This window comes from Platalea leucorodia (genome assembly GCF_965183815.1).
Source record: "Platalea leucorodia genome assembly, chromosome: 24".
In the NCBI taxonomy this organism is placed as follows: Eukaryota; Metazoa; Chordata; class Aves; order Pelecaniformes; family Threskiornithidae; genus Platalea; species Platalea leucorodia.
In genome coordinates, this window is record NC_138846.1 from 1,965,417 (window position 1) to 2,087,449 (window position 122,033).

Here is a 122,033-nt window from a genome sequence, read left to right on the forward strand (position 1 = left end):
TGGTGTACCATGGCCTTATGTACCTCTTGCAGTGGCAGGCCACTCTGACAACTTGCTGCAAGAAGGAATTATTAAGGAATGATTATGGTTGCACCTGTCCTAGGAAAAAAAGACCAGTTATATATGGATAAAGGAGGTCCTGTAGAAGACCTGACCAAGGGATATGGAATGAGCTGAAAACTTCCCAGGTCCTTCCTGCTAATCATTTTAATTTATAAATTCCTGAGGTTGACAATACCCTTTTGTGTTAGCTATCAATCAGAGGTGGATGGGGAGGGGGGAGAGGGAACAGAAGACATTTTTAAATGTCGGCCTGCCTTTGGAAGGGGATGGGGAGGTACAGTAACACAAGCTTTCCTCCCCCTGAGTTTGCTAAGGTCTGTTTTTTCTTTCTCTTGGAGGACTCCCCAACGCCTGGGACGATGGGTTCCCATCAGCAGAAGGGCGACATCCAAGGGATCTCTGAGCAGTCTGGTGGATGCCATGGCAGCGGTGGTGGAGGAGGTTCATGCCACGGGGGTGGTGGAGGAGGTTCCTGCCACGGTAGTGGTGAAGGAGGATCTATAGGATACCAGACCCAAGGATCGTTCTGCCATGGAGGAGGAGGCAGCAGCGGCTGCAGCGGCGGTGGTGGTGCTATTTACCAGACCCACATATCATCGTCCCCCTTTGGAGGAGGAGGAGGTTCAGGCCACCAGAGCCAAGGATCCATCAGTGGTGGCAGTGGAGGTGGAGGAGGAGGTGGTGGGTCAGGCCACCAGGGACAAGGACCCATCTGCATTATTGGAGGAGGAGGAGGTGGTGGTGGTGGAGGCAGTGGTGGTTCAGGCCACCAAAGTCAAGGCCCCATCTGCATTGGAGGTGGTAGCATGGGAGGAGGAGGTGGAGGTGGTTCAGGACACCAAAGCCAAGGTCCCATCTGCATTGGTGGTGGTGGAGGAGGAGAAGGTGGTTCAGGCTACCAGGGCCAAGTGCCCATCTGCATTGGAGGTGGCAGCATAGGAGGGGGAGGGGGAGGAGGTGGTGGTTCAGGTCAGCAGAGCCAAGGCCCCATCTGTATTGGTGGAGGAAGTGGTGGTGGTGGTGGTGGTGGTTCAGGTCATCAAAGCCAAGGCCCAATCTGCATAGGAGGTGGCAGCATAGGAGGAGGAGGAGGTGGTTCCGGCCACCAAGGCCAAGGTCCCATCTGCATTGGTGGAGGTGGTGGTGGAGGAGGTGGTGGTTCTGGCCACCAAGGCCAAGGTCCCATCTGCATTGGTGGAGGTGGTGGTGGAGGAGGTGGTGGTTCTGGCCACCAAGGCCAAGGTCCCATCTGCATTGGAGGTGGCAGCATAGGAGGAGGAGGAGGAGGTGGTGGTTCCGGCCACCAAGGCCAAGGTCCCATCTGCATTGGTGGAGGTGGTGGTTCTGGCCACCAAGGCCAAGGTCCCATCTGCATTGGTGGAGGTGGTGGTGGAGGAGGTGGTGGTTCTGGCCACCAAGGCCAAGGTCCCATCTGCATTGGTGGAGGTGGTGGTGGAGGAGGTGGTGGTTCTGGCCACCAAGGCCAAGGTCCCATCTGCATTGGAGGTGGCAGCATAGGAGGAGGAGGAGGTGGTTCAGGCCACCAGAGCCAAGGTCCTATCTGCATTGGTGGAGGTGGTGGAGGAGGAGGAGGTGGTTCAGGCCACCAGAGCCAAGGACCCATCTGCATTGGTGGTGGTAGCATGGGGGGAGGAGGAGGAGGAGGTGGTTCAGGCCACCAGAGTCAAGGACCCATCTGCATTGGTGGTGGTGGAGGAGGAGGTGGTTCAGGCCACCAGAGCCAAGGACCCATCTGCATTGGTGGTGGTAGCATGGGAGGAGGAGGAGGTGGTTCAGGCCACCAGAGCCAAGGACCCATCTGCATTGGTGGTGGTGGTGGAGGAGGAGGTGGCTCAGGCCACCAGAGCCAGGGATCATCCTCTTTTGGAGGAGGTGGTGGTGGAGGTGGTTCATCCAGTTCTGGAGGTATGGCAATTCAACAGCAGACCCAGCCAATCTCCTGGCCACCACAGACTAAACACAAGTAGTGTCTGTAGAAGGGACTCTTGGATCAAGGAAGCCCAAGATACAAACATGCCTCACATTTCTTTCTCTACTAAATTTAAGAATATTTGTATTATTCCTTTCTCCTCTTCCCTGGGATTTTTCTGTTCAGCTCTCCAGTTGACCAGAACCTCTGGTGCTGTGTATCAATAATTTCCAGCCAGGATTGTTTCATATGTCTGTTATCTGCCTCAATTTTCTAGTGCTTGCACAAATCAATAAAACTTGCAGTACTAGAGAGCTTCAGTGTCTGAATGGTTGGATTTTGCTTTACACCACAACATTTGCACTATTTCCATTATTATGTTTTTATTCTGAGCTGATGCTGCTGTAATAAAGCTCCAGAGCACAAGTGCATTGAAAATCCACCTGTAGAAGAGATGCTGGATTCACTAAATATTCTTAGGTCATCTTTTAATGTCCGTTGCTACTCATGATCCTGACTTTTGCCCATCAGATAAGGGACCACAAAGTTAAACATTGCAGTCTCTCTACCTCATCAAAATGTCACGCAATGCCCAAGCAAGTCTTAAATGTGTTAGGAGAGAAAAGACACAAAAACTCTAGCACAAAGGATTACAAGGTACTATTACAGGTGTGAAGCAGAGGCCCTTGCACGTGCTTGGTGCAGGAGCTCTTGGTGCTCACAGCTGCACCAAGCAGCTGTGGAAGAGGAATGAGGGGTCTCTCCAACCCTTACTCATGCTCTGAACACCTGGTGGAGCCAGTGGCAGGGACAGGACTTCAGAAAGCCCCTTCCAAGGGCTGAGATGCTAAGCCTGGAGTAACTAGGGATCTCCTCATTCCCACAGGAACAAAACACAGCTCCAGGTATGAGTCTTCAGAGGGAGTTTCCCTATGGGAAGTGATCTCTTTGATGTGGTATATTCTGGCAATTAGCAGGGAAAGGCAAATAAACCTTCTCTGCCTGAACTGTTCTACATGAGGCAGATGACAGATGCCTGGAAGTGTCCCAGAAGAGACAGGAGTGACCCACACTAGAGCGGGTAAAAGAGCTTCACGTTTACGTGTCCCTCTACCCTCTGTCCTGTTCCCCTTGGGGACCCCAGGGATGCAAGCATTCTCAAAACATGTCCGGACAAACCCCTCCAGCCAGTGCTGCCACTGGAACAGCTAAGTTGTCTGGGATTTTATTATGGAAAGTCATAGGATGCTAAAATGCCAGTGACTGGGAACTGCACAAACACTGCCATTGTCTGCCCGGTGCTAGCAGAAAGCTTGGGGTCCCACTTCAAGGAGGTGGGAGCGTTGCTGTTGAACATCCCTGCACCCAGAAATGGCCCAGGACCAAGAAAGCCAGGACCCAAATTTCAGAGGCTCTCAGGGAGACAGCAGGAGCACAGCGCATCCTCAGATCTTGTTGCTTCTTCAGAAACACCAGAGCCATCTCCCAAACTGGGATAAATTCATCCTTTTGGTTAATATCCATCAAGATGCTGATACACAGGGTGGATGCTGGATCTGGTACCCTCTACCTGCAGCACTTCAACTCCTTTCTACAATAGGCATCACGCCACCTCCCAGAGGCAGTGTAAAGCCTGCCTGACCTCTGTACTGCCCGTAGTGGGGCACTCAAACAAAAACCATGGTCAGTTCTTCACTGGTGTAGTGGGAAGTCCTTTGCTGCCCCAGCAACAGAAGTCCTACCCAGTGCAGCCCGCTCCATTCCCCTGGGCATCTCCATAGTCTGTAGCACACAATAAACACGAGTCTCCACAGCCCCTTCTGCTGTCAGTCACCACCCCAGAAGCATCTCCCAGCTCGAGTGGAGGGTGCCAGCTGGAGTCCCACAATCCTACCTTGAAACTCCACCGCGGGAGCTGAGCTCACATGTGATACCTGCAGCCAAACTGCAGGTAGCCTAGGAAATGATGCACTAGAGAGGCATTGATCTGATTCGATGAGTCAGGACAAGTGGGCTGAAGGAGGACAGTTTGTTTAGTAAATAAACCTATCACCATTCCTTTGGATGCCTCACTTCCCACCTGGGAAAACTAGAAACGGTATAAAAGTTGCTGGATCTCACAGTGCTTCATTCGCTCAGCTTTGCTCTGTGGTACACGTCGTCGGAGCCGAGAAGGGTAAGTCCATTTCTGCCAAAGGGAGCGATTCTTCTCTTTCGTGCTTGCAAAACACAAATGCTTTGGTAAAGTATGTCTGATGGGTGGTGGGTTGAAGGGCAGGAAGGTTACTTTGATGAATTTAAATCCGCTGTGGATGTCAGCAGGAGCAGGATCATCCCGTGCTACTGTAGGTCATGTGTTTCATCAGTATAGAGATGGAGATGGAACAGCTACGGGATAAAAGACTCTGAATGATGGGTTGATTAACTTCAGCAATCTGGTAATTTCCTGTTAGCAAAAGGCTCCATGGGTGGCTGGGATCTATGGAGCACAAAGTGCTTAGAAGAAAGGAAGATCATTGGCTCTGGAGAGAGTCTGCCAGTGTCGTTGCGCTGTACTCTGATCCTTCTGGCTGGGGAAATTCTTGTGACAGCAATGGCTGCTCCTGAGTAAAAAGCATACTATTTCTTGTAGGTTGACCGCTCAAAGATGTGCTCCAGACAGACCTCCGGAGGCTGCCATGAATCATCCTCCCAGTCCAGCGGATGCCACAGCGGGGGCTCCTGCTGCCACGGGGGCAGCTCCTCCAGCTACCAGGCACAGGGCTCCTCCTGCTGTGGCGGCTCAGGCTCGGGCAGCTACGGCGGGGGCAGTGGGGGCTATGGCAAGATCATTGTCAGCTCCGGCGGTGGAGGAGGTGGATCCTGCTGCAGTGGGAGTGGGGGATCCTCTGGATGCTGCAGTGGGGGATCCAGTGGTGGCATGGGAGGAGGATGGAGTGGTGGGTCTTCAGGGTCAAAGAGCATCATTGGAGGTGGAGGTAGTGGAGGGTCATCCGGATGCTGCAGTGGGGGATCCAGCGGTGGGTCTTCAGGGGGCAAGATCATCATTGTAGGTGGAGGTAGTGGGGGATCCTCTGGAGGCTGCATTGGGGGATCCAGTGGTGGCATGGGAGGAGGATGGAGTGGTGGGTCTTCAGGATCAAAGAGCATCATTGGAGGTGGAGGTAGTGGAGGGTCATCTGGATGCTGCAGTGGGGGATCCAGCGGTGGGTCTTCAGGGGGCAAGATCATCATTGTAGGTGGAGGTAGTGGGGGATCCTCTGGAGGCTGCAGTGGAGGATCCAGTGGTGGCATGGGAGGAGGATGGAGTGGTGGGTCTTCAGGGTCAAAGAGCATCATTGGAGGTGGAGGTAGTGGGGGATCCTCTGGATGCTGCAGTGGGGGATCCAGTGGTGGCATGGGAGGAGGATGGAGTGGTGGGTCTTCAGGATCAAAGAGCATCATTGGAGGTGGAGGTAGTGGAGGGTCATCTGGATGCTGCAGTGGGGGATCCAGCGGTGGGTCTTCAGGGGGCAAGATCATCATTGTAGGTGGAGGTAGTGGGGGATCCTCTGGATGCTGCAGTGGAGGATCCAGTGGTGGCATGGGAGGAGGATGGAGTGGTGGGTCTTCAGGAGGCAAGATCATCATTGGAGGCGGAGGTAGTGGGGGATCCTCTGGATGCTGCAGTGGAGGATCCAGTGGTGGCAGTGGTGGTTCCTCGGGCCACACAATCATCATCAGCTCTGGAGGGGGCAGTGGAGGGTCCTGCCAGTCCACGCAGCAGAAATGCCCTGTTGTCATCCCCAACATCGAGTCCCATCAGACCAACCTGGCCTGCCACTGGCCCCCCAGCCAACAGAAATAGCTGACACAGGTAGCCCCGGTTCTCATTAAGAACAGCCCTGCCTGTCTTCTACATTTGCCTGTTTCCTCCCAGCATGTCTTCTTCCCTTGTCTTCCCTTGATGCTGCACCCCTGTGCTGTGAACTCCCAGATGGCTCTTCTCACCCACCAATATGATGGGAAATAAAGACTACTGCGTACAGAAAAAACTGGTTTTGCAACGTTGCTTTTATCCTTTGTCAGTTCCCTGTTTACTTTCAAAAAATGAATAATGCATCAAATACATTCAGCTGCAAAATCTTCAGTCTGCAGTGCTGGAGCAGACGGTTATTAACAGATTTTGCTTGAGAGAAACCTTGTTTCTTAAGCAGCTGGTCATTGTCCCTCTTGCAAATAATGTCCACCAAGGCTGCAACTTTAACCTGGAAATATCTCCACCTCGGTTTCCCCTTCCCAGAGAAGGAAGCAGACCACAAGCTCTGGGTTTCACTGCAGGGATTTCCAGTGCAGACAGCAGTATCCCTTGGAAATGCAGTTGGGTTTTTATGTACTCCATTTCTCTAGATTTATCACAAGAAAGCCATTAATTATAGTAGGAAATATTCAGTAGCATTTGTGCTGAAGTCAGCAGCAAGTCCTCTTTGGGACAGGTGGGATTACAGTCTTGCGTTCACTAAATTTTAAGCTAAGAGGGTTTTTTGTCCACGTCGCACACACAACGGGTAGGCAGGAAACAAAATTAGGAATAAAAGGGATCATCGGCCATGCAAACGCTTGAGGGATCATGACTGACCACCTTCTGCCTTTTTCAGAAAAATTGAAGAGTTCTTCTTACACCACCAGTATCTTCATCATGTCCCATGCTATCAACATTAGCATTGCTGTGCATGAAGGAAGCTGCTGGGAAAAAGTATTGTAGGATCTAGCGAAGGTTTTTCTCTCTCTCATAACAATGCACACCAAGGCATCATCCACTGGGGTGTTTGCAGTGATAATACCGAAAGATACTGTGACCTGCCAGCCCGTCCTGAGGGTGACGGGACTGCCGGGCAGAAAAGGGCCCAGACAGAACATCAGAAAACAGGCAATGTAGCCCAAAGTTGGGGCAGCCTCCACCATGAAGCCCTTTGCATCCATCTTTGCTTTTACCCAACATAGGTATTAAAGCTGCTCTTCAACCTCGAGGCAGGGGGGAGCGTGGCAATGCAGACCCCTCCAGCAGCTGTGGTTCCAGCCACGCTCTTCTTCTCCGTGTGGCAAGTACCACACATGTGTGTGCTATAGGTTCAGCATTTCCAGTCCCTGAAGGGTCCAGCCTTGGGGTCTCTGCACACCAGCACTTGCAGGAGCACCCCTCACCACCACCCCTGCCGAAAGCCTCCACAGCCTTTCCTCGCACCCTGGGTCCTGATGAGATGCAAATTCTAGCTGCCCCTTTGTGCAAGTCCCTACAGGTTAAATGCACGGAAGGGATCAAGGTGTTGCACAGGTGAGAGCCAGAATCACAGTGAGACCTTAGATTTCCCTTTGGTGATGAGAGTGGAACTTAGGCCACTGGAGGGAGTCCAAAGCAAAATGAAGGAAGCCCCCTTCACCCACGTTCCTGGTGCTGATGGTGCTGTCCCCATACCAACGGAGTTGCGTGCATGCTCAAAACTATGTTCATCGTGACAGGGCTGGGCAGCCTCCTGCTGCTGTCATGCATCCTCTCAGCTAAAACCCCCCAATTATGCTTTCCTCTACTCAGTCTCCCACGAGGGTGGAAGCTGTTGTCAGCCTCCAAGCATGCATGACGCAGTGACAGGATGAAGCTGCTGCAAAACACAGCAGCCAGCGCTGCAATAACTGTGCTGACAAACTGTCATTCTCCAGCAAGCAAAATACCCAGATGCCTCCCCAGCCTCAGGTATGGGTGGGCTGGCCAGTGAAGCAGGACCCTCAGAAAATGGGTCCTGCTGAGGCAGAGGAAATGTTTAATGCCCCAGAGTTCAAGGGTAGGGTCTTGATGGCCTTCAAATGCACCTTTGCAAACAGAAACGTTTCAAGACTTTACCCACTCCAACCTGGTGATAGGGACCCCTGCGAAGCTGGAGCTGAGCACAGACCTCTCTGCTCAATCCAACAGCAGCGTCCACCCTGAGCTCCCAAAAGGGTCAGGGGAAATGGCCTCCACATCTCTGCCATCTTCACGGGGCCTTCTGAAATGAATCTGGGCCGAGGCGCTCCAAAGCGGTGCACTGCCCCATCAGAGGTGGTACCTCTGGCCTGTTGAGCACATGGCTGCCTCTCCCAGCAGGCTGGACGTACTCCTGCTCCCCATCCAGCTCCCCGTCTCACCAGTCCTTGAGGAAACCCTCTTTCCCCCCAAAAACCTGAGACTCCACTCCAGCACATCCTTTACCATTGTCCTTCCATCATGCTCTAACACTACCTTGCTCGAGCCTCCATCTGCTGTGTCTCCACTCTCTGCTGAGCACCCAAAAAGCTGCAGCCTAGCAGAAATGCATTGGGGAACCCCCAAGGTAGACCCCCAGAAGCCGTTTGCCCCCAACATTTCAGAGCAAGACTGCCGGAAATGAATCATTAAGTAGAATTAGCAACTGCAATGCAGAACATAATTGATACATCTCCTCCTTATCACCTACCTGCTGCAAGTGAGTCAAAGAAGGAGGCAGCTAGAGCCAGGCTCAGTAAATAAATCTATCAGCATTCCTTAGGGTGTCTCACTTCCCCTAAGAGCACAATGCATACAATATAAAAGCTCACCTATCCCAAGGCTCCTCATTCACCTGCCACCGAGCCTTGAACACATTTCCAGTTGCACTGAAGGTAAGCCCATTGATATGGAAACTTTTTGAACCCCTATGCTGAGAGGTCGCTCCACCAGTTGGTCTTTGAGCATGCTTTGAACAAGAGAAACATGCCGGCTCAACATCGGATGGGGTTCTCTGAAAACCAATTTGGCGTGCCAACGGGACTGCTTTCCTTACAGAATGGAGTTGTAGCTGATATTCTAAGGCCACACAAATACAGCTGAGTTTTCAGCTGCTGTGAGTTTCAGGAGTCTATAAATCCATAAGGACCTACAGTGGGACTGAAGTTCAACAGCAGCTCCAAGGGGCTCCTTTCTGATGACACTGTTTCTTGTAGGTTGACCGCTCAAAGATGTGCTCCAGACAGACCTCCGGAGGCTGCCATGAATCATCCTCCCAGTCCAGCGGATGCCACAGCGGGGGCTCCTGCTGCCACGGGGGCAGCTCCTCCAGCTACCAGGCACAGGGCTCCTCCTGCTGTGGCGGCTCAGGCTCGGGCAGCTACGGCGGGGGCAGTGGGGGCTATGGCAAGATCATTGTCAGCTCCGGCGGTGGAGGAGGTGGATCCTGCTGCAGTGGGAGTGGGGGATCCTCTGGATGCTGCAGTGGGGGATCCAGTGGTGGCATGGGAGGAGGATGGAGTGGTGGGTCTTCAGGGTCAAAGAGCATCATTGGAGGCGGAGGTAGTGGAGGGTCATCCGGATGCTGCAGTGGGGGATCCAGTGGTGGGTCTTCAGGAGGCAAGATCATCATTGTAGGTGGAGGTAGTGGGGGATCCTCTGGATGCTGCAGTGGGGGATTCAGTGGTGGCATGGGAGGAGGATGGAGTGGTGGGTCTTCAGGATCAAAGAGCATCATTGGAGGTGGAGGTAGTGGGGGATCCTCTGGAGGCTGCAGTGGGGGATCCAGTGGTGGCATGGGAGGAGGATGGAGTGGTGGGTCTTCAGGATCAAAGAGCATCATTGGAGGTGGAGGTAGTGGAGGGTCATCTGGATGCTGCAGTGGGGGATCCAGTGGTGGGTCTTCAGGAGGCAAGATCATCATTGTAGGTGGAGGTAGTGGGGGATCCTCTGGATGCTGCAGTGGAGGATCCAGTGGTGGCATGGGAGGAGGATGGAGTGGTGGGTCTTCAGGGTCAAAGAGCATCATTGGAGGTGGAGGTAGTGGAGGGTCATCTGGATGCTGCAGTGGGGGATCCAGTGGTGGCATGGGAGGAGGATGGAGTGGTGGGTCTTCAGGATCAAAGAGCATCATTGGAGGTGGAGGTAGTGGAGGGTCATCTGGATGCTGCAGTGGGGGATCCAGTGGTGGCATGGGAGGAGGATGGAGTGGTGGGTCTTCAGGATCAAAGAGCATCATTGGAGGTGGAGGTAGTGGGGGATCCTCTGGATGCTGCAGTGGGGGATCCAGTGGTGGCATGGGAGGAGGATGGAGTGGTGGGTCTTCAGGATCAAAGAGCATCATTGGAGGTGGAGGTAGTGGAGGGTCATCCGGATGCTGCAGTGGGGGATCCAGCGGTGGGTCTTCAGGAGGCAAGATCATCATTGTAGGTGGAGGTAGTGGGGGATCCTCTGGAGGCTGCAGTGGGGGATCCAGTGGTGGCATGGGAGGAGGATGGAGTGGTGGGTCTTCAGGGTCAAAGAGCATCATTGGAGGTGGAGGTAGTGGAGGGTCATCCGGATGCTGCAGTGGGGGATCCAGTGGTGGGTCTTCAGGAGGCAAGATCATCATTGTAGGTGGAGGTAGTGGGGGATCCTCTGGAGGCTGCATTGGGGGATCCAGTGGTGGCATGGGAGGAGGATGGAGTGGTGGGTCTTCAGGGTCAAAGAGCATCATTGGAGGTGGAGGTAGTGGGGGATCCTCTGGATGCTGCAGTGGGGGATCCAGTGGTGGCATGGGAGGAGGATGGAGTGGTGGGTCTTCAGGATCAAAGAGCATCATTGGAGGTGGAGGTAGTGGGGGATCCTCTGGATGCTGCAGTGGGGGATCCAGTGGTGGCATGGGAGGAGGATGGAGTGGTGGGTCTTCAGGATCAAAGAGCATCATTGGAGGTGGAGGCAGTGGGGGATCCTCTGGATGCTGCAGTGGGGGATCCAGTGGTGGCATGGGAGGAGGATGGAGTGGTGGGTCTTCAGGAGGCAAGATCATCATTGGAGGTGGAGGTAGTGGGGGATCCTCTGGATGCTGCAGTGGGGGATCCAGTGGTGGCAGTGGCGGTTCCTCGGGCCACACAATCATCATCAGCTCTGGAGGGGGCAGTGGAGGGTCCTGCCAGTCCACGCAGCAGAAGTGCCCTGTTGTCATCCCCAACATCGAGTCCCATCAGACCAAGGTGGCCTGCCACTGGCCCCCCAGCCACCAGAAGTAACAGCCACAGGAGGCCATGGCACTCAGCGAGAACAGTGCTGCTTCTGCCACGTCACCTTTCTCTCTCCAGACGCAGCTGTTTCACTGTTTCTTCCTAGTGTGTCCTCTTCTCTTCTCTTCCCTTGATGCTTCATCCCTCTGCGGAGAACTCCAGGATCATCAGCCTTGTGCCCTGCTGCTGGTGTTGAGATACCTCTGATAAGGCTCTGCTGCTTTTCCAAAGAAAATTCTAATAAATATAATAATATCTCAAAGCTGCCTTTTGGGGGTATTTGTTTTTTCTTGTATTCTCAACCAGCATCTTATGGTCTTGGAAGTTAGTAGTCTATCTGATGAGACATTTCATAGAATCATAGATACGTTTAGGTTGGAAAAGACCTTTAAGATCTTCGAGTCCAAGTGTTAACCGAGCGCTGAGAAGTCAATCTCACTCCTCTCTGTAAAGAAGACGATGGGTTCAATAGTGCATTGCTGTAGATGCAGCTCTAAAGCCACCCAGTTTATAGCCCCAAAGAATTTACACCTTCATTTTCCCCCTGGGCTCCGTGATAGAGTAACAGCACAGCCTAAAATATCAAGCACCCATGGCACCCCACTTCCTTAGGTGCTGGTGCATGGTGCAGCCATCCCAGCTCATGGCTCTAAGTCCTCTGAGGCACCAGCACCCAATGACCATGTCTGTCGAGCAATGAAGTGCTGCTGGGAGGCATGACCAAACCCATGAGGCTCAGTCCTGAAGATCTGGGATTGGGGCTGACCCTCAATAGCAGCTGTTGCTGCCCCGGGGTGGCTGATAACACCATGCCAACATCCACGTCCCCGCCATCCTTCCACTTCTCTCCCAGCTTTGCAAACTTCACAGCAGCTCTACCCAGAGGGTAAATCTCACGTGCTGGTCAGCTGAATCAGCCCTGGGCCAGGCAGAAGGACATAAAACCAGCAGCAAGTCCCTCAGGCAGCTCAACACACTCAAAATTATGCCTCCAGGCCTTAATCCCTCCTTGGCCAACCTTTTGAAATCTGCTTTGAAATGCCGAGGGCAACACCACCACCCCTGTGCACTGCTTTCTTCCTGGTAGACGTGGCCTCTTGCCAAAGCTGGGACTCATTGTCCCCATGGCAAAATTGCTTAGGCTGGACCTAGTCCAGCCTGCAAGAGCCATGCTATGGGGCCAAGCTGGATCATCACAGGCTGCAGCGTGGACATCGTGACAGGCAGCACTGCTGGCATGGCCACAGCACATATCCCCTGCAGCCCTCCAGACCGGTGTCCCTGGAGTCCCTGGTGCTTGGTGCTCTTTCCAAGCCAGAGGAAGGACACAGCATATGAAAATGCAGAAGGAAGGCATTTGGAGGCATAATCCTTCATTAGAGGAGTAATCCAGCCACAGTGGATTTAAATGTTAGGACATTTACACGTTCACAATTCTCTCCAGGGTCTCTAAGCTTTCTCAGCGCATCTCTAGCACCCTTGCAAAATACTTGAGCCAGGCACTTCACTTTTGACAAGCTTTTGGTTCGGATGCAAATGTCTTCCTCAGAAAATCTCCTACTGGAGCCACCAGTAAGATGCTGGAGGGATCAACGTGTTGTGTGACCACCAGATGCTTTCTGAGCGTTTGCCGTCCCCTCTCCTGGGTACCCGCTGATCACACCCACTCTTACAGCAATGCCCCAAGCCATGAGCACTGCCACACCGCTGAACCTCAGCCTCCCTGCCCCTTCCCTGAGCAGGACCCAGTCACCAACACCCTCTGCCCCACACTCACTAACACTCTTGCTCAGCATTTCCCTACACCCACATTCCTACCCACCTCCCCCAGTCTCCCCCAGCATTGCCACCTCACTGGAGGCCGAAGCGGTCCTCTGTAGCTCAGGGCAGGAGCACAGGAATAGGATCATTAAGCAGAAGTATCAATTACTGCCGCATGCAACACAACAAGCAGCGTGAAGGAAAGATATCAATCAGATCTCATGAGTCAAAGCAAGCACTGAAATCAGAGTTTGATTGGTAAATAAATCCTTGCCATTCCTTAGGGTGTCTCACTTCCCATATATGCTAAACGCCATATAAAAGTTCCTGTCTGTTAAAGCGCCTCATTCAGTTGCCTTTTATCTTCTAAATGTGTTTCCAATGGATGAGGAGGGTAAGTCTGCTCTTTTCTGAGACTTTATTATTTCATATTCATGAGAGAGAGCTTAATTTAAGATCTTGAGATGTCCTTGCAGCAGTACCCACGCTGCCTGAGCATCCATAGCAAAGTTCTCAGGCTCTGTACGGTTTCTTGCTATGGTGCGGATCAGATCACTAGGAAGCAAGGTAAAGTCAGGTCACCAGACTGGGAGCCGTAAGACTGAGCATGCTAAAAACCCGGATGAGTCTGTAGTGGGACCAGGACGTGGTGACTGCATAGTCTTTGCAGTTTTGAACATCTTTGCAACGTGTGGGACACATTTTTTATATTATTTAATAACAAGTCTATGCCGTACTCATAATGGTTATATACCTCTATGGCTGTGCCGATTCCCTTATGTAAAAGACCTTTGGGGATGCTACGCAATGATGGCAATGATACAGCCAGCAGTGTCGTCTTGCATGGAAATTTTGATCCACCGCTCTTGCAGCAGTTTAAAAACAGAAGCAAAGATAATCCTTGCTATTTTTACAGCTCTGTGGTGATGGTCATGAAGATGAGTGGGGAAAACCTTGGCAGTTATTAGATGTTAAAAGAATATATTTCAGATTTTGATTCTCTGGAAATACACTCTGGAGATAAGAAAGAGAAAAGCTATCCCAGTAAGAGTCAAAATACTCTTGCATTTGAAGAACAGCTGTGCAGTGCCCTGTTTTGAAGCCTGGCATTGCATTTCTGACCACACCACCTGCAGCCACCCCACCTCCCATGGTGCAAAAATTAAGCAAAACAGTGCAGGTTTTAGGGTTTTTTTCCTCTTTCAGATTTATCGCTATCTCCGAGGGAGATGTGCCCACCGGAACAGGGGCTACAACAATGAGATCTCGCACCACAGAGGAGGCTACAGCAGCAGCGGGGGCTTGTCGAGCCTCCAGGGACACGGCTCCTTCTTCTGTGGTGGAGAAGGCTCAGTCATCTACAACCGGGGAGCTTCGTCCTGCCAGCCCATGCCAGCATCATCCACCTACGACGCTGCAGGGTGGTACAGATGTGGCGGTGATGGATCTGTTGTAATAACCGGCGATGACAGAGAGGGGATGTCTGGCTGGGGCACTGCAAGGGGAACAGTCTCAGTCTACGGCACTGGAAGGGGAACAGGGTGCAGCAGTGAGGACTCAGGCGAGAACATCCCTGGCATCTCAGGGGGTGGTGGAGGATCCAGCTGCCACAGTGGGAATTTGGGCATCACTGCGGGAAGAGGCTCAGGATACGGATACGATGCATCACCGAGAGAAATGGTCTTAACAAGTGGGGGCAGCGGTGGATCAGGGTACTATAGCGGAGGATTGGGCTATGGCATTGGGGGATGCTCAGGCCCAGAGCTCAGCTGTGGAGGCGGTGGATCCTCCCAGGCCACGCAGCAGAAATGTCCCGTGGTCGTTCCCAACATCGAGGCCAACCAGAGCAAGCAGACCAGCCACTGGCCCCCCAGCCAGAAGAAGTGACTGACCCAGCAGCCACCCCTGCTCAAGCAAAAGTGCCCTGGATGTGCCACAATGCGGCTTTTCCCCAACGGTGTCATTACGGTCAGGGAGCTTTGCATTCCTTGCATTGGGCTGTGCTAGCAACGTTGCTGCAAGCACTGCTGGGAAAAGTGATTTGTGCTTTGGTGACGGGAAAAGATTCTTCTCTCCATCTCCTTTTGCTCATGGGTTGGAAAATAAAACTTCATAGTCTACGGGAAATTCCAGTATCTGAATGATTTCTTTAGTCTCTGGATCCTTCACTCAAAATACAGATAGATAGCCAAGGAGTCTACTTCACAACACAAGATTTATCTTTCACCATTTTTTATATATATTTTACAGCTATACTCAAATGTAATATCTATTTTAGTAGAATTAAAATACATCGTTTTCAACAGCAAGAGAAGGTTCTTAATTTTGCTCTTGCTGAAATCAGAACTTCCCCCATGCTGTTCCCATCAAATGGAAACGCTGTGCCCTGCCGAGACCCTCTGCATGGGTACGCAGGCCAGACTCTGCGAGCTACGTTAAGGAGATATGCAAAACTCCCAGGTGATTTCCGACAGATTATTATTTACAGCGTGACCTTGGGAGTGCAAGGTTGTTTATTTGGAAACAATTACACGCCAGGCTCCTGTCCCAGAGAGATTGCAGGTGATGTTGTAAGCCAGAGCACGTAAACCTGATGCTTGCACCAGTAGCATGAGGCAACTCGAACAAGCTCGTTCACTTCTTTGCAGTAACCTGCTTCATGACATTTTTTGATAGGATCAGGCCCTAAATTAGGCACAGGGAGAAGATGGTTCCTCTGTGCTGGGCTGATGGGACAGCATGGGGGAGGATTGAACTTCCAGTGCCGGTTGTTACGTGGTATTTGCCAAACGTTTAGTGTTTTGGGACTATTCTCTGGGTTTTTTTGACTCCTCCAAATATTGGTAATGACCACAGATCTGTGCCCGTTTAAAAGGAGACAAAAGGGCATAGAATTACATTGTAAAATATTTTTTACTATTGCTGCTTTCACCCCCCTGTGGGGATTTTGACCCTTTCAGCTCAATAAAAATCCAGAAAACTTTGCCCTGATGTTTGTAAAACACCACAGCTTACAAAAACCAAAATCCTCTGAGCTCTAGCCCCGTGTTCGGTGCCACAACGGGTATCTTTCACGCTGTAAAATGTTGTAAGACTGTGGTGCAGGGAACATTGCATAAGGTTTTGTTGCCAGCCATATTAAATTCCATTCTAAAATTAGACAGTGTTATCATTCATTTGCATCAACTTATATTTCTAAAATCTACCACTTCATTATTGATTTCTGTTATTTTCCCTACTTCATCTGATAGCATCAAAGGTAGCAAAAGAACTCAGAAAGCTCAAACAACTTCCAAGAGACTTCCAGAAAACCAATCAGTGTCTGGAGTATTCAAAAACTTCTTGTCTATTCAACTAACTGACCAAAAACCATCCCAAAATTTCAGTCCCCCCCAAAAAAAAAGAAAATAGAAAGCACTTTAAAAGTACATTTCTTATTCACTGTCCCACCTGGCTGGTTCTTTGAGGCTTGTATCAAAAAGCACTCCACAAGCTTAGATGTTAACCGAGCTAGATGATATAAGAGTATCATAGACCCAGGGGAGAAGGAGGATGCTCTTGCATCCAGAGCTTGAACACGAGGACCTGGGGCTGCATCCCACTGCCTTTCTCTGCACCCTGGAGCGGCTGCAGCTCACCTCCAGCACGAGGCTGGGAGCAGGCGGAGGCTGGGTTTTACACATGGGCGCGTACATGCGCACTGGCACATGCAGATTTCCTCCCCACCCGTTGCGCAACGGGGGAGGAGCGAGTCATCCTTCATGGCTGACAACAGTGATAATGCAGGACTCTCATCCGTGAGCGTGTCAGTGCTTGCAAAAGCCGTAGCCCCTCTGCTTCGGCTGTTTGTAAACAGGCAGGCTGAACGGTAAACACAAATCTGGCTTCTTGATGAAAGTCACTAACTGGCGCCTCTGGATAGAAACTAAAGAAATTGTTTTAGAGATAGCAAGTGGGAGCCACCCCTCTGCTTCAGATGTTCAGTCGATCTCTGCCCAACAAAACATTGTGACTCCCATGTTTGCAGAGGGAGCTAAGATGCAAAATGAGTAAAAACACAGAGCGAGCCCTGCTGAGGTTGCACGGTCAAACTGCTAATGGGAGGGAAAAGGAGAAACCGGGGCTATTGCAAAGCCATGGTTGCACAGCTGATTGCACCAGGGCCAGGCAAGTGCCCCAGGCTTGCAGCAGTCCGCTGCTTTGCACCCAGGGTGCACCTGTCCCGCCCCAAGGAAGAGCTGGGTGAGCTCAAGATGCGTGGTGAGCTTGGGTACGTGGTCTCTGAGCTAGCGCTTTACTCACTGCTTACTCATGAATGCAAGGTTTGCCCAAGCGGCTTCTGTAGGCACGCATTTCCCATCACGGACAACGGCTGCTTCAGAGACAGACAAAAAAAAAATTAAAATATTAGAAAAACAGACATTTTAAAAGAGCAATTCTATTCAGGGCTTTTTGGTATTGGCCAGGAAAAATGTCAGCAATTAAAATTAGTGGTAACTATGCCAATATCAGTGAAATGACTATAACATCAGACATGAAGTAGACGGACATGGGTAGAGAAATCGCACTACATTTTTGGGGTATTCACGGGTATAAGCCAACACTTCCAAAAGTGGCCTATACGGCTACCTGGCTTTGTCAGGTCACTTTCCAGTTGTAGCCCTCGGAGCCTGCCACAGTGGCCACAGGTTTCATTATCCTGGTTTTATTGCTCTGGGAAATGACACAGTCAGAGAGAGGAGATCGAGAGGGGCTGCTAGGCTTCTGGCACCTGCAGGTGTCTTACAGAGTGAAGACAACTTTAAAGATGCTTTCAGAGGACACGTGATGAGGACTTTCTAAAAACTTGCCAATTTTTATGGCGCAGACCTGAAAGTGGTGGCTCTTGCCCACTGCGCAAGACCCTGGTCCTGCCAAGAGCAGTTAGAGGTGACCGGGCATCGTGACCTCTCGTCCCTGCCAGACTTGGGTGAGAGGTTTCAGCAGAATAGAAATGCAAAAAAGCACCACCTTTGCCATCCATTTTGCAATATAAAACTCATCCTGGCATGACGGTGAGACAGTCAAGCCACCCACACGGTTTTCACTCTTCGTGCATTACAACCTGCAGGGGCAGGGTGGCAATTAAAGCTGTGTAACACAAGGAAGACAATCTACTGTATGACAAGTCAATCAAAGAAATCGGGTTGAATAAGCTTTTGAAGGTGGTGGATAATTAGAGGTGTGGCTGTTTTGTAAATACATTGGTCATTTTTCCCCAGGGGTTTATTGCATTTTCAGGAAGAGAGTTAGGAACCATATAAAAGTTCTCGGATGGGAGAGCACCTCATTCACTCAGCTCCGCTCCTTCTTCAGAGCCTTCATAGCCAAGGTAAGTTGCTACTACACCGCTAACATTTCATTCCTATGAACATTTTCGGAACCGAGCTGAACTATGCTCTTACAAAGACAGGTCTGTCTGCAGGTGCTGGGATTATTGAGAGCCAAGTTCTTGCCTTGGTGGCTAGGGCAATTTTGCACTATCAAAATTGATCTCAAGACTGCCTATGCTAAGAAGCAAAATTTATTGCTCTTATCACATGTAGATATATTTGGATTACTTCAGTGCTCAGGTTTCCTAGACTCCAAAGGAGAAACGGGAAATAAAAAAGTAAAGAATGGGATTTGGGAATGAATGGGGGACAGCAGGCTGATGTTTCACAAGAAACCTTGGGTTTAAGCTGGGAATTTTAATTGCAGTTATGAGCCTGACTGCTTTACTAAGCTCCTTTGGAAAATGTAAATCTTCAGGAGCTGAAAGGATTAAGCTGTTGTTGAAGAAATTTAGGAAAGATTTGAGAAGGCAGATTTAAGAAAGATTTGAGAAGGCAGATTTAAGAAAGATTTGAGAAGGCAGATTTAAACTATGAGAGGAAGGAGTAGCATGAAGAGCCTTCAGCTCAGCTGGCCCCATCCTGGATGCCTTCTGCCTTCTTGAAATCTCAGCTCTCCTCAGAAGGAGGTTTAGATGTGCACATAGGATTTTCCTCATGCCTCAGAAAATTGGGCACTGGCCAGCCAAGGGTCCGCAGGGCACCAAGGGAGCAGAGGACATGAGGAGGGAGGAAGGCACAGGAGTCTCTTCATTTTGAGCAACTGGCTTTGAAAGTGTATTTTGCTGGGTCTCTAATAACACCACTGTGGCTGTAAATTCACCGGCTGTGCCAGGGCCCCTCTAGGCTGCAAGTTTTTCAGACCCTTGCCAAGATGCCTCTTGCCGGTACAGCATAAACTGGCAGCCCACAGCACATCTGCTCCTCTGTTACACAGCCCTGAGATAATCCCAGGGTGACCTGCATGAGTGCTCGTGGGGTGCAGCAAGCGAGAGCAGGGAAACGGCTCACAGAGCCCAGCAGAAATGGAGATCAGGGCTGCTGGGGGGCTCATGAGGGCATTCAGATGGTGCGGGCTGATCCAGCACCGCGGGAACAAAGCCCCAAGCTGGGGAAATGGGACAGGCAGACAGGCAAATCCTGCCGAGCCCAGGCAGGCTCATAAATACATCAAGGAAATCTGAACCCAAAGCAGAGTGGGGAAAGCATGCTGCCCTTCAAGCATCTAACAACAAAGGTCTCTCCTTCCCAGGGTTCACCACACCAACTGAAAAATGTGCTCCCGTGGAGACAGAGGCTGCCACAGCACCGAGAGCTCCTCCTGCCACAGCGGAGGCTCCTCCTGCCACGACAGCGAGAGGTCCTGCCATGGCTCCGAGGAGGTCATCTGCCACGAAGTGAGCGCCGTGCAGGATGTGACGCCGGTGGTGGTCCTCCCTCCCCAGTGCCCCGTGGTCACCGTGCCCGGGCAGGTGCCGGTGGCCCCCGCTCCCTGCCAGCAGCAGCAGCAGATCAAGCAGCCGGTGCAGTGGCCCCCGCAGCAGCAGAAGTGAAGGGGCGAGGATGAGCCAACAGTCAGCGCACACCGCGGGGCTGCGCCTCTCCCCTCTCCTCCGCAAGATGCAGCCCTGAGCTTGGGCAGGTCCTGCCCCTTCCCCCCAGCACGTATTACCTCTCCCTGCTCCTGATAACGCAAAGTGGCATTAGCATGGCAGAAATGTGATTTGCCCTCGCGCGCGCAAGAATTTGAATCCGTTAATTTCCTGCTTCTGTCTCCAGTAGCAAAGATGTGATATTAAAACCTAAAGCTCACAAAACGTGCTGGTGTCCTGGTGTTTTTCTACCATTACCCTCCTCCTTACCTTTAGCATCATTCCCAAGCCCACCTTTAGTAACGAGAGCTGCTTTTCACAGCTTCCCCCCCTTCCCATTGCACTTCAGCGGCAGCGATGAGTCAAAGCTCAGCTCTCCAGTCCCCACACCTTGCGCGTCTGCCTGATAAATCCAGATGCTGGGTTTGGAAAAGCTGTCTGGAGTTGAAGGTGCAGATCAGCATCTCTCGTTAATCCCAGCCCTTGGCTCTGCGACAGCTGGCCCTGAGCCTCAGACCCTTACAGGCACATTTTGAAGGAGCTAAAAGCAAAGCTTCGGCTTTGTAATTCGTACATGGCTGGTGAGCACAAAAGCAGACTCTGTCTAGGAAGTCTGAAAATCACTGATCACCATAAACAAGAGGGTATAAGCAGAGGAAGGACTATGTTATACTTAATCTTCCTTCTGACCTGTTCTAAATGGAGAATATGGGGTTAGATAGATATTTTGTGCAAGGTAACTCTACCTTCTTTGAAAATCCCCGCAAGAATCCATATTGCCTAGATGAAACACTGGCTGATGCAAAATAAAACTGGGTTTAAGTCAGGCCATGCACTGCAGCATTGACTCCCACTGTGAACTCTAGTCCTGTAAACACCATCCATGTCTGGAAAACAAGAGAAAGATTGCAAAAGAAAAAAATGTTCCCAGTTCCTACCAAGGTTTAAGCTAACTTTTTGCAGCAGAAGTCATAAAAGTTCTGGGCTTCTCTTGTAGATATAGAAAAAAGGAATATCAAACGGACAGATGGCCCTAAAAATCAGCAGCTGGATTTCCCATTGCACTAGATTCATCCCCAGGTTCTCCTCCAGTGTCCACCAGCACAGAGGCAGATTGCTGCAGGAATTTGTGCCTCTGTGGGATGAGAGCAGTATTGTGTGTAATGCGCTAGATATTTAATTAGCAAAGGGTTTGCACTGAACCTTTGAAAGGAACAAGAAACTTATTATTAGCACTTGTTTTATTATTACTGTTAATTAAAATAATGAGGAGCATCATTCCCATATGCAAGATACATGATTGCAGGTGCAAGGAATGAACGTCAGGGTCAGAGACATGCAGCTCTGACTGTGCACGAAGGTGTTGCATGGTGCCACCGATGGTCCCTGTCCCCCCAGACACCCAGGTACCCCTCTGCCAGTGCCAAACCCATCCTGTGCCAAATGGGAGGATGAAACTAAGCCAGACTGGAGGCTTTGGGCTGGGTTTGAGTCTGACTGAAAGCGTTTGCAGGAAAGGGAGATAAAATCTCCTATCTTAATTCTTTCTAAGCATTCCAAGTTTTCACCTACGCTCTGGCTCCCAGTTAAGCTGAAGCGCTGCAGGTTGTGTCATTCATTTAAGGAGAGACTTAGGAAGAGCATGAGGAACAGAGACAGCAAATCTCTCCTTAGCCAGAGTTTTGTTATCTCAGCACACACATCTGGGAAGTGAAGCAGGAAAGTGGATTGCATAAATTCAGCAGGAAATTGTCCCCACCTTCCCCCTGCCACGAAGGCCACAGCAGCAATGATGCCAGTGCTGAGGACAACCTCTGCAGAGGACATTTTCTGGACAGTGCCTCAATCAAGTCAGCAGAAGAGCGGGCAAGAAACAGACCGCAAAAAGCATGATAAACCCAAGGGAAACATTAGAAAAGCGAGAGGCAAGGGGGCCCTCAGGCAGACCACGTTTCTCAGCACTAAACAAGTGTTGGGCAAGTGTTGGGCTCCTATACAGCGCTTCTGGCTGTACCGTTGTGGTTGCATACAGCGATGCTGCAACATGAGAGTCCCGGACCACACCAGGGTGAGGGCCCCACACAACCTGGTCTCACATTAATTGTAGCGTCCCCCGTAACACCCCTCCGAGCATACCTCATAGCTATGGCATGCCCCACACGCCTCGTAGCTGCTCACCAGCTCCCTGGCACAGGGAAAAGACCTGCTTCCCTGGCACGGTGCCGGCTCAGAGCAGACTGAGCAGTGGTAGCCGTGGTGTCGATAGTCGTGGCCACCCCGGCATGAGTCTCTGCCACGGGCACAGCTGGGGCTGTAGGCGTAGAGGAGGGGTGTGCGCCGGGTGTCCAACCAGGAACCTGCCGGGTCATACCAGGTTGAGTTCAAGTTGAAGAAGGATTCCCTTCCAGAAGAGCACGCCATTTCGGGCCATGGAGTACGCCTAAAGAAAAGGTAGCTCAGTGATGGAAGCAAGACAATATCTTTTTATGCAATTTTTTTTATCTACTGCACTTCAACATAAGCAGGGCCAACCAGAAATAGAGGACTTAGCTACAGCAAATTTGGACTTTCCACACACAGCCCTGTTTTATCACCATGTATAAGATATCTTCTGGATGACATATTAGATACTGTAATATTTTTCCTGCAAGTGAGATATTTATTCAAAAAATCTGATTTTTGTTGTTATTTTCAATAATTAGATATCATTTATCAATGAAATACAAGAAACATTCCATAGAAAGCAGCTGTCTCTTGCATTATTTACAATAAACAAGCAGTTTGGTTTTAGGCAGGGCCAAGTCAAGTGGGTAAACACAAAGCTACAGTCTACAAATAAGTTTCCATAAATGTTCCAGATCATCAGCCAAATCACATACCTTAGTCAACAACAGGGGAGCGACAGGAGAAGTAAAGTCAAACTGAAGGGAATGGCCAGAAACAGGGGAACTTTATAGAGCGGGAGGCTTCAGCAGTGAGACACCCCTGGAGAATGGGGGCTTTGCTCTCCCCTGAACACAGTCGGGTTTTTTTGCTGCCCTTGGTTCCTAATATTTGCACCTGATGCACTTTTTTTATTTTTCCCACCTTCTCTCTTTTATATGACAGCAGATGTACTCCCATACATGATCAAAGATTTCTAAAGGCGCTGCCTAACTACGGCCTAAATAAAACTTCGCAGCAAAGTATTTATACGTTCGTTCCGTACATTGTGATACTGAAGCACAGCTGTGAATGGACCTGTTTGAGGGATCCCCGTGAGTCAGTAGAGCATCACCCAAAATCAATTCTGCCTGACGTCTGATCCACAATGTCATCCCGCTGCTGACACATTCTTGCCTTTTATGGGACAAGAAAACGTAATTGCTGGGTTAGATGGGCATGACCTGTACGTAGACACGGAAAGGAAGACAGAAATTCGTCTGTGATTCACGGGAAAATCCAGGCTCAGAAGCATCTACCTCCACCACATTACGTTCTTTTGTTTATTTTTTCTTGAGCTACAGCCCTGTCTAATGCATATTTCTGTAAGAGCTCCAGAGATGCCGTGGCTGAGTACTGAAAGCAGGACAGCAATACTAGCACTCTGTCTCAGCTAATAGTCCAAATATCATATTATTGTGAAATTAAAGATCTTAAACCTTACTCCGGAGGCAGGCACATGGCCCACCTTCTCACAACCTCAACTGCTAAAAATTTCCAGAGAGTAAACTAAAGACCAGTTTTATTTAAAATGTTGGGAAAAAAAATAGAAGTACATTAAAGGAGGACAGAGGAAAATAGGAACAGAAAATAACTACACCTCTGGGACTGTGAGCAGGACTTAGGCTGGTGGGTTCACCTCAAACCATTCTGCTCTGGGATTTGATATCACTGTCATCAAAACCATATCACAGAATTAGAATAAAACAGCATCTATAGCAAGAATGAAAGAAAACCTTGAGAGGACACACCATGCAGACAGGTTGAAATTACCAATGAAGAACATCTTTGGGCTAATGTCGAATGTCTCATTAAAATATCCGGTACCATTGAGTAATTCAGCTAGACTATTCCTGCCCTAAAAATAACCCGCATGAGTTAACGTTAGTAATCGCTTTTTGTTCACATGGAGGTGTGATCACATTTAGCTCTTGGTCCATGTGACATCCCAGCACAGCTTGAGGAATCGGTACTTCTGAATTACAAACATCTCTTCCGCTTGATACTTGTTGTCCATGACCAGATCCATTAGTTTCTTTGGTATTGGCGTCACTTTGCGTGAAATACTTTCCGATCTCTTTCATAGCGAGGCAAAGGAATTAAAGTGCTATTAATAACTTATGGGACAATTACAATGCTAAAAGCACAGTGCATCAAAGGGTAAATGTCGGAAGCTGAATACAGCGGATAGAAATGGGCTGGGATATGTAATTAGGTTACACTTGCCAAGAAATGTCTCATGTCCCAGATAAACCTTTGGAAGAGTATAAAAGGTCTCTCATCCCCGTTTCCTTCATTCGCTTCTCTGCTCCTACACACTTTCATTCCTGTTGCTGAAGGGGTAAGTCCAGTTTTTCTATTTCTCTTGAGTTTCTTTATGAAACCAGCTGCTTTCATACAAGCTTTGGTAGAGTTGGAGTACGATATTCACTCCTCACCTCTGGACCTCCGTCATGCCAAGTTCTTGTTACCCACAAGAGCTGTTCTATTAACGCAAATGACAAGTGGGATATAGGCTTAGCAGGCAAACGCTCAAGCTGAACCAAAACAACAGAAAGACTGGAAAATATAGAGAGAGGAGAGTCAGAGGACTTTATGGGAAAGAGGCTTCAAAGTTTTCGAGTATGACACACTGGAGGGTCTGGGGTTGATATGGGCAATGGATGTTTTGTGTAATTTTTCTCTGAAAAGCATATTGCATCCATAAAAGGTCATATTTTTAGTGGGGGATATAAATCATCTCCCAATACCTAATCAGCATTGAAATCGCTTTCTTATCCTTGAAGAACTAGAGATTAGGAAGAAAACAGGGAATTTCAGAGCAAATTAGAGAATGCAGGTATGCTCATGTACATTGGGGCCACTGTACTAGCATGACCGTTTCTCTCTTCCCTACAGCTTTGCCGATACTCCAGAAAGATGTGCTCCCGCAGGCCTTGCCACAGCCATGAAACCTCCTGCCACGAATCCCACTCCTCCTGCCACGAGTCGGGGCCCTCCTGCCATTACACCATCCAGAGGCAGCCTGTGCAGAAGTACACCTACGTGACGCCCTGCTGCCCTCCCGTGCAGCCCTGCTGCCCCCCTGTGCAGCGCTACTGCCCTCCCGTGCAGCCCTGCTGCCCCCCTGTGCAGCGCTACTGCCCCCCGGTCCCCTACTGTCCCCAGTACACCAAGAACATCTGCAAGCTGCCACCACCGTGCCCCAAGTACTAGCAGCAGGATCCGGCCCCGGCACCTGGACCCACTGGCTCACTCCTCCCTTGGATGCTCTCAATGCCTAAAGCTTGAATCTCTGGTTCTCTTTTCCCCTGTTTGGTTTGGGTGAATCCTCGAGTACCTCATCTATGATTAGAATTTTCTTCAAAATGTAAATCAGATCTGGTTTAATTTATTTAGCATACAAGACCCAGCTTATGGTCTTTTCCAAAAGACTGGGAATGATTTGTGTGAACTTCCAAAACATGCAGATGAGACAATAAAATTTCATTTCCAAAAATAGAAAAAGTTTATGATTTGTTCATTCTTTGACCTCTTTGCTTGAGAATTATCTTTACCTCTGACTTAGTCAGCGCTTCTCATTCTTTTCTTCTCAAACTTGTCACAAAATGCTCACATCCCAAAGTTTCAAAATGAATGAAAGCCACTCATTCCAGATGCATTTCTGTGGCAGAGGAATGCATTAATGGACAGCATACAGGGAGCTCATCTGTTCCCTATTTAGCCTAGGACTGTCTGTCTCAGTTCCCTGCTTCAGCAGCACCTCATTCTTCATTCGTCGCTCTGACTCAGAATTACAAATATTTTGAGGTGTCTAATAAACACAAATAGAATCATAGAATCACAGAATCGTTAAAGTTGGAAAAGACCCTTAAGATCATTGAGTCCAACCGTTAACTGCCAAGTCCACCACTAAACCATGTCCTCGAGCACCACGTCTACCCTTCTTTTAAATACCTCCAGGGATGGAGACTCAACCACTTCCCTGGGCAGCCTGTTCCAATGCCTGACAGCCCTTTCGGTGAAGAAGTTTTTTCTAATATCCAACCTAAACTTCCCCTGGTGCAGCTTGAGGCAGTTTCCTCTCGTCCTATCACTTGTTACTGGGGAGAAGAGACTGGCACCTAGAGGTCTCCTCTAACCCTCCTTCTTTCACTGAGCTTCAAGTTACTGTTTTCAATGAAAATTGCACACACTTAAAAATAAATGCTAAATCTCTCTCTACTTTTTACAACCTAAGACTATCCTTATCTCCCCAGTCACCAGCCCATCTAGCTGAGACATCTATTCTAGAACAGGATCGCTTGCTTCCTTCTGCCAGTGCCTGTTTCTCTGCACTGGTTTCACAAAGAGCTCGCCTAGCTTCAGCTTAAATTATTAACTCTGAGCATCTAGAAAAGGGTGAGATGAATGCACCCTGCATGATAGAGAATTGACACAAGGGTCTTCCCCAAAAATACCACTTTATCAACCTCGATGAACCATTTCTACATTACTTATAACTCACAATGCTTTTCAGAAGACTGCAGGTGAGATTTATAAAATAAATAAAAAGTACCCCAACCAGAACATGAAACCATGCTTTCTTGGGATGTATTTGCAAATTCAGAATGAATTAGCATCTCACAAAACTGTTGGCAGAGTAGCAAATCTTTTTTCCCAAATTTGACATGAAAATAAACCCTGAAAGTTATGAAGACCATCTCAATAGGGATAGCTGCTCCCTTCTGAACTCGGTAAGCACCTTTCAGCAACTTGTTCTAGTTGCATCAGGACTGACCCATGGGATGCTCCCGAGGAGTTCCTGCAGCACCCGCCTGGATAAAAGTCACAGGAAAGGAACAATTACCGGTTTCGGTGTCCTAAAGTAAAGTCTTGGGCCACTGTGAGAGAAACTTCCTAGTAAATAGCAAAACACTGCAATGAGTAAAAATTACAAAACTGCTTAAGTAGGAAAGACGAGAGCCTGAAACAAATTGGGATCTGAAAACAGGATGCCAATTTTGGTCGCTTCCCAGCCCAAATCCTTCCTACTCACGATTTGAAATCCTCTTCTAGGAGGAATGTGAACAGGATAATATTGTGGCACAAGGAAAAAACAGCTGATGGCTGGTGGACTCACAAACAGAATGAAAAAAAATGGAATTGGGGACGTCTTTCTAACGTCATCTCCGGTGTTGAGGCGTCAGGTGCGTTTGAGCTACTCAACAGGACTTCCCTCTAAGTAGAGTCCATGTGAGCTGTGGCTGTTAATTACAGTCCCTTGTGTCACGAAAAAAACATATCAATCAAAATGTGAGTCTTCCATGCAGACCAAGGGGCAGCAGGCAGGCTAGGAGTCAACACTTTTGAATTGTATGTTGATGCAATACTGGTTGCCCAATGACAAATCACTTAATAACTCTAGGGTTAGGTTCATTTTTAATATGTAAATATGCAACTGCCTTCAAAATTCCCTTATAAAGCAGATTGGGAAATTCATTGCCTATTAACACGTTAAGGAAAAAGTCATAATTGTTTTTCCTGACTTGTCAAATCGGAAATGCTAAAAACTAGTCACAGAAGATAAATATGAACGTGACTACTTAATTGTCAGCATTGCCAAGAGATGCATAATTCCTCGGACAACCCTTTGGAAGGTATAAAAGTTCGCCATCCCCTGTTCCTTCTTCATTCAGCATCAGCTCTCAGTGCTCTTCCACTTGCTTGCTCCAACACAGGGTAAGTTGGATTATATTGATTTATCGACTATTGAGCAGCAGAAGCTCACACAGGGATTCTAGCTGGCTAGTTCTGTGTTTAGACCTTGCCTTTGTCCTAGAAATTTCTTATTTTTAGTGACTGGGTGCCTAAACATGTAAGCTACGCAAAGGGTGCTCGTGGTTTACTCACAGCAGATGGGATGACAGAAAAATAGGAGTAATTGAAGGACCAGATCTCCAAAGAGAGAGTCTTTGGGACCCAGCAAAGAATTCATTCCCAAACTAGCTCCTGATGGAGGAAGAGATCTCTCAGAGAAGTCAGTGCAGTTTTGGAAGTAAATTTTACCTTAAAAAGCCAACAGTAGCATCTTGGTAGGGAAATTCCCATCAGAGCTGGACCATTGTAGAGTATCCCCCAAAAGACAAGGCAGTATCAATTTCAGGGTTGAGATATCCCATGTATTACAAAACAGAGGAAAACAAAATTTCCCAGACCACTACAGAAAAAGAGCCAAGGAAAATGCAGAAGGTCACAGTGGGGCAGTCGTGCCAGCTTGATGGCCTCTCTCTCTCTCTTCCCTACAGCTTTGCCAATACTCCAGAAAGATGTGCTCCCGCAGGCCTTGCCACAGCCATGAAACCTCCTGCCATGAATCCCGCTCCTCCTGCCATGAATCCCGCTCCTCCTGCCACGACTCGGGGCCCTCCTGCCATTACACCATCCAGAGGCAGCCTGTGCAGAAGTACACCTACATGACGCCCTGCTGCCCTCCCGTGCAGCCCTGCTGCCCCCCTGTGCAGCGCTACTGCCCTCCCGTGCAGCCCTGCTGCCCCCCTGTGCAGCGCTACTGCCCTCCTGTGCAGCCCTGCTGCCCCCCCGTGCAGCGCTACTGCCCCCCGGTCCCCTACTGCCCCCAGTACACCAAGAACATCTGCAAGCTGCCACCTAAATGCCCCAAGTACTAGCAGCAGGATTGGCCCCGGCACCTGGACCCACCAGCTCTCTCCTCCCTTGGACACTGTGGCCATGGATCGTCTCATCCTTACTGAAATCCCTGGGTCTCTGCCATGTGCCGCACCGCTGGTCTGGATGAAATGTTCCCCTAATTATCATTCAAGGTGTCATTCTTTCTAATTATTCAGGAAATGTCCTTTCTAATTATTCAGTGCATAATTACTGTTGAGAATCTTTCTGTGCCATGCACTCCTGTTTCAGACTCATCTGGGTGTGGGAAACAATAAATCTTACAATTCATGAGACCTGTATTGTCTTTCAATTTCTTTATTCACTTTTTCCTTTACAATTTTTTTTTTTTCCTGGATTCTTTGTCAAATTTCCTCATATTCTCAAAGTGCTCCAATAGTTGGTGGCCAAGAACAACAATTCCTACGTTCATTTGGGAAGAAAACAGACACATTAGTAGATGAAAAAGTTCTCAACTACCAAGAATCTACATGAACCTAAAGGGCTGAGCAAACAAAGCTTCCCCTGCTTATACCAGACGATGAGCTGGTCTACACAGATTTTTGTCCCATCATTTTGAAAACAAGATCAAAGACAATTGAATGCAAACTCTTTTGTTTTGGAGACAAGCATAGCTCATTAAATGAAAGAGGAGAAAGTAGTTCAGAGTTGCTAATATTCTTACTCAATACATGCAATAATTTACTCCAAGCTCAACTTCAGAACTTGGGCATATAAATATTTTCAAATATCTTAATACCTCTGAGCCTCTGAAAACAGAAGTCACAAACTGCTTTTTCGTATCCCAGTGTTGTTTGTCACTAGTGTATACTTTGGAGCAGAGAAATGGGTTAGCCCAGAGAAGATCCATCTCATGTAAGACTCTTGTGCACTCGCATGGCACAGATCTGAACACTGCAATATGCCATTACAGAGAGCTCGTATACCAAACACTGCTGAATGTAACCGAGCCAGTATCAACCCCCACATTGCTCTAAAAATGACATTTCATCACTGCAGATTGGGCTTCCCTTACATACTCCCCTAAAAGAACTGCAAGCAATGGATGATAACTCTTCAGAGATCATGTTTTCCTTAGCAGGATCTGAATTTGAAAGATTCAGAAACATTTTTTGAGTGGGTGTAACCTAGGACACCTCAGTTTTGGAAGGCTGTTGAGGATGTAGAAAGATTTCAGAGGAACATTGGCGTGATGCTCCAGGCCAAAGCACGGAGGAAGGGAGAACTGTCACACAAGCACCAGCTTCGCCGACTGGGCGGCTGCAGCCTCTCTTGGTTTTGGACCCACAACTGAGTCACAAAAGGGCCCTGAGGAACTCGTGCAATCCTCCCTTGCTACACAAAACTCACCACAAACAATTGTATTGCCTCTAGCCTGAAGAAAAGCTGTAGGACACCCATACTTTAGAGAAAGCTTCTCGTTAGCAGTTAGCGAATTACTCTAATGGGTAACATTTTCCAAAGCCGATGACTTACGGACTTCATTTTCTTATGCTTCAAAGACTGAGTCAAACGGGATTCTTAATCCGGCTTTAGTGCCCGTAATTTCTCCACTAGTGATAGAACCCAATATTTGCTCAAACTTCAGCTCAAATGCTCCCTTTCTCTGAATCCTTTGCTTTCCAGACATCTCTGCAGGTGAGGTCAGGTGAAAAAAGTGTAAGAACTCAGTGAAGAGAAAGATAAACGAAGGAATGGGAAAACTTAACATACTCATACCTTGTACAGAGCTCATCCCCAGAGGTTTTTCTGTGATCTTAAGCACTAAATAACTTTTGATACATGTGGAACAATCTGATGGGGTCAGCCAAGTCATCTGGCAAGTCAAGGAACATGTGAAGAACCAGAAATATTTTATTTTTTGCCGTACCAGGAAACTGAAGAGATCATGCCAGCCTTCCCAGCATCATGCCAGCCTTCCCAGCATCATGCCAGCCTTCCCAGCATCATGCCATACACATGAGTTGCAGCTGATAATCCCATTTCCTCTTGGCATTCAACAACACGTAAATTAAAATCCTGAGCTGTCACCTGCACAAAACGGTAGACCTATCCCAGGAGTCAGCACTTCTGAAACATAAAGACCTTTCTGTCACTGATGCAATCCCGGTTGCCCATTGGCAAGCTAATTAACACCTATGAGATTAGTGTCAGTCTCCAGGAAATGGGAAAGAAGCGCCTTCCAAAATCCTTATAGGAAATGCATTAGGAATTACATACGGGACAAAATACAGTGCGTCAAAGAGGAAACACTAAAAATAGGATAGCGCAAACATCTGCAGGATTGAGTGCGGAAATAATTAAATTGTCATTGCAAAGAGGTGTCTCATATCCGAGATAACCTTTTGGAGCTGTATAAAAGACCGCTCAACCCAGTCCTCCTCAGTTGCTTGCCTTTGCTTCCAGACACTTCTCCCTGTAGCTGAAGAGGGTAAGACCAATTTTACTATTTCTGTTCATGCTGAGAGAGAAGAAACCTCCACTAAAGGTTTTTATGGACCTCCTGGGAGCTGGGACTTACCTAAATGCCTTCTGCTTGCACCCTTGAGGTGCTCTGAGGCAGGCATGGTGAGCAGCAGACGGAGAGACGGGGATCACCAGGAAAGATGCAGCGAGGGCACACGGAGGGATCCTCAGATGAGACAAGCTCCATGCTGTTTCACAAGGGAGATGGGGTTTGGGAGTGGTTCATGGGGCTCATTGCATCGGCTTGCAGAGACCTAGCTTCACACTGCAATTGCCACAGCAAGCCCTGTAGATTAGGCAGGAACATGGGTGCATTTGGTCTGGATTAGGCAGGCAAAAAGAAAGACAGAAGCAGTTCACTGGGGAGCTCAAGAAAAATATTATTTAAAAAAAAAGAGGAGGGAATATAAGAAGTGAATCTGGGGCTCCTCTCACCATGTTGATCTCTTGCTCTTGACAGCTTTGCCGATACTCCAGAAAGATGTGCTCCCGCAGGCCTTGCCACAGCCATGAAACCTCCTGCCACGAATCCCGCTCCTCCTGCCACGACTCGGGGCCCTCCTGCCATTACACCATCCAGAGGCAGCCTGTGCAGAAGTACACCTACGTGACGCCCTGCTGCCCTCCCGTGCAGCCCTGTTGCCCCCCTGTGCAACGCTACTGCCCTCCCGTGCAGCCCTGCTGCCCCCCTGTGCAGCGCTACTGCCCTCCTGTGCAGCCCTGCTGCCCCCCCGTGCAGCGCTACTGCCCCCCGGTCCCCTACTGCCCCCAGTACACCAAGAACATCTGCAAGCTGCCACCTAAATGCCCCAAGTACTAGCAGCAGGATTGGCCCCGGCACCTGGACACACCGGCTCGCTCCTCGCCCAAAGCCTGGAGCTCATCTCCTTGCTCATCGCTTGCCAGCCATGCCACTTCTCTGCAAGCAACCACTTTTAAAACGGTTGGAGGGTAGCACAGTATTACGATGAAGTCTCCCAGTTTAATGAGCTTTGAGCTGTTTATCTTCTTTCTGCCAATGCAAAGCACACTGTCCACTGGGAATAATTTCTTTCTTGCTTTGCGGCTTCATTCTCCAGCAAGACAATAAAAATTATGTTTCAAGCCTACCTAACAGTTCTGGATGTTTTTAGTTGCCACTTTGTCATATCTGCTTGTGTGGCGGCATCTGGTTTTTCTCATGGTTTTAAAGCCATGTTTTAATCACTGGTGAAAAAAGCTAAAGTAGGAGGAACATCAAGGAACCATGAAAGTCAAGGAAAATGCCCGCGGCACCCAGCAGTGATGCCAGGACCGCTGCACCGCACGCAGAGGGCTAGGAGAAACACGTTGGGTTAATGCCTGTTGAGACCAAATATTTGCACTGAGCTCAGCATACACAATGGGCGTTTCAGAGCTACAGCTGGGGGCCTGGCCTGCATGTTCCTGTTTTTACTGCAGACGTGATCTCTAAAAGCCGCTGCTATATTTGGAAACAAAACAAAGCAAATCCTGCGGGGTTTGGAACCTGCCTTGGAACACCCTCAATTAAAAAATTTCTACAGTATAAAATGAGAGAAGGTTTCCCCAGCGTGATTCATCCATCCCAAGGCAGGCATGGGAAATAGACTGGATGAGCTGGGCACTGCAAGTACCTAGTAAATGACCAGTTGGTACACAAGTAATTGGAATTAGTTATTTATAAGTTATGGAGAAAATTGTCATTATAGAGGAACAGCCTGCTAAAAAGGAAAAGTTGCAAACGGGATGCAGAGAGCAATTAATTACTCACTGACATTCAAGTCGTTGCCACTGCTAAGAGATGGGTCATTTTCATGCGACCCTCGGCAGCTACGTTAAGAGCTCTTCTCCTTATTCATTCTTCACCTCTCGCCGTTGGGTATTGAGTCAGGAAGTCTTTCTGTCCATAGGAGTGGTTTTGTCTGCAAGTATATACGTTCACTTTCCCTTGCTGCCCCAGGCCTCCAACTTTCTATTCTGTGACTAATCACAGCACATTTTATTTCCTCTTCCTTTTCCAAGTCCCATGAAAGGCACAAAACCTCTGAACTGGTTACACTTTCTGCTGTGCTCAAGCTTGAAGTTTCCATTAACTTGAGGATGAGAAATGGCAGCAATAACAGTGGAACAAGAACAAAGCTTGTTTCTTTTCTATTCCATTCCATTCCAAGCTTTTGTCAGCCCTGGAGAGGTTTGACACCTGGAACATCAAGGACCAATGCCTTTATGAATGCTTTACCTCGTTAGAATATTTTTTTTTTAAATCAGAGACCATAGACATTTGGCAAGAGAAGTCCTCTGTACCTAACGCTCTAGATAGCTTCGAGGAACATTTCTGCTCTGCTGAGTGTGTGTTAAATAACGTAACAGCGGATTTCCACAACCAGCTTAAACAGTGAGCAAACCCCTAAAGATTAATGAGGAGGAATTTGCCTTAGCTATTTCACAGCAAAGATTGCTTCACTGCGTCCGTAATTCTCAAATCCAAACAAACAGAGTGGTGTTACTCTAGGCATCTTAGGGAGCCTGCTAAGTTCATTCACTCAAAGCAAAATTTAATTGGGATTTTTTTTTTTTGATCTAATTTGAATCTTCTCTTTTGTAAAACTCTTCTTGTAAAATCAGTTATGGGTGTCCCAGCTGCCTATGGATCTGTCTCACATGGCTTTAGACATCTCTGATGTTCACACCCAGCTCTAACAGCAGCAGTGTTTTGTTTTTTTTAACTGAGCGGGACACTGGGTGAAGCAATGCACCAGATCTGTACAAAGTCACGCAGAAAACTGCCTCATTTTGACCAACATCTCTTACTTTACCTCACTGCTCGGGATCCTCCACATTTCTAATGTCAGAGTCTCCTGTCATTTCTCTGCAGGCTCAGAAACCCCCTCCTGGCTATCTCCCAGGTTGCCATGAGCCTCCTTTATTAGCTGAGATGCAGGTACTCAGCTGGTGTAAATCTCCATCACTAATTAGATTATAATGTGGGTCAGTGACCTAGCCTAACCCGGTCATTAGCGTGAAGCCAAACTCAATAGGAAATGAAGCCTATGTTTTAGTGGACAGGAGCATTGACCTTGGAAAGAGCTTGCCTGGAGAAGTGGTGACTTCATGGTCCTTTGAATTCTTCAAAGCAAGACTGGGTAGCTTTCTAAAAGCTGGGATGTAGCCAAATAAAAACAGTAGCTACCCAACAGAAACTGAGCAGAAATGGATGCTTTATGTCACCAGAAGTCAAACTGAAGGTTCACGATGACCTATCCTGTCCTCAGCGTTTGTGATCTGGATCACACTGTGTTTCTGTATGAACAGAAACAGCCTGAATCTTCTCTTCTTCACCTCAGCAGAAATCAGGATATCTGCAGTGAAGCTGTACGCTGTAGAGGAGGGTGGTCAAGGGTCCTTCGGTGCTCTGCTCCCACAGACGCACAGCCGCAGGAGCAGCCCTCCTCCTCAGGGTGATCTCAGAAATGAAACATTTAATCACGTCAGTCACGGTCCCGGGTCCCGTGAATTCCCTCTGACCGGAGAGAGATAATTTTTTAAAAATACGTAGTTTAATTTGAAATCCTAAAGATGCTCAGGGCATCATGTGAGGCCTTCAGGCTTTTATGCAAAATAAATATTAACATCGTTAATGAATAATTGCAACATGATCATTAACATCAGCACTAATGACTGCCAATGGGTGACTGAGAACTGAGCATAGAGTTATTCCCAAAATAACATCCGTAGGTGGATCTTTCATTACTCGAGGGCATACTAGAACTTAAAAAAATGGATTAGGAATTTTGCAGATCAAGCTATGCTAAGCAGAAACAGGATGTAAAACTTCCAGAAAAGTTTTGTGTTTTGCTTTTATTTAAAGACATCAAAAAGGAATTGGAAAAATATGGTCTCCGATTTGACCCAAACTCTATTCCAAATTTCCATGATGAATTTGCATAGTCCTTTGCACCTAAAATTTCTGATATTGGCAAAGCCAAGGGCATGTGTTTTCCCATGCATGGATGGGATAAGGCAGCAAAGGATGAGATGTCAAGAACTTTCTGTTACATATTTGCCCTTCTGATGACCAGAGACCCTAAAGAAAGACATTGGGCTTCACCATTTCTGCATTCAAAAACAAAACACGGGGCCATGGAATTACACTTGCTGGAATTCTGTTTTAAAAAATCATACCGAGGAGTGACTGACGTCCAGAAGGCCTCTGCATGCCTCTGGAATCCATTGCTCCTCAATCTTAATTATGATTTTTATGTTAATTGTGCACTCGCTAGCTCTGAACAAGCAACGTAGCATCTCAATGTAACAGCGTTACCATATGCAAAATGAGCAGAAACATTCCTTTTAAGCAGTTCACAATCATCACACAAGAATTAACTTGACATTAAAAAATTGTAAAAAATTTACAGAACAAATTGATAATAACACAAAATTGAGGGGTTGGTCAAAAACAATGAGGCAAAGACTAAATAGATGAAGGCACATTCAACAAATAAGTATAGGCTTAGTGCGTAAATCACAAATTGCTGTGGGGTACCTCATTTCCGACAGGACAATTTCGAGCTAAATAAAAGGTCTCCCAGTCCCTTTGCTCCTCACTCAACTGCACCGCTCAGTTAGCACGGTAAGTGTTACCTATTAGCAGTGTTTCTTGATAGCAATGGTTCTCACTTGGTTTTGGTCAAGCAATGAATTGAAATGTGTCTTTGTATCTGATCTTTGTAGGGTGTTGGACTAGATGGCCTTTAAAGGTCCCTTCCAACCCAAACTATTCTATGATTCTATGATTCTATGATCTACAGCTCTCTCCGAAGTCCAGACTTTCCTAGCCTGTTTGTCTATTGCTTATTGAAAAAGACAGTTAGTAGGGAGAGCACAGTGGAAAATAAGCTTCTTGGGATGGAAATTCAGGGAGTGATCTTCATCGATGAGCACAGGAAAGTTCCCAGGACAGTTCAAAAGATGCACAAGTATCACTGCAATAGTGACAAGTGGCTTGATTTCTGTAAGGATCTTTTTTTGCAACTCAAGACAGATAAATAGGAAGTAGTGTGTGATATGGCTGTCAGCCATGGGCCTAGACAGCAGCATTTGTATGCCAAAATAAAACATATCTATATACTTGGAAAGATGGGTTGTATCTGAAAGTACGTTGTGTTTCAGGTCCTCGCTCCTTCCAGCTTTGACTACACTACAAAAAACATGTGCTCTACTGGGTGTTGCTCTACCGGGTGTTGCTCTACCGGATGCTGCGTCGTCATGAGGAGCAAAACAGTGTGCTCCAGCGAGCCGTGCCAGAAGACCATCTGCTGCGACCCATGCCAGAAGCCCTGCTGTGACCCATGCTGCTGCGACCCATGCCAGAAGCCCTGCTGTGACCCGTGCCAGCAGTCTGTCTGCTGTGACCCATGCCAGAAGCCCTGCTGTGACCCGTGCCAGCAGTCCGTCTGCTGTGACCCATGCCAGAAGCCCTGCTGTGACCCATGCCAGCAGTCCGTCTGCTGTGACCCATGCCAGAAGCCCTGCTGTGACCCGTGCCAGAAGCCCTGCTGCGACCCGTGCCAGAAGCCATGCTGCGACCCGTGCCAGCAGTCCTGCTGTGACCCATGCCAGAAGCCCTGCTGTGACCCATGCCAGCAGTCCTGCTGTGACCCGTGCCAGAAGCCCTGCTGCGACCCATGCCAGCAGTCCTGCTGTGACCCATGCCAGAAGCCATGCTGCGACCCGTGCCAGCAGTCCTGCTGTGACCCGTGCCAGAAGCCCTGCTGTGACCCGTGCCAGCAGTCCTGCTGTGACCCGTGCCAGAAGCCCTGCTGCGACCCGTGCCAGCAGTCCTGCTGTGACCCATGCCAGAAGCCATGCTGCGACCCGTGCCAGCAGTCCTGCTGTGACCCGTGCCAGAAGCCCTGCTGTGACCCGTGCCAGCAGTCCTGCTGTGACCCATGCCAGAAGCCCTGCTGCGACCCCTGCCAGCAGTCCTGCTGTGACCCGTGCCAGCAGTCCGTCTGCTGCAACCCATGCCAGAAGTCCATCTGCTATACCAAGGTGTGCCAGAAGCCCTGCTGCTGCTGCTCCCAGCGACCCTGCTGCTGCTGTGGCTGCTGTCCCTGCTGCTGCTCTGGATGTCAGTCTTGCTGCTCCTACGTGGTGAAGAAGAAGCCAGTTATGGTGTGTTACAGCCCCCTGCCATGCTGCTCCCCCGTGAGGAAGTGTTGCATACCCATCCAGAAGTGCTGCACCACAATCAAGAAGATTTGCTGAGCCAGCTCTGGGTAGAAAAAGCAGCTCTGCCAGCTCCCATCTCTGGCGTACAAGAACAGACGCAAGGAGATGAAAACCTGCTCATTTGTTTCTGGTTCACATGATGATAGAGTAAACGTTCAGCAATTTTCTTCCTGTTTTCAAACTTAAGCTGTCTTCTTCTTTCTGTCCTTTAATTATTGAACATCTACAATGCATTTGAATATATCACCCATTGTATAAGGCAAAGAGCTATTAGATATTAGTGGGGCTGTTAATTCTCTTCTTGGTGTATGGAACTTGGGATACCTTTGCTGTTAATGTGATCATTCTTCATTTTCTCTCTTGACTTGTAGACAATAAAACTTAGCATTAAGCAAAACGCAAAATCTTCTCTTTTGGTTGTTCTTCCATCGCTTTCCCCAGAATGTGTCCTCATTCTGGTGCCATTTTCTGTGCCTGCAGCCAGGGTTCTGCTGGCTACAGACATGCTCCTTGGGCACAGCAGGACATTTAGGAAGCAAAGAGCTGCTCAGCCATACCTCCCATTGGTACGAATCAGGTCATGTCCAAAGACAGCAAGCAGAGCAGTAGGATCCATTCTTGCACCTACTGATCACCTGCTGATTTTGCCTCAGCAAAATTTTTACTATAAAACTAAATGGTTACAGTAAATAAAGCTCAAAGGACACAGACTGAATGAAGCATGCGTAATTCCACCATCTGAAAACACAGCACTCCATAAGAGGTATAGGAACTCATCCCTGATACTGGAATAGGTATTTCAGCAGGTACTGAGAGGAATTCACTACTCACTGAATAGCAGGCACCATCTTCTTCCACTACCATCTTCGAAAATAAAATTTCAGAAAACACCTTAAATCGGTGAATTATTTTTATGTGAGCAGAGATTTTCATATGCAGTGTTCCTGGATTACAAGCGCTGGAATGAAACCCAGGTGTTAGCATACAACTTAAAAGCTTCATTCCTAAAATAATGCACACATGAGTCAACAGTACCCTTTCTACCTGGCTGGGACTTCCTTTACTATTAAAATTCAGGACTCAGCTCTGAATTGCACGTCTCAGGAAAATGCCTTGAGCGCTGTCTTGATTGCTTCCCCCAACCAAATCTTCAGAGCATACACAAAGTCTGCATTAGAATAATCTTCTCTACCACTTTAGACTCTCCTGGAAACATTATTCAGGTCTTTAGGAGTTTTTGATTAATAGGTAAATCAAGTACAATACACTGGCAGAAGGATATCCTATACCATACCATACCATACCATACCATACCGTATCAGAAGTGCATTCTGTTAAGGATATCTTGTGAATATTAATTTCATCATATGCTGGAAAAGCTGCCATGACAGATTCCTCCCCGTTCACAAACTCTCAAATTTTCTCTCAAATTTGCGTAACCACCATGGAAGTTTACAAAGACATATGGCATGGCATGGCATGTAAAAGGGATTTAGTGCAGAAGAAGTTATTTCTGACCCAACTATACACTAAATGACAATATCTCCTCAATATCTGTATAAGACCCTGATTAGCAACAGCCTTGCAGGGTTCACATCCATTTCTAAGATAGACATGGACCTGGCCTGAGGAGGGCCACAAAAACTATCAGAGGCATGGCACACCTGCTCTATGAGTACAGGCTGAGAATGTTGTTGGGGTTGTTCAGTCTGGAGAAGAGAAGGCGCGGGGGAGACCTTATTGCAGCCTTTCAGTACTTAAAGGAGGCTTATAAGAAAGACGGGGACAGACTTTTTAATAGGGCCTGTAGCAATAGGACAAGTGGTAATGGTTTTATACTAAAGGAGGGTAGATTCAGACTAGATAGAAGGAAACATTTTTTATGATGAGGATGGTAAAACACTGGCACAGGTTGCCCAGAAAGGTGGTAGATGCTGCATCCCTGGAAACATTCAAGGTCAGGTTGGATGGGGCTCTGAGCAACCTCATCTTGTTGAAGATGTCCCTGGTCATTGCAGGGGGGTTGGACTAGATGACCTTTAAAGTTCTCTTCCGACCCAAACCGTTCTATGATTTTATAATTGTAACACAGGGATCATCTTGGCCAATATGGCGACAATAAAGCCTGATTAAAAGGCTATGAATGACTTATTTAGTGGACGACATGTTGGAGGGTTTACACAAAGAGGGCATTACTTCCTGCAGGCAGGTGTCTGGCTATTATCGCGTGACCAAAGCAATGATCCCCTACGGGCAATTCCAGAAGAGACACCCAAAGTCATAGGAGGCCGTGTTCACATCTTGGGAAGAAACTACGTGTCCCAGCCACAAGGGATCACCTGCCACCACTCCAGCCTCACATTCAGAGTCTGCTGAAGATGACGGCAGCCTTTATTTGCCATGAATAGATGCTGCCTCAGCATCTTGGGACTCTCATCTTATATTGGTGTCCCCTCTCATCAGATGATGGAGTCATCAACACCTCCTTCTTCTCACGTGGAGCTGTCCTGGCTCTGCACATGGCCACAATTTCTTCCCCCATCCCCAAGCCTGTTTCATAATATCTGACTTGACTCCTACCATCTTATCCATTCCCTCCTGACGGTTCAGTCAAGCTTTGCATACACAGCAGCCTTCGTCTTAGCACACTGCAGCCAAAACAACTGTAAGGAATTGCTGGAAACATCCAGCCATGTGCCTGAGCTCAGAGCATCTGTGAGATACTAGCTGGGCTCCCGAGGTACAGGGGAACGGCATGGAGAAATGCACTCAAGATTGGATTTCCAGTCTTGAACCTCATGCTTGCCTACAGTGACACAGAATCAAACTGTTAGTGTGAAACACTCAAATGTGATCAACGCGAATACCATTAAATACAAGCTGTCTCAGTATCACAGACCTTAGAAATAATCTCAGAAAATGGAGTGTACGGAAACAACACAGAAAAAAGTTAACATGTGTGCACTACTGCTTTGAAAGCTGCTTAATTTAAACTTAATCTACCCCTTCCATGGATGAAAATGAAAAAAAATCTTAATAGTTTAGCAGAAATAAAAAGCAGGGGGTGTGAGGACCAAGCACCATGGAGGGAGACCCAAGAACAAGACTGAGAAAGGAGAAACTCTTCAGTCTTATCTCTGACCACACAGCCACCTCTCAGAGGCAGGAAAAAAGGATTCACATTGACCAATAGTTTCCACTGGTCCCCCAAAATCCCAGCCAAGCGCAGAGGGGACACGTGAGCAGTGACATTTCCAAGTTCCAGGCATGGTTCTCCCGCTCCTTCAGCACCTGCCTCCCCTGGGCACATTGTTAAGTGTCTCTGTGTCTCAAGGTCATTCCTTGGGAAGTGGATGGGAATACCTTACAGCTGCCTCCGTTTCCCATTAATGCAAATTCATTAGAAAATTTGCACCTGTTGTTTATATGTACGACTAATTACGATGCGCAATTGAGGCAGTGAGCAAACAGAAAGAGGTAAAGATTAAATACCGGAAGACATGTGAGAGGCATATTCTGGGTGATACAGAGTGAAGTCAGAATTGCCAAAGAATGCCTCATTTCCAGGGCATGGCTTTGGAGCATATAAAAGGCTCCCCATCACAGTGGTCTTCATTCGCTTATCTTGACTTCTCCTCACTTGTCCTCACTGGTCAACAGGGTAAGTCAGAGCTTACTACTTGCCTTTTCATTCGCACTCTAACATACTTCTGTGTGCTTTTGCAGGAAGCCACCCAACATTTCCTGTACTGTCTCGTTTGGGACCAATTTTGAGAGATTGGTTTTGGGATCCACCTGGGTGCCTTCTTTCTGATGGAACCAGTGCTGGACAATATGCCAAATGCACTGGTGTCCAATGCAAAAATGTGGAGATTTTGGGGACAGGCTGTCATGGGATTCTGGACAGTAGGGACTTCCCCAGCCAGTCTGGGATGGACTTTGGGATAAGCATGCTTTAAGCTGCATAAACAACCAGGAAATTCAGGCAGAGAAAAACAGCCTCTCTCTGTTCCTTCCAGCTTTGCCTACACCACTACCAACAACATGTCCAACGGAGGCTGTGGATGCTGCGGTGGAAATAACTGCACCGTGTGCTGCTACAGCACCAAGAGGTCATGCTGCAAGACGCCGATGTGCTGCTCACCCATGCAGTGCTGCTGCCCCAGCAGCTGCTGCATGCCCATGCAGTGCTGCTGCATGCCCATGCAGACCTGCTGCTACACCATGAACAACAACCGAGGCTGCTGCGGCGGTGGCAGCGGCTGCTGTGGCAACTAAAGCCACTCGGCAAAGGGCAGGCAGGGCTGCGCTGCCTGCTGCTTCTCTCCTGCCTCACTTGGTGTCGGATATGGATATGAATATGGATACGGCCCTGAACTCTCTTGCTTATTTGCTTAGAGACTGTAGGTCATCTCTGCTCTTCTTTGTCTGCCTTTAATCACCAAATGCTTGCAATGTACTTTGAAGTTGCTACCCACTGATCAGTGTGACTTTCCTTTGTAAGCACTAGTCCTGCTGTTAATTTTCCTCTTGGTGTGTGGGATGTTTAATTCTTTTCATCACTGTTTTGCTTCAACCTGTCTGAAAAAAACAATAAAATCTGTAGTTCATAACCCTGCAAAACTCCTGCTGGTTATCTGCTTGCTAGTTGGTCCATCCAGAGTGCATCACCACACCTATCGCGTTTCCTTTGCATTTTCTTCCAGTGCTGGGATGCTCCTGTCTAAAAGGTGCTAAGTGGGGGGGTTTGCCTACACAAAGAAAATCAACACATCCCTGATGCAGTTCTGAGCTTCTACCTGGGTCTATTCAAAGACAAGCTGAGAGTCTCACATCTCTGCGAGAACTATTTCTCCTCTCACTGTAAAACTAGAAAGAAACAAGAAGCAAATAATACATAAACTTGTAAAGGATGTGAATTTCTACTGAAACGGTTTGACACAGGCACATCTCAACTAGGAAAGCTCCATGTACTTCAGCCAGCTAGAGGTCTACTTCAGAACCTACAGACAGCCTCTATAAATACTTTAGCATTTACGAGAAGGAGGTCTTGCCTATGCTAAAATGGCTGGGTTACCAGATTTTGAGCTGAGGTGTTAGAGTAAACGGTGAGAAGCTTCAACCATCTTCAAAGAATGACTGGGTCAGTAAGAGTTGTATCAAAACATAGCATGCAAGATCTGCACCATAGTCCTCAGTCTGTGTCTAATGCCCTTTACTGACTCTGCTTCCGCACTGCTTCAGTCCCTTCTTTGCGTTAGGATCCGTAGCCCACTCACCAAAGACCATTCGAGTATCCAGGCTACACGAATGGCTGGATGTGACTATCGTAGGTGGGAAATGCCCACCTAGATCATCACTCCTTCTTGCAGTTGCAGGATTTGCCAATGAGAACTTTCCCTCTGGAGGCACAAGTGAAGTGTGCCCCTCTGCTTCTGCCTCTTTAATTCCTTGTAAATTAATCAGTTCTCATGGGGAGGCAAGCGCTTGCCTCCTCAGAGGGGACCTGCTGGAAGGGAAATGCCATGCATGCTCTTCTACTCTGTCTGGAGAAGTTGCAATTACACGTGTTGCTTCTCCAGCATTTCGCTCAAAGAATTACTCTCATTCCAGGAAAGTCTGGAAAGGAGCTGGCTGCATTTACTGCAGGGGCGAAGCAGCACTAAAATCGCAATCTGCGCCCCCTTGCACTGTGCAGAAAGTAAACCAAGGCTCCTGCTAGCATCCTTGGGGCTGGTAGCAGCTCATCTAGGAGCAGCCCTCTTCGGAGCACCCCGGGGATCCCGGAGGATGTCAGGCAGCAGGCAGGGAACTCGCCAGGCAGGCTCCACCATCCTCTCATTAGGCAGCACTCCTCTCAGGATAATGTGGCGAGGTCTTCAAATGAGAGCTGCAATTTTAGGCCATGGAAAAAATTCCTCCCAAATACCCTGTGTACCTGCCAGCATTCAGCCCCACAGCAAAGTGTATTGGAGGCAGTGGCTGGCATTAAAGAAGCATTCATCCAGCCTGTCTCAGTTGCCCAAGGCTCTGCCTTACCTTGACCTTCCTCCCTTCCTCTCTCCCTCCCAGAAAATGGTTCCACCTCAATAACCTCTCTTCCTGCATCACTTCTGAGTCCCTGCCTCCCACTTAGTTCCATGACCCCAGTTAGGACCAGTTTTCTGTGCTTGTCATGTCTCTTCCACCTTCATCTTCCTCTCACCCTCTCGGTCCATGCTGGGGTCCTTCATTTACCACTTCCAACATCCACAAAGAGTCCTGCACAACCTCCAACTCTAAACCCCTCTCTTTCCCTGCTGAGGAGCTGGGCAGGGGGGGTCCTGTTTGGTGCCAGGGCTCCAGCACACAAGGGGATTGCAGCTGGATGCAAGGGGAGGTTGCAGGAGGGACATGTTGACTTGCAATGCATCATGCCCAGTCCCAGAGCCATAGCTCCTTGCGTTGCTACTTGCACAGGCAGTGCTGCCCCTTAGCTTTTTAATTAAAATGCAAAATGTTCTGAAGTGAATATTCAATTCAGGGTTTTCAAAAACGTTTCTAGGAAAGCAGTCCCAGCAAAGCAGAGCAGGAACTGAAGCACTCCTGTGTCAGTGATGCCTGCATGCAAACCTAAACCCTCCAGATTGGAGGATTTGCAAAAGTTTAGGCAAACGAAAAGACAAAGATGGTTTTGGCATTGCAAAGATGCTCTTAGCATGCGTGAGGGCAAGATGATCTTGCATGGCGTCACGTGCAGGTGACTGAGACGCAGGAGCCAGCATGACTCCCGACACATTCCAAAGACATGGTCTTCTTCCTCCCTCCTCACGTGCATGTCCTGTGACCAGGAACAAACATACTTATTTTCATGAAATTTTCCAAATATTTGTTTCAAACACTAGTCCGATGAAATAGCCCATCACGTGCCTGAAAGACGCAACCCAGGGGTTCAGTTTCGGCTCTTACACTGATTCAGCACCAGCTCTGCTGAGTAAGTCCCTTAGCATCTTTGGCCGTCACTGTCTGCATTTGTCAAACAGATACGAGGACACATTTTTTGGCTCCCTTGCAAGGCTGCAGAGAGGACTAATTCATTAGTATTCATAGAAGCCCTCTGATTATCTGCAGGCTAAACAATTATGAGGCAAAACAAAGGTAGTGATCACAAATAATAAGGCAAAGAGTAAATACCAGAAGACACGTATAGCTAAAAAGTATGGGTTTGGGTTGGTAAACAGGGAAGTTCAAATGGTCAATGGCTGTCTCACTTCCAGGAGGAAGGCGTCGAGGACTATAAAAGGTCTCCTGGCCCAGCTCACTTCATTCGCTCATCTTCTCTTCCCTTCACCTCTTCTCACTCTTCAACAGGGTAAGTGAGAACATCTAATTCTTCCTCCCTTTTCACAAAAGGAAAATACTATGGATATCTTATAACAGTATCCAAATATAACTGGGTATCTGGACTGGGACTTTGGCTGAAGTTGAGCTTTTATGAACTGCATACTAGGAATTATGGGGACAAGCTAGAAGTGTTAAAGGATGGAGAGGCTACAGGAGTATCAGCAGGGCCATGCAGAGCAAGGGGACCGAGAACATTTCAGGAGGGCCCAGACGGAGGACGGTGTGCACTGTGCTGGGTGATTCTTGCTAAGACATTAGGGATGCCCTGGTATGAGTAGGTGGGTATCTACATTGCAGGAAAAAGACGGAGAGAAGAGTTATGAGCAAGTTTTACTACAAATGAGACAGCACTAGGTTTCAGCTCCTTGACTCTCCGTATCTAGCATAAACAGAGCTTTGAATTAATTCTGTATTTCCAAATATCCTGCTCCCAGTCACAGACAGACTCTCTCTGTTCCTTCCAGCTTTGCCTACACTACTACCAACAACATGTCCAACGGAGGCTGTGGATGCTGCGGTGGAAATAACTGCACCGTGTGCTGCTACAGCAGCCCCAAGTGCTGCAAGACGCCGATGTGCTGCTCGCCCATGCAGTGCTGCTGCCCCAGCAGCTGCTGCATGCCCATGCAGACCTGCTGCTACACCATGAGCAACAACCGAGGCTGCTGCGGCGGTGGCAGCGGCTGCTGTGGCAACTAAAGCCACTCGGCAAAGGGCAGGCAGGGCTGCGCTGCCTGCTGCTTCCCTCCTGCCTCACTTGGTGTCGGATATGGATATGAATATGGATACGGCCCTGAACTCTCTTGCTTATTTGCTTAGAGACTGTAGGTCATCTCTGCTCTTCTTTGTCTGCCTTTAATCACCAAATGCTTGCAATGTACTTTGAAGTTGCTACCCACTGATCAGTGTGACTTTCCTTTGTAAGCACTAGTCCTGCTGTTAATTTTCCTCTTGGTGTGTGGGATGTTTAATGCTGTTGATGTATCGTACTCCCTTTTCTTCCATTAATCTCCAATTAGTCATGAAAGACAATAAAATCTGTGAGTTATGACACTGCAAAATTCTGGTACATGTTTATTCATTTATCTTTGTCTTTTAAACTATAGCTCTGGTCTGGGACTTTTTTAGCGTTTGCTTAGTTTCTGAATATAATGAATTTTTCAACTCTTTGTCATGCTACTGATGACAGCACCCCAGCATATGCAGCAAACATCTTGGGTCAGTCTCTCATCTGGGGAAAAAATAATGCTTGCTAGTGTCAGTATGTTATCTAAGCTACAGGAGTATCCTCTTGGCCATGCAGTTCCATGCTATCTTTCCCCTGCTTATGACTTTGAAGATACACAGTCTGCAATCAAAGCATCTGTATGGTCCTAAAGCCAGAGCTAAAGGTCTTTTTTGTTAATGGAAACCTCCCCAGTGAATTTGCTGAGCTTTAAAGTAGGCTGCTTAAAAGGCTTGATATCTTGTCAATAAGATTAAATAGACCAGCAAGCATGGTCTGCATGGTGCAGGGAGGGAGAGACTCATTGAAAGATGTGGAAATATAAGTCTAGCCTGAAGGATTCAGAAATACTGTCTAATTTCATCTGGTATTCTATGAAAATGTAGCAAATTTTAAGAGATGAGACTCAGATATGAAGTATTTGCACTTTGTGATTTGTAGAATCCTCAGGAAGGGAAATGACTCCAAAACATCTCTTCTAACATGAAAAACTCCAAAACCAGCAAAATATTGGGACTGCGGTAATGAGTCATAAATCTAAAATCCTCATTGGCCCTTAACAAATACCCAGGTCTTTTCCGTCCTTACATGCAAGTCCCGTGGCTTCCTGCAAGGCAATTACATTTTTCCTGTAGCTAAAGAATAAATTATCTCAGCGGCAGCAAAGTGGTCAGGTCCAAGCACGTGCCCCAGAGTCACACCCCTGAATTCTGCACATGCTTTTCCCAGTGATTCAAACCCAAATGCCTCTGGACAAACCTCTGAGCATCTTTTACGGAGGCTCTGCCATGGAGTGAGTGAATGGAAATACCTTTTGCACTGACAGCCTGGGGCTGCTGTGAGAGATACTTCGCTGGTACTTAAAAAATGCCTCGTGCATCCACAGAAATGCAAAGTGGAGCAGCTATACAGAAAATGAGTCAAAGCAGAAAGGTCAGAAAGGTGGATACGGCGCTTGACAGAGCCTGAAATTCCTAGTTCATGAGGTCAGCACTCCTCTGTGGCATCCTCATTCCAGATTTGCAGCGCATAAAAGGGCTTTCAGTGTTGTATCCACTCACTTGACTGAGGTGCTCCTCACTTGGAAGGGAATTAATTCATTTAAATAGGAGAATATACATCCCATCCGCAGCCTGACGTAGCCCACCCCTGCGCCCTGGCATGCTGGTGTCCGCAGGGATCCCGTATTCAGAGCTCACGTCTTCCAGTCATCCATACTACACACAGGGCAACAACAGCTGCCGTTCACCGTGGTCCTGATGTCACCCTTGATTCCCTCACCATCTCTCCAGCTGTCAGGTTTCTCTGTGCTGATGAGCATCATGTCCAGATATCACAGACCGTCTCTGACAAACAAGGTCCAGCCCGCAGCCCTATCCATAAATCCAGCGGGAAAACATCCCATGTTTTCTCACAGAAATTTTCAGCTTTCCACTAACAAATCAAAAGCCAAAGATTTTTCAGATGGAAGCTTATGAAAGGAAAAAAAAAAAATCCCTATTGATTGATAACATTTTCAGTGTCAGAAGATGGGTTGGTTGGTAGAAATTGCAGTTTTTAAAGAACTAATTGTACTCTTCATGCTTTTTTACATGCCTTCTGCAACTTCAGTGCTAGGGTACTCCATGAAGAAATGTCATTGTATCAGGAAAGTGTTGGTAATTAAAAACTGATGTCTGCTTTTAAAGAACAGAAGCATTAAAATATAAGTTTCAAATTGTGTTTTTTCTGAATCTTGCTAATCCAGAATTGAGAATTTTTTATACGTAATAAACAAAAGTCCACTTGGAGTCTGGCTTTACAAAATAAAATCACAGTTTCACAAAATTAGCATAACAAAAAGAGGTTTTCCCACTTCTAATTATATTCCAGTAGAAATGATAACTGAGGGTAGCCCCTGTTCCATCACAGGGCGCTTCCAGGCACAGACCGTGGTACCATGGCACAAAGCATGGAGCGGGGCATGAAGAGGCAGTAAAATCATCTTATCTCTGCTGAGCTGGATTTCCAGCTGTGGGTAACACACCCAGAGAGCAGCTTGGGGAAAAACCCCAGCTCCGTGGAGCACACCACCAACACAACGATTCCTGGTTGGGGGTTGGTCAGGGTGGTGTTAAGCTGGAATAGCATTGAAAAATCAATCACTTCTTATTGAAAACAGAATTTCACTGTTTTTCCAATTTTTCCTTTTTTAAAAAAATTGCTCTTTATTTTGGCAGGAAGCTTGCTTGTTTTGAAGGATAGATTTTTCTCTGTTTTCTTTCAGCCCTGTGAAAAACCATTGCCGTTTGCATACCTCTGCTCCAACACCCTGTTTCTAGGCAGGAGCCATTGGGCACCTGGACATCGGACTGGACACCAGGACTCTTGGGCCTTCTTGTGGTTTTCCCACTGCCACAAAAGACTCCTTTTGGGCACATCACTCAGCATCACGGTATTCCAGGTATCCTTATCCCAGGATCCCATCTGACTAACATTAGGTAACAGCGTATTTGAACATGACCGATGGGAGAACTAATTAGATGATGGCCACTGCATATGCAAAGAGCTAAGCTGACATTACATCAAGGGAGATGCTAATTGCAGCTGATTAATCCAATAGCAAGTGCCAGAAAAAATATACGTACAGAAGTGGCACTCACTGCTCAGCTATTAATTCCCATGGCATGCCTCATTTCCAAGACAGCTTGACCGCATATAAAAGCTTTCAGCCCCAGCACTGTCCTAAGGACTCAGACTCCCTGCTCAGCCCATCCATCACCGGTCACAGGGTGAGTTGGATTCTCTCAGCTCTCTCGGATTCCTCTTTTTTTTTTTCATAGAAACAACAAAAAAAAAGAAGTACGTGGGTTTTTTTCTTTTTCCCAGACTGTTTATCCCCGAGGGCTTGGCCACCTCTGCCACAGGATGCACTACTGTAAAGGTGACAGCAACCAGGACTTGTGCCACGACGGCTCGGTCTGTGGCGAGAAGGGATGGACATGGCATGGTTCCACGGGGTGCTGCCATGAAAGCCCCATGGGCACCACGGACCTGTCCCCTTGCCATGACCCCGGCAGCCTCAGCCGTGACATCGAGGGGTCCTGCCAGAGCGAGCCGCAAGGCTGCCAGCCCATGGAGCCATGCCCGCCCCAGAGCTGCTGCCCGCCACAGCAAAGCTGCAATTTCGGCAAGCCCCGGCGGCGGGTGGAGGTGAGCCATGTGCAACCCATCTGCCCCCCACCCGTGAAAATCCATCGCCGGCCACTGCAGCAGTACCGCCCACCCCTGCACTGCGAGGAGCCGGGTTGCTGCGGCAAGCCCCGGAGGCGAGTGGAGCAGTGCCCCATGGAGGATACCTGTCCCCCCGTGATACTGCATCCCCGGCCGCTGCAGCATCGCTGCCCCTGCATCCCGTGCTGCCGCCCACCCGTCCAGCGCTGCTGCCCGGCCACCGTGCCGCTGCCACTACATCCCAGCCAGCAGCAGCAAAAGCAGGTCCCTCTCTTGCCACCCTGTCTGCAGAAGAAATGAGCATGGGGCCAGCGAGGCGCTGGGACTCCTCCCCAGCACGTGCCCGCACGCCGCTCAGCGTGGGAGATGCTTCGCTCCTCACTCAAGCTGCCGGTGCTGCCACCTCCACTTTCGGCACCATGCAACACCAGGAACCAGCTGTGCCCAACATGGGGGCAACTCCTGGTGTCTTCTCACATGTTGGGCACAGCCAGTTCCAGCTCCAAGACGGATCTGACTCTGGTCAAAGGTGAGCCCATCAGCAATGCTGGTCAGGCCTCTGTGATGGACATTTAAGAAGGGGTAAAAAATGCTGTGCAGAAGCTGTGATAGAGAAAATGTGAGTGTGAAACAGCCCCGCAGACACTAAGGTCAGTGAAGAAGGAGGGGGAAGAGGTGCTCCAGGCCCTGGACCAGAGATTCCCGTGCAGCCTGTGGTGAAAACCATGGTGATGCAGGTCGTCCCGCTGCAGCCCGTGGAGGTCCGCGGTGGAGCAGACATGCACCTGCAGCCCGTGAAGGACCCCATGCCGCAGCAGGGGGATGTGCCTGAAGGAAGCTGTGACCCCACGGAGAGCTTGCGCTGGAGCAGGCTCTTGGCAGCACCTGTGGCCCCGTGGAGAGGAGCCCACACTGAAGAAGAAGAGCGTGAGGAGGAAGGAGCAGAAGAGACAACACGTGATGAACTGACCGCAACCCCTGCTCCCTGGTCCCCTGAATTGCTTAGGGGTAGGATGTAGAGAAGTCAAGAGTGAAGATTTGTCCTTCTCTCATATTATCCTACTCTTGATTTTGACTGACAATAAATTAAATTAATTTCCCCAAGTTGAGTCTGTTTTGCCTGTGACAGTAATTGGCAAGTGACCTCTTTGTCCTTATCTTGACCTATAAACTTTTTTGTTGTATTTTCTCCCCCTGTCTTGTTGAGGAGGGGGAGTGACAGAGCGGCTTGGTGGGCACCTGGCAGCCAGCCAAAGTCAACCCATCACAGTTTCTTTCTATCAGGCTCCCTGTAGTGCCGCCTCTACAGTTGCTGCTCTTTATACACTGGATTCAGGGTCTGCAGTCCCCTGCTTGACCCCAGCACTGACACTTTAAATTCCCAGGGTCCTCCCCTGCCAGGGAATAGGCTTTAATCATCCAAACCCCATTTTGCTCTTCCTCAGGGCAGAGCAGCTGTTTCTCCCCTCTTTTGAGAAGGTGAGCAGCCTGGGGATGGAGAACAGAATGGAAAGAGCCTGGGCGAGCACGGGAAAACAGTGTGCCATGGATTCACCTTCGCCCATGTGTTCAGCGGACTGGGATTTCAAGGTTGTTCGAAAACAGAGACAGGACTGTACTGGGAAAAAAGTACACACGGTGACTGCAGGAGCATCAAGGACTCCTGCAATTTTATTTTCTCCCCGTGTATTCAAGAATAAAGTTGAAAAAATTTAGTTGACACTTGGTTCCTCTTTTTTTACCCCCAAAAATGTCACCAACATTACAATGAGAAGATGTTAAAAGTCATTAAACTTCTCACAAGGAAACTTGTAAATTTAAAATTAAAATTAGAGTTCACACATGAGGATTTCAGCTCTGGCTGTAGCGGTTTCACCAGGCTGAACTCCATCTGCATGCTGTAAAACCTTCTCCCCTGTGGTTACCCACCGCGGGACCAATAGATGGACTTCACTATGGTTCATCAGCAAGTGATCTAGGTACAAACAGTTTGCTCTATAATGTGTGCCATCACCTTCATTAGCTAGATAGTAACGCTGCACTGGGAGGCCATCCATCATATATATCTTAATCATGATAATAAGCGCGTGCCCCAGCACGTTAGGTGTGTCTGTGCATGCCAGGAATGCCTTTCACTCGGTGCAGAAAGATGCAGACCAGGCTCTTCCCCCACAGCTCCCCTGGTACACTGGTAACACACTGTTTCTCTCTTTTTGCCAGAAAAAGCCTTCCACTAGGTCCATTGAAATATATATTGTTGTTTCTTTGTATTGCCTAATCATAGCCCCAGTGTGTCTTCACAGCCACTAACAACCACCAAGGAAAACCAGAAAGAAAAAAAGAAATTCATTCTTGTTTTCTTAATGCAGAAAACCACAACAATTTATTTTTCTCATGTCTAATTTTAACCAAATGAAAAACCACTTACATATGAACTTTAACTTCAGAAATCCCTTATTTTACATATGAACTTTAACTTCAGAAATCCCTTATTTTACATATGAACTTTAACTTCGGAAATCCCTTATTTTACATATGAACTTTAACTTCAGAAATCCCTTATTTTAGTAGCTAATTTCTTCCCAGCCTCTTCTGACTGAAGCCACTTCCCAGGCTCTGTCCCAGCGCAGTGCCCAAAGGGCTGACTCAGAGCCCACGGACAAAGGGCCAGCTTAGCCCTCAGACCGGCGCTTCCAGGGCAGCTTTGGTCCATCTTTTCTTCCGAGCGGCTTTTCGCCAGCCGCCCAAGCCCTGCCATCCCAGTTAGTCCATCCCAGCCGCAGGACCATTTCTCCAGCCTGCCCAGGTCTCATCCTCCAGCAGTTTCAGCCGCTCGTCCCAATTTGGTGCCACCTGTAGATTTGCCAAGTTCACCCCATTATCCAGGGCATTAATGAAGATGTTAAACAGCGACAGCACCAGTATCAGCCAGTTTTTCACCCACCATGTAGTTTACCTATCCAGTTCATACCTCCACCAGTTTAACTGCAAGGCTGCCATGGGAGACTGTGCCAAAAGCCTTGCAAAAGTTGAGGTAGCACCATCCATCACACTCCACCATCCACGGAGCCAGCCTCTTCATCACCAAAACCCATCAGCACAATTTGCTTTCAGTGACTCTGCGCTGGCTCTTCCCAGTCACCTGTTTGTGCTTCAGGCACCTGGAAATGCTCCTCATGGGTAGCAGAAGGGGAAGGCCGGGACATTAGCACTGTGCACATCATGGCTCCTGACTCACAGGTCACCCGTCAGCCTCCACTCAGTGTCTCGGTCCCCTGGAGATGGTGAATAAGTACATTATTACCTGCCTCACATAGACGATGTGTGGCTTAAACAATGTCAGTCCTTTATGTGCACCACTCGGTAACTACATCGTAATTAAGAGATGCTTATCAGGAATCATGAGTCAAGCAGAACATGCCAAGCACTGGGAACAGCATCCAAATGGAGGAGATGTTTTGTTAATAAATAATTTAGTCCTCGTTCCTGCAGCATGTTTCATTTACAAGGGGAAGACTTGGAACCATATAAAAGGCCTCCATCCCGTTGCCTCTCACAATCTGAACTCCTGGTCAGCATCTGTCTTCCCTCGTGAATTGGGTAAGACACATCCCGGAGTAGCTGGGTTCATTTTTGGATGGGTGTCTGAATTCAGGAGGTCACAGACCTGGCACGCTTGCACTGTCCTTCAGACCATACCCTACACACAAGTGCTGGAGGACGGTGGGCTAAGCCAAGAAAGAAGTTATTGGGGGACTTGGGTATGGGATTTAATAGCAATGCCACTATGTGCTGCAGTGCCTTATGGTTGCTTCTGTTCTTGGAGGGGAAAAAAATCAAGGGTAAGGTCAGAAAGGGGGTTTGGACAAAATATGACCAGTATTGGGCAACTGCAAGAATTTCCTTTAGATCCAGGTTTTCAGAATAAGCAAGGCTGACCTATGAATGGCTCACTAAAGCAGCTTTATGGGAAATTAAATGAAAACAGAGGAGATGGAAATGCAAGCCTACCTGGCCATTTGTTTTTCAGGTTTTTCTCTACAATTCAAACATGATATACTCTTCTGGAAGAGAATCATACTTCAACTTGAACTCAACCTGGTATGACCCCTCGGGGTCCTGGCTGGACACCCGGCGCACACCCTTCCGCTACGGCTACAACACCTGCTCCTCAGGGTGCGACGGCGAAGGCATTGAAGGCATGAGAGGGCACAACTACCGGCATTACGGCTATCGGCAGCCAGTCTGCTCCGAGAGATGCCACGGCTATGCTGCGGCTGATTCGTGCCACGGAGACGGGGGCTCGAGCTGTGTCAGGAGGCCAACGTACAGCTATGGGTCATCGGGGGGATGCCACAGCTATGGGAGGTCGGTCTGCTCCGAGAGATGCCACGGCTCCTCAGGTTCGTACCACGGAGGTGGTTCGAGCTGTGTCAGGAGACCCACGTACAGCTATGGGTCATCGGGGGGATGCCACAGCTATGGGAGGTCGGTCTGCTCCGAGAGATGCCACGGCTCCTCAGGTTCGTACCACGGAGGTGGTTCAAGCTGTGTCAGGAGACCCACGTACAGCTATGGGTCATCGGGAGGATGCCACAGCTACGGGAGGTCAGTCTGCTCCGAGACGTGCCATGGATCGGGGTACCAAGGGGGGAAGCCATGCTACAGTGACCCAGTGCAGCACGTCCCACAGTGCTGCCCAGTGCAGACCTGTCCCCCTCCAGTGCAGCAAGGCTGCGTGCCTGTGGCAAAATGCATCCCAAGCCAGCAGCAAAAGCAGGTCTGCAAAGTGCCAGCCCAGAAGATGAAGTAGAGGACATGAGGAGTGGGGATGAATGAGAGAAACTTCTCACTCCTACAACATTGCCTTGATGGTCAGCATGTCCCGTGCTACCGCAGATCTCCACTCTTCCTGTAATTTTGCTTGTAACGTGCTTTGAAGGTGTAACCCACTGTCTCTGTGAAATATTATGTGCTATTCACCTCCTTATTTCACAGCAGTTGTGGAGGCAATAAAAAATTATGGTTCATAACCCCCTTGCATCAGTGTTTTCCACTTCATCCCTTTGAATTGCTTCTGTTCCTTCTTGTGGCCAAAGCTGGTGTTTGCAGCATCCCCGTTCACCCTCACATCAAGGTTCCTGGTTGATTCAACCTGGTGTCTTTTTATTCCTACTCCAGACAAATTCCTCATTGAGAAGAACGAGGAATGGAAATGTCAAATGTCGAATGGAAATTAGAAATGGGTTTGTAGACATCAGGGGGCACTTGGCTGGACCCGCTCTCTCTAATGGAACGAAAGGTCCCAAACTCTTTGTAAGATTTAAGGTAGGAAGAGGAATCCTTGTAAGGTTAGAAGAGGAATCACCTGGGAGGATTGTTACAGCAAAGCAGGGATCTGGAGTCAGTGACTCACAGCATCATGTCCCAGGTGGCTCCTTGTACCTCACCCAGCCCCGAGCCTCCATCGTCTCCGTCTCCCGGTGTCCTGCCTGGCCCAGCCTGCAGGATGTGACACATCACAGACTCAGCTGCTTCGCAACATTCATGGAGATTTCTCCTGCAGCACAATCTCGATAAGGAAAAGAAGTAAAAAGAGGCACAGGGCACACCTTCCTGGGATGGAGGTTTTATAGGCGGATGCAGGGGGGCTGCCAACATGCTCTGCCCTGACACTGCAGCAAGCCTTCCTTGCCAACCTCTTCCTCACGCATGTGCAGAGGCTGATGCCAACGTGCACTACAGAGCACAGAGTCCCCATCCCAGGCATGGCTTGGTGGGGTGGCCCAGCCCTGGGGCAGCCCAAGTGCCCACCCCATGGGCTGTGCGGTGGACTGCAATGGCTCAGCTACCCCAGTGCATGCAACACTGCTTGTGCAAGCCGCGGGGACCTCTGTGGGAAGAAAGACGCCAGCAAAAGTATCAAAGCAAAGGATGGGGCTGTGGCAAAGGCATCCAAATCTACTTTCAGATCCCCTCTGAAGCTTGCTGGGCTGTGGAAGAGGGGGATGGAGGATACCTCAAGAGGGCAGCTCCCGCTTCCCACACACCAAGGCAGGAGTTGCTCTGCTTAAGCTATTTTGACATAGATTTGTCTAACCTCTAATGAGAGGGATTTCACATGAGCAATCTCAAAACAAGAGAGACATCTTCTTTGTGTTTAATCACTTCTCAGGGATTTGGAGGTTTGAATTTCTACCTGGGATGTCCCCCAGATCCTTCTAAGATCTTGGGTTTTTTCTGTACTTCATTTATCTCCTTCATAAATAGAAAACCAATAACTGACATGTGGAAGAATCATGACCACATATAAGCCACCCAGAAACCATGATCCAAAGTGGGGAACAAACCATCTTCTGATACTTGTATTAGGACAACTGCAAAGGAAATTCCGTCCATAAAACCAACAAATTACCCAAAGAAAAAAACTGCCATCCACTCAGAATAGGATCAAGGGAAACAGGGAAGCCTCTCCCAAAGACAAGGAGCTTTGCAGGAGATATGTGGGGCTCAAAGACCAGGTCAATATGTTCCTGTCTTGTACGCGGGTCCAGGTCTCTGATGCATGTGAGCATCCTCCCCACCAGGCCATGCTCAGGTGGATGTCTCTATTGCCGAGAGAAATGATAAACATGTTTGTCACCATCCACGTGATCTGGGGTGTAATTAATGAATCGCGAATAATAGTTTCACAAGGATTTTCATTCTTCAGACGTTTGTGAAATATCCCCAGACACGTTCTGATTTCCTCATGTATCAATTTGTTCAAGTGATTCAGCTCCATTGGTTAGCAACGAATCTCCTTGACTCTGTATTTTATTTTAATTCAGTCTGTGCTATTATTAATATTACAGTGGCCTCTAGAGTCCTGGATGAGATCAGGCCTGGTGCGCTCCGTAGGCAGAAAGACGCTTTTCTCCCCAAAGCAGAGCGTTATGTCAGCGGAGCCGTGGATCCTGATGCCCTCCCCAATGCACACTTGAGGATGGAGGCAAAGAGGGAGGAAAGAGCTCAAAGAGTCACAGCACCTTCCTCCCTACTTTTTTCTCCAATCAAAGTGTAAAAAAGGTAACCCATAGCAGATATTTGGAACAAGTATCATGGGAATGGGACACTGTTGGAGACCTTTTGTCTTTCCGAGCCTCCTGCCTGGATGTTCTCTGTCTCCTGTGGGGTTTTAAATTCCTTCTGTTTGAGTTAAAAGTCTCTCCTTCAGCAAAGAAAGGACTGACTTGAAATATTGCAACACTCCTTTTAGTGCTTCATTGCTGTTTTACTCAGAAATAGGTTTCTCTTTGATGCTGCTCCCCAGCCATGTCCCACCGCCTGCCTTTGCCCGCTCCCATCGTTCCCACCAGACACGGCCAGCAGGAGTTTGCTTCAAAGTCTCACATCACCATCTCCCACCACTAAACCCCAAACCCCAGAGACAGTTTTAGAGCCCAGAGGCAACTCGACTCCTTTTGTAACCCACCAATGCCAAGCCCCAGCACCCCAGCAGATGTGGATGGCCAATTCTGACCCCTGGGGCTCGGCAGAGGATGCTCACACTCCTTGTTTTCAGGGCACCCCACACACAGACCAGCCCTGGGCTCTGTGCTCACCTTCTATTGCCCCATCGCGTGCTCATAGCTGCCTCCTTAATTCCCTTTGTCTCCTTCGCCCACTTGCAACCTAGTTTTTTTTCCCAAACTGCCCAAATGCACTCATTTTTCCTATGCACCACCATGGCCTCAGTTGTTCTCTTTCAAGCCCCTTTTATTTTCTGGATCCCTTTGCAACCCAGTCCACCAGCCCACCCCACTATCCCACCTTCCTATCTGTGAACTTCTTTGCATTGCCGACTTGGGCTCACGGCTGCTTTGCATTAAGCGCAAGAAGCAGGTAAATGCTTTAGTCACAGGCAGCAAAACTATCCAGAAACCTCCCCATCCCTGCACGTGAACCACACCAGGCGTGGTGGGCAATTAACATTTTTATGGAGTAACAAGAAGAATAGCGATCCCAAAGGCGGGATATTGATCTGCTCATAATACCATGAGTCAAAACAGCAGTGTAAAAACTCTCCAATTAGCAAAGTGTTCGGGTTGGTGAGCAATCAGGTCCCTCCGGTGGGAGCTCATCTTGTTTCCGGAGGAAAAACACTGGGTGCCCTATAAAAGATCTCGCACCCCATTTTTCCTCATTGTCTCAGCTTCACATCTCCTCTCGAATTCCTGCTGAACGGGGTAAGTCCGGCTTGACCAAACTTTTGCACTTTTAATGATCACTAGCTTTGTCCTGATCCTGAGGTCTTGACCACTTCTCTTACATGTCTCATCTCTGTGGCTCCCTCTGGTCCCAGTTGCTCAGTCCTGCCTAGGTTGTCTTCTCCGTTCATATCTCTACATAAATAATAGAAAGCAACTAGAAAACTTAAATGTTCTTAATTCAGACAGCTGAGGACAGGACTCTTCAGGTCTAGCTCTGGACTCTATCTGGCCACCACTTCTTACTAATCACTAAGTGCTTTAACTTCTATCTTACATATTTGCTAAACGTAGAAGCAAAAGGAAAGAGTTGCTCAAAGGAAGGTAGCACAGAGTCCTCTCTACAGGTCAGGGACCACTACGGGCAGACATGCATTGCTAATTTTTCTCTCTTCTTCAAGAACCTGGCTTATAATGAGAATTTATTCTTGATATATAATCCCATCTACCTAGACATCTGCTACTGCTGGCTGACAGACATCACAGTGTCTCTTGCCTTTGCACCCACTCAAAGACTATAGTCTTTCCAGCAGGTCTGCAAAGATGTGCTCCTGCCAGGACAAAGACCAGTGCCACCGGCAAGAACGATCCTCATGCCACAGCAGTGAAGGATGCCACAGGAGCAGCGGTGGATCTGGATGCCACGGGAGCAGCAGCGGATCCAGTTGCCATGGGACCAGAGGATCCGGATGCCACGGGAGCAGTGGTGGATCTGGATGCCACAGGAGCAGTGGTGGATCTGGATGCCACAGGAGCAGCAGTGGATCTGGGTGCCACGGGAGCAGCGGCAGATTCAGTTGCCACGGGACCAGAGGATCCGGATGCCATGGGAGCAGTGGTGGATCTGGATGCCACAGGAGCAGCGGTGGATCTGGGTGCCATGGGAACAGTGGGGGATCCTGCTATGGAAAGCCACAGGATTGCCAGCAGCAAATTTACCAAGTATCCTCAAAGATGAAGTGATCAGGTCATTATCTGCATGTTATATGCATGCATGTCCTTGATCTTGTGCTGAGTTCAGAAAGTTTTACATGTCTCCTAGCAGTCTTCAAAGAAAATGTCTCCTCTCCCTCCCCTGGTGAATCCTGTACCTCTCATGAGTTTATCTGTGGGTGTTAAAATAAACTGCGTACGTTCACGGTGGTGCGGTTTTCTCTGTGTTAGTCTGTAACTATATACAAGCCATGACAATTCAGACTTCATGAGAGTTGTGTGTTCGTGATTTTTCTTTCACCGTGTATTTCATATCACAATACAAGACACCTTGTGCTCGTTTAATGGCCCAGAAGTTACCCTGCCCAGACACAAGTAACAGGGGCAGGCACTGCCACACTCGGCCCTATGGACTCCAAAGGAAAAGAGAGAGAATAAAGATTTTTAAATGCTGACATTTTGAGAAGCCATCTCAGGCCTCTGCAGTGCAGGCAGCTCTCCTCCACGCCGCCTTCCCACAGAGCTGGAGACCCAAAACCCCCCACCAAGACCCCACAGGCTGCATTGCACAAGCCCTCGGGGCCAGCTCTGTGCACAACCATGGGGCAGAAAAAGTCCTATAGGCAAAGGCACCCCGAGGGGGCAGAAACCCCTTTTATTTGCCGTCTGGCCCCAAGGTGCCATTTTTGGGGCAGGTATCTCCACATGCTTGTGACAACCCCCCCAGCAAGCCTTTCTTCAAGAGCCCTGGGTCGAGCCAGAGCCATTGCAAGACGCTAGCGTTACACAATGAACCGATAAATTTCTTCTCAGCTTGTAATTAAAATGAATTGTGTAATTTATTGGTTTGGTATTGCCATTCATGAAATGGATGTTGCCCTGATAAGATTATTCTCAAGTGTGTCACGATGATCAGAAATATCTGGCATTGCTGAAAAGGGTGCAGAGAGCAGCTAACTCCCTGAACAGGCTGCCTGCTTTCGGTGTAGGAATCATTTGAAAAGGCTGGTTGCGCGAGTCTGGCATTTGCCTTAAGCCCCCATTGCAAACCCCATTTATTAAGGTGGACAGCCACAAAATCTAGAGGTGCCCAGGACTGCTGGCTGGGTGCTGCTGATCTTTAACAAACTCAGAACAATTAAAACATGAGGAACCGAATACAATGTGAGAGCCAAAAATTACTTTGAGTCTTTTTTCACGGAGAGTATTTACCATATTTCTTCTGCTGCCAGAACAAAACATAATTAAACAGAAGTGATCAAACCCGGGTACAGTTTGCCCTGACACTTTTCTAGTTCATAATAGCAATTAAGCAATACAAAAGAAGGATTTAGGTTGCGTACCTGATTCATTAACCCTGCCCTGTCCACCCGCCTTTCCAAAAATCCTCCGTGTTTCAGTAACAGCAAATGTGGCAAAAAGTTTTTCGGGTTGTGGGAACGGCTCCGGGTTTGCAATGCCTCAACGAAGGTTCAGGCACCTGCGTTCAAAGCAGGAGCTCACAAGAGGCTGGAGAGGCACCTCGGTGCCTGGCAGCTTGCTTAGTTTTCCAGCTGCTTCCCAAAGGATGCTGGGTCTCTCAAACAGCATTAGCAAAGGCGGGATGGGGCTAAGCCTCCATCTCACTGTGGTCAGTGTCTGGGAATATCATAAAAACTTAACCAGCATGGAGAAAGAAAAATAAAAAGTAGGAGAGGTGGACCAATAATACCAAATGCTTGAGCATCTCTGCCAGCAAGTGAAATATTTTTCAGCCAGTGTTTTCCAAGCACTTTTGCACTGACAAAATCATAGCAGTTCCCTATTTCAGCTAGCAATACTGATTTTAGTCTTTTATTTGCTGCCTGTTTAATTACTAAAATGTCTTCCACAAGTTGTGGCAGAAAAGAGCAAAACAAGATCCATGGTCCTGAGCACTTCCTAGCCCGCGCAGCAGAGGTACAGGAAAGGTACAGGGAGTATCTCAAATTATTGCTTGCAATTAGCTCTCACTGCAAACGTGGTACCGGGCCTGGCCTGAAGGCTCGTGTGGGTCTGCGCATTCGTCCAAATAACACTCGGATTTGTTGGCCAGTTACAAGCCAGTTTGGGAGCAGGGAAAAGTACTCCAAAAAGGATGTTCCTACAAGTTTGGAGAAAGTCCCGGGGGTCTGCCAGCTCCCCGCAATGCAGCAGCCACCCCAGGCCGCTGTGCGTCACCGAAGGCAGCACCCATGTGAGCCCTTCTCCTCCGCGTGGCAGCATCGAAGCCACTCACAACCTGGAAAAAAACCATCAGTGCTGCCGCTCCAGCATTACTCACGGGCTGAAGGTTAACCACATAATTATGCACCTTGCTAATCCTGGATCGCTACCTAGGGCAGGTCTTTCCCCTTCCAAAAATAAGAATCCCAACTGCTTTTTGTCCTTCTCGCAACAGCAGGAAACTTTTGATGGACTAAAAAGTTTTATAGGGACTGTTTTTTCTCTCTCTTCACCACTCCACCATATTTCAGCTGGTTTTAAGAGAAACGAGCCAACAGTGGTACCAGTGAAATTGCTCAGGAAGAGTTGTCTGCTGTGCCAAAGGTGTTATTGGTACTTATAGGCACATCTCTGGGTTTATGGGCATTTGCAGGACTAGGGCACCTCAAGACCTTTGAAAAGGTTGGTGTGATTTACATACATGACATTATTCCCCCGTCTAAACACAAAGCACTCCCCAGCTGTGATCAATACCAAAAACAAACTGGCAAAGCTGTGGAAACTAAGGCCACCCACACTACTCCCCCATTGGAGCTAAGCACAGGTAGAGCCGGCAATTAAATATTTCTGAGGCACAGGAAAGACGACCATAACAAGAGGTGATACCCAATGCATATGAGGTGAATCATGCAAGCAACCTGAAGAGTGGGGAGGCAAAAAAAAAAAAGCCATCGACAAATTAAATGAACAGGCAGACCTCTGCAACAGGGAGGTGCTTCATTTCCAGACGGGGCGCACGGAGAGGGTATAAAAGCGCTCCTGTCCCGGAAAGCCTCATTCCTTCCTCGCCCCTTCACTGCACGAGCATCTCAGGTAAGAGCAGCGATGCTGCAGGGCTTTGGGGCTTGGCACGGCATTCGAAACTCTCTGAGAGGCGGATGGGTTTGGAGCGGGCTGAGCCCCGTGCCTTGTACTGGATTGGGGATTAGTCTATGGGGGCCTATGAGCAGGGATGTGGGGTGAGGAGGGAGCGCAGGGAATGCCAAAAGAGCAGAGAGATTTGGACTTGGAGGGAGGCTCTGGGGTGTTGCTCTGCTCCCTCTGGGAGTGAGATAGCTCCGCTCTGGAAAGCCAGCCGTGCTCAGTCTGCCTGGCTGCTCTGGAAGCTCCCAGCATCTTTGGCCATGGCTTTGGTGGGACAATCCTGCAGGTGGTATAAGAAGCTGCTGCAAGGTTTAAAGACAATTGTGGGATCTGGCTAAGATTGGATAAATGTACATCCAGACTTCTCTTCCCTGGAAGAGCAGAAGCAGGAAAGGAAAGCCCCTGACAGCTCCTCTCTCCCCGCAGGTGACCCCGACACACAACAATGTGCTCCCGCCAAGACAAGGACCAGTGCCACAGGCAGGAGCGCTACACCCGCCAGAGCAGTGGCTGCCACGGGAGTGGCGGCGGCTGTCACAGCAGCGGTGGTGGCGGCTGTCACAGCAGCAGTGGTGGAGGCTGTCATAGCAGCAGTGGCAGCGGCGGTGGCTGCCACAGCTCCGGCGGTGGTGGCTGCCACAGCTCCGGCGGTGGTGGCTGTCACAGCTCCGGCGGTGGTGGCTGCCACAGCAGCGGTGGCTCCGGCTGCCATGGGAAGCCACAGGTCCAGTACCAGCAGCAGCAGCAGCAGCAGCAGGTCCACCAGCTGCCCTCGCAGAAGATGAAGTGATGGGGTGTCCCGCACGCCCTGGCTCCGGCAGCAAAGGCCACGCATCGACCAGATCCCTCTGGCCTCCCCAAAGCTTTGCAAGCCCTGGGGCTGCCTGGCTGCAGACCCTCTCCTCTGCCTCCAGGACCATCGCTCCCTGCGGAAGGGGCATCACTTGTGCTTCCCTGCTGCCTCCACCTGCTGCACCAGGCTGTGCTTTGGCCCCATGAGGCATCCATGAGCCAATAAAGCATTAAGTTCCTGAGACTCTCTCTTGTGTTGGCATTTCCTTGAACTCCTTGTCCTTATTTTCCATGCACGCTATAGGGGTGCAGCTGGGTGTAGAGGAATACAGGGTCTACACAGTTACTAGCAGGTCATATATCTTAACCAGGGGAAGTTGCCCCTGAGAAAGCGCCCAGCCCTTCAGCACGTGTGCACAAGGAGACCATTTAGCTTTGCATTTTAGGGAGAATGATATTGCTGTGTTAAACAGTGCAACTGAACTCAACAAAGTCTTTACTGCTTGTGTTTTCTGAAGCTTGTCGTGCACGTGCCAACGGCAGATGAACTCAGCAGATATCTGCCTCTGTGAGCTGGACTAAGGGATGCAAAGAGTCAAGGGAAGAGCTGGCAGAGAGAGAAGCCAAATCCATCTCCCTGCACAGCCAGGAGCTGGCAGAGATGCTGCTGGAAAGGCAGGGAGGCAACCAGGGAAGGGGTTTTGCAGCTGGGAGCCAGGAGCAGCCTGGCCCAGATGTGTTACAGCCCTGCGCAAAGGCTGGGTGAGGGGAGCCGGGCGGTGCAGCCATGCCCTGCTGCCAACCCCAGTCACGCCAAGAAAACCCTAGAAGTGATTACTAGTCATAGGTTTTGAGGTTCCTTTCCTTTGCCTCTTAGGTTTTTGACTGTTTAAAGATTTTTTTTTTCCTGTAACCACAATAAAAAAGGACAGAGGCTTCTCTGCTTCCGTTTTGATGTGGTTTCTGCTTTTAACTGAAAGCTGAACTTTCATGTCTGAGAGGCTGGGGACTGCAAGAAAAACACGAGCCGTTATGAAACTTGGTACGTGGTTGGTTACACGAAAATACTCATATGTCCTTTCTCATTGAATGAATGAGATCATCACCTGAAAAGTAAATCGGCATTAAACTCTCCTGTGCAGAACATCACCCCTGACCTGCGCAAGACACAACTTCTGATATCCTCTAGAAAAGACAAAAACAGATTGCACAAGAGTCATGCACAGAAATGCATTTGTCCTTGAGACTTTAGTCCCTGGTTATTATTCGGGGTGGTAGGAGGGATGCAAGAAGCCCCACGGAGGCTGCGCTCCGCCCGCAGAGGAACCAGCCCCTTCTGTGCATGTGTGCACTTGCTCCAACAGCCGCATGGATTTTGCCTGAAGCACACACAGCTCTAAGTGGGTGTCTGCCCAGTTCCTCTGCTAATTACAGTTGCAGCCACCGGTTTCTATATGAAATTTTATGACATCAGTGGCAATCAGCACGGTAAATGCCGACTGCATTTCGTGCTGGGTGAGCCACGGGTCTGCAAGGCTGAAGGAGAGCTTTGCAATCTTCCCAGTCGCTGACCCCTCGGATAAGACAGATAGCCATCGCCACCAGGTGGGAGGCTCGTGATGAACACTTCAAGTATCCAAAATTTCATATGTGAGCAGCGTGAGTTGCTCACGCCCTGGGAACACCTGCAGCCCCGGGGGAGGTTTCATCCCGTTGTCACCACATCCCCCTCTGCTCAAGCTGGGCCCTGTGCTGGACGCAGGGACCCCGGGGCCAGCTCAACCTCCTGCCAATGGGTGTTTGTCTGAAGTCATACAGAAGCCAACGGCTTCCAGGAGAAGTAGGAAGGAGCTAATTTTCAGTGCCACTAGCGATGCTGAGCATAACGAAATAGCACTATTTGACGTGTGTCTTGGGAAAGACATTGACTTTCAGCTCAAACAGTCCAAGCCCTGGTGCTATCCCCTCCTCTCTCAGAGAGCTGCCAAAGCATTTCTCTTTGACAACAAGGTGGATCTTCGTGTCTGTTTGCGTAGCTCCTGCCGTTATCTTCTATGTGTCAGACTTTTTCTTGCCTTTATCCATAAATAAGGAGCCTTTAGAGGTACTTTGTGGGGTGATGAAAGTCCTGGGCAGCTTTTCAACCAGGAGAGGGCTGTGCGGAAGGGCCATCTCCAGAGCTCCAGCTTTGCTCCAGAAGACGGGCCAATGAAGCAGGCAGCACTAGATGGGTCTTTCTTTTAATTCCTCCGTCTTCATTTCCCAATCTTTGTCATTAAGAGGATGGAAATAGCTAGTCTTTGTCAATCAAGCGCTCAGGGGCCTTCCTCAGACATATGCAAGCAGGGCTTACAAGGCTTTCATCAGTGCCCAAGACCGTCTTCTGGCTGCTCAGGTGCCTTTTGGGGGGAATTCACACTCTTTAGGTCACAGAGGGGAACTAGAAAACCCCTGCTGAAGACCTGAGACCCTTCTCTAGAGGAAGCCCAGGAGGATTTTGTCCTCGCCCCACTGGCTATCCCCATGGTCGTGGCAGCTCTTTTGGACTGAGCATCTAAGGGAGAAGAGAGGGCAACTTTCCACTCCTTTTTACCTGGATTATTTTTGGCTTTATCTGGCACCAGCTCAATAGCAGGGATTAGACTCTGAGAGCCGAGCCTCATGGGATGGGGTTATAATTATGCCTGGATTTAATTTAACAAAACAAACCCCAAACAGACGAGCCTTTGGAAACCCAGGCACCCACGGGTTTTTCTATTAAGGGCAGGTGAGGCTGGCAATTAGATACTTATGTGGCACAGGAAACAGATAAAAAAGGAATGATACCCATCACGAATGAGTCAGGTGAGCGATGTAAACAGAGGGCGGTCTGATGGGGATTGGGTATTAAATTAATGGATCGATATGACAGAGAGCTGTCTCATTTCCGGCGAAAGGGATCTAGATCTCTATAAAACTGCTCCTGTCCCAGGGATCTTCATTCCATCCTCTTGCTTTCCTCTCAAGCTCGGGTAAGTCTGGCAGCATGAATGGATTTTCCTTCTTTGGGGACTTGTTTCCCGACAAGGGATGCAGAGCATGGGTTTAATGCAAACCCTGCTGCTGGGGTGCGGGGAAGCTCGCAGGGTGCTGGGACGCATGGAGGGAGGCGAGGACCTGTCTCATGGCTGGGCCATGCCGTGCTGCTACACCCAGCTGTTGAAATCCTCCGTCGGTGGAAGCAGGGCACTGCTGCAGAGCTGGGGGGTCTCCAAGGATCCTGCACTGCAGTGCTGGGGGTGGGATTGCAAACAGGGCAGGCACAGGGGCCCCAGGATCGGGGCGCTGGGGCAGTCGGGGCGGTGGGACAAGCAGCAGCTCCTGACAGCTCCTCTCTCCCCGCAGGTGACCCCGACACACAACAATGTGCTCCCGCCAAGACAAGGACCAGTGCCACAGGCAGGAGCGCTACACCCGCCAGAGCAGTGGCTGCCACGGGAGTGGCGGCGGCTGTCACAGCAGCGGTGGTGGCGGCTGTCACAGCAGCGGTGGTGGAGGCTGTCATAGCAGCGGTGGCAGCGGCGGTGGCTGCCACAGCTCCGGCGGTGGTGGCTGTCACAGCTCCGGCGGTGGTGGCTGCCACAGCAGCGGTGGCTCCGGCTGCCATGGGAAGCCACAGGTCCAGTACCAGCAGCAGCAGCAGCAGCAGCAGGTCCACCAGCTGCCCTCGCAGAAGATGAAGTGATGGGGTGTCCCACACGCCCTGGCTCCGGCAGCAAAGGCCACGCATCGACCAGATCCCTCTGGCCTCCCCAAAGCTTTGCAAGCCCTGGGGCTGCCTGGCTGCAGACCCTCTCCTCTGCCTCCAGGACCATCGCTCCCTGCGGAAGGGGCATCACTTGTGCTTCCCTGCTGCCTCCACCTGCTGCACCAGGCTGTGCGTTGGCCCCATGAGGCATCCATGAGCCAATAAAGCATTAAGTTCCTGAGACTCTCTCTTGTGTTGGCATTTCCTTGAACTCCTTGTCCTTATTTTCCATGCACGCTATAGGGGTGCAGCTGGGTTAGCAAACGTGCTCATGCCGTTTGTGCAGAGCTGGTTTCTTTCTGAACCTTCATGATGCTCTGGTAACCGGCCACAGTCAGTGTGGATCATCCCTGAGCGCTCTCCAGCTCTGCTCTCTGCCACCAGCTGGGACAAACAGGTCCCAGGTGATGGGGAAAACATAAAAACATCTCCCCATCCCACAGTGTGTCCTGCCTGGGCCCTACACCCAGGGTGCAGCACTGGTCCTGGGTGCCCCTGGTGCCCCCAGACCTCCAGGGCTTTGCATCCTTGCCCCATCCCCTTGGGGTTTCCCCACCACGACAGCTTTTTTTCCACAGCTTCGAGCAACCTCCTACCCGGAGAGGCTCCTGGTGATCACCGGGTGGCTCACAAAAATCAAGCAGGCATTGTGGTGTAGAGTTTTTATTGCTTTTTTTATGACATTACAACCATTTATGTAAGAAGGAGAAAAGTAAGCCCCCAAAAAATTCCTTTTGGATATTTACAATGCAGAAACATCACAGTTAAGATGGCTGATGTATTAACCCATTCAGACAGGTAACAGCTGAAGGACTGGATCCTGCACTCATTAGCTTGAGAGGAATAAAATACTACAGAAAACATCCATCCATGTAGTAAAGTGATCATAAAGTGAATCCTTGTCAGAAACTACATGTCTTCCCCTGACTTTCCAAAAACTTGCAGATGGGGATATAAATATTACAAACCTGATAACTATCTGCAATATTTTTTTCCAGTGAAACTCAGGGTTTCTACCATCCCCTCCTTGCTATTAAAACAGCCTTGTTTTATTGGTTTATATATCATGAGCAATGCTTTAACCAAGCATGGCCAAGGAAAGCAGTCCTGTTTCCTCATCCTCTGGCCACTCACTGTTGGCAGTATTTCTTTGCACAACTCTGTGCAGGTTAATTATGTAAAGACATAGGTAAAAGCTTTCTATAAAATAAAAAAAAAATGAGGGCTGGGCTTCCCTTTTGTTAATGGAAAAGAAAGCCAGCATGCTGCCCCAGTTGCATTTATTAGACTGAAACATCCACATAAGGGTTGAGGTGCATTTTTGGTCCCCCCCAAACCCGTGGGAATTTTGCTGTTGACTTCAGATGAGCTGGAGATGAACTCCCAGCCACAGACCTTTCATTTTCCCTGAAGAATTGCCACTCTTTATTCATTATTACTGTACAGCCTGAGTCAACTAATTGTATGGCTCATTCCAGCCCTATTGACTAGTGATTTTTCACTTTCTACCCATTAAAAACAAAAGGAGCTCACGGAGGAATGGGTTGATATGTCAGCATTTCTCTGCCGTCGTGGTTTTGAGAAGAAAACAGCAAGTCTGCCCCCACCCACCCCCCCAGCCTTCAAGCTGCATTTGCAAAGCACCCCAAAGAGACACCCACGGAGCATCGGGACAAAACAAGAGACCCGAGGTTATTTTTGCCTCATGGAGGTAATACGTGGAGCGGGGCATGGTCTTCACATCTCCCCTGCCACCACCGGCGCAAGGGCAGGTGTTGCCTGCACCAGAGGAGCAGAGAGAGCCCGAAAGGGCAGGGGGTGTGATCATACCATGCCCACACATTGCTGGTGCTTCGGTCCTTTGCCCACGGGGCAATTCAGGAATCCTGCAGGAGAGGGAAGAAAATTCCATGGGGGAATTCACCTGTGACCACCCCAAAGCCCTGCTGAGGCTGGCATCCCTCCCTGCCAGCCCCCGTTTCTCCACCACCCACCCTGAAATACCTCTGCTTCACACTAAGCTTGTGCCCAACAAGCTTGTGCAATTTTTATTGGAGATATTAGAGCTGATTAAATACTCTCTGGGTCCCTGTGGAGCTGGAGCTCAGCTCCTGGCTCCATCCCATCCTCCCCAATGGATCAGGCTTGCTGGGACAACTGCAAGGGGTAAAGCAGACCTGGGGAGCCATGCACCACCTTGGGGTGACACCGGTCCCAAGGAAGGATCTGTCCCCACCTAATGAGGCAATGCAAATGCTGTCTGGGAGCTTCACCTGCTTGCTGCGCTCCTTCAGCTCTTCCTTACCTCCTTGCCTCTGTGCCCCAGGAGCAGTGGCAGCCGCCCTTCAGTACACACAGGTTTTGGCAGAGCCCCTCTCCTTGTTCATGGGCTCCGTGTCCGAATCCGGCAGGCTGGTGATGTATCTGTACTTGCTGGTGGGTGACCTCTGCGAGGACAGGAGCCCATCAGACCTTCCCAAAGGCGCAAGGTGATGAAGTGAGGGCTGGGTCCCCTTATCGCAAGGGCAATGCAACAAAAAGGATAGTCGCAGCAGGCAGCGGAGGCTGCAGAGAGTCCAACACTAAGGTTTCATAGCGTGGTATTACACCTGGATTTTCCCAGGGAGGAAATGGAGGCACAGCGGGACCAGGCACCCCTTCCTCACCCTCGACCTCCCCTTCCCTGCAGGAAAATGGGGACAGCGGGACCAGGAGGGGCACACAGGAGCTTTGCTGCCTTGCAATACAAACCCAAGGAAATTGCCCGCAATGCTCAACCCCAGGAAAATCAAAGATTGGAGAGATGTGATTCCAACCCTGGATGTGGGGTGGGTGTTGCAGGACCCCTCATCACCTCTGGTCACCCCTAAATGTCACCCCAGCACCTTTCCCATCCATCTTTGCACCCTCGAGCCCATACAGTTACCTTGACAGGAGCAAACTCCTGCTGGATCAGCTTCTTGAACTCACTTCTACTGAACGGTTCGGATTTCTTCCCCTTCCTGGCATTGCCCTGGTAACTCTCCATCATGTCAGTGATGGCTTTAATGAGCTTAGACATGTCTCCAGTCCTGGAGGGGAGCAAAAGTTGAGGACACAGCAAGGTGGCAGGGGCAGCTCTGCCCACAGGAAAACCCCCACGTTCCCTTCCAATAACTCAAAACATATTCAGTTCAGTTTCAGTCTTTCTAAATCTCTTTGCTAGAGGTGAAAAGAAACCTCCCTTTGCTGGATGCTGAAAGCTGAGCTGCCCACTGCCCTGGCTGCTCTCGGGACTTTCACCTTAATTCACTTCATTTCTCCACTTTCCCACTCCCTGCTTAAATTAAAAGGACGAATCTCCCTGTAGCCATCTCAGGCAGTTGTCGGGTTGAATGAATCAGCTCTTGCAGCTAAGGAAAGTGCCGTGTCTACACACCCGCCACGCTCGGGGCTGGGCGGAGGGAGTCCGGGCAGCTAATCCTGTGCTTGTGTCTTTAGTCCCTGCTGCCCCGAGCCCTGCTGGGACGGACCGGTTGCAAAATGACCCTGAAAACATAAAAGCTCATTTCAAGTACAAAAAGAAAGAGCAGAGACTCACCCGGCTCACCTGCATCAACCAGCCGACTGGCGCAGATCGGACTGGTGGGAGCAGCTCTGTGCAAGCTCCTTGCAGGCTGCCGGGGAGTGGGTGGAGGATGAGGATTTCTTCCGGTCAGTCCTGTTCTCTGGCTGCCTCTCCGCATTGCTGCACTTCCCAGGGAGCCTCCCTCATTATCCTTCCCCGGGAAGGATGTTTACCAGCACACCTGGGAAAGACGTATGTAGGTCAGCGTGCAGCTCTGCTCTCCGCCGGCGTTGCTCAGGGACCCGAGCAGGGAGCGCAGGGGTTTGCGCAGGGATTTGCACTGGAGATACCTTCGATCAAAAAAAAAAGCTAACCAGAAGTTCTCTTCATACACGGAAGTTTGCATTTAGCTTCTCCAAAAAGGATTTTTTTCCTTTACAGCCAAGGCAATTTGTGAGTTCATGGGGCTTTGCAATGCCAAAGCTTAGAAAATGTCATAGACAAACTAACTTCCTACAGAAAAGATGGTTTTAATCTTAATTTTGAGGCTGTCCCACGTCTCGTATGGGCTGCTACTGGGCCCAGACTGCATTCACATTTGCTCAGCTTGGACAATGGCAGCAGAGCTGTGGTTTCTTCTGCGAGAAAGCAGGAAGAGCACTGAGCTGCTTTTCGAAAAGGGTAGCCTGCTCCCAAGAGTGACAGCAGCGTAGGGACGCTGGGTGATCCAGCCCCGGGCGGCCGTGGCCAGCGGGGTTATGAGCTCCCTCCCGTGGGAAAGTCACTTACTACACACCTCGATGGAACAGGGACAGCCACCACCCATCCCAGCAGCGTGGCCTGGGTGCCAGGCTGCATTTCAAGCCCGATGGAGCAAACCGAGCCGTGCACGGGGCCAGGCTGCGTTTAGCCCCGATGGAGCAAACCGAGCCGTGCATGGGGCCAGGCTGCCCCAGGGCTCCCAGGGAAAGAACGAGGCACAGGGGCTGCGGGGATGCTGCAGCGAGGCAGCCAGGGCAGGACGCCTGGCGCTCAGCCGATTCTCTGTGTGGTCTCAGAGAAGTCAATGACCCCAGGTTTGCTCACCTGGAAAGGGGGTGTAACAAACCCTCCCTGCTATGAAGGGTGTGCCAGCTTTCATTAAGGGCTCAGGCACCGTCCCAAGATTGCCAGATACGGTACAAAGCCAGATGAGATCATGCTCTGCATCAATCTTCCCAGGCGGCGTTTGCAGGGCCGGGTTCGTAACAACGTGTTTGGGAGAGGAGGGGTTGCTGGAGCCAACCTGTGCCACCCACGCACAGCTGCTGACACTGCCAGTGCGGCACAAGACATCTCTGCAATTAAGTGGGTTGTAAATGAGATGCAGACCGTGGTCTGGAGCTAAATTTTACCCTGGCGCAGTGAGGCGACAGGCAGCAAGTCACTGCAGGCCCTCTACAGCAAGGGCTGCCTGGCACACGGGTGCTTTCAGTGGAAGCCAGATCAGCCCAGGGACTGCTCTCGCAGCTTACGGTCCCTGGGAGCTGGAGCTTTCAGGAGAGCCCCAGCCATGGGCGACTCTCTTCAGGGCTGTATTTGGTATGGCCAGGCAACTGGGCATGGACAGCAGCACAATTTACCCCGCAGCCTTTTGGGGTACAGCCTTACCGGGTTGCTTAGCACAAACCCCACAGAGAGACCAACATCCCCATGATGTCTCTCCCATGAGCTGGAGCGCCTGCTGCTTGCCCTTGATGGAGACGCAGGCAAAGGGGTGTTTTCTCATGGGCTGGAGCCATCCCAATGGCCAAGTGCTCAGGGTTTAAGGCTTTATGTTGGCGGGCCCCTATCTCTGTACAAACTGTCTTGGAAGAGCATCACTCTGCCATGGGGATGGTGCATATCCAGGCACAGGAAGGACCCCAGGACCGTGGATGCTGGGGAGTGGCCAGGCATGGTGGTACGGAAGCCACCGCGCCAGGCAGGAAGTGCTTGCGGAGGAGGATGGGAGGGCAACACATGGCAATGGCACCTACAACCACCATACTCCTCCTTCTACCACTGCCGCCCCGATTAGCACACATCCACCCAGGGAATGAGGGGAATTAGGAGGAAAATTGCTCTGAATCACTCTGAGCCAGTCCCTTCCGCCAGCTACTCCCTCCGAGACTGCTGCCACCACGGTGCCATCCCGCGGCAGCACGTCGCCATCCACAGCAGCGTCAGGCTGGCTTTGCTGGGCTCTGGGCGCGGGTTTGCCCACGACAGCGGGTCGGCTCCTGGCCACAGGCCTCACCGGCACCCCAGGACCGACCAGTTTTACCCCACTGTGGCTCATCCCTATCGGCATGTCTAGACTGCTAACGAATGCGACGCGCACGGTGCATCAAAGTCCCCAGTTGCCACAGCGCTGGGCGTTGTGCAACCCTTCCTGTGTCAGCCACTGGGCTGCTGACCCCGCGTGGAGGGGTCTGGGGGGGGTGAAGGGGGTCTGCAGCAGGTGGAGGAGGTCAACAGTGGGTAGCGGGGGTCTGTGGTGGGCAGGGGAACCAGGCAGGATGAAGATGCTGGGATTGGGCTCGGTCCCAGCTGGGAGGCACAGCTCGGCCCCAGCTGGATCACATCCCCTCGTTGCAGAATTGTTCATAAAACCCAGCCCTGGAGGTTTCAGCCCCTTTTCTCCAGCCTGGGAGCTTTGGGAGGGGGTCAGCAGTGTGAGGAGCTGGCAGGGCCACCCCAAGGCTGCGTTGATGGGACAAGGTAGGGTGGCAATTAGGGGAGACACAGTCCTTAGGCAGGGGCCAGGCTGGGACCCTTGGCAGGGTCTGAATGCAAGCTGATAGCACTGGGGCAAAGCTCAGGGAGAAGGATCTGGGATACAACCCCCTCCCCCAAGCAGGGAAAAGAGAGGAGGATTCAGCATTTATCTGCATCCACCATTTGCCTGCTCCTTTGAGCTGTATCCTGGAGGAACTGTGGTGCTTCTCCCTTCTCCTGCTCTCCACAGGACACAGGTAAGAAGAGCTGATGCGGTAGTGTTGAGAAAGAAAGGAGCAAAACTGTGTGGTGGCTTGAGCAGGGGGGCTACGAGAGAGGAGTTTTGGGTGTTTGCAAATTGGTGCATGTGCTGATGCTGCCATCTTAACCCCAAAATTAAGTTTTTGTTTCTGGTGCACAAATCAGAATAATCCTACTTATCGCAAACAACACTGGTGGTGTGGGAATAGGGGACGTGATGAATAGGGGGTCACAGGACAGGGCTCTGGCTGTGACCGATGGGCCAGGGTGCAACCCTGGGGAGCAGGGCAGGACTGTGGGGTTCCCCAGGCTGCCCCGGGGCTGGTGGCCGCCCCAGCAGACTCGGTGGCACATGCCACCAGGTGGCAGCAGGAATCTGTCGCAGGCTGCCTGGTCTTCAGCTTGCGAAGGTCGAATCCTGCCTTACAAGCCGGGGGTGAAGGCAGGTGGGGCTGGGGGCTGCACACCTCCTGCTTTGTGCTACTGGAGAGCTGCTCTTGGGACAGCAAGGCTGGAGGAACCCAGGTGCCACCCCCATCCCCAAACAGGCAGCGTGGCCATGGGCAGCGGAGCACCTTGCCCATCAGCCTGACTGAGCATCCCTCTGCAGTGTGGGATACAGCAGGGTTGGGGTGTATCCAACACCTTCCTTGCATTGCTTTGGTGTCTCTGGGAGCTGTGAGCTCTGTTGGGGTGAAAGGATGTGTATGGATTTGGGGATCACTCTGCTATTAAGGGAGGACCCGGCAATTGCCTCTGCTTGCTCTCTGCCCTGCGTCGGTGTCCTGGTCCTGCTGTGCCCAGGGTGTGTGGTGGCTCGTTCTTTGCCACCTCTGGTGTGATGGTCCAACAGCCCCGTCGGGTGACGCAACAGGAGTCCCACAGCCCAGGTTTCAGGGGAGCGTAAAGTCCCACTGTGTTGGCAAATATCCTGTTGCATCAGCACCGCGAGCTTCGAGGCTGGTTCCTGCCTGGATCCTGGGGGAAGGTCCCAGGATGGCTTGTGGGTGCCCCCAGCACCCAGATTTGTGTGCTTGGCCCTTGCACAGGGAGTCCCCTCTGCTGCAGAGAAGAGAAGGGCTGACCACCCACTGGCAGGGTGCTGAGCTCCTGAAAAGCTGATCTGCTGCATATGGGACCTGACCCACCCTTGTCCCAAAAGCTGGGCATCCCCTTATGGGTCAGCCCTGAGGACAGCTCGGTTCTTGGAGGAGATGTGCTTCTGCCCTGGCAGGGTGGTGGCAATGAACCAGCTCCACTCTCCCCTGGCTGTGGAGCTCTTACTGGCTCCAGAGACCCTCAGGTACTGTAGGACTGGGTGCATGACTCGTGTTGGGGTGCAGGATTGAGTGTTGGGTGCAGGATCCGACTCCAGAGGGAACCCACCACCCTGTGCAGGCTCAGGCAGAGCTGAGTGGACGCTGGTCCCTGCGGCAGATTTTACCTTGTAAGAAGGTGTTTGATGCTTCAGATGTCAAAATTGACTCCGAAGGAAGCTGAAGCAACGTGGCCAGCAGTGGTGAAGCAAACTTGTGGCAGTCTTGTGCTAACCAGGGGGCTTGCTTCAGTGCTGCTGGTTTGGGGAAGCTTGTGGCAGGTTCCTTCCCAGAGCCGGGCGATTGCAGGGCTTTGACTCACCCTTAGGAAATCACAACTGTTCCTTTTTCCCCTGTAAAAGGCATTTGCAAATCAGTAGCTGGGCTCTAAGCATGCACAGCGGGAGGCTGCTCAGCAACATGGTAGGCATTTCCAGCAACCCACTCTGGAAAGCAGCTATTAATAAGGGACACGTACTCGGTGCAAACTTGGGATGCTCTCAGTGAGGAGCTGGGGTTGTTCTTGTCCACACAAAACCCAGCAGTCGGACCTTGCTGCTGGCTGTAGCACTAAAACTGAATGCAACCACCCCCCAGTTCCCTTCCAGCCCCATGACAGGGCCCTGCAGAGCAAAAGTACCCTAAAAAGGGTGATCCTCCAGAAAAGGGTGCTCATCCATCCTCTTCCTTCCTTCCAGCTCTTGCTTACCACCACATCTCAGTCCTAGGAGACAGGCAGAATGTTTTCAGGCCAAAGCAGACTTTTTTCTAGTTGGAAATGCAAAGATCTGTCAAATTATAATGTAAGGAGTATTGTGAGTACCCGCTGCAATGAACCCTGCTCTCCCCAGGCGTCCACCTCGCCCCTGAGAACCTGCAGCCTTGTCTCCAAGATGGATTTGCCTGGTTTAAAGCCATGCTGGGAGAGAGCAAGGTACAGGACTTGCCTGGAGGAAAACCCACGCAGACACACACGAGAGCTTTGACAGTCTCAGGGCAAATCTTTATTTGGCAGCAAAACCATCAAACTTGAAGGAAGGAAAGGAGGGAGGTGGGCAGAGAGGGATGGAGGGGAGAAAGCCAGGGGCTGCAAGCCCTGCGCGGGTGCCTTCGGCCAGGGACCACAGCCTGCCTCAGTGGTGGTGTTTGTGCTGCTGTTGCTGCTGTTGCTGCTGCTGCTGCTGGTCCTCAACGTCATGGAGGTGTTCGTGGGTGGCAATGGTCACACGGGTGACCAGCAGCATCACCTCGCAGAAGCTGATCTGCGCATCCTTGTTGATATCGAGGTCCTTCATGATTTCGTCAATGGTGGCCTTGTTTTTCACGTGCTGCAAAGGAAGGGACAGGCTGAGGGCAAAGTACTGTCATCCACAGCTCAAACCTCCCCCCCCGGCCTTGCTGGGACCCTCACAGGTGCTGGGTCCCCAATATTCCGGTGCTGTGTGTGGCTCCATCCTTGTGCCATCATCACCCATTGCTTTGGGTACAGCAATAATTCACCCGTGGCGATGAAGCAATCAGAGCAACAGGCTAGCATCGCTGCAAGGACACCACGCAACGTGGAGACTGATGAAGGCAGCACTTTAGCAGAGTGAGTTACAAAAAAACGGGCTTTTTGGCTGATATTTCTGACATCATTGCTCCTAGATGGCAGAGGAGCTCTTGGGCAATATGATCCTGATTTTTTTGCAGATAAAGTGATGAAGGTAAATATCTGGCTGTGGGTTTCACCCAGACCTGGGTGGGTTTCCTTTATCTGTCTTTGTGGAGCATGTTTGGAAAGCAGCAGTCGGACAGGGAGGGTCTGGGCAGAAGGTGTTGGGGCAGGACAGTAGAGTGGGAAGGGAGTGAATCCAGTCCCTGGGGGTATTCAGGCAATGGGGTCCAGCCCGGCTCCCTCCCCACGTGGGTCATGAGAAACTCCACTCACCCTCAGGTAGTTCACAAGCTGCTTCTCAATCAGGAGCTTCAGCTCCCTCTTGGTCAGGGTGTCTCTGTCCCCCTCCCGTCTCGAGTACTGGTGGAAGACATCAATGATGACATCCATGGCCTTCTCCAGCTCGGAGAGCGGTTCCTGGATCTGGGAGGTCTGGAAGAGAAATGATTACACTGAATAATGTCAGGAACCACAATAGATGGGAAAGTCTGATGTAAACCAGTGAGGCTCCGGTACAGCCACCTGCTTCACACCAGATGAGGACGCAGCCTGGCTTTGTTCAGTCGTTATTTTGGGGTGGATAAATTTGAGCTATTTGTTTTGAGTTTGCTCTTATCTACAAGCCAAAGGAGACTGAAGGGGATTGCAGCCTTTGCCTGCTTCTGCTCTGGGATGTGCAACTACAGATAATAGCTGCGAGCTGATTTCCCCCCAAAATGTGCCTTCTGTAAGTCGAGCGCTGTTGGAGCAAGGCTCCCAAAATAGCTGGTGGCACTGCAAAAACCTCTGTAGGGATACAGAGTATGAGATCTGATGTCCAGGAGCCCCTTCGGTGATCGGACTGTGCTGTAGGGAGCTTCTTCCAGGAGGAGACATCTCTCCTTGTGGGTTGCGCTCGGATGAGCCTGAGCCGAGATTGTTATCCTCCGCCAGCAAGTGCTGGCAGCTCACACAGCGAGGAAAGGCTCCCCGAGGGTCCTCGCGCCTCCGATGGCCCAGCTGGCACCTGGAAAAGAGCATGGAGACCTTAAATGCCCGAGTCACCATTGGACTTGCCTTGCTCATCTTGACAAAGTAGCGAGATCCACTCGGGCTGGAGCAGGGCTGGTCCGGTCCCAAGCGTGGCATCTCTTATAGCCTGGCCATCCGCCTGCGCCACTCCACCGGTTGTGAAATGTCTGTTTCATCCATTTCCATCCAATGACACACTTGTACATTGCTTAAGGCTCCGGGGTAGTTCCTTAAAAGGGGTCTCTGTGGCTTTTTCCGCAAGGTTGGTGTGTCATGTACTCTGGCTGGGTGGCAGGGAGGTGGCCAGGACATGACCATGTCCCCTTCACCCCTTCCACCTGGCCATTGGGGCTGCAATTCTCCATCAACTCTCAACAGAAGTCCATTCCCCTTGGCTTCTTCAGTTTCACCTGCTTTGCTCTCCTCTGTAGGGGCGTCTTTTGATGCCATGAGGCAAAGGGAACCCACAGCATCATGCCTGCACTTCTCCAATGAGCGAGCACCACTTGGCCCCGTAGCATCCCCACCCTTGCAGCCCTGGTGCACCCAAAAGCATCCTGCTGTCCCATTGCTTCATGCAGCCCAGCACTGACAGCCTGGTCAGGGTTGCCTGTGTGACACAGGGACAGAGCTGGTGCTGAGGGCAGTGCCCCAGCTCTGGGGACCATCCCCTGCCTGCAGCAAGCAGCTCTTTATGAAAGACAAACAATACAGGGTGGGTTCCCAACCTGGTGGAACTTCATTTCACCTCCTCAGGTTAGCCACAGCCTGTGTCAAGGGTGGTTTCTCCCCACCCAAGGTATGCTCTGAGCTGTGGAGACAAGGTGTGGCTGGGAGGTGTAATTTTACTTTTTAGGTCTGTGTCCTCACTTTGTGGCTTCTTTTTTTTGTTGTTTCTCAGTGTTTCAGAGACGCAGCACAGGTGCTTTGGCTCAGAGTGGCTAAGATCAGGAGCAAAACGAGATTTTCCAGTGCTTCTTCATTAAAATGGTCTGCCTGCTGATTCAGCTGACTTGTTTGGGGGTTTGTTTAACCTGCCAAACACGAAGCTAATCTCAGACACAAAGCGGAGGCCAAAACAGGGCCAGGGACAGGCCTGGGGCAAGCTCCAGGAGCTCCAGATGAGCTGACACGGGGCAGAATCACGCAGGGAGCTGCTCAGGGATGCAGCCCTGGTCCACACGCAGTGGCCACCCGGACCCCAGCCCTCACTAGCGGGGGTGCACCGCATTTCACAACAGGAGTGCTTTGATGCACAAAACTGCTGGAGAAAGGCCAGGGCGTTTCACAACAGGGTGTCGGGGACCATCCGCTCAGTTGCAGAATTTTGCAGCAATTTCAGGAAACCCTACTTCTGGTCATTTTATCATCCCAGAGGTAGGGATGGGCAAAGATGGATTACAGGGTATGGGATGGGCCAGGGATTTCCAAAGGGGGATGGTGGCTAGACCCTCAGATGTGCCCACCAGGCAGCAGGGGTGAGACCCCAGGTATCTGTTCTTTAAATGCCACTGCAGTTACTAAGGTGACCAGGGAGCCTGGGTATCACTTGGGGTCACAGGAACATGAGCTAGCACAACTTTTTGCCTGGCTCTGCAGGTCTCCTTGCAGGGGGAGCCCCCCTGCCCAGCTGTGCCTGTAAGCCATGCCAAAGTGGCTGCAGCAAGCTGTGATCCTGGCCCCAAGGCCACCAGGGTTGAGTAAGCATCCACTTGCTGGAGCTGCAGACGGGAAGAAGTAGGAAATAAGAGTCAGGCAGCGTGCCAGCAGCCCAATAGCCATGGCAAGTGAACGATCTGGTTCGAGGTGACTGGAGTTGGTTGTACCCTGAGGGCCTGAGCCCTGGCAGGGCACCCCATGCTTGACAATCATTGCAAAACATTGCAACATCTTTCAAAATACACGTTTACAGGCAAGTGGCTGGCTGATGCGGGAAGAGGGCATGGCAGGGTTTGTCACTATGTGGTTTGCTGTATTTCACAGCAGGTTTTAGCACAGGATCAGAACAGGACATATGTTCTGGTTGCTAGATGTGCTTTTAGCTTGGGGAAGCCAGGGGTCGCACTCTGAGCCCTGGCTGCTGAGCACCTTTGAATGCTCAGACCAGCGATGCTCCAGCCTGGCATGAGCAGCCACCATGGGAGCTGGGGCAGCCTAGAGGGTTTCCCATCCTGGAGCCACAGGGGGAAGGATTTCCCAGTCCTTTAGCTTGAGCCAAAAGGCGTTCACATATGTCTCAGCCATATCAAACAGCTACTAACTCAGCTGCTTGGGAGGCACTGCCTTGGTCCAGCCCAAAGGGAGCTGGACACAGGCAAGGCACAACTGCTGTAGGGTGCTTGACCCCCTCCAAGCCCTCCTGGAGCTCTGGCAGATTGCTGGGCTGGATCTGGCCATTGCGTTTGCCCTTCCTGCCTGTGCTACAACATGCAGAGTGTTGCTCTCGCTTGTGCTGGGGCAGCTGTCGGCTCAGCCCCACGGGGTGGTGGTACCCGAGCATTCGTTGAGAAAGAGATGGACTACAATGTATTTAGTAGCCAGAAATGGTTTGTTGGTGCTGCAAGACATCTCCCACATGGCTCAGCCAGGGACAAGATCCTCGTGCCCTCCTGGAGCCCGTCAGGGTTTTGGTGGGAACATTTTATTGGTGGAAAACTCCAAGGTGGAAACCATCTGGGTGTTTCATCTTGGCTGGGTAGCAAGTGATTCAGCAGGGTTGGGAGGGAGTACTCCGGATGACTTGTCTGTGTGGGAAAATTCTGAAATTTGAGTTTTCATTGGGATTTAGGGAGAAAATTTTAAATCTCAGAATTTCCTGCAGGCCAGAAGCTATATATACAGATAATAACTTCTGTGTGTATTTCTTTTTTTCCTAAGAGCACCCTGGCTTGTTCTTGTGGTAAAGGCTGTGTTCTGTTGTGAACTGCTGTTGTCATGGGTTTTAATGCATTTTCCCTGCTCGTGGGTGATTCTGCATCCAGAAGATGCACTTGGCATGGCCAAGGGGAAAGAGCTGGATGAGGATGGGCAAAACAGGAGGTGTTTCCCCTACCTAGGCTGGCTCTGCTCTTCCTAGTCTATGCAGAAAACTTCCTCTGCCAGGAGAAAAACCTCTAATATGACTCTTATATGTTGCAACTGATGGTTAAAACCCTTGCAGAGCTTAGGCGGTGTCTTGTGCTGGTCTTCTGGCCATTAGTACCCTCATAGGCCAGCAGTCCAGCCCTCTCAGCTTAGACCAGACACTGAGCAGTACAGCTCTCGCCCACTCACATCTCGATAATAAGCCTCTTATGGGGTTTTGGGGTGCCTCATTTAGGCAAGCCTTTATCGCACAGCTCCAGCAGGACCATGCATTCGCTGCAGCTAGCACCCACCCTCCCCATCCATGAGATGGATGCGAGAAGGAGTGCTGAGGTAGGAAGGACTCAGTGAACTTCAAGTGATGCTTTATTGTCTCACAAGCATGAGTGATCCAAGCAGACAGAAAGCAGCCAGAGCACAATTCCTATAAGCAACCCCCTCCGAGTTTTTCATGGGTCATGCATTGAGACTCAGTCCTTGTCTGGTGTACAGCGATCATCCCTGTGGCTGATGCGATGGGCATCATCGGTCAGCTTGGCCAAGATGATGGTGAACTCCTCGAAAGTCAGCTCTTTGTCCTTGTTTAAGTCTGTCTCTTTGAAGAGCTTGTTCAGGTAGTCATGACGGTTCCTGTCCTGAAATTGGGGGACAGGACATGTGTTAGCATGCCCCCTCCCTGGGCTGCACACCCACTGGTGGAAACTGAGCCAGCTTTATTCTTGCATGCCCTGGGAAGTGTTTGGAAGCTGCAGGATCATTGTGACCCTCTCCTACCTTGCAGTTATCCCCTAGTTAAAACCCCAGATGGACAGGCTCTTGTCCCAAGCCCCTTTGGCTGCTCCATACCCCTGCAGTGGCAGGAGGGATGAGCACAGGTGGCCCCACAGCACATGGACAAGCTGGGTCTGATCACAGAAAACCACTCTGTGGACCACAGCCATGGTGGGGACTGCACCTCACTCCCCCAGGAGCATCCTCAAAGGCAACCTCAGCCTCATCCCCCCACGCCCCCCCAAGGAGAGCATCCCTCCAGGGAGCACAACACGGCTCATGTGGCACTCACACAAGCTTGCAGGAAGGTTGGTGCCTGCTCAGTCAGCAGCTTCTGGAAGTCGTTGAAGCTGAGGAGGTCGAGCTGGCCCTCCCGGATGCTGTAACGGTGGTAGACCTTCACCACGGTTTCCAGGGCCATCTCCAGCGTGCAGTTTCCAGGGAACTGCCGAGTCTCGGGAAGGGTGGTTCTGGGCTGGGTGCTTGCAGACATGGCTGAGGACTTGAGGTACCCACAGAAACTGTGTGGAGAAACATCAAAGCCATGAGATGCATCAAAACTCAGGCACCCCATGCCGTGCTTTTGGCCCCCACCCCAGGCACCCCAAGGGGGGGCTGTGCTGCACCTCCCCAGCATAGCAGCAGATCTGCACCAGGAACCCTGTCTCGCCGGGGCTGAGCAAGCCAGCAGCGCCCAGCGTGCCCCAGGGGCGGTCGGCGGCTCCTCGGCGGCTCCTCGGCACTGAGCGGGTAATAAGTGGTTTTAGGAATATCGCTGTTTTACAGCATCGCCCAACCGCCTCTAATTTTAGCTTCGTCCAAGAAGCAGCTTGTTCTTGCTGACCTGGAGGCATTTGTCAGGCAAATTGGACAAAGCCATCAGGCTGTAGTCGCGTATCTGTACCATGCCACTGACAGCAAGGATGACTTTAAGGCAGGGAGCACGGTTCAGGTAAGGGTTCCATTGCAGGCTTTGCCTGACCTCCTCCTCTCTCTGAATCTCCCTCTCCTCTTTGGGCTGCAAACCCTTTTCACCGCAGACACTGAGCAGAGAGACCCTGCTCTCCGATGGGTGACACCGCACAGGTGACACTCCTGAAGGGCACTCTCCTTGCCAGCAGAAGCAATTACACCTCCACTAAAGATGGCACAGAAATGCTATTAATTTATACTTGTCTTGCTGTAGCCAAAACCAGCCTCCCACCCTGGCCCAAGTAGAAAGCATCACCCTGGAATAAAACAGGCACGGCATGGAGTGACATTCAAAATCGCTTCTCCTTCATCTTATTTCCTGCAAGAACCATCGCAGTGTTACTTACCCTTGTCTCCAAGAAGGGTTTGCAGAGGACGGGTCTGTCGCAGTGATCCAAGAGCCTGGGCAGCCCTTTTATATATGTTTGAGGTCCTCTTTCATCAGAGATGGTGACACACCTGTTGCAAGCAGCAGCTTGAGTTAACATTTCCCATACCTGGAAATTGCAAGGTGGGAACTTCTGAACCCCTCCCCATCTCATAACTCTGTGCATAGTTCCTGGTTGCACCCACCAGGCTTTGGAAATGCTGTCCTTCCACCCCACCGTCACCTCCGACAGGGCTGAGCTGTTCATGTGACGGACAAAGAATGGGAAAAACACTGGAAGTATTGTCACACCTCGACGTGAGCATAAAGGGCAAGTCCATCTTGGCAGAACTTGCCAAAACTTTGCGAGTTTTGCAATGTGCTGAAAATTTTGCACGCTCTTATGCTGGCGTAGAAGAAAGATGGGTTGTTTCAGAGAGATGTGGATAACTTTGTCCCTTGGTTGTTTTTTACCTCCGTTTTCTACAATACTAACTGGTTGAACACTAGCAAAGAGGAAGGCAGTGTACGCCTTTTAATAAATTGCTTTCCAGGATATTTTCCATTACTTTCTACTTTCGCATCACTTGTACCAGACCTTTCGTCTTGCTCCAGAAACTTTGTGGAGGAAACTGGCCATAAAACGAGAAGAAAATCTGAGGTCAGGGTCTTTATTGGTTGGAGCATTAACTAGCAAGTGTTTTGCAACAGTCCCCTCTGCCACCCATCTTGCGTTAGCAGAACAGGTACTAGAAGAATGAGGAGACTACAAAAAGGTGTAAAAATAAGACAATAGATTCCAGGAAGAGGGTAGGAACAGAAAAACAAAAGGGTAACCATTCCTGTTTGAGGATTTCTTGTGTGTCCCGGGGCCAGTATCAAGAACTGTTGCATGAGATTTATTCTGGTATCCCTGACTCACTTGATTGCTTTTTTTGTTTTCCTGTCATTCTCATTAGGGACTGTTGACAATCCGAAATTGCATCCTCATTCCCCAGCTGGCCTTGTAAAGCACTGGCTGAGGCTGGGTTTTGCCCTGTGCACTTCCATAGTCCCCACGCAGATAGACCTGTGGGCCCTGAATTCCCATCTTCCCCAGCCGTTTCCCCCAAAACCTGTGGGGGAGGCAAGCTCGCAATGCCCAGCCCCACAAGGGGAGCGATGCCCAAGTGACACCTGGGTGCCCTGGCAGGATGGTGAATAACATCTGCCTCTGGGGGACAGAGGCTGCTCCCCAACGGCAAAATTGTGGAGCCAGAGAGAGATCACCTGTATCAATGAGTGCAAATAACCCTGCAAAAGCCCCATGCTTCCTTTTGGGGCTCGGTTTCACATGGGACAGGCTTCTGGTTTCAGCTGATATTGGAAATGTCAGAGCCTCCTGAGCCTGAGCGTTTCCCATTCAGTGCACGGTCACCGGCAGATATAGGAGCTCTTTTCTGTTCACCTATCTGTTCCCCAGGAGCCCGTGGTGGCTTGTAAATGTGCTGTGACCTGGGGTTTGTTGCCCCATGCTAACAAAAACATCCAACTTTATTGTGCAGAGTTACCACCAGCTCTCTGGAGCCCCTCAGCCTCGTTCTTTGTTGTGTCGGGGCTTGCAAGATAAGCGCTGGTTGCTTTGCGGGTTACAAAAGCATTGCACGCACCCCCGGGATGTTGCACCCCCAGCGCCAGAGCTGGGTCTTGGCAGTGATCTGAGGAAGCAGCCCTTGGCTGTGCTTCACCCCAGCACGTCCTGGAGCTGGTGCAAAGAGGGGCTGGGAGAACCAGGGCTGAGGACGCTCTTGTGCAGCCACCAGCTGCCCCTACGTAGGAACCTCCCCAGCGTGATGGGGTGCTACACACCCCACCGTCTGCTGAGGCGAAGGGTGCTGGGGCCAACCACCCTGTGCAGGGAACGTGCTGAGCCTCAGGAAGGCAGTGGGAGCATGCTGGGGTCTGACATGCTTCAGGACGGGGAGCCCAGCAACACTGTTGTTCTGGCTCCCAACTCTGCAGGGAGCAGGGTCCCCCCGTGCCGCCTTCCCTTTCCCATTGCGTCTCCAGTTCAATCTGCGTTTAACCCCCCACAGCCGCAGGCTGGGTGCATATTTCATCCTCCCTGCAGACAACAGGACACATAATACAGATGGATTTGGTGCTTGAAGAAAGAAATTTTATTTCAATGCCATAGGCAGAAGCAGATGACAAAGCTTTGGTTACAGCTTTGTGTTTGTGGGCAAACAGAAGGGATGATGCTGCTGGAAGAGCATAATCCCATGGGCACAGTCACCCTGGGAACTGCTTCACTTGGGACCATGGCCGTGGTCATGGCCATGACCAGCATCTGGATGGTGGTCGTGGCTCTGGTGATGCTGGTGTGACCTATTGTGGGCATCAATGGCCACGAGATTCAGGGTGGTCAGGAACTCGGTGAACTTCAGGCGACCATCGTGGTTGCGGTCTGCTCTGGCGAAGAGCTTGCTTATGTAGTCGTCGACGGACGTGTTAGGCTGCAGCAGAACAAACACAAAAAAGAGTCAGCCTGAAGCAGAGCGGGGTTCAGGGTCACCCTGCCAGCCCGCAGCTACAGCATGAGGCTCGCCCAGCAAGGGTTGCGCGGTTTCAGGAAAACCCCAGAAAAACCTTCCGTCCCCTTTGGGAGGCTCTCGGCCACCCCCAAGCTCCAGGAGGCCACCACTCCTGCAAGCTCTCACCAGCATTAGGAGAGTTGGGCCACACTTGGCTCTTACCGGCATGGTGTTGTGGAGGAAGGGCTTGGCGGTCTCCTTCAGCAGCTCCGAGAACTCAGTCTTGCTCAGGTAGTCGTCTATGGGGTACTTAATGGCATACTGGTGGTAGATGTTGACGACGCACTCCAAGGCGAGCTCCAGGTCGGTTTTCATCTTGCTAGAAAGGGACAGACAGCGAAACATTAAACCCCATTGAGGAGACCAATGGGAGGTCCAGGAGACCCAGCCAGGCGCTGGCCGGCCGGCAGGGTCGGGGTCATGCCAGTGGCACTTCCAGCAGCACGAAGCCCGAAGCCACCATTTGGCAAGGACCTCCTTACCTACGAGCAGTGCTGGGGCTGACTTCTGCAGACGGCGGTGCGCGGGAGCGGAGGAACGGGCAGGAGCAGTGATGGTGCGGTAGAGGCAAGGTGTCTTTTATACTCTCCCTGAGCTACGATTTGTGACACCCTCAAATTTCCTTCGGGGCAATAACCCCAGGAATTGTGCAAGGCTATGCAGCACGCCCAGGCGGCAATTTCTTGCTTGGCTCCAGGAACTGGCTGCTCCCACTATTAATGAGGGAGGGGACGCACCGAACTCGTTAGGGCAAAACACGGAAACACCAAAAGAAACATTTGCAGGGAGCGGGCATCATGGGTCAGTGACAGTGCAGGGGCTTTACCAGGAGCTGGGACATTCCTGCAGAGTTTGGGGGTCTTTGCGGAGATGACGGAAGAGGAATTTTTCCAGATCACAGGAAAGTTGCTGGGTTGAGGGTCTCCAGTGGGATGATGCTGTTTTTTCCCAATGGGGGATGTGGTTCATCGTTCCTGTATCTGCCCTGATGCTGTTGAATTTGGCTGGAGGTGTGGTGTCTGCCCCCAGCACGTTGCTGCATGGGTGCTGGGGGATGGCCAATGCATCCCACCCCCCAGCCACCTCTGCAAAATCATGAGCAGCATTCCTCCTTGAATCATTTCTTAACAGCTATCCAGGAAGCCAAGACAGACGCTACAAATCCAGGCATGCCAGCGTGCCGGAAACCTGCTAGCCAGTCTTGGGAGGTAGCATTTCCCGGCAGCTGTAATTGCTGCCTGATGATAACCGAGGGCATTGGCAATCGCTGCCTGTTCCCAGTGTTGGGGGGACGCTGCCACTTACGGGAGATCCCATGGTGTTCCCAGCGTCTGGCATGGGCTGCTAAACCCTGTGTGTCTTGGGGGAAAGACAGTCTGGTGGGGCTGGTGAGGAGCCTGTACCCCAGGATGCCCAAGCCCTTCACCCCAAGTCCGTGCTTGTTGGGACTGGCACAGCAAAAAGCCCATGCTAGCTGTTAAGGCTTCGAAGAGATGGGAAGGAAAGCAGTGATGAAACATCTCGCCGTCAGCCTCCTAATCCAGGAGCATGAGGAACTGGTGCCAGAAAAAAGCCTAAATTGCAAAAGAGTGAAACAAAGGGACAGGTTGTATGGTGGAAGGAGACGGGTGAGTCTTCTCCAGGAAGGGGAGCCACGCAGGGCTGATCGCGGTGCGGCGTTGGTGAGACGTGATGAGACACACATGGGGAGGTGTGAAGGGATGTGCCTGTGCCACCTGGGGAGGTGGGAGGAGACACGCATGCGCCGTGGGGCAGGCAAGAAGGGACAGGTCTGCCCTGTGGGTCCTCATGCAGCCATTTGCTGCCCAACCTGCCATGGAAGCCACATGCCCAAGCACCGGGAGCTCCTGGCACATGCCCTGCCATGAGGCCCAGTTGCTGTGCCATGGCAGCCCAAGCTCCAGTGCAAGAGCCGCCATGGGGTATTGGCATCTGCTCCGTGGCCAAGCGCAGCCACGGGGCTGGGAGTGTTGGTGTTGTAGTGATGGAGCCAGTACAGCCCCGAGGGCGTGGTGGCAGGGGTGTGGATGGATGCAGGCAGGTTGGGATGCCTGTGAACAGCATCATCCCAGCTTCAAATATTCACAGATCGGGCATAAAAGGGGCCAAGGGCTTGTAGGGGGGTCCCTTTCACCGGCCTCTGGGATGCAAGTGTGGTGCAGCCACGTTCTCAGGTGTTTCACTGAGCCTGGAGGGATGGATGGTTTTTTTTTTCCTAATATTGATGCTCGGGTGAGCGCTGGATCTCAGAAGCTGGGGTTCATGGAACAACCCCACACCCTCCATTTGGGGGAGCAGGGGGATGTTTCGACCCCAGTCTCCTGGCAAACCAGCCCTTGCAAAGCCAAGGGTGCAGTGCCTGGGTGGGAGTCCCAGGCAGAAGGACGGGCAGAGCATTGCCAGCACCCAAGAGGATCTGGCTGCGGGGGCATGAGCACTGGGTGCAGCCCCTCACTGAGTCCCTCCCACTCACCTCCAGCAAGAGAAAAAACAGTGCCGTCCATGAGGTTTTAATTTATTTAAGGTTCAAAAACAAGCAGAAGCAGAGGAACAAATCTTTACAAAAGGTCTTTAAAAAGGACCCCAAAAGGCCCCCGGGGCCCCTTGCCCCGCCAGCTGGCCCAGCTCTACATTTTGCATTCCTTCAGTGTATCGCTGTAGATCACGGCCAGGGCCCCCAGGAAGGTGACGTACTCCTGGAAATTCACTTCCCTCTCTTTGTTATGGTCCACGTCCAGTCCATGCCGCGGCTGTCAGCAGCACGGGGATGGAAGGGAGCTCGGGGAGCAGCCGGGAGCTCGTCCAGCCTTGGGGCAGGGAGTGGGGAGCGCCCGGGGCATTGCTCCCTCTCCACCCCGGGGGATGCTCTGCAACCCTCTAGCTTGCCCTGGTGCCAGCAGGGCAGGAGGGGGCGAAGCCCCTCCAGACCCAGCTCAGCGCAGCCCCGCAGGGTCTGGCCCCAAGCGGGCAGGGGGCTGCCCCGCATCCCCACCATCGTGCCACCCCAGCGTGTTGCATCAGCTGGGGCCGGTGGCTGCAGGGTGACTCACGGGCTGCAGCCCAAACGTGGGTCCTGGCCGCCTCCACACGCAGCCCCGGGGCTGGAGGAGGGGGGCAAAGCCAGGGCTGGGCAAAGCAAAGCCTTCATGACATCTCTGCTCACCAGTGCTTCTGGGAGCAGCCCCAAGCCCACCGATAAAGATCCAGCTCCCAGCAGGGCAGGGGGGGGGCAGCCACATCTGGAAGGGGCATGCTGCACATCTGGAGCCCAGCACACAAGCCCGGGTGGGCCACAGCTGTTTGGTGGGGGGAAAAGGGGATCCGAGGGAGGAAATGGAGACTTACAGATGTGAGCAGGCTCCGGTGCAGGGAAGGGAGGGCTGTGGCTGCACAGTTCCTCGCATTTATAGCCATGGGCTGAGTCCTCCCATGCTGGCAGCCCAGGGGAGCTGGCTGGGTGCACGGGGGAAGCCACTCCTCTGCACGCCATAACCCCACCCCGAGCAGGAACGCAACTGAAATCCTGCTCCCAAGGGTTTACTTGGGGTGGGGAAGGGACAAGGGTGACGTCCCAACGCAGCAGGTCCTGCCCCACGGAGCAGCAGGTGGGGGGACAGACACGGACCCTGTGTGAGCTTAATAATTATGGCTAAAAAAGAGTTGTTCACCCGTCGCTGTTATCATGACACCGGTCGGAGGCATTAATTCCTGCGAAAGCTCTCGCCTTGCCTTGCACGGCCACGAAGCAGTTACCAGGGCTGCAGGGCAGGGTGCTGCTGGGCAGAGCCTGCCGCTGACTCACGCTAACGCGGCCAGCGGGGATCGGCCCCGCGGGCAGTCTACGAGGGCTCAGGGAACGCGGTGCCCATGCTGCGGCAGAGCAAACTCCAGCTCGGAAGCGCCCTTGCTCTCGCTCGTCATCCGGTACCTGCAACGCGCATGTGGAAGGGAAACGGGGTCTCCCCCAGTGTGACAGCACCCCTGTCCCTGGGGCAAGAAACCCCCATTGCAAAGCAGGCAGACAACTTTGTTTAAAGCAACGTTTATTGAAAAAGTATCAGGAAGACAGCGGGAGGGTGATGGGGGCAGCGATGCAGCCCGGGGCCAGTGCCCGATGCTCACTTCCTCCGCGGCATCTTGTCGGGGCAGTCCTGGAAGAAGTCGTTGCACATCATGGCCATGCAGGCCAGGAAGGTCACGTACTCTTGGAAATCCACCTCGCTGTCACTGTTGCTGTCCAGGTGGCCCATGAGCTGCTGTAAGCTGGCCTCACTGGTTTGACTCTGCCGAGGGGCAACAGGGAAGTTAAAATGGGGTTTTCCATCAAGGGCCACATCCCCGAGTCCCAGCGTTGCCCATGGGACGTGGCACCCCCTGCCCCACACTCACGCTGAAGCTGGGCAGCTCCTTCATGAGCAGCTCCTTGAGCTCCTGCTTGCTGAGCTTGTACTTGTCCCCCTCCTTCCCCGAGTACTTGTGGAAGGTGGCGACGATCACGGCCAGCGCCTGTTCCAGGGGACACGCCATGGGGGATGCCAGCAAGCCTGGAGGCACCAACAACACAAGCGGGTGAGAGCAGAGTTCGGCGTCCCCAGACGCCCCCACGCTGGGGGCCCGACGGTCTCCCCCAGACCGGGCAGGCTGCTCTGGTGCCCCGCTCCCAGGCACGCAGCGAGGTGCGTCACCATTTCCTCCTTAATTTCACCCTCCCACTAGCAGCCGGGCTGGGCATTGCCGTCTGGTACCGGTGCTGAACAACCTCCAAAAAAGCCATGCCAGAGGGGAGAATGCGAGTGGAGGCAGCAGCCCTCTCCTGCCCGAGCCAGGCAGGGAAGGGGCACATGCGCTTTTCCAGCCCTCGGAGATGAAATGCAGCTTTCAAGCTCAGCTCGCTGCAGCGGGAGCCTCACGCTCAGCCCCAGGGGAAAATCTCTGCAGGGGGACCCCGCTGCGGGATGGGGCAGCTGCGCCACCGGCAACATCTGGAGGACATCTGGAGGCCCAGCAAGGCGAGGGGGAACAGCGCATCGTAGGAAAAAAACAACTCACCAACAGCTCAAACGAAACAGCCGAGAACAGGAAGGGCAGAAGGCGAGCCAGCGTCACGCCACGGCATTTATAGCCCCGCCTGGGACACCTCCCTTGCTACCCGGATGGGAAGGCACCAATGCTGATCCAGCGCCTGTCTGGATGCTGGCTGGCAAAGGAGGGGAGGAAACGTTGGGAGCAGCCCTGGCCCCCCCCAAACCGTCCTGCTCCTGCACTGCCGAGGGGGCTGGCTTGGGTTAGAAAGAGCGAAATGTGCCGCCAGGGCTGGACGGGGACCACCTGGTGGAGGAGAATCCTGAGGGATAGGGGATGAAGCGAGGGCAGCGGTGGGCACCTCGTCCCACCGCTGCCAGCGAGGGCAGGCGATGCCAGTGCGGGGTGAGATGCCGCACGCAATGGTTTTGGCAGCATCCCCAGGGATGTCTGGAGCCGCACAATCCCGAGCGGGGCTTGTCCACGGTTTTGTTGTTGTGCTGGGGTTTGGGTGAGGTTTTTTTCTGTTTTTAACTCGACTGCAAGCGATTTCTTTTTCCTAACTGAGAGGGCAGTGCGTCACAACGCCCCGTTGTGTAACGGAGCACTATTTTGGAGTCTGCATGTCCCAGGCATGTGTCAGGGAGCTGCGGGGGAAAGCCAGGAGCCGGCAGTTTGCAACCCCTTGCAGTGGGGCGAGACGGCTCTTCGCCGTTAGTGCAAGGGCTGACAAATACCCCAAGTGTCCCCGAGCCTGGCTCAGCCCCCTTGGGCCAAAGGCACCCACTGCTGCAGGGACCAAAGTGAGAAAAACAGACCCACTGCCGGCTCCGGGTTGCTCCGATGCCCAGTGGGATGCGAAACCTCAGCAAACACTGCGCGGCATCTCCCCAGGTCAGGAGTTTCTTTAGCAACCATTTTGGCAAAAGAAACCCCCGAGCCTGAACCTCATCTCCCTATTAGAAAGTGCAAACTGGTTTAAATTACTGGGAGGGGGCAGAAGCTTCTGGAAACTCTTTGTAAGGACCCCGGGAAGGGGCAGAGCAAAATTTGGAGATGCTGGAAGGACTTGGGAGTTCAGGGAGGACTTGGGGACAGGTTCTGCCAGGGGTCTGTTCTGCCATGCAATGATGCAAAGGCTTTGTAAAGGCTTTTTGAATCTGGAGCGGTTTCTCTGGGGTTTTGGAACTGCTGGGGAAAGGTGGAGAGCAGCTGCAGCACCTTCCGCAAACCAGCCCGGACCTGCCAGGAGCTGCCTCAGCTATGGGGAGGTGGAGGCGGGGTGAGCCCCGTGATTCCCAGCCGGTAACGCAGGCTGACGTGCTCAGGAAACTGCCGCTCGTCTGCAGCCCTACGGCTCCGTGGTAAACCTGGGGGGCTCAGGCTGACCTTCTCCAGTGCAGTCCCCCAGCATGGGCTTGTCCACATCCCAAGGAGGCTAAGGGTCTCCTCCAGCTGCTCAGAAACAGCTCTTCTCTGCAGGAACCGGGGACACGCTCTGGCTTTTGGGCTTTGCACGGACCTTGCACCTTGCTGCCCGGTTCCTCCAGACCAGCTTTCTCTCCCCAAACGCAATGCATTGCCCAGGGCAGCTCGTGCCGACCTGCGAGCCGAGCTGGGCTCAAGGAAGCTCATATGTTTTGAGCTAAACGTGCACTGAACCTCTCCCTGAGCCATCAAGGACGGCTGGGGGGGGGGGGGGGGGATGTCCAAGTATGTTGCTCGGAGGCGGTGCTGAGCTGTTTTGCTTAGTCTTTTCCAAAAAATGCCTCCTGGGGCTGAGTCACACCGTGGAAAATCCCACAGAGCTGGAGAAAGGCATGAGTCACCCCGCTGCCCGCTAACGTACGGCGCACAAAACCCTGCTGATGCACACCGAGGCTTTGGAAAAGCTTTTATTGAAAGCCCTGTGGCAATGCTATGGGCAGTGGGGGTCACTTCTTGCGGGGCTGCTTGGTGGGGCCATCCTTGAAGAACTCGTTGAAGCCCATGGCGATGCAGGCCAGGAAGCAAACGTACTCCTTAAAGTCCACCTCGCTGTCCTTGTCATGGTCCAGGTCGTTCGTGAGCCTCTTGAACTCCCCCTCGTCCATTTGTTTCTGCGAGGGGGGAGAGCACAGTGGGGGTCAGCGGTTTCGGGGTGCAGGGATGAGCGAGGTGCCTCCCCATTTAGCCCTGTTGCTTGCAAGGACGGATGTAAAAAGCCTGGGCTTCTCTCACCCTGCCTTGAAGGAGGGTTTTCTCCTTGCCTTTGGAAGGAGGTGGCCTTTAGAAATGCAGGTGGCTTACCTGTGATCTGGGGCACGCTGGCATGGCTACAGCAAATACGCCTCTCGGTCATGAAAAAGTTTCGCTAAAAAATTTCTCCTCCCTCCTCCCAGTTTAAACCACAAGCCAGAAGGGGAAGTGGGGGTTAAAAAAGGATTAAAAAAATGAAATCGGAGCATGATTTTCTTTGCCAATCAAAATATTTCTGTGGGTATAAGAGAGCCAAGTTTCCTTTCAGTCTGAGCATGCTCCAGCTCAGGTCCTCCTGGCCTCGTCCCTCCTTCTCCCCAGGGCTTGCCCTAGAGCACGAGGGCTCAGCGTGTCACACATGGACCGCATCGATCTTGTGTGCTTTGGGGAAATTCAGAGACCACCTCGGCTCGCCCTGTTTGCACTGTGCTATGTGGAAAGACCTCAGGCTGGTTTGCTCCTGCCCCTGCATCTCCCGCCTGGGCACCTCCAAGGGATGCAAAGGGATGTGCCCCAATGGCTACTTACGCTTCCAAAGACGGGCAGCTCCTTGTTCAGCAGCTCCTTGAGCTCTGCCTTGCTGAGTTTGTACTTGTCCCCTTCCTTCCCAGAGTACTTGTGGAAGGTGGTGACTATCACGGCCAGCGCCTGCTCCAGGGGACACGCCATCGCCAGCCTCCTGCACGCCTGCAGGGCAGAGCACCGGGGACAGGGTCAGGGCAGGCTCGGGGTAGCAACGGGGGTCTGTCCCCCCCCACCCTGCCCAAATTGTTCCGTGATGCTGCAGAGGGGCAGCTGCAACCCCGGTGCCTCGCGGGGAGGCGTTTTGGGGTGCAGTGACTCCTGGGTGAATTGCAGCTGGAGAGCAAAGCTGCACAGCGAGCGATGCCCAAGGAAGGGGAGCAGAGACTCACCGGGGTCAGCACAAATCGCGCAGCAGCAAGGAGCCGGGGTGCTGCAGCCAGAGCGCGATGGGCATTTATAGCCCAGCCGGGGTGGCACTGCCCAGTACGCCCCATGCAGCCCCCTCGCCTCCAGGCTTTCCCAGCAGCTCTGTACAGGTGGTTTCGCCCGCGCCTCATTTTTGCCTAACGAGCTATGTGATCCCATTAGTGGGAGGTGGGTGGGTTTGGGTGCTGCTGGGAGGAGCTGCCAGCCCTACTGGGGAGTCTGGGGACCCAGGCACAAGCCAAGGGATGCGTGCAGGGACTGGGAAGGGCTGGAGCATCCCTTGGGGCTCCCTGGAGAAAGCTGGTCACCAGCCCACATCCCCCCCCCAAGCCATCACTGTACTGTCCCCCACACCACCAGCTTTCGGGGTGACCTTGGTCTCCCCAAAACAGACAGTCCCAAGCACTCCCATGCCAGTGACCCCGATGCAAACATTCAGGCTCCGCAGCAGGGCTGGGGAGGTGACAGCCGTTTTATTCAAGCCGTGGGCTCAATGCCTTAGCACAGAATTCATTGCAGAACATGCTGAGACAGCCCAGGAGGACCACATATTCCTTGAAGTCCGTCATGTTGTCCTTGTCCTCCAGGTCCTTCAGCAGCACCCAGAAGCTGTGCTCATCCAGTTGTTCCTGGCACAGAGCATCAGCGGGGTCGAGGACAGCACTCGCCAGCCACGGCACAGGTAGGGATCAACTGCAATGGGTGGTTTCGGCAGATGAGGGGAACCTGTTTCAGGGAGGAGCGAGCCCTCCCCTGACCCCCACATCTTCCCCAGTGGTGGGGAGAGACATGAGGATGCTGGAGGTCCTGGGTGTCCCCACGCTCACCCCGATGAAGCTGGGCAGCTCCTTCAGCTCACCCCTTCTCAGCTGGTACTTGTCACTCTCCTTCTGTGAGTACTCATGGAAGGTGGCAATGCTGGATGCCAGGGCTTGTGCCAGGGTGGTGGCCATCCTGGCAGGAGGCTGCTCCCGGGGGAATGCTGGCACTGAGGAGGGCACCCGGCTTTTCCCTGCAAACCCCCAGTTATGTTTGCATTGCCACCCATCTGCAAGAGCCTGTTTGGCTTGGAGGAGGGAGCCAGGGTAAATCCTTGTCTGGCAAAATCCAAGGTGACCTGGCCTTGAGCATCTTGAAGACAGCCAACCTTTCAGTCTCTGGTGATTGCAGAGAAAACGTATCTTCCTTCTCCCAGAGATGTGGCAGCCCGAGAGGACCGTGGGGGAACATATTTGGGGCATTTTCTGAAATCTTGCAAATCTTGCGCCATGTGGGACCTCGAGGCTGGTGCACCGCCAGGGCTGCGTTAGCAGCTGACGCAGGGTGCCCAGAGCTGATCCCTCCAGGGGGGACACGAGGACAGGAGCGTGGGTTTGAGCTCCCTAAATTGAGGCCAGCTGCGGAGCCTGGCAGCCCCATCCCTGTCCCACGGCCCCACACCGTCCCTCTCCCTGCCTGCCGTGTGGTGCCGTGCAAGGTGCCCCAGGGCTTTGCAGGAGCAGCCAGGGGTGCAGCTGCCGAGCACACGGGCACACAAACCACCCCCTGCCCATGTGTATATCCGTGCAACGCTCTCTCCGACACACCAGTCCCCTGCACACTGGTGCACCCCCCAGGTTCCCCATGCACCCGCGTTTGCTCCAAGCAGCTCCAGGGTGGGAAATAACGTGACCGGCACAGGCACGGGGGCTGCGACTGCTCAGAGCCCCAGTCTGGATGCCCACATCCTGCAGGCAAGCGCGCACAAGCCGGGGACATCCTGAATTGTTTCCGTGTACTGCAGCCGATATGCATCTAGAAATGAGATGTTGGGGGCTGGTTGCCCCTCACCCTGAGGGTCCCGTCTGGAGAGACCCTGAGAGTCTATCCCGGATCCCGCCGGATTGCTGGGATCCCGTGTGAGCAGCCGGGTGCAGTGCCCAGCCAAGCCCCACTCACCCCATAAACAGCGGGGTGAGTCATGAGCCCTGCCCTTGCCCGAGAGGGATTCCTCCACCGTGACTCAGCCGCAGCCCTGCCTGGCTGCGCCGTCTCCCACGGGGGCACCCCCAGTTTGCCCGGGACCCCCAGTGCTGCAGGGCAGGGGAAGGTGGGCTGCATGGGCAGGGGGACAGGCAGGAGGCAAGAGCCAGCGATGCTCCTGCCTTGGGGAGGGGAGCAGCAGGGTCAGCGAGGGGGCTGGCTGGAAGGGGATGGGGGTCCCTGCTCCAAGGTGCTGGCATCCCCCCTGCCGTGGGAGTGGGGGTTGCGGGGGGCCACTGCCATGCTCGCAGGCTCAGAGCCAAGTCCTCTCCCAGTGGAAAATCCCCAGCAGGCGCCGGGGCTGCCGGCTTGGGCTGCCTGCCAGCACCGTGGGCGTCACAGGGCGCCATGAACCAGGCTGCAGCACACTCCCAGCCGAGCGCTGCCGGCCCGGGGTGTCCTGGTGCGCACGGGGCCACGGAGCTTTTCCCCGTCCCCATCCCGGGTGGGAGGCGTGCAGTGCGCTGAGAGGCAGCAAGGGAATTGGGGTCCCCCGAGACACCCCGGGATTGGGGCGGCCATGCCCTTGCTGTGCACAGATGTGGGGCTGCAGTCCCAGGCTGCTCGGGACCCCACATGGGGACGTGGAGAGGGTCCCCCAGCTCGAGTGGCAGCAGCATCCACACGCTGTGCCCCAGGCGGTGGCTTGGGGTGCCGTAGGGCCGGTGAGGTGCTGGCAGGCCACGGTGTCTGCTGACACCTCGTGGTGGCTCGGTCAGCCCCAGGGAGCCCATCCCTGCGAGGGCGGATGGCTGGGAGGGCGTTATCGCCAGCCCAAGGCGCGCCATGACTGTGTGGGTGATGGGGGACAGGACAGACCCCCTCCCTCTGCCCCCCGCACCCCCTCGGTGCATGCACGCATGCTGCAGGGCAGCTCCCGGGAAGGCAGAGCCTCAGCATCACCCGCTGCTCCTCCAAACTTTATTGCTGCAATAAATAACCACGGTGGTGTTGCCCGGACGGGACCGCGCCACTCCCCGAGCCCGAAGGACCAGAGCACCAGGCAGCGCAGGCAGGGCAGACCCTTCACCAGCTTGGGCAGGGGGAAAGGCACCCTTTTCCCAAGAAGACCCCCGACTTTGAGGGGGAGATCCGAGGGGAGAGGGAGGTCCCGGTCATGATGGGGTTTCTGCCAGTGGGGCCGTGCCCCAGAGGTCTGAGAACAGACAGAATTCATGTCCTAGATGAGGGGAAGCCTCTCCCTTTGCTTCTTGCCCAGCAACCCAGGAAGGACAAGGCTTGCGGAAGAGGATGAGGGCAGGGATGTCATGGCGTGGGCAAGGAGGAGCCCCCTGAGGCTGTGATGGCCTCACATCCCACAGCTCCCACCCACAGGGTCTTCCCGCCCCAGTCGCACCCTGGCATGGCTCAGTCGGCAAAGCTGTGGGAGACCGGGGTGCCCCGGGGCAAGCTGGGGCTCGGGGTGGGGCTCGGCAGCGGGAGAGGCGAGAAGCAGGGAGCCGTGGAGAAGCAGGGGCTGAGCCCGGGGGCTGACCCCGGGGAGGGTCTGGATGCAGCCGACTACTTGGTATGCTTGACACTCTGCTCCTGCTGGCGGATGATTTGGGCGATGGGGCTGGCGATGCCGCCTATCAAGGTCCAGTACTCCTCAAAGCTGATGCGCCCGTCTTTGTTCTCATCCAGGTCGCAGATGAGCTTGTCGGCCGCTCGACGGTTCCCGGTGTCCTGGGGGAGAGAGCGGAGCCGGTCACACCAGGGCAGCGGGGAAAGCAGGGTGCAGGGTGGGGGGGACCCCATGCAAGAGGGAGGAGCCGGTCCCCTGGCCCCACGCGCCCCTGCCTCACCGTCAGCATGTGGTTGAGCTCACAGCTCAGCATCTTGCGGAAATCCTTCTTGCTGATGCGCCGCGGCTTCTTGCAGCAACAGCGGCGGCTCGAATACTTGTCAAAGTTGTTCACCAGCACCTGGACGGCCCATTCCAGCTCCGTGCATTCTGCCATCACTGCCTGCGGTCACCTGCGGGGACGGGGGTCAGGGACAGGGGCCGTGGGACCCTCCACATGCCCATACTGGAAGACAGGGGGTGGAAGGGCAGGCGGCGTGCCGCCAAAGATCGCGGTGCCATTACTCAGGGCATGAACAGGGATCTCCGCTGCCACCAGCCCTGGGGTCACCGCAAGCCCCCAGGCAGGCAAAAAGCAGCCTCCCTGGAAAGGCAAAAAGCTGGCAGTGCCAACGTGCGGCGTGCTCGTCTCCCCACATCGCTGCTCATACAGGATCACCCCAAAAATCCTCCATGCCGCCTGCCCCGGCTCTGGCGCAGCACCGGCCCCACGCCAGCCGCCCCACCTGCTCCCCCGGGGCGGCCGCCCCCGCGCGTGGGACGGGGTGGCAATTATGGCGCTGGGGCCGCGGGGCTCCACAGCGCCAGGGCCGTGGCTGCCGGTTCCCAGGGCTCATTAGGGAGGAATGGGGCTGGGAGCCACACGGCGGCGGCGGTGGCGGTGGGACGAGGGCAGGAATTACCGGCCAGCCCTCCTCTTGCTTCACGGCTCCAGAAACACCCCAGCAGGGCAGGTCTGGACCTGCCCGAGCCCCCCACGAGCCCAGCCAAGAGCATCCCCCATACCCCGGGGTCCAATCCTGCCTGCCTGCTTGATGTCCAGGGTCCCTTTCCTCTGTCCGCGCTCCCAAGGCTGCCCCAAGCCAGGAAGCTCCTTCCTATGGATGGACCTAACAGGATGGTCCCCGTCACGGGGTCTGGCGTCCGCATCCTGGGCAGGGTGCAGGCAGGCAGGCACGGAAACTGCGTCACCTTGTCCGGCCTTGGCTCTTTCCTGCCCTGTCGGCGGTGCGGGACATGGGGCGAGCTGGGGCATGTTGCTCCCTGTCGTTTCGCTGGAGCCATGCTGATTTACACCAGCCCAGGGTGCAATGCCGACCGTCACGGTGGCCGCAGGGGTCTTGGAGGAAGCCAACAGGGCAGCATGCATGGAGCCCAGAGGGGTGGCCCAGCACTGTCCCTCATTCCGGGGACATCATCCAGGGGGGTGTCTGCAGCCCGGCTGCTCCCTGGGAACAGGCAGGACCCGCCTGGCGCCCCAAACTTGGCTCACGTCCTCTCTCTATTTGCACTGATCCTCCCCAATTCAGCCCCAGGCCGAGGACATCGGCACATCAGGGTGGTAACAAGAGACACAAGGCTCAGGCCCGGGCTCCCTGCACTCTCGCGCTCGTCCCTGCGTGGCTCGGCACGGCTGGGTACCCTCCCAAGCCATCCTTGTCCCCTCGGGAGCCTTCGCTGCGCCACGGTGCCATGGCCCAGGGCCACCCTGTCCTGGGACCAGAGACCATCCCCAGCTTGCAGGATGCTTGGCTCCAGGGTGGCTTTTGAACCGTCCCAGCGCTGGCAGGGCGTCCCGCTGTGAGCTGCAGTGCCCAGCACAGCCTCGCGAGAGCTGCTTACCGGAGACCTTCAGCTCCAGCCCTTCCTTATCTCGGGCCATTAATTACCAACAAAAGGTAATCAGCAGCACCTGGGCAAAAGCACCCACCGCACAACCTCCCCCTGTACCCACTGGGGTCCCCACATGCGGACCCCACACCGGTGTCGCCGGTCCCCTGCCACCAGCGCCCAGCCCATCCTCGGGGCATGATGGCTGCTGCTTCGCCACTGACTCACGGCACCAGCCCATCCGCAACAGCACAGCCCGCATGGCCCCGCCATCGCCTGCGCCCTGGCCCCGCCACGCGCCCCCAGGGCCGGCCTGGGGCACGGGGACATTGTCACCGCAGTGGGACACGGGTATGCCGGCACGGCTGCAGCAGTGCCGGGCGCCAGGTGGGCGGGATGGGCAGGACGGGACTCGCTGGCTGCTCCGCTCCTGTCGCCCCAGTCCCCCTTCTTCTTTCACCTCTCCCTCTCCTTCCTCGCACGCTCACCAGCACCAGTGCCCAGAGCCAGGACCCGCAGCCAGGCACAGCCCCAGTGCTCCCTGCCCACCGCCCCGGCATCGCTGTGGGCAAAGCAGGGGGGAAATGCCCCTTTTCCAGGGGCCAGACCTCACTGGCAACCGCATGTGCCGGGCTCTCCATAGGCAGCAGAGCTCAATGGATGCTGCCAAGCCCTGTGCTGGACCACCAGTCCCCCAGCCCGGCTCCCCCCGCATCCGGCGGGTCCCCTCCGCCCCAGCCCCGCACGCGCGGCGCTGCCGAAGGGCTCAGGGGATTTCCACCACCCAACCTGCAGCGTCACGTCCCAGGGCTGTTCCTGGTTGAATATTCACCCCAAGGGTCCCGGCGTCAGCTTTCCCGTGCCCGGCTCGAAGCCTCACCTGGCTCCGTCCGGGGGTCCTGCTGTGTCTGTCTGTCGCCGATTTGGCAGCACAGGCAGCAGGAGCTGATGACGCCTACTCTGTCTTCACCTTGCACCCATACCACTGGGCCTAGCCTGGCTTTTAAAGAGGCTCCCGCCCCTCCCTGACGTTCCCAGGGCGTTCCCGGGCTGGGGCTCACCTGGGAAATGGCTCCCTGCAATTGCAACATCCAGACAGGTCAGTGCGAGCAGGGACCCGCAGCGGGCTCCAGCTCCCGGGGGCTGCTCTGGCCGTGGCTGTGGCCACGGGGTGATGGCAGGCATTTGGGGACTACCCCAAAAGACCCCACCGTCTGGAAGGGATGGTGGGCTCCTGGCAGCGGTGGTTTTCCAGGCACAGCGCAAGTCCAGCCTGGTCCCAGGGTTTGCAAACCCACCGCCGTCCAGCCATGCACCAGCCAAAAGGCCGGCTCCCCATCCCGCGGCGCATCCCTGCCCTGCTCCAAACCGCCCCGCGCACACACCGGCAGCGAGGCCGGCCGATCGGGTCCGGTGTGGCCCAGGAGCTGCCCAGCAAGGTGGGGAGCATTGTTCATTTGAACCAAAACCACTTGTTCTCAAGGGTGAAAGGGGCTGGCGCAGGTCTCTGGGACGCTGGAAACACAAGCACCGGCTCCAAGCAGGGCCGTATCCAGCTCTCAGCCATCTCTAGATGCACTGGGACAGATAAGGCTCTTCTCAGCTGGTAGTTGTGCTTGTAAAGTCACATTCGTAATTAATTGTCCCAGCAAATTGTACCCCTGTATGTCTACCAGAGCAACGGCACAGCGATTTGATGTCAAGATTAGATACAGGCATTATTGGGAGCTGCATATTTAAGGATGCAAAGTGGGAGGTGATATATCACAGGCAGCAGCCACCTGCTCAGAGGACCTTTGGGGCTCCCATCCCGGAAAAAAATGACACGTGTCATCCCGGCTCACCACTGGCTTCTTCCTAATCTCGGTTGGGAGGAAGCAAACCCATTCTCAGCCGAGATGTCCCAGTGCCATTGATGCAACATCCCAGGAGGGTGGGAATCCCTCCCCGACCCTGCAGGCAAACAGCTCACCTCTGAATCATGGGCTTTCATTACTCTCCTGTGCCTGGCAGATGTCACAACCACATCCAGGCCCTTATTTTTACAAGGCATCCAGGGCGTGTGCGTGTGCTCAGGGCAGCCACGTACCATCCAAACCCATCACAAGACAGTTCCCAGCCATTTTGATCGCACCGATGAGGTTGGTCTCTCCCCTGGTCCCCACCAGCTCCAGATCTGAAGGGTCGGGAGCAGTCTGGCTTCTCACGGACAAGCTCTGCTCCATGGGACCCTTTGCAGAGGGGGGGACACTGAGCCCCGCTTTGGGGGTCTTTGGGGACCGCCGTGGTGCACACAGCAGCCACCCCAGCAAGGACAAACACATTTCGGTGCTGTGCCCGCGTGGTCGGCGCTGACTCACCGAGGGGTGCCGACCGCCCTGGCACGGGCTGAGCTGTTCCTACCCCCTCCAAGGACTTTCCAGATACAACAGATAGTTATCGAGGATGGCTCACGCCGCAGGAATTGCCGTCCTCTTGACAGCGCACCATCACGCCGGGGAGCCGGTCACCAAACCAGAAATAGGACCCAGGAGTCCCCACTCCCGCAGCACATTCCCAGCCTGGTGCTGGGAAGAGGATCCAGGCGCCCTGGCTCCCCTTTCCCCCCCATCACTCCAATCATTTGACACATTTCCTGTCTCTAATTAAATGCACGCCACACCTTTCTGCTTAATTTCCATGTATGCATTTCCAAGGTAGGAACAATAAATAGTCATTCCCATTGTGAAATCCACCCAAAGGTGAGAGGAGACAGAGGGTGGCCTGTGGCCGAGCCGCAGTGTCGGTGCTGCCGTGCCGACCGCCGGCCCGGGAGGACCTGCCACCCTCTCCCGGCCTCAGGTTTCATCACTTTTCTCTGAGGTTTGGTTTGGTTTTGTTCATCTTTTTTTTCCCCCCACGGCACAGAGCCTCGCAAGGTGTCGCAGGTGCTGCTGAGGTGCCTGCATCCTCTCCCTTTTTGGGGTCCCCATCCCCATCGTGCCTCTGGGGCTGCCCACGGGCTCCTCTGGGACATGGAGCTCAGTGGGAATGGCCCGGACGGCAGAGAAAAGGTGGGATAACCAGACTCAGCAGGTGCCCTGCACCCTCTCAAGCCCATTTCTTCACCTGCCATGCGCTCGATGCCCAAGCTAATTGCTCCATCCCAGCAAGCCACCGCTTTGTGGCATTCACTCTTTTCTAATTTGCTGTAATTACACAGAAATCCCACACTCTCCAGGCACGGGTGGGATCTTGCTGCTGGCCTCGCAGCTCCCGGGTCTTTCTGAGCCCAGGATTTCGGGGTCTCCTCTGAGCGCCCTCCAGCCCAGTGTGGAGCCACATGCCCAAAGCCCTCGGGGTGCCTGGTCTGGAGACACAGCCCTGGCTCTGCTTGTGGGGTCCCTGCAATGGGGACCACTGGGCACAAGCCACCGCAGGAACTGGGCATGTGCACAGCCCCGCGCACACCCGCAGTGCCCACGCACCCCCACAGCACCACGCGCACCCGCAGTGCTCACGCGCACCCGCAGCACGCTGCACACTGCAGCACCCCGCACGCTGCAGCACCCCGTGCATACCTGCAGCCCCGTGCCCACCCACAGCACCATGCACGCTTGCAGCATCCCTTGCACCCTCATGCTCTGCACTGGGGCCAGCGGGGCTGTGCAACCCAGCAGCGAGCGATGCTCAGAGCCACAATCGCTGCAGCCCCATCCCTCCCTGCTCCCCACTTTCCCTCTCCCACGAAGGACAAATGAGGTCATCCTATCCTGGCTGGGTTTTTTTTCCAGTGTTTTCCTTTATTAATTTATACAAAAATGGTTGCAAGTGATGCAAGCTGATAACAACCCGCCACCGTCCCAGCCCCGAGCTCAGCCGCCAGCCGGGGGCCAGCATCCCTGGAAAGGGGCGGGCCGGGGAGCACCACACACGCCCTGGCATAGCACCCCAAAACCTGGGCAGGCACAGGGCACTGTGGTCCCTGCACTGGGGGAAGAGCAGAGAATACGCCCAGGCCACAAACGGCAACGTCAGGGCCGGCCCGGAGCCCAGGATGCCCCCAAAGGTGCTCAAAGCACGAGGCAGAGCGGTGGCAAAGGGGGTCCCATCTGGTGGCAGGGCATAGGGCCAGGGGGACGAGCCCGCACATCCAAGGGTTTTTGGGGGAAAGGAGCCAAGTCCCTCTTGCTGCGATGCTCCGGGGCTGGGAGACCTGCAACCGGAGGGTTTTCGGGGCTGGAGGTGGGACAACCCTGTGGGTAAAGGCTCTGGAGCAAAGGACGGAGAAAAGCAGCTCCAGAGCCGGGGCCAGGAACCCCCTTGCCACCTCCCTCCCACCGCGGCACGGGCCAGAGCTGGGGATGGGAAGGGAGGTTTCCTGACGGGAAGGAGAGACGAGAGAGGGCAGGGACGGAGCCGGGGAGGGGGATCCCTCCGCCCTGGCTGGGGACGCGGGGAGGAGATGAGCCCCGGCAGGAGCGACGCTGCATTTTTCCCAGGCGCATCCCACCGGGACCAGCAGCCTCTCGCGCTTCTCGGTGCAGAGCCTGAGGCCTCGGGCGCCTTCCCGTCCCCCGCCACCCTCTACTTCCTCCGGCAGCCCTTGGCCGCGTCCCCCATCATGTCCCAGTACTCTCCGAACTCCAGCTTGGCCTCATCAGGGTCTCCCATGCATTCGATCTTCTCATCCAGCGGTCCAACACACTGCAGCGGGGACAGAAAAAGTGTTGGGGTGATGGGGCTGTGGGGTTCCGCGGGCAGCCCGTGCCCACCCCAGCTCCCCCTGCCCACCCCTGGGCTCTGCCCTCACCTTCCCCAGGTGGGGCAGCTTCTGCACCACCAGCTCCTGCATCTCGTTGGGCGTCAGGTACTCCTTCTGCCCCTTCACCGCGTAGCAGTGGAACTGGTTGATGACAGTCTCAATGGCCCGCTCCACGTCGGTGAGCTCCTGGCAGTCCTGCGCGGGGGGAGAGAGGGTGAGCACCAGTGGGACACCTCCCTGGGTGGATGGGACGTGCCCCAGAGGGACAGGACAAGCCCCCGAGTAGATGGGACACCCCCCGAGCAGATGTGCCAGTGCTCTCTGCAGATGTTCAACCCGTCCGCAATGATGTGATAAACCTCCTTATCAACATGACACCCTCTCCGTACAGACGTGAGACCCCCTCTACAGGTGTAAGACCTCACTGTACAGATGTGACATCCCCATACAGATGTGAGACCGCTCCCTACAGATGTGAGACCACTCCATACAGGCGTGAGACCCCACCGTACAGATGTGAGACCCCACCGCACAGATGTTGCGTCCCTCCATACAGACTCTACACAGCTGTAATACCCCCCTACAGCTGCCATACCCCCCTCCACCTCGACATGACACCCCACCCCGCAGGCATGTCACCCCTCCATCTCTGCTTGCCCGGACTTCTCCCTGCCCGGGGCCAGCGAGGCTCAGCCACCCCGGCGTCTCCAGGCGCTACACCCACGGCGCGCGGGGGCCGCCGCGGCAGTCCGGACTGGTTCTTCCTCTCCTTTGCACAAGCGGTGGATGGCGGCATGAGTCAGTGCCCAGGACGACTCGTGCGCACGCCAGGATGGGGCTTGGCGGCGGTGGGAGCCTCGCTCCCTCCCCGTCGGGGCTGCAGACCCCTTCCCCGGCAGGGTGGGGGGCAGAGCCTGGCCCGACCCACACACCCGGCTCCCCGGCCACTCGTGCTAATTGGCCAAAGCTGCGTTTGAAGGGAAACGATGGTGATTCACTCAGCATCTGCGGTTTCCCCTTGAAACACTATTAAACCACATCAGGCGATGCCCATTAGGAAGAACCCAGCAATCTTCAGAGCCTCAGCCCGGTGCCCTGGCTCAGCCGGCTGGGGCCAAATCCTCCGCAGGTGCAAAGGGCCGTGGGATGGGCACCTCCCGTTTGAAAGCCGAGGAAAACAGGAGACTTTCTGCTGTTGGGCATCCTTGGAGAGGTTGCAAGGAGTGAGCACAGCTCCCAAAGGTGAGTCCACAGGAGCTGGAGAAAGCTGCCTGGTTCCCCGAGCTTTCAAGCGGCTCCAAATCAGCAGCACCAGGTCTCCCTGCCCAGCACCGGCGCAGCGTCGCCGAACCCTGAAACAGCCCCCCGGCTCCTCCGCTGGAGTCTGGCTCCAGGATGGGGCTGGCCCGGCCGCGCTGCTCTGAGTCACCCCATGCCCAGGGCTCTGCTCCGAGGGACGGGGCCGTGCGGGGTCACCCCTGCGCCCCGCACCCCGACGGGGTCCCGGCCCTCCCGGTGCCGCAGCGTCGCTCATGGACCTTGCGCTTCTTGCGGCAGTTGCACTGGCCCATGCTGCTCCTCGCGGGGTCTGCAGGTCCTCGGTGGCAGCAGTGATGGGGCTGTCCTCTCCGACGGGGTCTTGAGGAGCTGGCGGAGGAAGAAAGCCAGGCTCAGCTCTCGGCTTGGGGGGAGTTTCCCCTCCTTCGGTGCCAGGACTGAGCGCAGGGCGAGGAAGGAGCCCTGGGATGCGGTGAGCTGCCGGGACACGTCCCGGCGGCAGGAGCGTCCCTGCTCCAGAGGCAAGTCGTGGCAGAGCCAAGCGTGGGAGCAGGGGGGGCGCGGAGGGGTGGCGGGATCCCTGGGCGCGGACCCCCATCCCGCGGTGGCGGATGGGCCACTTACCTGCTCCACGGGCTCTCCTGGGTCTGCGCGGGCTGCGGCGCGCCGGGGTTTTATACCGCGGGGAGGTGTGAGTGGGAGCTCCCTGCGCGCCGCCAGCTGCGGTGTGGTGCAAGGCGTCTCATTTCGGAGCCTGGCCCAGGGCCAGCGTGGGGCTGGGAAACGCCTCCTTCCCGGCCACATTGAGGGCTCCCCATCCAGCCCGGCACGGCACAGCTGCTCAGCACCACATGGGAACAGCCACACGGGCACCGGGACCTGGCCGGCTCAGGGATGGGTCACCCTGTGGCAGGGATTTTGCCATTTTCCAGCAGCGCCGGGATTTGGGAGCTGAACGCTGGGAATGGGACCTCAGTGAGGGGTGTTGAGCCGGTGACATGCTGTGCTGGCGGACGCGTCCCCCTGTGCCACCCAAGACCCAGAGAGGATGGGCATTGATGCCCTGGAGGTGGCGACTGCTGCGGCCACTGCGGCATCGCTGCCGGAGATGCTCCCAAGCCCTACCCCGGTCCCAGCCACGTCTCTGCCACCCATCGGGGTTGCACTGAACAACCCCACAGCCCGGCAGGAAAGCATTTGTGGGGCGCAGGGTGGCACCCCACAAGCCAGACCAGCGCAAGGGCGATTCGGGAACGGCCCCATCCATCACAGGTTCCCCGCAGCAGCCACCCCAACGCAGAGTGAGCAGCGACCCACCGCTCGTGGTGCTGGGCTGGTCCCCAGGCACACCGCGGCCATGGGCAGATGCAGGCAGGGGAGGAGATGGGCTGCCCAAATCGGGAGCCCCCTGCTAAGAACAGCAGCGATGCCCAGGCTCAGTGAAACCTCTTTTATTAGCTCCGCATCGGCTGAGTCTCCCCGCCAGCCCCGTCACTTCTTCCCCGCTTTCTCCCGCCGCATGGCCTTCGCCAGCTCCCCGATCAGCCGCCAGTACTCGCCGAATTTCAGCTCCTCGTCATTGTTCACATCCAGCTCGCTCATCTTCTCCTCCAGGGAGGGGACGTCCTGTGGGGAGGACAGGGGAAGCTCAGCCGTATCCCGGTCCCCAGAGAGCGCGATGGGGACGGGGATGGGGACAGGGATGGGGGGGAGCAGAGGCTGCTGCTCGCTCTTTCTTGCAAATCCCAGGGTACCGGGAGCAGTCCCCCAGCTTGAGGGGAGCCGCAGGGACCCAGTCAACCCCCAGCCGCCCCACACATGCTGCCCCTTGCCTCACCTTCATCAGGTTGGGCAGCTCGAGCTGGACCAGCTCCTTGAACTCGCCGGCTGTCAGCGTGCCCTTCTTGCCCTCCTTCCCCGCGTAGGTGAAGAAGATGGTGACGATCTTCTCGATGGCCGTCTCCAGCTCGGTCAGCTCGCCCGTGGCCATGGTGCCGGGGCACGGCAGTGGTCCAGGGCTGCAGGGAGAGGAGCTGAGAGGGGGTCGGAGGTGGAGGGGCGTCCCGGGGAGGCGATGCCCAGGGTGCGTCGGGAGAAGGGGACCCTCTCCCCTTCCCCAGCCCAGGGTGCAGCGAGCCTGCAAGGTCTCAGCTCAGCTCTGTAGGGCTGAGCAGGGTCCCTGGGCTGGGGGCTGCCCCTCTGCCCCGCTGCTCCCCAGGGACCGAGCGCTTTGGCCAGGCCCTCCTCGGCTGGCACGGGGAGGGGGAGCAGAGCCGTTCGGTGACGCCGCTGCCGTCCAGCGCAGCGTGGCACAAACGCCACAGAGGCAGCTGGGATGGGGGGACATCAGGAAAGGAATGGGGGTACGGCAGGGGTCCCCAGCGCCGCTCTCGTCCTGCGAGCGCTGGCGAAACGGTGGCCAGGGTGGGGCCGGTGCTGCAGGCAGCAATTCCCTACTTACCCCCCTCACCTGCGGGCAGAGAGCTGCAGGCAGGCCGCGGCCCCCCGGGAGGTTTTATACCCTGCGACGAAGGAGGGGAGAGCGCAGCGCTTTGTCCCCCATGCCACGGTGTTGGGTTTCCTGTTGCAACCGGACGGACGTACAGACACCGCCCGGGCGCAGAGACGTCCTCCTCTCCTCCCTCCCCGTGCGGGCAGCAGACCAAATCCAGTGCTCGGCCCTGCTGGTGTGAACCTGTCCCAGCCTCCGCAGCACCGCCTGGGCTCTGCCGCCGTGGGGATGCTCCGGTGGGGAGCAGGATGGGACCACGGGGCAGCGGGGAGGGACGCGGGAGGACAGAGCAGGATTGCTCCGGCACCCGCTGGGCTGGAGCATCCCGTGGGGCTCGAGCATCACCCGGAGCTTTCTGGGGGGTGCGGGGCAGGTCTCACCCCCGAGCGCATCTCTGCTGGGCTGGGGTTGCAGTGGGGATGAGGACGTGGCCCCCAGCGCCCCGCTCGCGTCCCGCCAGGCCCCGACACGGTGGCTTGTCCCCACCTGCAATCCAGCAGCGCTGCGGACCCGGGGCCAGGCTCGACCCGCACTGAGTGAGAGTTGTGACTCAGCCACCTGCTGACATCATCCCTATTAATAGTGGGATTTGTGAAAATTAATTAATCAAAATTAATTAGGGGGTTGGAACTGCCCGAGCGCTCCCCTTTAATCATTGTGTATTTATAACATGGCAGCCCTGGCAGGTTTCCACCTGGAGACTGAGCAGCTCCGCACCGCGGCACCGCCGTTCCCACGGGGCCCCCGAGCCGCGTCCCGTGCCCCGGCACCGCTCCTCGGCGCCAAATAAACCCCGCGTGGTGCCCGCGGCACAGCCCCGGGGAGAGGCGGTGGGGACACGGGGGGCGGTGGCCCGGGATGGGGGTGACGTTGAGGACTGTCTCTGCTCGGAGCATGGCAGGGATGTCCCTAACTGCCAGTCACCCCGTCCCTGCACGCCACAGGGCCTGTGTCCTGGTGTCCCCACGGCAGCGTGACACCGAGCATGACGGGGAGCGAGGCCGGGATGAGCACATGGGAGTGGGGTCACAGGGAGCCCGGCACAGCCTGGAACCCCCCCACCAGCGGTGTTTTGGGGACCCAGAGCAGGGAGGTCCCCGGCACAACGCTGCCGTCACCAGCCCGGTTTCTGGTGAGCCCTGACGCACTCACTCCACCTCTCCATGGGGATGAGGAGGCTCCAGCCGGCACCGGGCAGCCCGGTCCCCACCCCGCACCCGTCACACCAGCTCACGGGCGAGGAATTGGCTTCCTGCAGCCCCATCCGGCCCGTCCCCCTCCCCGGGGTGACGGGGGGACGGGGACGGGACTTCCGCTGAGCCCCACGTCAGGGGACCGAGATGGTCTCTTGGGAAACCGCTGGGGTGAGTCAGGCTCGGCAGGGACGGGGACAGGTTTGGGGTGAATCACCGGCCCCAAGAGCCAGGCGGGCCCATGACTCGCCACCCCTGGAATTCGGGGTGCCGGGACGGGGCGAGGAGGCAGCAGGCGCTGCAGCGGCCCCACGACAGGATGCGGCCAAATCACAGGCGGCAGGAGAAACGGCACCTCCCGGTCAAGCCTGGGATCCCTGCTCGGGGCTGTCCCCACGGACAGGGAGCGGTGACCCGGCCTCAGGGACCTCGGCGCTACTGGCAGGGGTAGAGCATCGCAGGACCCCCTGTGCCGGGGCAAGAGCTCGGGGTCGGGGTGCAGGTGCATCCCAGGGGGTTGGCGCCCACCCCTGTGTCCTGGTCCTGGTGTTGTCCCCAACCAGAGACAGTCACCGCGGCCACCACGGGTGCTAGCCCGGCAGTGGGCCACGCCAGCCCACCACACCGATCCTTGGAGGGGAGCGTGGTTATTTGAGGCTGCGAAGCCGGGTGCCCGGTGCCATCGCGGTGCCCCCGGCCCTGACACGGCAGCTCTCCCGCTCCAAACGCCAGGGATGGAAAAGCCTCTTCCATGCTCCAGCAGTGGGATAGAGAGACAAGACTGGCCCAGCCCCGGCACCAGCAACTGGAGCAACTGGTTTAGCTGGGTCAAAGTGGAGCATGGGGAGTCGCAGCGGCTGAAACCTGTTCCAAGATGTGTGTAAACCTCCTGGCACGTCCCTCGCTGCTCCCAGTTTGGTAAGAGCTCGTCCTGGGGATCTGCCAGCACGGACACGCCGGGCGTGCTCTCCCCGCGGCCGGCACCACGGCGGCAGGGAGCGGGGCCGCGGCGCCCAGGGCCGACCCCTGCGGCGCCCAGGCGATGCCCCCGCGGTGTCGGGGTTTACCCTTGGGCGCCCAGCTCCGGCCAGTCCCACCGCTCGGGATACGCCTGGCCAAATCCTGATCTCCGGGGAGGTTTGGGGTTTAATAAGAGTGGGGCAGAGCCCCTCCGAGCGCAGCCGGAGCCCTTGGGGAGCTCGGCACAGACAGGCAGTTGGACGTGCCGGCCGTGCTGGTGCCCGGCGCATGGTGGCCCCGGCTCTGTGCCCACTGCAGAGACCGGGGTCGGGTTATTTTTAAGCTGAGGACCGGGCGGCGATGCCTGTTCCCGTCACGGGCAGCTGCTGCCCAAGTGGGCAGGCGACACGGCCCCGGGGGCCAGGCTTTCCCAGAAGGGGCGGCCGGATCCTGCCCGCTGCCGAGCCGCACCGGGGACAGGGGTACAGGGGCTCCGCTGCCGCCAGCCCCCGCGCGGACACCACTGAGTGAGTGCCACCGGGGTCCTTTCCCATTTCCCCCTGTCCCCAGGCTCTGGATCCGGCCTCTCCTGGCGCTCACCAGCCCCAGGCCCCCTTCCCTGCCCCACACCAAAAATGGGAGCCGTGTCCTGCTGGGAAGCAGCTCCTGAGGCTCCAGCCGGGACCCCCACCTCCAGCCAGGGACCCCCTTCACAGCCACCTCAGCCGCCCCAGGTGCAGGACAGGGGCTGGACCCCCAAAACCCTGCACATCACCCCAAACCCTCCAGCCCCCCCCCCCGCCACCCCCTGCTCAGCACAGGGTCCCCTACAGGGTCGGGGGACCGGGTGGCAGGGTGGTTTTGGGGTCCCCGGGTGGGGAGGATGCTGCACGGCCACGGCGTTTCCCAACCACGGGGCCAGGAAGCGCGGGAGATGGAAATGGAGGGAGCAGGATATAATTAGCCCCAAATTAGGACTGGAATCCGGGATAAAGAGCCCGGCACCACCCGGCTCTTGCGAAAAGCCACGACGACATGCCGGCAGCTCCCGGCAGCCCCCCTGCGAGGGGGTCCCAAAAAGGGGGGGACGATCATGCCCGCCTGAGTTTGGGGGCTCAGCACCACTGCTGTTTTTCCCCTGGGAATGCCGGTGCCGGGGAGGCCGCGGTGGGTTCGGCACCACACTACCCCGGCCGCGCGGATGCAAGGCCGTAATGAGAGCCGCAGCGGGGCCGGGATTATCAGCATCGGCCATGCCAGCACGGGAATCTGGTTTCTTGGCCGAGCCGTTGCTGGAGCAACCTCCGGGCCGGGATTGTGGGGCTTTTTTAATTTGACAAGAGGCCTTTCTGTGTGCGGGGAGCGGGCGGCCCCGGGGGGCCTGGGCTGAGTCACCCGATAGCCCCCACCGGCTCCCCCCGGCCCCGGCTGGCTCCCGTTGCGATGCCGAGGACACCGGATACCCGCGCCTTATCAGCCTGCGGGAGGAGGGATGGGGATGGATCCGGCACGGCACCGCGCCGCTGACAGATGGGGGATGCCGGCGGGCGCCGAGCGGGTGACGCCGCGGGGTCAGACCCCGGGCGCCGCGGCTGCGAGTGGAGCCAGGGTCCCGTGCAGGATCCGACCCCAGGGCTGGCGGCAGATCCCCGTGCCCCCGGCAGCCCGCTGCCCCGCGGGGCCGCAGTGGGGCCAGCCTCGGCCACGGGGGCGGCAAGAAGGGACGCCCGAGGTTTAGCGGGGGGGGGACACGGAGCCCCCCAGAGTGACTCCTGGCATCACCGCTCACCCCTCCCCGGCCCATCGCCACCGCGGAGGCACCGGTGGGGCTGGCGACGCTCCTCTGCATCACCCCGGGGCCGGTGTGGGGTGAGCGGGGCAGTGGGGCACTGCAGGTTTGGGCTCCCCACATCCCGGCCCCGCGAAGGCGACGCGGGGCGGCCCGGCGGTGCCAGCCCGGCTGTCCAGCCCCGGTATCGGATCCTCCCGGAGGGAGGGGGCTTGGAGCTTATTTAACATCCCAGGCTGGCCCAGCCCGGCGCACTCGGAGCAGCGGGCGGGCGACGCAGCGGGGAGCCCAGGTGAGCGCAGGTCCCGGCCGGGGCACGGGTGCCCTGCGAGGGGGCCGGTGGCTGGGGCCCCCTCCCAAAGGAGCACCCCGTCCAGCCCCGGGGAGCAGCGGGGTGCCCCGAGACCCCCGCCGCCCCACCGCTGGCTCTCTGCCCAGCGCCAAGCGTTGGGAGCAGAGGCCACGGCACACGACGTTCCCCGGGCAGGGGGTGGCTACAATTTGGGGGCTGCCCCTCACGGCAGGGGGGGGCTGGCGGCTGCCCCCCGTAACGCGGCGGGTACCTCCCCGCAGCCGGAGCCATGGCGTCGCAGCTGGAAGGGGCCATGGAGACGCTCATCAACGTCTTCCACCACTACTCCGGCAAAGAGGGGGACAAGTACAAGCTGAGCAAGAAGGAGCTGAAGGAGCTGCTGCAGAGCGAGCTGGGCTGCTTCCTGGAGGTAGGGACCAGCCGTGCCGGGGCGCTGGGGCCGGGGGTGCCCCCCTTTCCCTCCGTGCCCTGGGGCAGCAGCGTCCCAGCAGGCTGCCGAGCCCCGGGGCTCACCCTGTGTGTCCCCCCCCCCAGACCCAGAAGGACACGGGTGCCGTGGAGAAGATCATGCAGGACCTGGATGAGAACGGCGACGGGGAGGTGGACTTCCAGGAGTACGTGGTCCTGGTGGCCGCCCTCACGGTGGCCTGCAACACCTTCTTCTGGGAGAACGCCTGACCCAGGCTGGTCCCCACCCTGCAGCAGCCGGCCATGGCGTCCCCAAAACGCAGAGCCTCCCGCCACCCCCCCCAGCTCACCCTCCGCTCCCCAGCACACCCAAGGGATCCCACTGGGATCCAGCTCCACAATAAAGGCACCAACCCAGCCAGAGGCGTGTTGTCAGCTCCTTCATTTCCAGGGTTGGGGTTTCTGCCCTGTCCCCCTGATAGTGTCCCCGGGGATACCAGGCAGCCTTCCCTCTCCTGAGCCACGGGGTCATGGGGAAAAGCCACCCTGGGTCACCCCAAGTGCCTGGAGACATCCCCGTCTCCACCCTGCTGTGGTTCCTCCATCACACCCTGCGCCCCACCCTGCCCCGGAGCCTGGCAACAACCCCGCATCGCCCCAGGACGCAGCACAGCTGGGGTGGGTGCCCCCCGCCTGCTCTGGGGTGTTGGGGTGCAGGACACACGGGTGCAACACGGGGGCATGAGGGTCCGGGGGGGACCGGCCGCAGGCCGGGACTCGTTGCCCGTCCCATCAGAGGCGCGGGCACCGCGCCCCGTGGGGCTGGAGGAACCGGTTCTTATCTCCTCGCCCAGCGGGCCTCCAGCCAGCAGCCCCCACGCCGAGGCCCAGCCCGGCCCAGGCCCCACGCAGGGCCGCCAGCGCCATCGTCTGCCGGGGCTGGGGCCGGCCCCGGTGCTCCCCAACCACCCCGCACCGCTCTGGGCCCTCACCCCGCCGGTCGGGCCCCACACGGGGGAGAAAGCGGGGACACACCGGGGACAGCCAGGCCACAGGCCCAGCCCGGCCGCGGGGGGGACCGGAGGCCCCGTGAGGCCTCCTCACGTTTTCGACGCCTCCGCCCAGGCCAGGGCCCGGCGGGATCGGCCCCCACCGTGGGGCTCAGACGCCCACCCGCTCCTGACGGCGGGGGGAAGCGGGGACCGGCCCCGCTGGAGCCCGGCCCCGCTGGAGCCCGGCCAGGCCGCAGCAAGGCCGGCGCCACCGCCTCCGTGAGCGCCGCCCCGCCCCCCTCCCGCCCCCCTCCCGCCCGCGGCCCGGCCCCGCCCACCCCGCCCCGGGGCACCAATGGGCGAGGGGGCGGCCGCTGCGTCAGGGCTGCCCCGCCCAATAGCAAGGGGCGTGGTGACGCGCGAGGCTCTGCGCCTGCGCCCTGCGCGTCGCCGCCGCCGCCGCCATTTTGGCCGGCTCGGCGCGGGCGGTGGGAGGAGGGAGGGTGTCTGTGGCTGCCGCCGCCATTTTGTCGCGGACGTTTGAGTGCGGCGGGAGCGGGCGGAGGGCGCCGGAGCCAGCCCCACACCCCGCGCCACCCGCCAGTCAGCCCCACCGGAGACCTGGCGACCGTCTGCTTCGGTGAGAGCGGTTGGATCTGGCCCGAGGGCTGTGAGGGGAGCGCTGAGGGAGGGCGGGAGGCTCCGTAAGGGAGGCCGGGGGGTCCCCTCAGGCGGTCCCGTCAGGGTGGCTGATTCCTTGGGGAGGGGGGGGCGGTGTTTGCCCCTTCCCAGGCTTCATGCACGCAGGGCCGGGCTTTCCCCCCCCCGTCTCGTCGGGTAGTGGTGGGACGGGGCTGGATCGACGGCCCAGGCTAGGCCTCGCCTCCCTCCCCGTCCTCGGCTGGACGTGGGGGGGGCATGTGGGAGCGGGGCTTCCTCTGCGAGCTGCGCTGTGGTGGTTGTTCAGGAAAAATCCTTCCTAAAAACATTTTTAATTTAAAAAAATGGGGTGCGGCTGCCTGTTGGCTCAATTTCTAGCTCATGGGCTGTAAAACATTGTAAAGAAAGTATTTTGTTCGAGGTATTTTGAGGGTGAGTACTTTTCGGCGGTCGCCTAAGCATTACATTTGATACTCATACAAAAAAAAAATAGAAATCGATCCGCATAGGTAGTGGGTTTGAGCATAGCGCATTTCAGTAGTATTCATCCCTGCCAAAGCACTCGGGCTTGAGCTGTGTGCTCCAAAGATGAGTAACAGCTGAGTTTAAATCCCTTTGCTGCTTTCCTGAGGCATGTGGCAGGCTCTCACGTTAGGGAACCGCATTAGGACTGCGGATGAGCTGCCTGCCAGAGTGTTAGATATTAAAAAGCCGAAGTGACTGCGCCCTTACAGTTTATCTCTGTCCAGGTGGTGGCAGTCATAATAGGAGGATGGAACCTTAATATTTTTAAGGTATATGGGACTTCTGTAGAGTAATCTTGGGATTTTATTGCCAAGTATATGGTACGTGTCTGTTTAGAACAAATTGGGGTTTCCATTTTGCTGATACTAAAAGCTTAGGATGTGTTACTAGATGATGCACTAAACAAGACATTTGGGTGCGATCTTGACTGCTGATGGACTGTATTTTTGCAGCATTACTTCTGCCAATGGTAAAATTTTCACTTTCTGAAAAGATGACTTCTTACTAAGGATGAGTTAGTGTAACTTGCTGATTTATTAAACCTGCCGTATCACGGCAGTGGCCTAGAAAACTTATGAAAAATGCATTAATAGAATACCTGTTACCTGCCCCGTTCTTGATTCTCTCCACCAAAGGAGCCGGAATGCAGGGTTTTTTAATGTTTAGTCAGGTAAGCGCAAGATCTTCGTGCTGTTTGTTAAATCCGGTTCTCGTGTTTTGCAGATTCTCTTGATCTGAAGATGGCTGCACAGTCAGCACCGAAGGTTGTGCTAAAGAGCACCACCAAGATGTCTCTGAACGAGCGGTGAGGAAGCCAACAGCAGCTTCAGCTCATAAGAAATTTTTTTACTTAATTATCACTATCCGGTGTCCAAAAACCAACGTGGTTTCTGCCCTCTTTTAACCTCACTAAAACAAGCAGATGGCTATGCACCTCTGTCTTAAACTGCAACAAATGTGGTACGCAAGGTTAAAAGGGCAAGTGTTTTGGAGAAATTTATCCATAGCAGTTAATATTAAACTATTCAACACATAAATATGGTGGGATGTGTTATAACAAAAGAGAGAAACCTCACACCCTCCCTTTTTCTTCCACATGTTTTTACATTTATATAGTCGACCCTGCAGCGTGGTAGCATGTTACCTAAGCTGCAGCAGGCTTGCTGCTTTGTCCGAGGCAGACACACGTGCATGTGGTCTGGCCTGTAAGAGGCATGCAGCAGGCCATTAAACGAGCCCAAAGGCCCTTTAACAATGTTTTGGGCCTTGTAAGAGGCAAATGCTTTGCTTCATCTCCATCTCTCTCTTTTCTTGGTTTCTTTATTTCTTCTGTTGAGTATTCTTCTGTTTTTCCATGCCACTGAGCTTTTGCGGTTCTACAGTGACAACTAACAGTGATGCTGCAGTTATGTTTCACTTTCTTACTAATCGCTCTTGGATTAACGATGTTAGTGTCATTGAACCAGGGATTAAGGGAGCCGTTTGCCTGCAGTTCCTGCTCTAGCAAGCGCTGCGGTGAGATGTAGCCCGAACCGGTGCTCGGAGCTTACCCCAGGAAGGATAAGTGGCGAGGTGCAGTGCAGGGAAGGCTTGCTGGCCTGTTTCATTTTGGTCAGTCCATATCCCTCATCCGTAAGTGTTTTCTTTTGCGGTCTCGTGTAGCTCCCAGGACGCAGTAGAAAGCTGATGGGTTGCTGCTAAGGAGGCTTGCCATCTTGCTGTATCTTCTGCTCCTATATAGCTCTTAAAGACAGAAGATTCTTTGTGCACCAAAGAAATTGCCAAGTGAACTGTTTATAAGCGAGCGCACTTGGGTGGTGGCATTTCTTACGGCACCAGTTCTGTGGTGCGCCAGAGGCACACCGGTCTGTTCTCGGGGCGATGTCTTCTGTAACGCTGCCTTCTGGCATTGAGGTTTTTAAATAGTTTTCTCGGATCTTTGAGGGTTAGTTTGGCTTTTGCAGTCAGATTTCCGTTTGCTTTTCTGTTTCTGTGATGTCCTCTTCCATCTGTCATGATCATCTCTGCTTATTGCTTGTTTTCATTCCTTCTGCCATTTCTAAAATCAGTAACCTAAAGCTTTATCACTTAATATACAACATCATTTCTGAGTTTCCAGTTCTTGCACACTTGTGGAAAACAAGGAATACGTAATCACATATGATGTGACCTAAGTACCACTCTTTACATAAGGTTCATGGGATCTGGAGATCCAATCTTGAGAACCATGAAATGCCAATAAATGTATGTAATAAAGCTTTATTTAAACACCCGTTTTATTCGACCTTGAAGCTTTACTAACATGCTGAAGAACAAACAGCCGATGCCAGTGAATATTCGGGCTACCATGCAGCAGCAGCAGCAGCTAGCCAGTGCCAGAAACAGAAGACTGGCCCAGCAGATGGAGAATAGACCTTCTGTCCAGGCTGCTCTGAAGCTTAAACAGGTGAGAGAAAGTGGCGTCCCCTGGGGCAGCCCGTTGATGCCTGTCGCCAGCAGACAGCTTTTCAGGATATGGTGGACTTTGAAAAATGCTCCTGAAAGTTAAAAAATGAGAGACCTAGAAGGGACTTGCAGAAAATCCCACTTTTTACTTCAGATAAGTAATGCTTTGTAACTTACTGGTTATTATTATTGAGTTGGGGGTTTTTTGTGCTGGCTGTTCATATCTCCTCTCTATTTTTTCAGAGAAATGTTCTCATTCTGGGTTTCTGGATCTGCTGAGTGCTTCATCTCGCAATCTAGCTGCAGTTACAATTGCTGCAGATTGTTTCCAGTACTTACTATCCAGTTGAGGCTGGTTGCTCCCATCCCCAACTCCACCCTCTCTCGGTGCACTCCCTTGATAGCAGCTGGCTGCGAGGAACAGATGAACAAACTGATTTTTTGATTGCTTGCGAATGCTAGAATGCGGGCCTGGATTTAAGGCATAGTGTTGCATTTTCCTTACATAAAGAGTCTTTATCGTTCCACGTTTCAGTGATGAGTGCTACAGATTGCGGTGTGTTCCTCAAATTGCCTTCTGGCGGTAGAGCAGAAGACCTAAGCAAACATGGTAGATTTTGATTTCTCTGCTGCAGTCAATGTGCTTTTCCATAACTCCGGATTTATGGAAGGGGCAGAGGGCAAAATCTCGCTACAACAGAAACCTCAATAACGTGCGGAGGAGAGCTGTTTGTCTACAGCCTGCTCGTTGTCAGACCGTAGAGGGTTTTGCAAGTTTTAAAGCTGACGTTTAAATGGGGAAGGCTGGTAAGATGAGCTTAAAATGTATGTGTAGGGCACAGATGGAAACCTGTGGGGTGGTGCCGCACAGCTGTGCAGTGAGTTCAAATAGCAGCACTGCATGACTTGACTACAGCAGTAGTTAAATATAATTGTGTACGTTATCTCGCACATGAGGAGAAAGCCCTGGAAATTTCTTAGCTGAGCTGCTTCACCGAATAGCTGGAATACTTAAACCTGCCACATGCTCACATTCAGGGCTCACTCTGATAAAGAGGAATGCAGCTGCTTTTTAAGATCTCTTGAGGATTCTGTTGTAAAAACAGACCGTGGTGCCAGTTAGCCTTGCAGAGCTTGTAAACAAAAGCTCTGGACAAGGTAGTCTAAATTATTTGCTTAACTTTTCGAACTTTTTTTTTTTTTAAGAATTTCACAAGCGGTGAGTGAAACTGGATTGAAAACATGAAGTTTCTGCTTGCTGAATTGAGGTGCCGCAGCGGAATGGGGAAGAACGAGTCTTTTGGCTTAGCTCTTAAACCCATTTGATTTTTATGTTGGGCATAGGCGTGCTTTCGTGGTCTTCTGGAATTAAATGCTGCAAGGGAGGGCCACGGAAGGGCATCGTAGGGCAATTTGGAAACCTGGTTTATGTCGGGTTGCTCTTTGAAGGTTGCAGGTTGCTCTGGAAGTTGATGTGGTGATTGGATTTTCACAAGTGCTATACTTGGTGTCACCGGGAGCTTTTCTGATCCTTCTGGATGCGCTGTGTGCAGAGGTGCTGGGGAGCATTGATCCCGGTGATGGGTCACCTGCGCTTCAGAAGGGACTTCTCTGAACTCCTGCGGAGCACTGCTGGTGCTCGTGGGTTTGTGTTTTGCATCCTCTGCATCTGAGTGCACAAGTGTGTGCGTAAACCTGCTGTGTTTTTTTTAAATGTAAAAACATTTATACTGACTGTGGTTCTAGATGTGCATCTTAAACTCTCATGGTAAGTGACGTAAACAAATAATTGGATGTGGAACATACATGTGCTTTCTCACTCCTTTCTGCCAGCGAGGCCGGGCAACAGAGAGAGGCTACCATTGTAGGCTGCTACAGCTTTTGGAAAAATGAATGACTATCGAACCTCTGAGGCAGTAAAATCTTACTACAGCTACAGAAGAGACTGATTTTAGAGGAACCAATTCAGCTGTCCACAGGCTTGGGGCCGGTAGACGAGCAATAACTGGAAGCAACTCTTGGAACCTGCCGTGAAATACAGCCTTTATGGCTGCTCCCGTCACCGTACCTTCCTAGGGCCGAGAGCTCTTGTTCTGGAGCCAAGTGTGAAGGTTCCCACTGTTGCTTCTTAGCTCCTTGTTGCTGCTTTTCTGGTGAATTTCTTCGGTATAGCTTGCTTTTCGTAGTACAGATGGAAAAGTTGATGCTTTTCCTAGCTGTTGCCTTGGTCTGTGTGGAAGCCGAGCCAGGACAGGGCAGTTGGCCGCTGGGAACGATATCCACGGCGTGTGGCTGCGCAGATGTCACTTGCTCTGCGGAGGCAGGTGAGGCTTGTGCCACAGCAGGGGTCGTTGCTTTCTGTCTCAGGGATTTGCTTGGACTGTCACCTGCCGGCAGAAGGGATTAGTGGGCTGCCTTGTGGATTGAGTGTCTGCTTTGATTTGGACTGAGCAGCACTGCTAAAAATGCTAAAAATATTTCCTTCCAAATCTGCAGCCTTTCTTGTCTCTGTACAAACACTTGCTTCCAGGAAAGGTCTTTGTTCTCTGTTTGACCTTCACAAATTAGCCCTCCCAGAGCAGATTTGATTGTCTTCCTTTGAAGATTGATTATATATTGCAGAGAGCTGGTGACCCTCTATTTTATTTAAAACAAAAAACCAAACAAACACACTACTTCTATTGATAGGCGATTGCTGTGCTGCTTGTGTTGCAAGTCTGAGATTGCTGCATGACTTCCTTGTTTCTTAAAAATCTTCTATTCCAGAAGAGCTTAAAGCAACGCCTCGGTAAAAGTAACATTCAGGCACGATTAGGCCGGCCGGCGGGCCCCCTTGCTCGCGGAGCCATGGGAGGAAGAGGACTGTCTATGGGGCAGAGAGGTTTGCCACGCGGAGCCATGCGTGGTGGCCGGGGAGCGAGAGCTCTGCTGAGAGGAGGAGTCCCACTCAGAGGTCAGTACCATGGCTGAACTGCAGTTGCTTTTACGTCAGTAACGCCGTCTTTTTGACAGCGCGCCTCCGATTCTGTTGCTCGGTCGGAAAACTGCTTTCTTTCTGATGTGAATTCCCTTTCTCCCTTGAAGGTCAGAGCCTGCTTCGTGGAGGACGAGGCATGTCCCCCAGGATGGGCCTGAGGAGAGGTGGCATTAGAGGCCGCGGCGGCCCCGGAAGAGGTGGTCTAGGCAGAGGTGCCATGGGCCGCGGAGGACTTGGTGGCAGAGGTTAGTGTGCGCAGACTTCAGCAGCGACACGTTGCTGCTGAATGAGTTTAAGCTTTAACTCTTTTTTCCTGTTTAAGGCTAGCATGCGTAAGTACACGCAGCCCCCAAACCCCTCTGTTCTTGAATTGGTGCACGGCCTAGTGCTAAATTCAGGCTTCCTTTCCCAAAATGCCTGGCCAGCCCCTGTGCCTCACCGAGAGCCTTGGCTGTGTCAGTGTTGCTGGAGGGCTTCTGGGGACCCTCGGCGAAGTTGCCCGCTCCTGCAGGTTGGCGCTGGCTGCCTGATGCTTTGAGTGGTAGTCGAGGCAGCGAGTCATCTTCCAGCGTGTTGAGGAAGACGACACTGTCTCCTTGCACTTAAGAAGGAAACAATATAGAGCCTGTGTAAACCAAGAGTCTCTTAAAATAATTAGCGAGGGGAAAATTTTAACAGAGGAGAAAGCCTAAACCCCTGCAAAATAAACTTAAATTCAAAGTCTGAAACTGAATCACCTCTTGGGTAAATGAACTCTTATTTTCAACAACAAATCAGAGCAGCAGTAAAGCAGGAGTGCAAGAGGAAATACAGGAGCCAGCTGTTGATGGAAGGGTTGTTAATGTTCCAGGCAGATGTTTGGGTAGAACGCAGCCAAACGCGCTCTCGTGTTGCTCGGGATTGGCCCGATGTTTGTAGGAGCAGACGGTTACGGGGAAGCTGCCTCTCTTGGCAGCCTTGGCTTGTAGCTGTAACGTTATTTCTTGGCCTGACGAACACACGCTGATGGGCGTGGGCTCTTGGGTACCCTGCTTCTGAAGTAGTCTGAAAACCTCTCGGTGTGAAGTGCTCTAGGAAAAATTGGCTTGTAACGGTTAACGGCGTTGCCGCTTTGCCAAAAGCTTCAGCCTGGCCCGGAGAAGTGCAGGATCCCGGGGTGCGTTCAGTGGGGGAGAAAAGCGTGGAATGCGCAGGGGGGGTTTGGAAGAGGAGGGGAGATGGGAGCCCGAGCGCGGATCACGCGTCTGGCTGGGCTGCGGGACTGGAACGGGAGCAGCGTGGCGAGCTGATGTGGCGCGGCAGAACCCGACCTGCGGGAGAGGGAGGGTGGGTGCGGGGTAGCTGCCGCGGGACTTCCCCGCGGAGGCGCTGCGGCGGCTCTGCCGAGCACGCCATGTCGTCCAGGTGCCGCGCAGCGGCAGCCGGGGCTCTGCGGCGGCCGCGGCAAACCCCCAGGCTCGGTCCGGTGGAGCGTGTAACCGTCATCTCGTCTCGCTGTCAGGTCGCGGCATGGCGGGCCGGGGACGAGGGGGCTTCGGAGGTCGCGGCAGAGGACGAGGACGAGGAAGAGGATCAGCGCGTCCCGCGTTGACCAAGGAGCAGCTGGACAACCAGTTAGACGCTTACATGTCTAAAACGAAAGGACACCTCGATGCTGAGCTGGATGCTTACATGGCTCAGACAGACCCGGAAACAAACGACTGAAGGTCGTGCCGAGAGACTGTTGCCGAAGTTCGTGTGTTCTGTCGATGCCCATAAGCTAAAAACGGAAACCCTGATTCATGCTGGAAGGACCCGCAGGAATAGGGAGCGGCCCTGTTCTACCGAGATCAGACTTTAGTGTGTTCCTTTAACGTTTTGATACTCTCTGGTGTATGAAACCTTTTCTTGGATTGTTTTTTATATCTTTCTTTTTTTCCCTTTCCCCCCCCGAGTACTCCAAACGTGACTGTGACGCATCTGCTGCAGTTAATCCGCCGCCGTCGGTGCTGCTGACCCGCCGTGCCGCGCAGCACGGCGCGTGCGGTGCTCGTCGGCGCCGGGAGCGCGCGTCTGCGTCCCTCTCGAGCTCCGCGGTTGCGTTTTGGGATCGGCCCTGTCCCCAAGCGCGACCGAAGGGCCGAGTTCGCGCCCGCCGTCCGGTTTAACCCATCCGAAGCAAAAGAAAACACCTCCCAGCAGGGCGAACAGGCCAGGCTTAGGTGTAGCGCTCCTTCTAGACACGCCAATCTCCTTGTTTTGCACCAAAACTTCTTCTTCTGTGGGTAGCCAGCGGTCTGTTAATGCCTAGCGCCGAGCTCTTCCCAGGTTGAAAACTTCCTTGGTTTTGTTCTTTTTTCGTTTTTAGATAAAGTTTGAATTTCCTTTGCGTTGTGTTTGAACAGATGGCACCAGTGGTTTCTGTATCTGCAAGAAAACAAGTGTTTATTTAAAGGAATTGGAAGCAGGAACATAAAATTACAGCTGTGATGGCAAAGTGTGGTAAAAAACTTCTTTTTTTAAAAAAAAACAAAACCGCGGGGTCCAAAATTCCTCTGTTACCTTTCGTGTAACCACGGCCGCCGCCTCCGGTCAGACCAACTGCCCGCGTTTTACCCCGCTGGGTTTGGGAAGGGGTCTCGTCCTCCCCCTCTCCTCAAGTTTTAAGTTCAGCCGTTCTGTGAACTGTTGCGGTTTCACTGGAATCTTGTATTTCTGGTTTGTTGTAACAAAGGAGAAATAATTATAAAAGCAATAGGGACTCTGGGTGGTTTGGTTTGGTTGGTTTTTTTCCTGGAAATGGGGTTTTTTTTCCTGCTCTGGGGTAAGTTTAATTTGCAGGGGACAGAAGGAAGCGGAGGGAAGGTGGTGTGGGCGCCCGGGTGGGAGCGGTGGCGGTCGGCTCCTGCCGGCGCGGTACAAAGGCCTGCGCCTGAGGATGCTGAGGCTCCCGCGCCTTCTCCCGGCGGCTCTGCATCCCCGTCCCCGCATCGGGAAGCCGCCGGCTCCTCCCTCCTTCCCCGGCCTGCCCCGCTGCGGCGTTCCCGGGGGGGAAAGGGGCTCCTCGGCGCGGGGGAGCGGGGCGGGAGCCGGCGGGGCTCGGCCCTGGGGCCCCGCTCGGCGCCGGGCGGCGCGGAGGGACGGCGGCGGATCCGTCTGGGCGCAGACAGCCGCCCCGCCCGCCATGAGAGCGCGGCCGCTATTGGTTGAGGAGGCGACGGCCTCTTGTCACGACGCCTGCTATTGGTTGCGACGCTTCAGCGCCTCACGCGTTCCGGCTTCTCCTTTTGTTATTGTAGC

General features: G+C 53.3%; 21 protein-coding genes across 29 annotated transcripts; 12 read left to right on the top strand and 9 right to left on the bottom strand.

Annotated features, from left to right (window-relative positions):
• Positions 1-4,640: 4,640 nt before the first annotated feature.
• On the top strand, positions 4,641-5,840 carry LOC309600417 (uncharacterized protein; the record flags this gene model as incomplete). The annotated part of the gene is made up of 1 exon (XM_082332755.1): positions 4,641-5,840. One exon carries the CDS (start codon positions 4,641-4,643, stop codon positions 5,838-5,840), a length of 1,200 nt encoding a protein of 399 aa, XP_082188881.1.
• A 4,208-nt stretch (positions 5,841-10,048) lies between these two features.
• LOC309600419 (uncharacterized protein) lies at positions 10,049-10,999 on the top strand (the record flags this gene model as incomplete). The annotated part of the gene is made up of 1 exon (XM_082332757.1): positions 10,049-10,999. One exon carries the CDS (start codon positions 10,049-10,051, stop codon positions 10,997-10,999), a length of 951 nt encoding a protein of 316 aa, XP_082188883.1.
• An 8,398-nt stretch (positions 11,000-19,397) lies between these two features.
• Positions 19,398-19,676, top strand: LOC309600451 (uncharacterized protein; the record flags this gene model as incomplete). The annotated part of the gene is made up of 1 exon (XM_082332793.1): positions 19,398-19,676. The coding sequence occupies one exon, from the start codon at positions 19,398-19,400 to the stop codon at positions 19,674-19,676; it is 279 nt and encodes a 92-aa protein (XP_082188919.1).
• Positions 19,677-24,836: 5,160 nt separating this feature from the next.
• Positions 24,837-31,890, top strand: LOC309600420 (uncharacterized protein; the record flags this gene model as incomplete). Its single annotated transcript, XM_082332758.1, has 4 exons — positions 24,837-25,126; positions 26,437-26,446; positions 28,205-28,578; positions 31,548-31,890. 4 exons carry the CDS (start codon positions 24,837-24,839, stop codon positions 31,888-31,890), a joined length of 1,017 nt encoding a protein of 338 aa, XP_082188884.1.
• A 4,388-nt stretch (positions 31,891-36,278) lies between these two features.
• On the top strand, positions 36,279-45,383 carry LOC309600421 (uncharacterized protein; the record flags this gene model as incomplete). Its single annotated transcript, XM_082332759.1, has 3 exons — positions 36,279-37,121; positions 44,558-44,652; positions 45,149-45,383. The coding sequence occupies 3 exons, from the start codon at positions 36,279-36,281 to the stop codon at positions 45,381-45,383; spliced, it is 1,173 nt and encodes a 390-aa protein (XP_082188885.1).
• A 3,433-nt stretch (positions 45,384-48,816) lies between these two features.
• LOC309600422 (uncharacterized protein) lies at positions 48,817-49,422 on the top strand (the record flags this gene model as incomplete). The annotated part of the gene is made up of 1 exon (XM_082332760.1): positions 48,817-49,422. One exon carries the CDS (start codon positions 48,817-48,819, stop codon positions 49,420-49,422), a length of 606 nt encoding a protein of 201 aa, XP_082188886.1.
• A 3,751-nt stretch (positions 49,423-53,173) lies between these two features.
• Positions 53,174-53,935, top strand: LOC309600450 (uncharacterized protein; the record flags this gene model as incomplete). Its single annotated transcript, XM_082332792.1, has 1 exon — positions 53,174-53,935. The coding sequence occupies one exon, from the start codon at positions 53,174-53,176 to the stop codon at positions 53,933-53,935; it is 762 nt and encodes a 253-aa protein (XP_082188918.1).
• Positions 53,936-57,914: 3,979 nt separating this feature from the next.
• On the top strand, positions 57,915-58,334 carry LOC309600423 (uncharacterized protein; the record flags this gene model as incomplete). Its single annotated transcript, XM_082332761.1, has 1 exon — positions 57,915-58,334. The coding sequence occupies one exon, from the start codon at positions 57,915-57,917 to the stop codon at positions 58,332-58,334; it is 420 nt and encodes a 139-aa protein (XP_082188887.1).
• A 3,523-nt stretch (positions 58,335-61,857) lies between these two features.
• On the top strand, positions 61,858-62,202 carry LOC309600670 (uncharacterized protein; the record flags this gene model as incomplete). Its single annotated transcript, XM_082333141.1, has 1 exon — positions 61,858-62,202. The coding sequence occupies one exon, from the start codon at positions 61,858-61,860 to the stop codon at positions 62,200-62,202; it is 345 nt and encodes a 114-aa protein (XP_082189267.1).
• Positions 62,203-65,607: 3,405 nt separating this feature from the next.
• On the top strand, positions 65,608-65,928 carry LOC309600767 (uncharacterized protein; the record flags this gene model as incomplete). The annotated part of the gene is made up of 1 exon (XM_082333351.1): positions 65,608-65,928. The coding sequence occupies one exon, from the start codon at positions 65,608-65,610 to the stop codon at positions 65,926-65,928; it is 321 nt and encodes a 106-aa protein (XP_082189477.1).
• A 2,408-nt stretch (positions 65,929-68,336) lies between these two features.
• LOC309600642 (uncharacterized protein) lies at positions 68,337-69,052 on the bottom strand (the record flags this gene model as incomplete). Its single annotated transcript, XM_082333094.1, has 2 exons — positions 68,337-68,438; positions 68,918-69,052. 2 exons carry the CDS (start codon positions 69,050-69,052, stop codon positions 68,337-68,339), a joined length of 237 nt encoding a protein of 78 aa, XP_082189220.1.
• A 5,783-nt stretch (positions 69,053-74,835) lies between these two features.
• On the bottom strand, positions 74,836-76,676 carry LOC309600449 (protein MRP-126-like). Its single transcript, XM_082332791.1, has 3 exons — positions 76,568-76,676; positions 75,785-75,943; positions 74,836-75,182 (listed from the first exon to the last, which is right to left on the bottom strand). Exons 1-3 carry the CDS (start codon positions 76,637-76,639, stop codon positions 74,988-74,990), a joined length of 426 nt encoding a protein of 141 aa, XP_082188917.1. The 5' UTR covers positions 76,640-76,676; the 3' UTR covers positions 74,836-74,987.
• A 3,400-nt stretch (positions 76,677-80,076) lies between these two features.
• LOC309600603 (protein S100-A8-like) lies at positions 80,077-80,870 on the bottom strand (the record flags this gene model as incomplete). The annotated part of the gene is made up of 2 exons (XM_082333018.1): positions 80,077-80,241; positions 80,670-80,870. 2 exons carry the CDS (start codon positions 80,868-80,870, stop codon positions 80,077-80,079), a joined length of 366 nt encoding a protein of 121 aa, XP_082189144.1.
• Positions 80,871-84,004: 3,134 nt separating this feature from the next.
• Positions 84,005-84,604, bottom strand: LOC309600424 (protein S100-A12-like; the record flags this gene model as incomplete). The annotated part of the gene is made up of 2 exons (XM_082332762.1): positions 84,005-84,211; positions 84,452-84,604. The coding sequence occupies 2 exons, from the start codon at positions 84,602-84,604 to the stop codon at positions 84,005-84,007; spliced, it is 360 nt and encodes a 119-aa protein (XP_082188888.1).
• A 3,741-nt stretch (positions 84,605-88,345) lies between these two features.
• Positions 88,346-89,433, bottom strand: LOC309600735 (protein S100-A4-like). The gene is made up of 3 exons (XM_082333302.1): positions 89,360-89,433; positions 88,700-88,854; positions 88,346-88,593 (listed from the first exon to the last, which is right to left on the bottom strand). Exons 2-3 carry the CDS (start codon positions 88,835-88,837, stop codon positions 88,429-88,431), a joined length of 303 nt encoding a protein of 100 aa, XP_082189428.1. The 5' UTR covers positions 88,838-88,854; positions 89,360-89,433; the 3' UTR covers positions 88,346-88,428.
• A 1,714-nt stretch (positions 89,434-91,147) lies between these two features.
• On the bottom strand, positions 91,148-92,239 carry LOC309600736 (protein S100-A4-like; the record flags this gene model as incomplete). The annotated part of the gene is made up of 2 exons (XM_082333303.1): positions 91,148-91,431; positions 92,099-92,239. The coding sequence occupies 2 exons, from the start codon at positions 92,237-92,239 to the stop codon at positions 91,267-91,269; spliced, it is 306 nt and encodes a 101-aa protein (XP_082189429.1). The 3' UTR covers positions 91,148-91,266.
• A 3,211-nt stretch (positions 92,240-95,450) lies between these two features.
• Positions 95,451-97,274, bottom strand: LOC309600643 (protein S100-A16-like). Its single transcript, XM_082333095.1, has 3 exons — positions 97,134-97,274; positions 96,349-96,520; positions 95,451-96,229 (listed from the first exon to the last, which is right to left on the bottom strand). The coding sequence occupies exons 2-3, from the start codon at positions 96,502-96,504 to the stop codon at positions 96,065-96,067; spliced, it is 321 nt and encodes a 106-aa protein (XP_082189221.1). The 5' UTR covers positions 96,505-96,520; positions 97,134-97,274; the 3' UTR covers positions 95,451-96,064.
• A 4,582-nt stretch (positions 97,275-101,856) lies between these two features.
• Positions 101,857-105,236, bottom strand: LOC309600614 (protein S100-A14-like). Of its 2 annotated transcripts, XM_082333035.1 has the most exons (4): positions 104,605-105,236; positions 104,241-104,349; positions 102,751-102,897; positions 101,857-102,644 (listed from the first exon to the last, which is right to left on the bottom strand). In XM_082333035.1, the coding sequence occupies exons 2-4, from the start codon at positions 104,271-104,273 to the stop codon at positions 102,525-102,527; spliced, it is 300 nt and encodes a 99-aa protein (XP_082189161.1). In that variant the 5' UTR covers positions 104,274-104,349; positions 104,605-105,236; the 3' UTR covers positions 101,857-102,524. The 2 variants fall into 2 exon arrangements, with proteins under 2 accessions (XP_082189161.1, XP_082189160.1); XM_082333034.1 differs by having other exon boundaries at positions 104,241-105,236.
• A 178-nt stretch (positions 105,237-105,414) lies between these two features.
• Positions 105,415-106,566, bottom strand: S100A13 (S100 calcium binding protein A13). 4 transcript variants are annotated; one of them, XM_082333044.1, is made up of 3 exons: positions 106,442-106,566; positions 105,818-106,013; positions 105,415-105,606 (listed from the first exon to the last, which is right to left on the bottom strand). In XM_082333044.1, exons 2-3 carry the CDS (start codon positions 105,968-105,970, stop codon positions 105,472-105,474), a joined length of 288 nt encoding a protein of 95 aa, XP_082189170.1. In that variant the 5' UTR covers positions 105,971-106,013; positions 106,442-106,566; the 3' UTR covers positions 105,415-105,471. The 4 variants fall into 4 exon arrangements, with proteins under 4 accessions (XP_082189170.1, XP_082189169.1, XP_082189171.1 ...); XM_082333043.1 differs by having other exon boundaries at positions 105,818-105,998; positions 106,442-106,563; XM_082333045.1 differs by having other exon boundaries at positions 105,818-105,998; positions 106,451-106,557.
• A 2,510-nt stretch (positions 106,567-109,076) lies between these two features.
• On the top strand, positions 109,077-111,511 carry S100A1 (S100 calcium binding protein A1). Its single transcript, XM_082332816.1, has 3 exons — positions 109,077-109,172; positions 111,008-111,156; positions 111,282-111,511. Exons 2-3 carry the CDS (start codon positions 111,016-111,018, stop codon positions 111,423-111,425), a joined length of 285 nt encoding a protein of 94 aa, XP_082188942.1. The 5' UTR covers positions 109,077-109,172; positions 111,008-111,015; the 3' UTR covers positions 111,426-111,511.
• A 1,077-nt stretch (positions 111,512-112,588) lies between these two features.
• Positions 112,589-121,499, top strand: CHTOP (chromatin target of PRMT1). 5 transcript variants are annotated; one of them, XM_082333261.1, is made up of 6 exons: positions 112,589-112,787; positions 114,056-114,137; positions 115,625-115,778; positions 118,544-118,730; positions 118,862-118,999; positions 120,256-121,499. In XM_082333261.1, exons 2-6 carry the CDS (start codon positions 114,073-114,075, stop codon positions 120,456-120,458), a joined length of 747 nt encoding a protein of 248 aa, XP_082189387.1. In that variant the 5' UTR covers positions 112,589-112,787; positions 114,056-114,072; the 3' UTR covers positions 120,459-121,499. The 5 variants fall into 5 exon arrangements, 2 of the variants coding, with proteins under 2 accessions (XP_082189387.1, XP_082189388.1); XM_082333262.1 differs by having other exon boundaries at positions 118,547-118,730; XR_014230455.1 differs by lacking the exons at positions 118,862-118,999; positions 120,256-121,499 and adding an exon at positions 116,021-118,101 and having other exon boundaries at positions 118,547-118,638.
• The last annotated feature ends 534 nt before the right edge of the window (positions 121,500-122,033 follow it).

Excerpts from the sequence above, each read along its gene's own strand:
- LOC309600449 (XM_082332791.1), bottom strand. The coding sequence starts at position 76,639 with ATGCCACGCTTGGGACCGGACCAGCCCTGCTCCAGCCCGAGTGGATCT. Across the intron at positions 75,944-76,567 it reads ACTTTGTCAAGATGAGCAAG|ACCTCCCAGATCCAGGAACC; the intron begins GCAAGTCCAATG and ends TTTCTCTTCCAG. Across the intron at positions 75,183-75,784 it reads AGCTTGTGAACTACCTGAGG|CACGTGAAAAACAAGGCCAC; the intron begins GTGAGTGGAGTT and ends CTTCCTTTGCAG.
- S100A1 (XM_082332816.1), top strand. The coding sequence starts at position 111,016 with ATGGCGTCGCAGCTGGAAGGGGCCATGGAGACGCTCATCAACGTCTTC. Across the intron at positions 111,157-111,281 it reads AGCTGGGCTGCTTCCTGGAG|ACCCAGAAGGACACGGGTGC; the intron begins GTAGGGACCAGC and ends CCCCCCCCCCAG.
- LOC309600735 (XM_082333302.1), bottom strand. The coding sequence starts at position 88,837 with ATGGCGTGTCCCCTGGAACAGGCGCTGGCCGTGATCGTCGCCACCTTC. Across the intron at positions 88,594-88,699 it reads AGGAGCTGCCCAGCTTCAGC|AGTCAAACCAGTGAGGCCAG; the intron begins GTGAGTGTGGGG and ends GCCCCTCGGCAG.
- LOC309600614 (XM_082333035.1), bottom strand. The coding sequence starts at position 104,273 with ATGGGCCAGTGCAACTGCCGCAAGAAGCGCAAG. Across the intron at positions 102,898-104,240 it reads ACTGCCGCAAGAAGCGCAAG|GACTGCCAGGAGCTCACCGA; the intron begins GTCCATGAGCGA and ends CCCCCCGCGCAG. Across the intron at positions 102,645-102,750 it reads AGCTGCCCCACCTGGGGAAG|TGTGTTGGACCGCTGGATGA; the intron begins GTGAGGGCAGAG and ends TCCCCGCTGCAG.
- CHTOP (XM_082333261.1), top strand. The coding sequence starts at position 114,073 with ATGGCTGCACAGTCAGCACCGAAGGTTGTGCTAAAGAGCACCACCAAG. Across the intron at positions 115,779-118,543 it reads CTGCTCTGAAGCTTAAACAG|AAGAGCTTAAAGCAACGCCT; the intron begins GTGAGAGAAAGT and ends CTTCTATTCCAG. Across the intron at positions 118,731-118,861 it reads AGGAGGAGTCCCACTCAGAG|GTCAGAGCCTGCTTCGTGGA; the intron begins GTCAGTACCATG and ends TCTCCCTTGAAG.
- LOC309600643 (XM_082333095.1), bottom strand. The coding sequence starts at position 96,504 with ATGGCAGAATGCACGGAGCTGGAATGGGCCGTCCAGGTGCTGGTGAAC. Across the intron at positions 96,230-96,348 it reads AGCTCAACCACATGCTGACG|GACACCGGGAACCGTCGAGC; the intron begins GTGAGGCAGGGG and ends TCTCTCCCCCAG.
- S100A13 (XM_082333044.1), bottom strand. The coding sequence starts at position 105,970 with ATGGCCACGGGCGAGCTGACCGAGCTGGAGACGGCCATCGAGAAGATC. Across the intron at positions 105,607-105,817 it reads AGCTGCCCAACCTGATGAAG|GACGTCCCCTCCCTGGAGGA; the intron begins GTGAGGCAAGGG and ends TCCTCCCCACAG.